Source organism: Astatotilapia calliptera, chromosome 20, assembly GCF_900246225.1.
Source record: "Astatotilapia calliptera chromosome 20, fAstCal1.2, whole genome shotgun sequence".
NCBI classification, from domain to species: Eukaryota; Metazoa; Chordata; class Actinopteri; order Cichliformes; family Cichlidae; genus Astatotilapia; species Astatotilapia calliptera.
The window spans coordinates 10,245,306-10,367,201 of record NC_039321.1 but is presented as its reverse complement, the minus strand read 5'-3'; the positions used below and the strand labels follow the sequence as shown (position 1 = coordinate 10,367,201).

General features: G+C 41.0%; 3 protein-coding genes and 1 long non-coding RNA gene across 6 annotated transcripts; 3 read left to right on the top strand and 1 right to left on the bottom strand.

Moving 5' to 3' along the window:
• The first annotated feature begins 960 nt into the window (after window positions 1-960).
• Window positions 961-10,826, top strand: rab5if (RAB5 interacting factor). Its single transcript, XM_026153666.1, has 4 exons — window positions 961-1,316; window positions 2,408-2,511; window positions 2,632-2,761; window positions 10,580-10,826. Exons 1-4 carry the CDS (start codon window positions 1,209-1,211, stop codon window positions 10,619-10,621), a joined length of 384 nt encoding a protein of 127 aa, XP_026009451.1. The 5' UTR covers window positions 961-1,208; the 3' UTR covers window positions 10,622-10,826.
• On the bottom strand, window positions 6,076-9,601 carry LOC113013073 (piggyBac transposable element-derived protein 4-like). The gene is made up of 3 exons (XM_026153665.1): window positions 8,732-9,601; window positions 7,080-8,408; window positions 6,076-6,956 (listed from the first exon to the last, which is right to left on the bottom strand). Exons 1-3 carry the CDS (start codon window positions 8,899-8,901, stop codon window positions 6,524-6,526), a joined length of 1,932 nt encoding a protein of 643 aa, XP_026009450.1. The 5' UTR covers window positions 8,902-9,601; the 3' UTR covers window positions 6,076-6,523.
• Window positions 10,827-13,468: 2,642 nt separating the features above from the next.
• On the top strand, window positions 13,469-22,185 carry dhx35 (DEAH-box helicase 35). Of its 3 annotated transcripts, XR_003270847.1 has the most exons (22): window positions 13,469-13,616; window positions 14,014-14,141; window positions 14,253-14,345; window positions 14,681-14,758; window positions 14,905-15,009; window positions 15,412-15,473; window positions 15,714-15,783; window positions 15,913-15,972; window positions 16,500-16,612; window positions 16,719-16,815; window positions 16,939-17,097; window positions 17,337-17,547; window positions 17,688-17,812; window positions 18,048-18,102; window positions 18,266-18,456; window positions 18,568-18,645; window positions 18,756-18,885; window positions 19,021-19,102; window positions 19,236-19,307; window positions 19,460-19,571; window positions 20,530-21,902; window positions 22,057-22,185. XR_003270847.1 is itself a non-coding variant. In XM_026154704.1 (21 exons), the coding sequence occupies exons 1-21, from the start codon at window positions 13,577-13,579 to the stop codon at window positions 20,566-20,568; spliced, it is 2,100 nt and encodes a 699-aa protein (XP_026010489.1). In that variant the 5' UTR covers window positions 13,469-13,576; the 3' UTR covers window positions 20,569-22,185. The 3 variants fall into 3 exon arrangements, 2 of the variants coding, with proteins under 2 accessions (XP_026010489.1, XP_026010490.1); XM_026154704.1 differs by having other exon boundaries at window positions 20,530-22,185; XM_026154705.1 differs by lacking the exon at window positions 13,469-13,616 and adding an exon at window positions 13,692-13,840 and having other exon boundaries at window positions 20,530-22,185.
• A 1,077-nt stretch (window positions 22,186-23,262) lies between these two features.
• Window positions 23,263-46,880, top strand: LOC113013260 (uncharacterized). Its single transcript, XR_003270807.1, has 4 exons — window positions 23,263-23,392; window positions 24,556-24,661; window positions 46,568-46,632; window positions 46,793-46,880. It is a non-coding gene; the product is annotated as an uncharacterized LOC113013260 (long non-coding RNA).
• The last annotated feature ends 75,016 nt before the right edge of the window (window positions 46,881-121,896 follow it).

Genomic DNA, 121,896 nt, shown 5'->3' with positions numbered 1-121,896 from the left:
AGGATTAAAGAAAATAACCATGGAACCTTTTTTATGCAGCTTACATAAAAATACACCTTTTTGGTCTTCATAGCTACATGCCAGTAATTTATATACTCTGAATTTTTTGACTTTTTGTCAACATTACAACAGTGATTTTCAAGGAGGCGTATTTGTACTCTGGGGGTACTTCTGCAGTTTCAAAGATCCATCCACCCATTTTCTTCTGTGTATCTGAAGTATCCTACACAGGGTATTCCAGCTACAATTTTCCATTCCTCCTGGTGGCTTCCAAGGCTTTCCCAGGTCAGACGAGGACTATAATCTCTCTGGGGTGATCGTGACTCAAGAGTTGGCAGTTCATCTTGTAATCGGAAGGTTGCTGGTCGCCCAGCTCCGACACTTCACCTGTTGCCTACTGGTGGTGGTCAGAGGGCCCGGTGGCGCCAGTGTCCAGCAGCCTCGCCTCTGTCAGTGCGCCCCAAGGCAGCTGTGGCTACAATGGAGCTTGCCATCACCAGTGTGTGAATGACTGAATGTAGTGTAAAGCGCTTTGGGGTCCTTAGGGACTAAGTAAAGTGCTATACAAATACAGGCCATTTACCATTTAGATTTCTTTTCTGATTTACTTTGAAAATAAAAATGACTAAACCAAGTCACTAAAACCAGATCTCAAAAACCAAAGGTTATAATAAATAAATGGTTGAAAGAATCAGCCCAGAATAATAGCTTAAGTTAGTTAATACTTCTTGTGCTCCAACGTCTAATCAGTGAGACTTTTACTTGGATAAACAAAAGGTAATAATAAGATAATTACATATACAGTTCTGGATAGCTTATCAATATAGATGGCAGATTTAACTGTAATAGAAATGGAGAAGCTGACTAAATATAATAGATGCCAATATATGTGTCAGTTTCTGAGTTTCACCATCAGAGGTCGCTGTGGAATTTATAGCGATTCTGAGGAATAGCGGCGCAGAAACGTCGCACTCTCTGATTGGCCGTCGCTGGCTGGGTTCAAACGATATTACGCATGCTCAGACTCCCTTTTACGGTTAGCTTCTGAAACCTGTCAGCTCAGCGAAGCGTAGATTTTCTTAATACCTTCAAATATTTCCCAGCACTTTCTGCCTCCGGTCGGAGAAGAATAGTGAAATCTACCTGTAGGTGTCACCGAGCTTGGAGTGTAACTTTTCCACGTGTGTCGCTGAAAGAAAGCGCAAAGAATGACGAGCATTTCAAAGCGGAAAGAAGAAAGTCATCTAGTGAATGGAGGTGTAAAGCAGTCCACATGGAGCAAAGCCTTCAACAGTAACGCTGTTTGGGAAGAGAAGGTCAGTCAGTTTGTCCTTTTTTGTTATGTTAGTGCTCTTGTTGTTAGTCGCCTCAAAGTTGTGAAAGCGTGTAATGTGGCAGTCATGGAGGTATGGCTGCGAAGGATTAATCTGGGCTAGCTGTCAGATCTAAAGGGAGTAGAGTTAATCGTCTTGGTGATTTTAGCCCTACTTTCAGATATTGCTCTTGTTTGTGGTTATTCATAACGAATTTCATTGCCTAATAAATATTGTAAGCCTTTCAAAGTCTGACTGATATATTGGTTGGTCGATAATATCACTGACATGCCCCTATAAGAGAATTTATTTATACCACTAAAATGTATTTATTTTAGTGGTATACTCAGTACTGGATGCAGAACATGTAGCTGAGTGTGTCAACATACAGTGCTGTATAGACAAAGGTAACCCGAGTAAATACAAAATGCAGGTTTTAAAAGATGAGTTCATTTATTAAAGTGGAAAAAATAATCTCCCCCCCCCCCCCCCCCCCCCCCCGGCTACATACCTAATAAGAATCTTGACAGTCTGGAAAGGTTTACAAAGCCATTTATAAGGCTTCGGGATGCCAGTGGACCACAGTGAGAGCCGTTATCCACAAATGGAGAGAACCTGTGGTGGCCCAGTGGTGAGCTTTCCCAGGAGTGCCGGACACAACTATTCCAAGAGTGCTTTGTCGACTCATCCAGGTGGACACAAAAGAACCCAGAACAACATCTAAAGAGCTTCTGGCCTCGCTTGCCTCAGTTAAGCACAATGTTCATGATTCCGCAACAAAAGACTGGTCAAAAATTGCATCTATTGGAGAGCTGCTGATTAAAAAGAACACAAAGGCTTGTCTCACATCTGCCAAAAAGCATCGTGATGATCTTCATGACTTGTGGGAAAATATTCTCTGAACTGATTAGACAAAAGTTGATTTTTTTTTTTTTCTTTTTCCCCACAAAATCTGTTACAACTGGCATAAAACTGACAGGGCATTTCTTATAAACATCATACCAACAGTCAAACGTGGTGGTGGTGGTGTGATGGTCTTGGGCTGTTTTGCTGTTTTAGGACCTGTTAAATAAAATGTTTGTTTTATTCCACAGGACGAGTTCTTAGATGTGATTTATTGGCTCCGACAAATTATTGCAATTGTCCTTGGTGTGATGTGGGGTGTAGCACCACTAAAAGGGTTTCTGGGAATAGCCATGTAAGTATTGTGTACAGCTTGTCTAAACCTTACATCTTTCACTGACCCTTTACATATCCTGTTGTACCAAAGGAAACACTGAAAAGCTAACATCTTTGTGTGTTTGTGTGCGCTTTTTAGATTCTGCATTATCAATGCTGGCGTCCTGTATGTATACTTCAGCAGCTTTCAGCAGATCGATGAGGAAGAGTATGGGGGCACGTGGGAACTCACCAAAGAAGGCTTCATGACATCTTTTGCCCTGTTTCTGGTGGGTTTAGTAATGTCTTTCAAAATGTATAAACTGTTGAAGTATAACAAAACTTCTTAGACTTTCAAAATAGGCTATTTTGGTTCCTGGTGTACATGCATGTAAATTCATGTTAGATGTCACATTGGGTTAAGCAAGGGTAGCACATTTGTAGTATGTTAGCAGTTCAAGGATGGCCCATTTACCTCTAGAGAGCTGTGTCAGTGGAGGCAGTGTACAAAGTATGTGCTGCTGTTGATCCGTCAGCCAGCCACAGAAATTCATGAAATTCAAACATACAAAGAGCTGAAGTGAAACGGAGTGTTAAAAGCAATGAAAAGCATCCACTGTCTGGGCTTTTCGTGCCGTTTTTATTGATCTTTGAAATTTTTTTTGTGTTTCTTCCATTCCCAATGAACGTAACACTAAAATGCAAAACTGTTACAAATAGGATGAAAGATTAAATCTTTAGTGCAGTGGCACTTTGGTGTCGCTGGAATTTGTTGAAATGCATTATTGTAAATAAGTGTTCATCAAGCAATTACACTAACAGTGCCTGCAGTTAATGACTTTATCTTATATGATTAATATGTAGCTTGCAAAGACGAGCAATAAATATGTATTCATTAGTGAATAGTTTGATGTTCTTTGTCATCTTGCTATAAACAGTGATATGATAAATATAATAAAAATTAGGGCTGCTCAATTAATTGAATTTTAATCACGATTACGATCTGGGCTTTCAACGATCATTAAAAATGACTGAGCCGATTATTAGCCCCTCCCTCATTTATCCGCGACACCTTAAAGGCCGGTCCGTGAAAATATTGTCGGGCATAAACCGGTCCGTGGCGCAAAAAAGGTTGGGGACCGCTGATTAAGAGGACCCGAGGGAAGCTCGGAAAGCTAAGCAGAAGTTATTTGGAGAGTGACTGCCGTTGGTTGAAAAGAGAGTTTAAAAAAAAAAAAAAAACTTCAGTGGTGTTGCACACTATTTTATATTATTTTTTTAAAGTCATTGTTAACCCTTTAAAGCCGGTCAGAGCTGCACGCTCCGTTTTGCGTAACTATTGTTAAATCCCTGTAGAACCTGAACCGTGTAAGCTAGCACAATAATTTGTTTTGCATATGAAACCGGAGGAGTTGTACTTGCATCTTATGCCATCAGCTTGTCCTCGGTCACGGTTTCGTTCCACATATAGCTTTGCAAAAACTGCATAAAAAGCGCTTGCAGGAACAAAAACATAATATTCCAGAAACACGCTTTGCCGATCCATCAGCTGTTCGTAACACTTCCCACAGTGAAATGATGCACATGCTGTTTTCTTTGCAAATTTGCATCATAGGATTGTTTTTTGTTTTTCCTGCAGTATATAAAAATTGCTGTATCTCCAAAATAAAACTATGAAGACACTCAAAATAAATTTCCTGTGGTGGGAAACTATTTTTTGCAACTTTATTGTATTTAAAGTTTTGAGGGATAAACCTCTTAAATTTCTCCAAGTAGAAATATATGTAAGCAAAACAAAAACGATTTTCAATTTTTTTTGTAGTTTATTGCACTTTTTTGCAATTTATGTAATTACTATGGACTTAATGCATACATATTATTAAAATATGGGCTATAACAGTTGTATTGATGTATAGCAACTTGAAATGCTCCCACAAATGGCACTACAGCATGTAAAAATATAATATAAGCTCTGGCGGACTTGGTTCTATAGTAGGTCTTAAAGGGTTAAATAAATATCGTCAAATAATCGTGATCTCAATTTCAGTGAAAATAATCGTGATTATCATTTTTGCCATAATCGAGCAGCCCTAATAAAAATAATATTTTGTTATATTTATTCTAATTTAAAACATCATAAATGAACATGTGTGTTTTTATACACGAGGAAGGCGACAGGCTTTTTCCACAGGCCTGTAGGGTGGATTTTTGCTACTACACATAATTATGTTAAATTCTTTTTAGTTTATTGCTTCTCAAACACAGATGAACACACAGAAGTACTTTTTCAATTCTAGACTGCCCAGGAGAAAGGAAACCTCTGAGTGAAATGCAGTGAAACTTTAAAAGTTTACAGCTGGTTGATTTTTAGATGAGGACCAGATGTTAAACTGCTACTACCAAAAACACCGTCACCTTAAACCTCCATATTCTCTTTTTTTCCTCCCCCTTCCCCCCCCCCCCCTCCCCTGAGTTTTTATTTCATTTATAGATTTTTGTGATCCATCAAATTTCAGCTCTTTGTCTAAAGCTTTTTAATTGTTTTCTTCTTATAGTATTTGATATTAATTTTCACCCTACTCTCTGACATGTTAGTTGATCAAATAAAAACAAACAAACAAAAACCTTCCAAATGCCAAGGAAGAAAATCCAGGGAAATATGTGCTCCTTAATAGGAATGGGTTTTTTTTTGTTTTTTTTTTCTCTAAATGCATTGTGAGATGTAGTTAAGGTGGTTTTGTAGATGTTTTTTCTGTTTTTGAAGAGCAAAAACCCCAAACAAACAAAGAAAAAATACCACCTCATTGAACTAGGTCCTTTTTAGATTAACCCCTTAGCAGTCCTACCAATTTTGCCTAAAATTTGTGAAAAAGGCATCTCCAAAATAAATTGCATGCTGCTCTTGAACCATTTGGAGTATATGCATGGTTTTGGTCTCTTTTGAAAGGAGACAATCTGTAGTTTGTTCCTGAGGTGTCAGAATCACTTTATGTCATACTGCTATTGAGTAATAGAACTTTGAACACACTAAAAAAGAGAGAAAAAAAAATCCGCCCAAGTTTTTTTTTGTAAGGAATGCATGCAGATGCCTACCTTGTGAGGTATTAGCTGGAAAACACAACAGGATCAAAGCATGAAGCCTTACCAAGCCACAATTCAAATTTGATAACAATATCTTAGAAAATGAGTGTTCTATGCAAGTTTATTTAGGTCTATGTATAGGCGCTACCCAAAAAAGGCCACTTGGAGACTCCAAATGGCCCTTTGTAACAATCAACACATAAAAGGCTGTAATTCTTGAATGCTTTTATGTACAGTCCTAATTTTGGTCTCTAATTAAAGGTTACACTCAGAGCTATTCTTACATCCAGATTTATTGTCAATACTTTACAAAATTACAGGAGCATAAACATTATACAGTGTTTTTTTTTCAATTTCGAAACAAATGTAAAGGGAAAAAAAAGTATTATGGCATTAATATTACTTCCACAACTGTTCTGTCACATTGTCTCTCCAAAACCTTCAGTTGTGTTTTTGGGGAACTTCCTCATTATTTTAAATCAAACTTGTCCTGACATTTGGGATAGAAACAAAATATTTAAAATATTCCCAATTTTTATCTGATCACTTTTAAATTGTATTTAAATGTATAATAATGAACTATACAACACTGTGAGGAAAACAAATCTGTACGCGTCCATCTAAAAATACTGAAACTAAATTTAAGGAAGTGATCCCTCTTCTTTTATTTTCGTCTGCGTCATGTACCAACATAATACAGAGCAACTACCTAAACGTCATTCTCTGTCATTTATCTTACTAACAGCACAACAACCTCACTGTATATGATGATGTGTACTGCAGATCCTCTGAAATGAGGATGAGACAAGGAAAATACAACTAAATTGAAGGCAAGCAAGTAACTTAATACTGGAACATCACAGGAACACTGACTTAAAACCCACTATATATACACATTATGTATATGCATCTGTGTGTGTATAAATATATATATAGTTTTTCACACAAATGTCTTTTTACAATTATATTTTTTAGAGATCATTGGCATCATGCCAGTCTTTATAACAATCTCGACTTGGCAAAAAGCACAAAGGCACATCACAGGAGGAGCACTTTACTGGTGTCTTTGCCTGGCAGTGTCTGCACCTCAGACGACCTGTGGTGCTGTGTCCACTGATATGCACAGGCTTGTGATGTGCTCTGTTTGGAGAGGGTGATGGTGCGTGCGATGGAGCAAGGCTGCCAGCTGCCGCTGCCAGCTCCTCAATAAGTGTCTCCCGAAAAGCCTTTTGGTGCATGGGTACCTCTCCTTTACCCTTTGTGATGCTCTTGTGAAGCAGGAAGGCATTCACAACAGCAATGTCCAGAAAATGATAAAAAAATGTCTTATACCACCTCTGAGTCTTGTGGATGACTTTATAGTAGTTTATCAAGGCATCGGAGTGGTCCACCCCACCCATGCACCTGCATTGACAGAAAAAACAAGAACAAACAGAATTGAATAACAAGAACAAACAAAATTGGATTTCCAAAAAACAAAATAAATAACATAATAGTTATATAGATTGTTGAATATAAAATACATACCGATTATACTCCTTCACTGCTGGTGGAACAGAGATGTCTTTCAGCACCCAGTGTCCATCTGCATCTCTAACTCTCCTTTGAACAGTGTCCCCAGCATGGGCTGTGTGGAGGGTTGAGCACAGGAACACATCCCTTGTGTCTCGCCACTGAACGAAGAGAAGGGAGTCCTTTCGGATCCATCTTATGCTGCCACGGGGAGATTTAGAGTCCAGGCAATTTTCTTTGGTTTTTGGAAATCCAATTCTATTTGTTCGTATTGTTCCACATGCCCAGATCCTCTTCTGAAGGAGGTCACGGAAAAGGGAGGGACTAGTATAAAAATTATCTACAAAAAGTTTGTATCCTGTGCCAAGCAACCGTGTATCGATAAGCTCCATCACGGATTCATAACTTAGTCCCTTGCCACTGTTTCCCTGCAGCTTCCCTTCATACACGAAAAAGTCCCATGTATATCCGTTGCTCGAATCTGCCAAAACAAAAAGTTTGTATCCCCAGCGAACAGGCTTATTTTTCATGTATTGCTTTATTCCAATACGTGCTTTGGAGGCAACCATTCGCTCGTCAATGGAAATTTCTTGGCCAGGGTTATAGTTTTTTTTACAGACCTCCCTCATCTCCGTGTATAATGGTTTTATTTTGCAGAGACGGTCAAAATCTGCCGTACCTCTTCTCTGCTCATTAGCAGCATTGTCCTCCAAACTGCTTAGGTGAAGGGAGCGGCAGATCCTTTGAAACTTCTTACAAGACATTATTTTTTTAGGGAATGGAAGGCTGTACAGTTTACTACCTCGCCAGTAATCAGTGATTGCAGGGAGTTTGACCAGACCCATATAAATCACCATGGCCATAAAAGCATACATGTCCTGTAAAGTCAAGTCAATCCATGGGTTAGAGGGCTTGTGGCATGTTGATCCAAAGTCATTTGTGTTTTTAATTATTGTCAGCAACATGGAGTTTGTGAAATAAAGTTGAAAAAGCTGTAAAAGTGTGTATGAAGCTGTAGTTATGATCTGAGGTCCTGGTGATTTGATGGGCCTGAAGGTGGGCTGTGGTGGTATTATGTCTGGAACATCTGTATCATTCCATCCCTCTTCAGATGTACTGGCTGGCATCTCAGCTTGACTGCTGCCAGTTCTCCCTCTCCCTCTTCCTCTTCCTCTCCCCCTACCTCTTGGCCTTCTGCCCCTACCTCTTGGCCTTCTGCTTCCAGAAACTCTTTGGAAAGTGGAAGGATGTGGCTCCTCTTCTGACGAAATGCTGTCATCGTGTTCCTCTGTACTTGTCTTTTTACTGGCTGGCTCCCATAGTTCATCTGATTCTGATGATTGTCTGTGATATACAAAAAAACAACAACGATATAAGTTAGCAGGAACACCTCAAAACACACACATTATATATATATATATATATATATATATATATATATATATATATATATATATACACACACACACACATTATATAAAGACACACGACGTGAGTTAGTAAGAACACAATCAAAACACAAAGATGCACACACACAAACAAACAATATAAACACAGCAGGAGTTAGTAAAAACGCATCAAACACACAGAGGAGCAGGCGCGCGCACACACACACAAAGGCACACATACAAACAGTAATATCATTCTATGATATAATAAACACTTACATGTCGAGCGTAGCGTCTCCTCCATCCAAAAAAATATCCTCTGCTACCGAGTCACCAAAGGAAACATCACTGTCTTCTTCGGAAATATCTTCCTCCGACTGATCACTGTCACGCCGAGTGCATTGTTCGAGGACTTCTTCCAGTGAGAAGTAAGTTTTCCTCTTTGCCATTTTGTACTTACAAAGCTCCTTTGGTCGCAAGTTCTCTCAAAACTTCTCTCAAAAACTTCTCTCAGAACGCGCTGTCGTCGCTATGCTCCTTTGGTCGCAAGTTCTCTCGAAACTTCTCTCAAAAACTTCTCTCAGAACGCGCTGTCGTCGCTATGAAAGTTTACGCAAAAGCGCACGAGTCACAAAAACCTTTTGCGCATGCAAATAGGAGGGCAAAAACAAGTGTCCTCCCCCTTAAGCTGCATATCAATCTTCTTTAAAGATCATTGGCTATCTGATACGCCAATCATTTTGACACTCTGCCACAATTGGAAGAAGTTACTGCCCATCAAAGGGGGGCTGGCCAGACCGCTGACCACCAGCTGTGTTTGGCTATCGCTGCTTGTTCACACCTGTGTGAAGCACCCATTGGTTCAAATGAGGTGTCAATCGAAAGTGCAGAGGTCAGCGGCCATTTTGAGATCAAAATACCCGGAATATTTACATGTCAAAAGCTGCTAATGCTTCAGGAAGCAGCGAAAATAGGATTATTCGCCGGCTACTTTGAAAAAATACTATTACATTCAGTGGATGTTTATCAACATATAAATGTCTCAGAGACTAAATATTGGACTGATTTGGATTGCCTGGACTCTTGGCAGTCTAACTACACCGTTTTTGTTGGAATATTATGAACCAGTGGACTAACAGGTGCAAAATAAGTGAGTACAGACCTTACTTTTTTTTTTTTTTTCGATGTTGGCAGCCTGACATAAACACTAATTGTACCTGCTATGTTGATTCTATCTTGAAATGCTTTACATCGTTCGAATCACGAGAATCTCAGCTTTCCAAATATATATAACATGTTTAGCTTCTTTTTTGATAAGTTTTTGTACGTAACCAATTAGTCCCCTAAACCATCCAATGTACCGCGGGCGGTACGTCCGACTGCTAAGGGGTTAAATATCTGGCACTGTGGCTCTGAGTACAGACACTCAGGAGTGTAGCTTGATGTTGATGGTTGTTTGAATTCTCTAAAATATTTGCCTGTCCGACATCTGACAGCAGATTCATACGTGTGTGTAGAAACCACAGTTTTGCAGGCAGGGCAATGATGTGCTATTTATAGTTTCTCATATGCCAAGCACATGACATTCTTTCAAATGGTCCAAATCAGGTGACTGCATCACAAATATAATAGTTTCAATATGGAAACAAAGATTCTCATCCAACTTCATTGTGATATTCCCCCAGATATGCAGTAAATCCAAACGTGTTTACAAATAGCAAGTTTCTGTTAAAATTCAATCCAAATTTGTGATGGTTATGTTTTAATTCTGTGTATTAAGCTTCACAGCCCAGCAGGAAGTTTGTTTTGGAAAAAAAGAGAGAATATGTGCTGAGAACCATTACCAGAAAATTTTGGTTTGTTGCCAAAGTGCTTGCTCATAGGGGGTCATGTGATTGCTGGGTTTTTCTCTGTATGTATTATTGTAGGGTCTACCTTACAACATAAATACATGTTCTTGTGAGAGATGAATATGATACAGTGTGAAGGTACCAAAAGTTCTGTATTACATCAGTGTTTTTAAGGCTATCTGATGGTTTTCTTCAGCTCAGTTTGAAATTTGTCAGGTCTGAGGCCCACGCTTTGATTGTCAGTGTAATCACATCTTTTTCTCTCTCTCTTGATCAGGTGGTGTGGATAATCTTTTACACAGCTCTACATTTTGACTGAGGAGGAATCTGTAAGACACTAAAAACATTGAACATTTCTGCTAAAGTAAATTGTCAAGATACAAGAACTCAGTGGTATGGGATTATCAGTGCTACTACATAAAGTATGGCTTCTCAGTGTGCAGTGCATCATGGGAATTGTCTTTGGAAGATCCAGGAAGAACACCGCAATGAAAATGTTCAAATACTGTCTTTTTTTTTTTTTTTTTTTTGAGTTTCTATTGAAGGCATATTTGATTCATTCATTTCCTTCAACACTTGTCTGTTAAAACACTAAAGGCACAGGAAACCATTTGGTTGAATCGGTATAAATTTTTATAAACAGTAGCTTGATGAGCGACGTGAACATCGATTTCGGGGTGAAGCGGAAACGAATAGCGAGCATGGCCACTGTTCTCGCGGGTTATTGCTCACGGGCTGGCCAGTCAGGTGACAGGTGCAGGACAGTAAAAACAGCGTGTCATCATTTAGTCGAGAGGGTTCAATCAGTCCACGGTTGAATGTTAAATGTCTCCTTTTATTTCAGGGACAAAAATCCACCATACCGGATGAACAGAAGTACTAGTAAAAGATTCAATCTGTGGCTTCACTGTTAATCCCCCAATCTACCTTATGTATATTTGTCTCTTTCTTTTTTTTTTTTTTAAGATCTTAGCTGCCTTAAAGTACAGCATATTACAGCTTACTGTTATGGTTACCAGCTACAGTATATGTATGTCTGTATTTTGAAGGCTGGAGTTATGTTTTCTTGTGAAATAGAACTCCATCCCCCCCCCTCAAGTGGATATAAACCTTCAATTTCTTAGTATTTCTAAAGATCTGCTGTCAAATTTAACGAATGTGAAAATTGTAGCTGGAGTCTAACTTTTAATATTGAAATAAATGCTGGTTGTAAGAGCGTGTATTGGCTAATATCCTATCTCAGTGTCACTAGTGTCAATGTGCTGCAGGAACAGATAACTATCAAATTTATCTCTCCATACATGTTCCTCAGTGGAAAAAGTGAGGAAACTTGCATGTTGTGGTCATATGCAATTAACAGATTTAAGTCAAACCTGATCTGTTAGAATTATTTTAATTTAATGTCTTTGATCTGGAAGCTACGTATGAGAAAGTCTTAGTTCTTGTGTTGAAATTAATTTAAACTTGTCTGTAAAATGTCTGCATTGTCCCCTTTCTTAAATCCAGCTTGTATTATGCAGATTTATTTGTATTTATGCCTTGTTTGATTAAACATTTTTCAGTATTTTATCATGAAGAACTTCAAAAAAAAAAAAAAAGCAGTTCATGCAAAGTTAATGCAATGGTACTGTTATATTAGATATGCAGCTGGTGTTTGAAAGGTTTGTATTTTCTGATCAAAATTTTGGGAATCATTAAACATGGGCTTTATTTGGCCTCCATTTTCAAAGAGGTGGTCTCTTGTTTATTGAATCTAAATTTAAAAAGTGATTGAATGAAAACTGAAACTGTCATTGGAAGAATATTTGTGAGTGTTTACTGTGACTGTTTTGTATGTATAGTTGCGAGAGGTAATGGCCACAAATTTTTATTTACCTGCGGTGTCTGCAGGTCGAACAGCAGGTAGGCAGGGTGGGAGCAGTCTTTTACAATGTTTGGGCTCTGTGTAACGGTAGCGTGTGTTTAATGTTAAAGAGGCCGCCAGTGATTTTTTTTTTTGATTTATTAATTTTTGGGCCGGTCTGGGGGTGACCTTCTGTAGAGCTACTGAGCAGTCAGCATCTCACACTGTGAGGCACCATGTTAACACACGGTCTATTGTGGAGTGGTAAAAGGTCACCAGCAGCTTTTCCTTGATCATTCCCAGACAGTGCAAATGTTGCTATGCCACAGTGTTGATTTCAAATTCAAATTTTATTTGTCATGTACACAGTCATACACAGTACGATATGCAGTGAATTTCTTAGACAACTGCTCGTGACCTAAAAAGAAAAGGCTATGAATAAGATAGGAAATAAATATGAAAATTAAAAAGGGTAAATTTAACTAGGAAGGAATAAGATAAAATGTATAAATTAAAGTTAAAAAATAAAATAACTGCACAACAAAATACACAGTACACAGTATAGAACTATATAAGAATGTATGAAGAAATATAAATATATATATACACAATAACAGCAGCTGTACAAGTATTAACTGGAAATGAAGAATATAATGACCAGTGTTGTGCAATTCACATTATTTAGTGTCTTGTGCGGTGCAAATATGCCCTTGAGGCCTTGAGTTCCCCACCCCGGACATACATTAATAAATAAAAAGACTAGAACTAACACTGAAACTAATAAAAACTAAACTAAAGCTAAAAAATTTCAAAAAGTAAACTGAACAACTGAGCTTTATATCACACGCCCTACGATGTCACAATGATACCATAAAGTTTCACAAAATCACACGCTGCATGAATTCTGTGTTAACATGCTGTCTGCATCATCAGTTCTGCTCCAATCATATGGCTAGGAAAAAACTTTAGTTTCTATTGGATCATCTCCGAACTTTACATGAGCACTTTCTTTGTTTGAGCTTTTAAAACAATATCTCAATACAATATTATATGACTTCACAATGACACAAAGTGACACTAGATTTCCAAGTTAACAATGGTGGCATCAGCATAAAAAGCACAAAGTTTTTAAACAACCCTTCCCGTTTAGGGGGTTCATCTTGTTGAACCCGTGCCATGAAGGCGGGTCAGAAGCCAAAAGGGCTCCAAATTGGTGCTACCGAGATGTACCTAATAAAATGTCCAGTGTGCGTATATATTGAAATGTAGTATTTATGACGTATGTAATTAACAGCTTGAAAAGTCAGCGTAAACTTCCCCTTGCACCTGTTTTTGAACGAGCTGACATCGTTCATAAAAACGAAGGAAACAGAGCTTGTGACGTCATCCCCCGGCTATGCAAAGGGGGGGATATGTGACGTAGAAGCCAAGATGGCGGCTCCCCTCTCCACGATGAAATTTTGGAAGCCGGGTAAGTAGGAATAAAAGAGGATAGATTAGCTTGTTGGTGGTTTGTTTGGGTTTGTATTTGTTAGCGTGAGCTGCTAACGTCGACCAGCGAGTCTCGGTGCGGCTGCAGCGGCGTTCACGGCAGCTGCGTGATTTCTGCAGCCGGCGCAGATCAGCTCGGTTTAACTGCGCGGAATCAAACTATAACCTTCCAGAGGAAAACAGACACACGCACTGTGGAGCAGGGTACAATAACACACATGATGGAGTTTGTGTGCGCCGAAACCTTTCTTTTATCGCTCTGCCATGACATGTTCATTGCACCAAATCAAATCCTCCTAAGTCCCTTTTTCCTCAGCCTGCCTGCGTTTAAATAAAATATCTTATCTTCTCCTCCTTCACCATCTGCTCTGCTTCAGGCTCTGAGGCACCGGGGATCTCAGAGGAGCGGGAGCTGAACTCAGAGACCACCGGCTCCCCCATCATCTTCAACCCCCACACCGCACTCTCCATAGAGAAGCAGCGACAGAAACTCCCCGTTTTTAAGGTTTTTAAACCGCTTTTGCACCTGCTCTAATGTTACAGGGTTATTTTGTGATCCCCTGTGCTTGTTGTTTAATTGTTCATTAAGTGCTTCTCGTTACTGCTGCCCCTCCAGCACAGAAACAACATCTTGTACTTGGTTGAGAGCTTCCAGACTGTAATCATAGTTGGTGAGACTGGATGTGGGAAGACGACACAGATACCTCAGGTTAGTGTGATTTACTCCATGCAACATTTATGGCATAAAAGATGAATGACAAAAAACCGTTTTCTTGCATTTATGATAGCAGTCAGGAAAAAAAAAGGGGGGGTGGTGGGGTACCTTCAAAGTCATGCTGCAGTGACTCACACCTTTTCATGTGGATTAACTCCCACAGCGGTTTAACATGACCTTGTTTTTTGGTGCTTTTTGGAGCCTCTTTTGAAAGCAAGTGTTTGGACCACATCAGCTAGAATGTAATTTATGCACAGTCCACTTTTCATGCTTTGTACTTCCCTCCTTTTTTGGATCTACCTTCTCTTTTTTCATGTGATTTTCATCAGTACCTGCTGGAGGCTGGCTGGGCAGCGGAGGGGAAGGTGATTGGAGTGACACAGCCTCGACGTGTGGCTGCTATCTCTGTAAGAACCCCACTGATCTCCTCTTATTGCGCGGCTCCTTCGCTGTTTGCCAATGTCATTCCCTTCACAGCAGTTCAGCTCACACCGAAGGTCACACACATTCCTTAAACTCTGTATTTTCGCCCCTCTTTGTTTCCTGCTGATAGGTAGCTAACCGTGTGGCAGAGGAGAGAGGGGCCCTGCTGGGCCATGAGGTGGGCTACACTATTAGATTCGATGACTGTTCTGATCCCCACGCTACGAGGATCAAGGTATTTGCTTGTCAGTTGTGTTTGTGGCCTCAGCGATAAGCCTTTTACATGTGTGGTTGTAGGAAAGCCCAGTTCTGTTTGTGTGGGGGGGAAAAAATGTTTTAGAGGTCGTATTTGAGAAAAACAACTCAGACTTATCATCTGATGTGAATTGTGAATGTTTCTCAATATTTTAAGAGGCTAATTGGGGATCAGCCTCAGCAATACTGATATTTGGGGGGAAGTCCTAACACTAATATGTCATTATTTGGGGGAAAATATCTCATAATCTAAAGATAAGAAACCTTGTTTTCAGGAAAGTGTGTGGCTGTGATCACTGGATCTTTGTAACCCATGGGCAGAAATTTCATTGAATCTCTCTGTAAATGTTCTTCAGTGCTTAACTGCACCTGTGTGCTTCAGTTTCTAACAGATGGCATGCTGGTGCGAGAGATGATGTCTGATCCACTTCTGAAAAAGTACAGGTACATGATTGCAATAGAGCCATTAAGCAGTCCCTTTTCTCTGCATGGCAAATACGTTACTAGGGAGGCCGCATGTACAAAACCAGGACACAGAGTTGTCATGATGCTGGCCTGTGATCTTCACACTGAGATATCTGCTAAAAATCCTAACTCTTACACGTAAAGTTATTTTTGTTATAAAGTATTAATTAATGTTTACTTTTTTGCAACTAATGTTCTTCATTGTACCCTCACCCAAAGTGTGTTGATGCTAGACGAGGCGCATGAGAGGACCCTCTATACAGACATAGCGATTGGTCTGCTAAAGAAGGTAATGCCCGCTGAAACGAATCTAAATTTTACGTTAATGTCACTCATTAATTTACAGCTGTTTAAGTAGGAGAGAAAGTTGTGGCTCATTCCTCTGACTTTCATCCGTTTCTCTCCGATTTTTCGGCAGATTCAGAAGAAGCGACGAGACCTGAGGCTGATTGTGGCCTCTGCCACTCTTGATGCCAAGGTGACTGAATCATTAAGATGAGCAGATTTGCTTGATTAGACAGAAAAGATAAACAAAAGACCGACAGAGGGAAAGCTGATGTCAGGTCAGATCACGTTGTACTGACATCTGCGATACCCTGATGATAGAAAGACACAATCAGGCCACGATTGTGCTAAGCATTACCCGAGTCAGCTGAAATGTCATATCAGATGTGTTCTGTACGTTCAGTTTAAAAAGGCTTTTATCTACACCTGCCATGTTTTTCAGCTAAACGGCGCTGGAAGTTGTGAACTTTCTCAAATGTCAGAGTGAGGGCACCAACTGTTTCTTTGGTTTGGTTAAAGTGAATCACACATTAAATTCAGTTTTAAATGTTTAATGTGTTAAATCTTTGCCAAGCCTGCCAGCTGTGGAAGCAGTGTAGTTGGCTTCTTTAATGTTAATGCAATTATAATGCCTCCATTCAAACGTGAGACAAATCAACTAGTGGTTAAATGCTTTATTAATGTCCATTTTATTAATTGAAATACGAATATTATGTGAAGAAATTCCATGACTTCTTCAACCTGAATGAGTCCGGCGATCCGAGCAAAGACACCTGTGGAATTCTGACAGTAGAGGGACGCTCTTACCCGGTGGATATCTTCTACACCGTCAGGTAGGCAACACACAGAATCCAAACTGAGCAAATAGTCTGTTATTTTTGCATATTCCTTTTTGTTGTTGTTGTTGTTTTTCCTGAGGTATGTTTGGTTTGCTTTCAGTCCTGTCCCAGATTATGTGAAAGCTACGGTGGAGACTGTGCTCAAGATTCACGAGACTGAGGATGATGGAGATGTCCTGGCTTTTCTCACTGGGCAGGTTAGCAGCCATATCATTTACTGACCTAGCTTTTATTCGACATCAGTGTGAAAACAGTAAAAACCAAATCATCCCATATACCAGGTTTCTTAATGGTTTCGATTGTTTTCTTTTTCACCTTAGGAGGAGGTGGAGAAGGTGGTGTCCCTGCTGCAGGATCAGGCCAGGACTCTGTCACGGTACGGCATGAAGAAGCACCTGAGAATTTTGCCCATGTATTCTGGTCTTCCTTACGCCGATCAGATGAAGGTCTTTGAGCGGGTGCCCTCTTCTGTTCGCAAGGTAAAAATCTTGTTTTTGTGTGTTTATATGGACAATCCAAGATGCAAGTCAGGCTGGATAATCATATCAACATTTTTAGTTAATGGATGAAATAACTGCCATTTTTGGCATATATTAACAATCTTTTACTGTTATGATGAATTTCTTGTAATGATAGAAATGGTACAGACTGGTGACGTATGAGCCAGCACAAGCAAATAAACCTTTATTAACACAATATCATTTAATTTTTCTTCCAGGTTGTGGTGGCCACTAATATAGCTGAGACCTCCATCACTATAAATGGAATTGTATTTGTCATTGACTGTGCGTTTGTGAAGCTGCGAGCCTATAATCCTTGCACTGCCATTGAATCGCTGGTGGTCACGCCCATCTCCAAGGCTTCAGCCAGTCAGAGGGCGGGGAGAGCTGGACGCAACCGACCTGGGAAATGCTTTCGACTGTACACGGGTATGTGTGAACCTCCAGCCATATGATACACGCAATGAACATATTTTTATTTACATTTTTGTTCATTATAACTCCCTTTCCCTGTCTTTTCTTGTCTGCATGTCTCCCTGTCCACTTTATCGCTGCTGTTCCTTTGTCAGAGGAGGACTTTGAGAAACTGCCGGCTTCCACTGTGCCAGAGATGCAGCGCTCCAATTTGGCCCCTGTCATCCTGCAGCTCAAAGCGTTGGGCATTGACAACGTGCTGCGGTTCAGCTTTCTCTCTGTGAGTGGCTCGCTTTGAATCCACAGAGTAGCTGTGATGTGTTCAGCCACTGTGAAAGGAATCGTAGTTTATATTTTTATTAGAAAGAGAAATGTGCATAGCAACTATAAAATGAATGCAGTTTGTGTTTTTAAAGATGTCATGGCCTCCTAAGAGTGCTAATTACCACTCCATTGTGTCGTTTAGAGTAAATATTGTGCTTAAAATTGCCTTTATTTTTATTATGATTTATTAGCCTCCTCCAGCTCAGACTATGGTTCAGGCACTGGAGCTTCTCTACGCTCTGGGAGGTAAGAAACAAGGTCCTTAAAAATTATGTGAAATAGTGGAAAAGCAAAGTTTGTCCTTCAACTATAGGACTAGCTTTCAAAATCCTGCACTCACAAGCTTCTTCGAGGTAAAATGTCCTCGTGCAAAATGCAGACTCGTCGCTAATTTTGTGTCTCTTGGCAGGTTTGGATCATTACGGCCGTTTGACTGATCCCATGGGTGTGCGGATGGCAGAGTTTCCCCTCAGCCCCATGTTTGCTAAGATGCTCCTAGAGTCGGGAAACTTTGGGTGCTCCAAAGAGATTGTTACCATAGCAGCAATGATGCAGATTCAGAATATATTTGTCGTGCCACCCAATCAGAAGAAAGCTGCTGTAAGTGGAAACCGGCCCTCAGACGGAGCATGTTGTATTTTTAGCAGAAATGCTAAGTCAGCAAAATAATTATCCTATTTATTTATTTATTTTTGTTATCTCTGCCTGCAGGCCCGCGAGCACAGGAAGTTTGCAGTCGCAGAAGGAGACCACCTCACCATGCTGAATGTGTATGAAGCATTCATTAAGGTATAGTTCTGAGCGCACGTATGCACATTCCTCAGACTGTGACCACGAACTTTGCCAAAGCCTGGAGTAAAGTCAACTCTGACCTTGTGTTTTTTACTTCTTTCCGGCAGCACCAGAAGAGCTCCCAGTGGTGTCAGGAGCATTTTCTCAACTACAAGGGTCTGCTGCGAGCTGTGACTGTACGAGAGCAGCTCCGGCGCCTCATGAACAAGTTTAAAGTGCCGCGAACATCCAGTGAAGGTATGCGTTTTCTTTCTGGGCTTGTACCAGCCGAGTACACACATTCAGTCCAAGACACATTCTGACTTGTTAGGCACGAAGTCTCCTGTTTTTAAGCTGTTTCACCGTAATCTTCTTGATGTGTGTCTCGCACAGGTGATCCAGATGTGATCTTGAAGTGCATTGTCTCTGGATTTTTTGCTAATGCAGCTCGCATTCACCATTCTGGTTCCTACCGGTAAGGACAAACGTCTGTCACTTTATTAGATGTCTCAGTTTTCCCACCTGAGGGGTTTTAACAGTTTTCATATTTTGTTTTGTTTTTTACAAAAACCACTTGGTGCACTCCGTCATTCTTTTTCCTTTGCCAGGACTTTACGAGACGATCGTGAGCTTCACATCCACCCAAACTCTGTGCTGTACGGAGAGAAACCTCCAAAGTGGTCAGTGTTCATTCTTTGAGCTGCTGAAGTGTCAGTAATGATCTTAAGGCTTTGCAGAGAACTGAAATGCCTAACTGTTTCTAAAAGCATCTTTTATTTGGACATGTTTGAGAGAAACATGCTGTAAACATTTCTGTGTTGCATTCTTTCAGGGTTGTCTTCAATGAAGTGGTGCAGACATCAAAATACTACATGCGTGACGTGACTGCTGTTGAGTCGTCTTGGCTGGTTGAGTTGGCCCCTCACTTTTACAAGCAAGCCAAGGTATGTCAAACAATTAAAGCTGACCAGCTTATTATTTGTTATTAATCTCAAATATATATTGTGCAATAATTGTTGTGTTTTGTTTTTAATCTCAGTTCCAAAAGAGTTGCGATGCTGTGTAAAAATGTAAATAAAAATGATGCGCAAATCTCGCAAACCCATATTTTATTCACAAGGGAACATAGGAAGTATCAAATGTTTAAACAGTGGCTCATTTTGAATTTGTTGGCAGTAACGTGTCTCAAAAAACTGGGATGGCGTAACAAAAAGCTGGAAAAGTAAGGGGGTATTGAAAAGAAATGGCTGGTGGAATATTTTGCAAGTAATTAAGTGAACTGGGACTGCGCCTACAGATTGTAGAGCTTCAGAATAATGGTCTTCAACATAAAATTGCAAATAATTTGATTCATCATCATCCATAGAACAAACGATTCTGTAGAACACAACTGTTAATCTTGACGTAGCATTTTCAGTGGGAGAAACAGTTAGTCTCTCATCTAAGGCAGTTTATATTGTAAGATAGATCCTACAACCCAACAATCATATGACTCCCCTATGACAATCATATTACTCAACAATCCATCCAAAGTCCATCAGCTGGTCTCCTCAGCTCATAGATGGTTACATACTGTTAAAAGCAGCGGGGATGCCACGCAGTGGTAAATGTGGGCTCTTTCTAACTTTTCTCAGACATGTTGGTGCTATGACATTCAAAACAACCCTTTTTTTTTTCTTAAGAAAAAAAACTTTTTATTTTTATTTCTACGTTCCATCTGATTTGAAGAAAGATGTGAAAATCACTGCATTTTGTTTTTATTTACATTTTACATAGTTTAACAACTTATTTGGAATTTGGGGTTGTATGGAGACAGTCTGTGAACAAGCTCACAGCTTCTGTATTTTTTTGATTTTGTTTTATTATTATTATTATTATTATTATTTTTTTTGTGTCTTTTAGCATGGCTCGCTGGCCAGCAAGAGATCCAGGGTCCTCTAAATCTCCTCATCACTTCACCACGATAAAAGAGGAAGAATAATTTACCACTGTGCCCCTTCTCCATTTCACTGTATATAAAGATGTAATATATATATGTATATTTATTGTCCACCTGCACAACCCCATCTACACTATGTGGCCATGCTACACTGGGATTCAGCGGTATAATTTAAATGTTGATGTAAACATTTAAACTTGCTCCATTTGAGTGTGTCTCGGTTTTGGCTGTGCTGTAGTGTATATTCAGTCTATGAGAGTAAATGCTAATGAATGTGAAATGAGTCTAGGCTGTGCCTGACCCAGTGTCCATTCTGGGACGGTCATGTAGTTCATTCATATATATGTGTGTGTATATATATATAATCATAGCAGGCTCAGGTCCAGGGAAGGGCTTCGGTGCCACAGGCCTGTCCACACCTGGTCCCAGGCTGCATTTTTTTTAAAAAGTGCTATATTTTGTTTCCTGTTGCCGATGGATGATAGACCCTGGTCTGTGAGGGCGTGTCCTTTAAGAGCATGGTTTTTGTTTGTTTGTAGTTATTTTGCTTTCCCCACAAACTGGGTGCCTTTTATGTTTAAATTAGTTTAATTAACCTCAGATTTAATTTTGATGTCTTATAAATTTCTTTTCCTTCATACAGAATGTAGTGGTATATATTTCCAACACATCTACAGCATACCAAAACTCATGATTTTGTTCAGTCAACCTGAGATCCTCCAATAATGATACTGTGAAGGGATAGCATTACTTTTGGATCCTCGTTTTACACTCTTACCGCTCGACTACAGTATAGCTCAGACATAGTGGCCTTGTCACCACTTTGTGCCAGTTTATTTTGACAGTGTGTTTTGCATTTCATTTTGAAATGTAATTGTAGATGTAAGGGGGGGGAAAATTACACCCAAACATTGTAAACAAAAAGCTGTGAAACTAAAACAAATGAAGTGCCATTTGTTCCTGTGATGACGTAAAGTGCATCCAAAGCCTCAAAAGACACTGTAGCAAACATCTGACTTCTTCTTATGGTTTCATGGTTTTAACAAGTTCATTTGTTTGTTTTTGTGTCCATGAGTATTGTCTAAGCAGCTGTTTAGTAAAAGGGTTTTTACATTCCACATGTATGGATTCATGAGTTTGTCTTTTTGTTTTCCTTCAGAGGTGTTTGGCCCTGAAAGCTTCAGTGAGCTGTATAATAAAGGTTTTGATATTATACTCTGCTGGCATCAAACCAGTACAGTTACTCCTGCCACCAAATTTTACATCTACATGCCTGTTTTTTCTTCTTCTTTTTTTAGGTTATAACTGTAGATGCAAACAAAACACCAAACAGTAGGTAGGCAAACAAATTCAAATTAGATGACTACGATTAAAAGTATCTCTGCATGCTAAGTTGTGCTCTGATGTAGACCTGTACATTTAAGATCACCTCGTAGACTTGTTGCAGATGAAAATATTTGAGGTGACTTGTTCTCTCTTATTTTGTGCAGACACTGAGTATGTATGCAGCCAAAGCAGTAATCTGTAGACCCGTGTAACAGCTTACCTCTGAGATACAACCTGCCACCTGCCATCTCTTCCTCCCATCATCAAATAAAGCCTTACTGTCATACACTTAAGTGCTGAGTGTCATTTGCTGTGCTCACTTAACTCTTTAAAGCCAAGTGCATTATATTTGATATATAATTTTTTTTGAGACTTTTACATCATCAGCATATTGGTTTTTTTTTTTTTTTTTTGTCCCTTCCCGAAAAACCAAAATAAATGTCACATTAAATTTATAAGGAATAAATTACCCCCAAAATAGCCTGATGTAGCATATATGTAAATTAATGTCTTTATATAGACTTTTAAATTTCAACAGAAGTTTCAATAAATACTATTTTCAGAAAATTTGAATTTTATAAATTATTTAATGTTTCAGGCTTTAGAAGGTTAACTGGTGTTCTTGCAGTACATGTGTCCGCCGGGGGGTGTCACCATTGCACCGCAAACAGTGCCGCCGAGGCACAATTATTCAGAAGCTCATCAGTAAGTGCAGAGGCATTTATCAGTGTCTGTATGTGTATTTGTTCCGCTTGTGGTACGTGCGTGTGCTGTAAGCGGCTGCTTTTGCTGTGACAACTTGCTTTGTGGATCATTTGGAGGTGCGGTCTGATGAGCGCCTGGGCCCTAGCTGCAGTAATCTGTGTACACAATCGGAAATGTAGACACTGCATGAGTATATTTAAGCGCATTTGGCACAGATGTAAGTTTTGTTTAACTGAGACTTTTCTGTTTGGTTTATTTATTTATTTTTTAAATGCTCTTTTTTTCTTTAAACTTTCCTCCAACTTCTAGGAGTGTGCAGCAAATGCTCTTTGGGCCACATGTTACTAGATACTACAAAACAATCCAAACAGCATGTCGCAACCTTATTTTTTGATATATGTGTTGCATACAAAATTTTACAATACACACAAACAACAAACCAATCAAACAAAAATAACAAAACTCTTTGGAGTTCCTAGTGAGGGTGGAAAGGTCCAGGGGTTCAAATAATGTGAATTATTTGAAGAACAAACTTCTAACACCAATAATTGTATGTCTTTTGAAAGCTACTTGGAACAAGAGGGATATGGGTTTAAGGTAGCCAGGTCTCGCATACAAAGGCTAGCTGAATGGCAGGTGAGCGTTTTACAGGTGCTTCAGTGTACGGCACACACCTGACATGCAGGCTGAGCAGCAGGCGCCATCTTTACGTGCATTTCTACCAAACTCACTGCATCAATTATCTACTGAATATCTACTGAGTGCTTCCCCAGACTGTGCCCCAACACAGACAAGGTATAAAGTTAAGATGTTGTGTACAGCATGGACGCTTTATTGCTCATTGAACTATTTTGCCTTTAAGCTGTTAGCTAGTAATGTAGCTGGCTAGATTTATGGCAATGCTTACATAAAGTGATGCTTTTAGTCTGATGCTGCTGATGTTAACTGACGGATTTAAGATGAGACGATAATGTTAACTTTCAGGCGGTAGCTTGTGCCAGGGCAAACTTTATGAAGGAGTCCTAATTAAACAAACAATAACAAGAGTCCCAAAATTACAGGCCTGAGGAGTAAAAGTTTCTTTTCTTTTTTACCTTTCTGTGAGTTCGGTTGGGGTTGAAAGCCTGATTTTTTTGCTTAAAGTCTTGAGGCTAACCTGTGCTGCACATTTATTATTAGTTAATGCAGGTGGTTGTGGTTTGATAACAAAATGAAGCATGCTGAGAAAGAGTTGGAGTTTACAGTAGAAATGAAAGCAAGGAAGAAAGCTTACATACTTGCTGTAGCAGCCAGTAGCCAGCCTAAATAAAGAGGGGGGGGGTTGGTGCAGACACATATCTTTCCATGGTGTAGATAATCACAATAAGACAATATTTTAAATGAGAATTTCAAATAATGCATATGATGTCTCAGTCTCCACAGAGATGGCCAGCATTTACACTGCACATGTCTTTTTAAAGCGAATACTTTCTCAGTCTATAAATGGATCAATTTTACCTTAGTTATATAACGCCAGTGCACAACAACAGTCATTTCAAGCCACTTTACATTGTAAGGTTAAATTCCCTAGTATAAGAGGGATTTAATATGATCAATATGATTTATTAATCATTGTTAGAAGCTGGAAGAAAGGCCAGAATTTTAGCCCTTAGTTGACCATTCGACCAAATATTTCCATAAATTACTGCAACTGTATAATTTCCATTACCTCCTGTTATTCATTTTTTAAAATTCAGATTGCTTTTATTTGTTTTTCTTGCCTCTGTTAACCCACCTGTGCTCTTTCATAGCCATTTCTGTTGTTATCTAGTGATGCCAGGTTATGTGGTCATTTGAGTGTCTTTTAAAACACTAAATGCACTGCAATGCAATGCACCTATAACATAGTTTGCTCAGTCGCATTGTCACAAAGGCACTGCTGATGCATCTTATGCATTTGGTGTGCTCTTTGTTTTAAGGATCTTCGGTGGTACGGCGCATTAAGCTATGGTGTTTCTGTCTCACTGTCAGCTGACGGGAATGATGAATTTCTCAACCTGACATCTTCGTGGAGGACAAAAACAAGTAAGAGATGAAAGGCTACATTACTACACGTGTTTTTCAGTTCCACTCAGTTGCCCATTAGTGTTGTATAACCACATACATGTTAGCTGACAGCCGGAGGTATCAGTGATTAATAGCATGCATGTGACTCGGACGAGGCAGCAGTTTTGAACAGGTTGTGCGTATGTGGTTGAGCGTTCCTCGCCATATTTCAGCACTGTCAAAAAATCATTGACATGTTCCATCCAATTCAAAGAATGTTTAACTGTTTTAAAGCGCTTGATGGGAAAGCAAGCCATGTGTGACTTGTAATTACCCCCTGTTCAAAGTTTAGACGTGTTTTGAAAGAAAACATTGTGGTTAATATTTCCCCACTTAATTGGTAATGAGTGCTTTTTTACAGCTTTTGCAAGATTTTGTTTGTCAGAGGGGTTCGCAGTGTACTAAGATTAGGTTTATGATTAGAAATGTGATGATGTTACTATTTTACCTGTTTACTGTGTGGCTTGACCAAAAATTGGGAAATACATTCTTGTTTGTTATTTGAGTCTGTTAAGATTTTTCTCAGTAAATGTTCTTAAACATTAACAATTTCATGATACTTACACAGTTAAAAAGTTTAATCCGCTTAGAGGTTGATGCTCATTGCTGTCATTACCTTGATAATAAGGCTATTTAAAAAAGGGAACGCTTCTATAGTTGGTGCATTTAAAAAGAGTGCAACATAAGATGGTAATTAGTGTACTTGTGCAGAGAGATAGGAATTTTTGCAATCACGTGCAAAATCTTGAAGAATAATCTGTTAAACTACTAGCACCTATTTTATCTGACCATATTCATTAGAAGAAATAACATGTTCTGGGATATATGTATGCGATTATCTCTCTGAATATTTTTTATAGCATCAGAGGCTTTATTTCCAAGCAGCTATATGCATGGGCGAAAAAAAGAAGCCTTCAAGCACAGGAGGAATTTTTACATTTGGGAGGGAGGATGCAATCAGTAGCGTGGGACTTGCAGAGGCCTCCTCGGGTGACAAATTGAAAGTGTCTCGGTCTAGTTTATAGCCCTGATCAGGTCAAACGAAAAATATTGGAGGTCTGGGTGAGGAGACAGGCCCGCCTGGTGCAGATAAATGGACTGATCATTTCTTATTGAGAAACAATTCCTAAAAGGTAGTTTACTGTGTGACTGGCGAAGCGGCGAGCGGAGAGCAGAACACGCACCCACTGCTCCCTCCCTGACCCTTCCTCCACTGCCGGAATTAAATGGATAGAGAGAACGCGTGTTTCTGATGGCACTCCTCCGCCAGAGAGACACTCCATTTGTTATGAAGTAGGGGTTCTGATGAAGTGCAGGGAGCTCCTTTTTCTTTTTTCCTCCTTTTTTCATCCTTCCTTTCTCAGGCACTACAAGGCCGGCCTTCAGTCTGCTTCACATGAAATGGATGGAAGGAGCCGATTGAATTTTACACTCCCCTGGTCATGATTAATGTGTTTGGTGAGGACTGTCTTGGCAGTGAAACGGCTTTACCACTAGCTGGTGCTCAAGCTCCTTCATGGCTGTAGTCTGATAAGTTTGCACAGTGGTACTGTAGGGGTGGGGGGAGGCTGTTAAAGCGGGGCAGTTTTGTTGAAGAAACTGGTCTTCACATAGCCAGCAACCCTTTTAACTCATCTCCCCTTGTGTTAATAGAAAATCTCTTGCCTACGCTCGCTTGTTATTACTTCACGGTCAGTTTCTCAGTGTGCTCTCTAACCCGTGTTACTTGGCAGGCCATGCTATAAATGCCAGTTTATCACTTAACCTTCTGTGAAAAGGTGGGGGGAACTAATGAAAGATGCCAGGTGATGTTAGCAGACACCTTAACAGATGCTGTAAGCTTACTTATTCAAACTTCATGCATGGATGTGAAATGGGACCACTTTTTTTTACAGTGCAACATTTGACTTTGAACATTTCTTTAGCTTGTAATGGTAACAGCCAAGGTTCAAATTAAATTGTTAATTTTATGTTATGCATATTCAATTCCAAAGCAAGTAGAGCCCTAATTTAAAGGCACAAACTTCATGACACACCCAAAGCAGTATTTCCCGAGCACACGCATCCTCTGGATGTTTTCAAGCACACCTGTTTTTTTTGGCTCAAGAAGTTGAGTATGAGGCATCGTGATAGTTCAACAAACGATAAGAAGCATCTCCTTGGAAATTGCCTGAAAAGTACAAAGCGACACAACAACAACTCATCAGAAAGTTTTTCAGCATCATCTGGTCTGATTTATGTGGTATTTGCACATGACTGTCCACTGTGAGATAAAACACAGTGGGTAGTAGTTAATTATGGCACTGCACTTCTCAAATCAGAGGATGCAGATTTAACACTATACTCTGCATCAACAAAAGTACTGGGACAGCGGCACATTACAGGAGCTGCTCAGCCATGGAAACCCATGGCTGAGCTAGTTAGTTTTAATATTACTCTTATTATTCTTTCTGGGTCACAAAATAAACGTTTAACATATTTTCAGGCGAGAATGTAGCTGTGTAAACTTCAAATATCTGCTCAGTTTATCAAGACTACATATTTTCAAAAGCGCTCCGACGTTTTCGGAGACGTCTGTTACCCACTAGCTTGTTAGCTAGCCGGGGGCAAGGCTCACTAGAGCCCGTGAGAACACCGGACTCCCGGCAAATAGTTTTCAAACCCACCGCCATTTTTCGCTACTCAGGTTAAACATATATAAGTCACTTAGATAACTTAAAAATGTTATCGTTTGGCTTTTTTCAGTATTTTATTTGTTCCTGAGTAAATCGGTTTGGCTGAGATTAAAGTTATAGTTTTTACACAGCTGAATAAACATCAAGCAGACAGCTGATTATCAGAAGTGTGAGATGCTCCAGAATATACTCCGGTGTCCTGTTATATTTTAGATAGCAAGGAGCAGACGGCTGAGTTTATTAAACTTCACCGAAACAATCTGCAAACTTCATTAAAATTTAATAAACTATCATCTTGTCTTTATTTTTAGTTAGCACATACCTTAAACACTTAAAGCTGTAAGCTAATGATAGTTATATAAGAGCAGATGCTGCTGGTGCAATAAGCTGTACGTTTTTGTGTTCAATGGATGATCTGATTAGTCGACTAATCGCAAAAATAATCGGTGACTAGTCGACTATCAAAATAATCGTTTGTGGCACTGTTTTTTCCCAGCTAGAAGGTCCTGAATTGTAATCCATTACCTGGCCGGGGCCTTTCTATGTGGAGTTTGCATGTTTTCCCTGTGTCTTTGTGGGTTTTCTACAAGGTACTCCAACTTCCTCCCACAGTCCAAAAACATGCAGTTTGTGGGTTTAGGTTATCCTGAATTGGCCATAAGTGTGAGTGTGACCGGTTGTCTGTCTCTCTGTGTTGGCCCTGTGACAGGCTAGCGACCTGGACAGGGTCTACCCTGCCTCTTGCCCTGTGGGCAGCTGGGAGAGACTCAAGTGGCTCTGGGACCTTGAATTGGATAAGCTGAAGAAAGTGGATGGATTTATTTTGTTAGAAATCACCAAAGCACCTGCAGATTAATGTGAGATGGGGATTAGCTTCTGGTTAAAGTCCAAGACACATTTTGCACCAAAATGCCACTTTGCGCCTCCTACCTGTTTTCACCTTCGCTTCAAAGCTGTGCACGGTGTGGTTGGCATCCAACTGCTACACAGTTATTTTAAGTTCATGATGTTACCAAATTGGTGGTGTTCTGCTTGCACTGTTTATTGCATTTTAAATATCACCTTGAATAATAAAGAGATCATTCATCCTGTTTGTGTATCTAATGATTGTGTATCCAAAATCTGTGATCACATATCCAACCCTGTATTTGAGTAACATGAATTTTGTAATTTTCAAAAGTCATTATGTTTGTAAGTCCAATCAACCTCAGCTTATTTCTCTTTTGTTATAAGGAACAGTTTGTAAATGTGTAAAGTAGTAAACAACTCAGGTAATCACAAGAATGTGTTTTTACAGGACACAAACTTTAAATAAACATAGTTTTACTAAGATAAGATTATTTTATTATCCTTTGAATTAGAAAATGAACCCAGAATTATAATCTGGAGACAACAAGATAGATATCTTCAAAGTATCTGGTGATAAGAGACCCATATTTAATGGCATTAATGGCAGCAAGGCTGGAAGGAGTGGACTGGATTTACAGAAGTGCCTTAGATGAGAGATCAATAAAGAGGTAACTGAGTGGATAAGCCAGACTAAGCAGGAATAGGAGCAGGTTTAATTTTGCATAAATAATGTACAGTGTGAGAAGAGAGAGGGCAATAGAGGTTGGACAGCCAGATTGTGGGTCAGTCCTCCATTTTTATGATATGTCTCCTCCAGTATTCAGGTGCAGTTTATTTCATTTTATCTTGTTTGTTCATCAGTGCTGTTCATCTGTTTCTGAATTAATTTCACCTTCTGCTGTACACACATGTAATCTGTTTATAGAGTTATAGCCAATAGAAACCCAGTAAGTGGATTTTATGTTGCCCTACTGGAACTCCCAGAGATTTCTCCTCCATCGTCCAAGCCCTGCTTCGATCATCAGGACTTCAGTGGATGATGGATGGAGCTGTCTCCCTCCAGGTTGTCTTAGCATCTGTTGCATGGTGCTCACTGTATCCTGCATGGTTAATGCTTGCATGCACACAGATAGACCTCTACCACTGTTTGTGTGTGGGCCGTTTGGTGGGTAATGATGTAAAATGAGAAACACAAACCTACCTTTCAGCACCACATAGAAATGGTTTGAAATTACTGTGATCTTACATAATGATATAATGATGTACGCTTTTACAAGCTCTCTAAAGGAGATGATCCACCCTCTTGAACCTCAGCTAACTCTTAACAAAATGGGTTTCTGTGGCTGAAATAGTCTAAAGGTGGTTAGCTGACCAGTTTCAACTAAAGGTATGGAGGTTGGGGGGAGAAGATAACTGAAGATAAAAACAATAGGAGAGTGACGAAGGAAGGGATGGCTGAATGAGGGAGAAATCAATAGGAAATCAGTGTTTGGGGAAGGCCTGTCGTTTATCAGGTGACACGGTTAAACAGCGTTAAGGCACTAAAAGTGAAAAATAAGGGCCATCCCCATGCTGGTATTGATCACAGCGGAATGGGGCGGCAGAAGGCCGAAGCCACTAATAAAATAAGACGTATCTGAGTGGGAATCAGCCAGGGATCGATGGGCTTGGTGATCAAGGCCAAAAACATCTTCACTGGGATTTAAGCTCGTTCTGCTCTCTTGTGCCCCCGTTATACACCTCAGTGTGAGCAAAGGATGATGTGATAGAAGCGGTGGGGTCACTAAGAGGCTCTTCAGACGGGGCTCACCTATTCAGTAAGAAATTGTAGTACAGAGTGGAGTGAAGGTGTCGATTATTTGAGACAACTAGACAGAAGAAGGGAGAGAACGTCTCTCTTGACCTCACCAAACGCTATGTAGAAGGTAGATGTAGCCAGCAGGATGTCGCTGGCTTTGATACCTGGTTTAACTCTATCTGATGAGACACACGTCTTTATTTTTAATGATTAATTTTAATTACCTACAAGTGTACATCAAGATCTTAAGAATGATCCGACAGGATACATTTCAACACAACCTGGACTATTCAACTTAGCCCTTTCTATGGACTGTAAATCATTTATCCCTGTTTAAACTGTTTAATTTACACAGATTTAAAAAATAGCTAACCCTAATATGTGTTTCAAAGTATCGTGAATATTAAAAAATAATTTGTCATTCTGGGATCATTGAGTAATAGCAGACTTGTTTTTAATCAAACACAAAAAGAGCCAACACACAAAGCTTTATATACTTCACAAAGATTACTTTTTAGGTTTGCCTCATCAGCTCTTATTGGTGCTCTGCTGTCAATAACAATGACAATCCTGCAACATCTTTCATTCTCTTCTTGTCTTTATCTTCATCACCCTCATTTCAAAGCAGCTGTGTTGGTGTCATCATGCCAGAGGTTTTGTCTCAAAATGGGGCCATAACAAAGAGGAAAAAAAAAGAAAAAATCAGTTGTTGTGGCTGTTTAACATCTGGGTGTGAACATTTAGCAAGTGCAGCAAAGCCTGGAAAAGGAGGGTTTTTAGTATTATTACAGTTTCTTACTTTGGCACACTTTGGCATTAGAGGGGTGTTGCAAATAGAGAGAACAGCGCTATATGGAACATAGTTTCTTACTCCCTCTTTTTCATGCTCTTGGTCTTCAATTTTTGCAGACCAAGGATCATCTGGAGAGGATAGGGTAGCAAAGATGCAGTTAAGTTGAAGCCCATGGAAGCCTTTGTGTCTGTTTAGTTCTTCATAAGCAGACACTAGTGAATCCAAGTATTCCAAATGTGAATGAGGACCACATGTTTTTATGTTCTGAACCCCGTTTGCTTTCTCTACTCAGTATAACGTCTGGCACATTAAAATGTGTAGAAACTATTGGCCAGCTGCTCTGTTCACTGCTCAAAATGAAGTCTTTTAGTATTTTCTTGTACATGCAGCTGTGGTATTCACGTTATTTATAATGCAGAAAGAAATTTCCTGTGATGGGGATAAATTCCAATAATAATTTAGAGTCACCAGGGGGTATGACAAAAGTTTTGTGAGGTTACATGAGCTGTAAAAGACTTAAGAAAGCCAAGCTGCTGAATGAACAGTGACCACTATCAGTGTTAGTGAGGAACACATTTTTCTTCTCCTCTTTCAGCTCTATGTTTAACAAATCCTACAAGTGAGAGGCAACCAGAGGAGCGCAGTGTGACAAATAGCAGCAGATCATGCAGAAAATGTGCAATGCTAAACATCGGTTACTACACATGGGAGAAAATGTGTGTTTGTGCAGTGTTTGCTGTCCAAGGAGTTCTGGTAGCAAAGTGGGGGAAAAAAAAAACAGGATCGCTCTCACAGCTGGGGACTTGGAATTGAATACATGGCTTCATTTTCACAGCTTAAAAAAATTATGTTGAGGAGGGCAGAAAATCTTGCTGGGGTTTTGAGTTTCTTTTGATGTGTCCTGATGACGATTATGAAATCCAATAAAAACTAATTAGGAAATTAGGAGGTAGATCAATAAGGTTTGCTCTGGTGGAGCATGCTGTGTGCATGTGTACGTGTGCGCATGTGTGTGTGTATGCGTGGCGGTCATTTTTTGTCGACCCCCTTCTGCCCAGTAAGTGTGTTGCAGCTCTGACCTGGCCAAAGCAATTGTTACTGATACTCCTCTGTGGATTCAGCCTGCCCTACGCTCATATGGCTGTAATTTATATTTTGTTGACTGCCGGTTTCTTCGGCCGTGTGTAATCAGATTCTGTGAGTTCTCATTTTTGCTAATTCCACCCTTCTAATGTTACAACTAATGTACCCTGAAACCTCTTTATTGCGCTTTATTGCTCCAGCATTGCTTTACTTACTCAATTTATTTATTTAGAGTTGGTTTGACCACCCACAAAAACAAGTGACGTAGTGGTGGTGCATTGACAGGAATGTGATAGAGAGTTGTATGAGGTTTCTGTCTTGCCCTTGCCTTGACAGATGAATCGGTGTGTTCGGGTTTTGTATAGAAAACAATTTGATCTTGAATTTTACACTTTCAACACTTTGAAAAAAGTTTAACAGTCATGAAATGAATCTGTTTATAGGATAGCCTTCCAAACTAACCATCATTTGAGAAGAGTAACCAAGACCATGAATACAACTCAGTTTGAATTGTGAATGGAGTTGAGGTGTGCAGTGGCGTTGGAGCGGGGGTTTAGTTTTGGGGTATGTGGTTAGTTGTGTAGGTTCAACTCATAGGCCTGTAGGAAAATAAATGAGTTGCCAGGCCAGGGCAAGATGGTCACAGGGTGTATTGGACAGTACCAGCTCCTTTCTGCTTCCCTCTCTGACACCCCAGTCCTCTCCTTGGCCCTACTTGCCGCCCACCTTTCAGTATGGAAACAGGCCCTTATTTAGCGGCCGGACTCGTCCGTGTCCGCGGCTGGCTATTTGTCCTTGTCTAATTATGGCTGCTGGCTGCTGCCCGCGTGCACATGACTAATGGAGGGGCTGGGAACAGGGAGGGGGTGAGGCTGGGTGCAGGGAGGAGGCAGTGGGGGAAGAGGAAGCAGTGGACGAGCAGACCGGCCGCTGGTGATTTGTGGATCAGGCACTCTGTCATTGCCCTGGACCCATTTGTCTTCAAGAGCAGTCGGGAAGAAGAGGGGTGGAGATGGAGGGGATGGTGAGGGTGAGGGGGCGGTGTTGGTGGTGGGGCTCCAGGGCAGAAAATGGTTTACAATGACTCCCATTTTCAAGCACTTTCATCCTTGGCCGTAGCAGTCTGCATGGTTTGCCAGGAGATGGGATGGAATGGGCGGCTGACGTGATGTAGGATATGACAGAAACCTTGACAACTCACTGCTGCTATTTCTTTTTAGGGGTTTAGCTTGATGGCCACCCTCCCTCTCCCCTGAGAGCAAGCCTTATCTGTTTTCTCCCTGTCATGTGGCGAGAGCAGAGGCTCTGTGGATTCAATCCTCTGCTGCCTGCACTCAAACTTAGAAACTAGCTGTACCACAACATGCCTGACTATGCACACACATTGCGCACACCATAGGCCTTGTCTTACATATTTTTTAAGATGATCCTGAGATGATCCAGAGAAATTAAATAGTGCTTTTTAAAATTCCTATTTGGTGGTAATTAGGTATGTTTGTAGTAAAGTAATTTTTAGGTGGATTTTGTACCAGGCTCTCATTCTCTGCTGGCTTTTTTTTTTTTTTTTTTTACCACATTTCCCTCCAGTTATGTGGAGGTAGCTGAAGGCACCTGCGTCCCTTTCCTCCTGGAGTCCTTATTATCCCGAGCTTAGGTTTCTTCTGCTGCTCAGACAAGAAAGAGCAGCAGCAGGGCAGGAACTACTAACTCTGTATTGATTTTATACAGTTTTTTATCTGCCCCCCTTTTGCTTTTTCTCCTGGTCTTTTTAAGTAAATAAACACAAGATTTGTCATGTTTGTCCAGGGAGAAGAGGGGGTCGATGGAGGGGATAGGGGTGGTGGAGAGGAGCCAGGTCCAAGCCTCGCACTAGGTCAGCCATGATTAATTCTGCCATCTCATGGATGGAGGCATTCGGGTAAGATTGTTGAAGGGTGCCTGTGGAGCCTCTCTCTGACCTCCCTTGCTCCTGTCCCTCCCCTAACGCTCCTGGGCAGCCCTGGTCCTAAATCACCGACTGTCAGTGTGTTGGCAGAACAATGGTGCAGGGTCTTCTGTTCCATCTCAGGCTCCAGCCGACTGGACACGGTTTCCTCCATCGTTAGTGTGAGTTCGTAGCCTCTCTGGTCCTTCCTGGCCCCTGAGCCCCACAGGACCCACAGGAGGAAAGGGCTTAAGCTTTGCCTGGCTGTCTGATATATTATTGGGCCTGCAGACTGCTGGTGTGGTTCTATATGCAGATTATTGTAGTGTAGTCATGAAGTCTGATTTAGAGTGTTTTATTTATCTGCTTGTATAAGTACTTTTTGAAAACTTTTTGACTGGTCATCAGTAAGCAGTTAGAAATTGTGTCAAGGTGACTTTGGGCTCTTAGAAACCAATATAGTTTCTTTCTTCTTCTTTTTTTAACAGGCTAAAGGTTAATTTGCAGTTGCATTCTTAAACGCATGAATTGAATTATATCTGTTACTTTTAACCTTTTCCCTCAGTTGTTTTCTCAGACTTTTTGATTTGTCCTCCTCGATTTACTGTTTAAAGTCAAGAGTCTCGGGTCAATCTATCAAATCTTCTAACTGAGGGTCGATCAATATGTCAGCAGCCCAGCACACCCTCAGCAGTTATGATGATGTCCGTGGTCCTGCGCTTGGCTCGGCTGCTGTTACTGCCGCTACAGCGCGCTGAGCAGGGGATCGAACCCAGCCTGTCAGGGGGCCTGACGGAAAGCATGAATCACCATTACTGGAGCTGCTGTTTGCTTCCCCAGTGGAGAAGTGCAAACTCTGATGCACTGCAAGGAGTGTACTGTTCCTGACCACACACACTCACACACAGACAGATTGTTTGTACCAAGAATAGTATTCATATACAGGAATCTAAAGGAGAATTAAACAGGAAACCCCCCCCCCCCCCCCCCCCCCTCCCACACACACACACACACACACACACACACACAAAACAAAATGTGCACACTTTATCACGCAATTAAGTGTCAGTTGGTATTTGACCCATTAGCTCCTGGAACCTGATCCAGCCTGCTCACCACCTCTGGACTTGTTATCCTGGTGTGAGCTCAGTTCAGTGGGCCTGGAAGGGTTCCGGTTACCCCTCTAATCTCATTGAAACGCTTTAGCCACGGCCAGCGGATGCCTGCATGTCCGACAAACAGCCCTCACACTAATAGCACCATGCTTTGTGTTTATGGTTTACGTGTGTATGTTCAGGCACACACATATAACAATATGGATCTGTTACTTAACAGTGAGCACAGGACGGGAGAGTATGATGTTGAAAAATTATTTGTGTGCGTGTGTATGGATACACAGCATGTTTGTGTGTAGAAATAATATTCTAGTTTACAGGATGCAATTCCCCTTAATATGCCCATCCTAATGTAATTTGGCGTCTATGGAGTGTCTGTGAGCCGGGCCGGGCTGGTGTGTATTTCTGCTGACTGCTCCTATTTTGTGTTTATATGGATGAGTGGCTCTCTGGGAGAGCATTATGCATCCTTTTCAGCATTTAAAGATTATGTGCACGTTGGCGGCAGAAGCATTATACAAACAAGGAAATATGTCTTTGATTAAAATATCTTTTATCTCTTTATTGATTAAAAGGCTTAGTTTGATAATAGAATTCTCTGCCCCTCCCCCCTGGGCTCTTCGTTTCATTTTTGTGCTCTCAGTTTTATCAGTTACCCCTCTGTGGTTGTGAAAAAAAAGATATATTTAATTTTAAGTTTTTCAACAAACCAAATCAAGTTGTCAGCCAGTCAAATTGAAAGGTCAGTTTTTGACCTCTGTTACAGGATAATTATCACTTTGTGAATTAATTGTCTGTTTTGCAAATTTATGTGTTTCATTTTATCTATGCAATTAAAAAAACAACTGTGCCACCCCAGGAGCCAGGGATGGGACCAAAAGCACTTTACTTGTTGTCAAATGCAGTGAAAAAGTATTTGCCCCCTTCCTGATTTCTTAGTTTTTGCATATTCGTTACACTTACATGTTTTAGATCATCAGTGATATTTTAATATTAGACAAAGATCAATCAAGTTGATATAAAATGCAGTTTTTAAATGCTGATTTCATTCTGAAAAGATTCATATGTGTCTTTCATTGTCCTGCTGCATAATCTAGGTGTGCTCAACTGATGGCCCGACATTCTCCTGCAGGATTTTTTGGTAGAGAGCAGAATTTATGATTCAATTAATTCTACTGGTATGATGTTCTTTTTATGAAATGTTTTGATGGTTTTATGCCACGTGTAATGGGACTTATAAAAAGTTCAGGTTTTGTCTTGTGACTCTTGTGAAGCCTGGAGAACTATTCATGAAAACTATTACAAGAGAAACAAGAAAGTGCAACCAAGTTTTGCTACTATAGTTTTGCTGAAGAATAAAGGTGGTCACACAGAATATTGACAGAGTGTGGTTCAAGACTGTTGTACAGTGCTGTAGTCATATTTCAGATATATATTTCATTCATTCTGACTCAGTAAATCCAACTTCCTAACACATTTTGTCTGCTTCCAGTTGTAGTGATACATTAATTATTTACTAATGGACTTAGTTGCTCAAATTGATTTCTTCCACTAGCATATGCACCTTGTAAGTGGAAAAAAGTTGTTAAAAAAAGCCCACTTGATTTCCTGGGAAAGGTCACACGTGGCAGCTGAGCTGACAGACACATTGACACAAACACAGGGAACATCTTGTCTACAATGGCTGTATATTCTCCAGCTCTGTTAGCGGTTGACATCAGGGTCACATCATCTGTCTGTACCTCATTAGTCAGGTCAGGAAAGGCTGAGAGCTCAGATCATGTCTTTAAGACCCAGCATGTTTACCTGTGTCCCTGTGAACACCGTACTGTCAAGTTTCTTGTCTTTGTGCCGAAGAGCGCCAGCAGAGTCAAAACGCGATTCAGTTGTGTGTGTTTGGGTGTGTGTGTGTGAGACTGTCTTGCGTGCTTGATGGGAAGAGACTGAGCTGAGGCTGAATGAGAACAGATGGAGATGTGCTCTTTAATTAACCCTGCGGAATCACAGGGCTGAAAACAGGCCTCGGTCCGTGAATAACATCCAGCACATCCAGGGTGTTGTAAGGTGCAGTGTTAGTGTATATGACTTGTGTGTGTGCGTATGGAGTCTGCTATGGAGTAGCCGGAGCATCGACCCATTCCCCCATCCCCCTTCCCTAGAGCGGGGCGTTTTATTTCTCATTAGCGGGCAGCAAACTGCTGGGGGATGAAATTTGCTAACAGGAATTAAAAGTGCATTAACACATCTGAGAGATTCATTTCTGCTAATAGTTTTATTAGTGCTCTGACCTTTCAGTTCATTAGAGGACTGCTGGAGAAGGGAGGGGTGGAGAGGGGAAGAAAAGGGTGGATAAGAGGGTCTTAGGGCTCATTGTACTTGGGTAGACCTTTGGAAGTAGATTCAATCACAAAACGACCATAATGGTGGCAAATTACTGGACTTGGAGATCTTTTTTTGATTTGTTGGCTGTAATTGCCTATTTAAAGACATTTATACTGTTGCCTTTCACGTTCCCTTTGAAAAAAGTGTGGTCCTTTGTCACCTTTCATGAGATTATGATGGTTCAAAAGTGTCCCCCCCCCCCCCCCCCCCCCCCCCCCAAGTACCAGCTCTAAGATACTGCCTGCTCAGTCTCGGTGGCCTGGTGCTCACCTCCCTCCAGTCAATTACCAGGATTTAACACAATGTTTTTCAGGTCTGTTAGCGCTTGAGTGTATCACTTATCCAGCCGGTTAATTGTTTATGAACTGTGCCCTCCCCTTCTCTGAAATGAAGTGAGGGAACCAAGAAGGGAGCAGTGTGACAAGAATGGCATTTGTCTGAGAGGAATAGGTCAGAGTAATCAACAGTGCTGTGAATATAAAGTTGACCAATCAAGTAAAACAGTCGCTAACAGCGTCCCCTCTATTTGTCATAGATAGGGCGATAATGTTTGAATTTACCTCGCCAAGGAAAGCAGCTAAGAGGAAATTAATGTTGTTTTCTTTCTGTTTTATTGGAAAGCAAGTGAGGCAAGTTACAGTGCAATTTGCTTCTCCCTGTTCTCTATAATTAGCACCTTACAGAAATGAAATAACATTGACGAGAAGGTCAATAATCCTGATCTATAGTGAAATTAATCCTGCTATCGACACAACAAGCAAACAATACAATTAAGAGCAGAGGGAGGAGAGAGTGCGGAAAAGAAGAAAGAAGGAAAGGAGCAGGTCTGAGGAATAGGATGTTTTTATCTCCTGGGTTCACTGTGCAGAAATCCTGTGAAGGTTTCTAATTAATTCATCCATTGTTAATGAAGGCAAAGCAAGGAACCAGAGATTATACACAAGGAGAGGAAGGAACACAATTAGTGATACCAGCTTAATGATTGCTTTTTTAACTTGCTGTTGTTTTTCCTCTTGTACTTAGTTGACTTGCTGGGGTGCTTTTATTGCATATTTTCAAATCAGCGTAACCTCTGCCACGTGCCACCACGATGAAAGGCGTCTAGAGAAGTGGTAAGGTAAAGTTCAGTGTCATGTGAAATTCACTAATGTTTTAACAGCCTATGCCATTAAAAACCACCAATTGATTATTGTTTTTAAATACTGCACAGACTTGTGGAGACGAGCTGAGCTGCATGTCTGCAGGCATTATCAAGGATCCTTGTTTAGTTATTATTGCTATAAGCTTGTTAAACAGCATGAAGCACCAAATTATATTCTCTCTGTATGTTGGTGCTTAATTGTCTCATGTTATATCCAGATGCGAAAGAAAGCTTTAATGATTTTTTCCGTTTTGTGCCCTCTGATTGCCCAACTTCCCTTCCGAACAGTCTAATATTTAATCCACCCTGGTTTCAGATTCAGAAGACTTTATTTATCCCCAAGGGGCAATTAAGAGACTGACCTTGTCGACCATACATACAATACACAAACATCACAATGGGGAGACAGGTCAGGCTAGGTAGCTGGCCGGTCAGCTGCACGAGCAGCGACCTGGAACCGAACAATGGAAAAATGCACAACATCAGGAAGGACAAGGAGAAAAAAGAACTCCCCCCAGACTGAGCTCCAACAGGGAGATCAGTTTGAACAGAAAAAAAACACCTCAGCGCATAGCACATGAAAACTCTTAATCCACCATAGAAACACATGACAAGCAACAGGGATGGGTAAAAGGTGAGAGACAGCCAGTGTAGACAGCGCATCCGGGCCTGCAGCATATGCGCCGGTCCCCTTTGATCCACTGGTGTCCTTTTATTGTGCAGTACTTGCTCAATCAATTCTTAAAACTTAATTTCAACATTGCTTTTGAATTAATCAAGTACACGTTTTTGTTTCCTCAGTCATGTGTCGTCTGCCCATTTTCAACATTATCTGTTTGGTGCACAAAGTATTTCAGTGTTTATTGGCTAAATATAGGCAATCACTGTGTCCTAGTGTAAACAGGAGTCCATTATTTAGAGCGTCTGAGCTTGGATTCTAATTTAGAGGTTTCTTCAGTCATCATAAGCACACGGTTAGCAAAGCCTATTAGTCTGAACTCTGTCCTGCCTTAAAGACAATGTTTCACGACCTCCTCTGTACCTTTAATGATAGGTTTTGACACCTCAGGGTATATTAATAAAGACGTGATTTAACGACCATTAGAATAGTTTCCAGATTTTTCCGAGGCTAGCTGCATCGACAGGCACCATCATTGACTTCCGACAGCTGACTATTTTTCCTATGATCGGGTCTGGAATATGATAGAAATCCTACGTTTGTGAGAAGGGCTTCAAGGGTTACCACTAGTAGGATTTCAAGGGGTTAAAAGACACCTTTTATAATATTGTTTAATTAGCCATGTGCCGTACTACTCATCTTCCTGTTCTCACCGATCCGTTAGCACACAGTAGACATCTCAGATTCACAAGCAGCATTCCTCACACAGTCTGCAAAAAAACCTTACCGGGAAGCCCTGCCCTGTCAGCCCCCAGCAGATCATCCAGTGCCACTGATGGAAGGGACCTGGTGCTGTTTCCAGCTGAATAGTTTTATCTGGCGTTGGCCTGGCCTGGGGATCTGGAGAGGAGCACAGGGCAAGCATGGTGGGCTGCCCGAACGATGGTGCATCTGCGCGTCAGAGGGTGAAGAAGGATTGCCTTTCAAGAATTACGAGCCATTAAATCAGAGCCTGGAAATCTCAAGGTTCCCCAAGACTGCTGCACAAGGAATCTGGGCTCGAGAAATATTGTTTATGGTTTAAAAGGCCTGGCGATGGATTTATAAAAGAAACATTCATCATTGCAGGAAAACGGAACAAAACATTCCGGAAATAAATACTCACTCTATAGGTATACTTGTCACCCAGACAGCACAATAACAAGTGAATTGGGAAGGAGATCCTTCATTTGCTGGCAGTTGGCCCCCAAAACATGCTCTGTATTTGTGTGTCTGTGAGGGGGGGACTGTGTATGTGTGGTCACACAGTGATTGGTTTGAATGTGAGAATATCTTAATGATGAAGCATATCAGTATTTTTCATCAAGTCCCCCTTGTGCTTAATTTGCATATGAAAGACGAATACTTCACTGTTATAAATGGGTTATGTAAACCACAAAGTTTTATAAGGATTTGTACTGTGAATTTTTTATATACTCAGTGTAAAGAATCAACCTTTATTTTTTTTTTTTAACATTTCCCACTTGAACTGTCTATTTAGGTAAGACCTCCACTAGACATAATTAATGTTATTGATTGTCTCTGGCTAATCCGTCCCTGGAAAAGAAAAATATGGCTTTAGTGAAGTAGCACTTAACAGGAAGGTGATGGGTTTTTGTGCAGTGGTGTGACCTTGAGACAGTATGAGAAATCTATGCTTTGGTCTCAGTGCTGTCTAGTGCCCTGAACAGGAGGTGCATTTAAGGTTTTCGGTAAAATTTAATTTGTAATACTTGTTTAATAACGCATCAGATGATCTAGTCCTCCCTCTTTTAGGGGTTTTCTATTTGAGCTATAGCTCATACAAAGTGTTTAAATGACCCAATAATCTACAGTCTGTGAAATACACTGGGGCTCTACAGCACAAACATCGCAAGCAACTTATATGTGAAAGGCGGGAGCAACTTCATTCATTGGGTTGATGGTTAAAATGACTAACAACAGGTTTTATCTTAGTAATCATTTAATAATTTAACTTCATGACAGGCCAAAATTAAGCAGATTTTAATTATTTAAAATTATTTACATTTTTTTAACATAAAGTATGGGTGTACTATTTGTGCCCCAAATAAACGTCTCTCAGCTTTGTAATCAATGGGAGGTCATGTGATCGATCATGACTTTAGGTATTTTCAGTACACTGGAAATTAAAGTGTGGAACATTATACGTTGTCTGTATTTACACTATGCAATATATTGAGCACCTTTGCAAACATATTTCTTTGACGCTGTATGTGAAGCTGTTCAACTTTGAGGTTATAGCTAGAAGTGTGAAGTGGACTTAATCTCCTCAAGGCCTACAAATTTTAGCTGGATTGTCTGGTTGTTAGCATTTTAAAATTTACTCTTGAATTTCAAAATTTACTCTGGAAACTTTTAAAAGTCAACAAATTAGATTAAATCAGGTTTGGAGGGATCACACTAAATTTCTGATTTAAATAATGGATTCAGAATGGATAAAACTTTTCGAAGCCTTCACTATGTTTCTTATTTGGTCAGAGGTTTTTTAGTGCATCTTATTTTCACAAATAACTGAGCAAAAATATACAGATTAAGATAATATTTTATAAAATGTTCCCAATTTCACAGACAATGTTTTTCTGATTAATTGTATGAAAGAAGAAACTTAAAAGGTCCTTAAATATGCTTGATTAAAAATTATTTAGTATTTTAAAGCTGTAAATTTTACATATTTAAAAAAAAACAATGCTTAAATCGCACTTGTCACTTTCTTTGCACGAGGGTTGCCATCTTCAAATCTCTGTTTCCACAAAGATAGCCCCCACCACTCTCCCAGTCATTATAAAGGTGTTGCTGTTGTGATTGGTTGGCTTTACACACTTGTCCTCTGTGCAAACATGTTCAAAGATCCCCCGAGGGATAGCGTGATCTGTGTCTGGGCTTTCTTGAAGCTATTGATTGATGAATCTGTAAGATTATGTGTATTGACTGATATTGATAAAAGAGGATTTGACCAGCGCCATGCTCTTTCACATAACTTATTCTCTTGGGAATTTGTGATTGGGAGACAGTCTTTACGTATTGAAAATGAGAGCGGGGAAAGAAAACGAGCTAAAGAATAGATGGCAGTGATGAAGTGGTATTACTGGAAAAAGAAATGTGGGAGAATTCGCCATTTGATCTAGCCATGTAAGTGTGTGGTGTAATATTCCCTTGCAATCACATTGGTGTGGCGATAAGTATATAAAAGCTTATGTAAATGTGAAAGCATTACGTACACATATACGTCTGTGTTTTTCTTACCCAGGAATACTATGTGCTGACAGTCGGTGGGTAGACATGTATACATGTGTGCCTGAGTGTGTCTGCGTGTTGATGGATGGGCCGGCAGGGCAAGGCCGCGGATAAGAGTGCAAACAAACTGGGTAATAAATGAGAGCGACAGAGCAGCAGTGATGGGGCCCACTCCCAAGCTCCTGATGCATGCCGACCAGCACTGGCAGCCATTTGTATTAGAAAAATGAGGAAGCTGTCACAGGGATGAAGAGACAGTGTTCATCCTAAAGTGAAAAAAGGTCTCTCTCTCTTTCTCCCTGTGTTCCGTTTTCGCTTCCTTTGCTTCGTCTTGATTTCACACACACGCAAACACATTTGTACTGTGGATTTGAGCTCAGCAGGGGAGTAATCAGGGCGAGGTAGGGTGCTAATGTAGGCCATAATGAGTTGAGCTCTCAGTGACACATCACACACCACTAGCTCTGTTAACACAGTGGTGGGAAGCACAGTGGTAGAGCTGCTAGTACCACACAGACACACATGCAGACACAAATGCAGGTGTAACTGCGAGCCTGGTGACACCTGGGACAATAACTTCAGAACAAAACCAATATAAGGGAAAGAAATAAAGGAGTGGAGGATCACAGATGTGTTGTAGTGGATAATGCTGAAATAGGTGGCAGAGGTGACTAGTATGTTTCTGAAGCTGCACTATTATTTCCATAATTTGAGTACTGTAATAACTGTAACTAAGTAGTATTATAGAGCACCGTTTGGACCATGCACACTATTAGAATCATGACCATACAATAGAATATAGTTACACAACTGATAAATTCAAACAAACTTTGTTGCTTTGGAAATTGGACTTGCTAAAGGTCAGTTTTAGCGCTTTAAAGCTTGCAGTGGAGCCTTCTTGGAGCATGGTAAGCTTCTCAGAGAAGAAGTGGAGTCAGGAAAACCACGTTTCAGGACAAACTCTGTGTGCGTCTATTCGTGTTTGCAGTTGGTTTGTTATTTGCGTTTGTGCTAAATCTGGGTGCACAATCCTTCACGGCTGTGACGGCCAGTGTTCTCTGTGCCACCCAGACACCATAAGTACAGCCTGGCACCACAATGAGGGCAGGCTGCATGCGCTTGCCTTATTTATTTATTTGATTCTTCATATGTGTGTGTGTGTATGTGTATTTCAGTGCATCCCAGCATACGGGTACAGCTGGGGGGATGAAGAATTTGGGCCTGCACCTGCATGGGGATAATTAATGTGGATGGAGTGGTACCAACATAAATCAGTGCCTCTTGCAGCCTCAACAGGACTTTTCTGTTTAGGGTCAAAATCTTCTCACGCTGCACTGGATTAATCACGCCCGCAAGCGAAGACGAGGTGGTACGGATGCAAACTGTATTTTGTGTGTGTGTGTTAGCGAGTCTGTCTTTTTTGTGTGTCTCTTCATGAAGGAGGAGAAGCTGTAGGGCTATTTTTTCCCCTCTACACCTTCATCCTCAGCATTGTAATCTCTTAGAGGACAAACAAACAGCAGAATGTCATAATTTTCACAGCTGTATAATTAGCCCCACCCTCCTCTCTACAGTGATGAATAGGTGAACCTTTTGTTTGCATTTGTCATGCAGCGGTGGCATTGTCACAGATGTGAGATGCAGAGGTGCAGGAGGTCAATGCATGCGGGGATGGGTGTGGATGCCGGCTCGTGATGAGATGTTTCTCATTCCGCTCTGCACATATATTTGGACTCTCTAGTCAAGACATCCTGGTGTTTTACAGATCAGAGCTTATCTGTGCCTCTTCCTGCTATCACTGACAGCAGCCCTGCTGTTCTAGTCCGCAGCAGATCTACATCCTACTCTGTCCACTCCTATCTCCTGGACTGATAGCCTCTGATTGATCTCATCACCTCCCTCATCTATTATTCATGCCACCTTTCATGTCCTGATGGAGGAAGGGCAAAAAGTGGAAAGGAGATACTACCTGTTTGCTGGCATGTCTGTTTCAGAGGAAGAAGCCTACACACAATTAGTTAAAAAAGTTGATTTTTCCCCCCCTTTTGTCTTCACTTCTAACTCTATTCCCGAACATGTGTTCATAGATCTGCCCTACTGGACTGATCAGTATAATGGAATGGAATAGCTTTGAGATTGACGCCCCATGGGGGTACACAGAGATGGGCACTGGGACAGAGAGACGTGTACTTACGGCTGTTTGGGAAGGAAATTAATGGTGCATTTTTTGTTTTTATAATGTGATTTAATGATGCAATTCGTCTAATAAAAAGAACATTTTTTAACATTCACACGTTCATTTACGCATTCCCTCCTTCACAGAGGGGAAACCCAGTGGGCCACTACAAACATCTCACTCCTCTCACCCACTCAGAGCGCTGCAGGCCTTTATATTGCATGGTGATGGATGATTTCAGTTTGGCATTTTTCACCACCGCGCACCATCCAAATACTCCCCCCCTCCTCATTTGAGTGCATAAAGAGGCCATCCTATATTCACAAAGCCGACATCTAATGCATATTGAGTGTGTTTTGTAAAGGATCATTTGATTGTCTTGTAAATGAAGCTTTGCCTCTCAGCTGCTAATTTAGCCACATTCCATCTCATTAGAGAGGAGAAGGCGAACAAACAACAAAGGCATTCGCCGAGAAATGAACCCTTCTTTGACTTCAAGCTGCCATCGCGGCTGCTGTAGTGCCAACAGTTTGAATAATCTTGCGCTAACAGAAGAAGCAGGAGGGCTACAGTGAAACCTCAGAGTGACTGGCTCCTTCTCTACTTTTGCTCTTACTCCATTTACCCCTCCAACTTTCCACCCTGGACCTCTGTCTGTTTAGAGGATGTGCAAGTGTATCTGGTTTCCTGAAGCATTTAGCACCTTAGCCACAAAACCCGGACAGGAAGCCCACTCTATTCACAATGTATCAATTGCTCTGAACAACACTCCTCTTACCTCCACCTCCCTTCAATCTGCAGCTGGCTCAGCAGACACTTCTCACATACCTTCACGTGCAGCGACTCGAGCTCAAATTTGCAGTAGCGCAAAAGGATTTTTTTCTCTCTCCTGTAATGTTAACAACGGTGCATATACAGTAACCAAACCAAACTTCATCAGCATTAACACCTCGAGCTAAATGGACAAGTATTCCTGTGTTCACACAAACACACTCGGGGAGAATCTGACCTTGGCAGCAGTTAGTCCGGGAGTTCATCCTCCGGCCAAGCTGGCAAGTCAAATGCTTCTGGCAGCCAAGACAGTGGCCTCAGCCACTGCAAGGCTGCTGTCATCTGTTATGCAGCATGATACACAGTGGGACGGTTGCAGATAATGAGCAGAGAGGAGACAAATAAAGTTTTAAACTATAAGAAGGGTCTGATTTTTTTCTTTAAATTGTTGTATGTGTGAGTAAAAATGCAGGTGTGTGGGCAGGGCCATTTCTTGCACGCTAGCAAAAGTGTGTGCACATGATGTATACATATAGAAGTGTGCACGTGCATACGTGTGTGTGACGGAGCAGAAATAAGCGCCTGAGGTGATGCCTTTCAAAGGCACTTTAGAAATTAAAGCAGTGCCACTGTTCTGTAATGGGGCTTAAATGATCCAGAAAACACAAGATATATTGAGCATTTAATGAAACACACAGCACACTCCTTAATTATGCTCACTGCTTCACCAAATTGTCTGCCAAACCTGCGTTTATGCCTTGCATATACATACAAAAACACACAGGCGGGTTTTTTTCATGCATTTATTTGCATTTGGGGAAAAAAATTCTTTGATTTTAATTGTTGTTTTCTTAAGCGTATTTCCCTTTGGATATATACATTTAAAGATATGCACAGATTCTGGTTTAGAAGAAGTTTGATAGTCAGCCCTGATTATAAAATTTGGAAGAAATTAATTTTGTAGCAAAGAAATTCACTGAATAACTTGTTTATGAGTGGCCTTTTGAAGTCATTTAGGGTGGCACACGACCTACTTTAATCTTAAAATCTACCTTCTCTATGGGTTCTGGTGTAAAGAGCAGAGAAGCAGTCACTCTGTTCCTCATTGTCTGCGAATGTCCTTTGTGGTTTGGCCATACATTAATAATGTAAAGGTAATGATCTCTAGACTAAAGGCCCTGTCCTGTCTTGTCTCCCCCTCTCTCCCTCCCTCCTCCTTCGCTCGCTCTCTCTCTCTCTGTGACCCTTCCCCCGTTTGTCTGTAGACCAGCCAGAGGAAGGACGTTGTAGCGGGCCGGCCAGAAGGAGCAGCGACTGTTAGTTGTAGAGGGTGAGTCACAGAAACGGAGGAATTCCTGTGCTGTTGGAACATCGAGGGCATGCTTTTGCCTCATTGATTACTTGAGGAAAAGTGGAAGGAAGCAAAGAATCATTCTGAGAAAACATCTCTTCTCATCCTCTCCCCTCGCCCTTTTCCTTTGCTTCTAAAGTTTGGTCTTACAGGATGATGGATGAGGAGCTTGCACTGTGGCCTCCGATGTCCTCTCGTCTTCCTCCCTCCTTATCCTCCTCCTCTTCCTCCTTCAGACACACGCTGACTTCAATGCACAGTGTTAGCCAATGATGGATGGAGAGATGGCAGTGTGGCAGTAATAGAACAGCTCTGTTGCTCATTGATTTGTTTTCATTTCCATGTCTTTATGTCTTTTGCACATCTAAATATCGATGTACATAATGAGAAAAATCAAAATTTTCTCACAGAAGGCTTCTAGAAGTTTTATTTTCTGAACAAAAATGTTTATAACACTCTGATGGATTATTATTAATATCTTCAGGGATGTTTGTTGCAAGTTTATATTTTACCTACATATGGTTAACACAGAGAGTACACAAAGTATTAACTCTGTTCTGGTTTTAAAAAATGTCAGACAATGCAGGAGTGATGGACAGAAGGCTGTTTATGCAACATTACATATTATTAATCATCTTCACATTTTCGGAATTGGGGGGGGGGGGGGGGTGTGCAAAGATGAGGAGGAGGAGAGGGGATGATGAGGAGGGGGAGGACGAAGAAAGAGGAGGAAGAGGAGGGGAGTGGAGGCAAAGGAGGAGGGTTAGAAAGCCACAAATAACTACCATCAATCATCAAGCAGTCAACATTTTCACATGTTAGGATTGGCTCTCATTGGCAGCAGCCAGAGATCCGTTTGTGTGTGCGTGTGTGTTTGCTCTGTCTTGCCCAGCCTAGACTTCTCTCCCTATCTCACTGTCTTCACCTTTCCTTAAACTGACGGCACGAACAACAACAGTTGAGAAATCACCCTCGTCAGCAGGAAGCTGGCAGGTGCGTTAACTCCCCTAGTACCAAATTAGGATGTGCAAGATTGCAGAAACGCCTCGGCTCTCATATCTCCCTTTTTAATCACTAACATTTAGACGAGTCTGGATGGAAACGCACATTAGGCTTTAGCCAAGGATTTTCTTTGGATGCCGAGCCAGGTCTCAGATCGCACTCAGCCCTCCAAAATCTAAGTGGGATCTTTGCCTTCTAGCCTGAGAGAAAGATCTTAGGTCAGGCTTCAACTTGGGTGTTGTAAAACTACTCATTTATTCAAATGTTACTGCCCAAAAAGAAGTTGGGCTGTGTTAAAGTGCATGTTAAAAATCATTCCAATCTGACCTCTTAGGATTAAATACAGGGAAAATGAGTTTAAAGGTTTGTTCATTCACATATCTAAAATGATATTGTGTGGGCCAGTCACAGCTCTGCTCTTAGACAGTGGCGATCTGAGTAGTTTTTCTTTTATAATTAATTTTGTTCTTAGTTTTTAGAAAATAAATGTCTTATTATAATAATGCTTATGCTTAATCCTTATGTTGCTGCACTTTGGCTCGCAGAATTTGATGGTTGTTATGAACACCGTCATCAAAAACGCATTTTGTTGAGATTGTGGATTATGGAAAAGTGACACTAGGGGGTGCTCTAGGTTTGTCAAGCCAACTGTTGAGGCTTCACGCTGCTTACAGTTGGAGCTGTATGTTCAGAATGTTGGTGTGCATGCAGATGTGAAAGGACTGGCTGTCCAGTCCTGTCACACCACATCCTTCCACAAGACATATTTATGATTAACCCTGTGTCCCTGTGTATGTCCGCGAACGGTCAGAGGTTAAGCTTCTAAGTTACAAATTATTGTGTGAGAAAAGAGTTAATAGATGACGGCTTTTCCAGGAGTTGGTCCGCAGCTTCATATTTAGTTACCTAATACCACTGAATATGAATAAAACTTGCTGAGTGGACAAAGAGTGAGTGCTCTAATTGGGTATTTGAAAGATATACTGTTAGTCTTGTTTATGCATTTTCCGAATTGGAAGGACTCGCTAATTCTGTCCTTAATTATGTACTTTTTGCCCTTTCTTTTTTTTTGTGCACATACACTCACGCACTAATTCACGACGTTTGAGATGTGTCTTCTCAGTTTCAGTACAGTGAAGTACTAAAACAAGTAAGTGTGTGTGTGTGTGTGTGTATCTCTTCAAACCTATAAACTCAGTAATTCAATCATGCGGCCTTTAGGGGAAATGCTCTATGATTAAGCTGTCCTTATAGAAGCACAACATTGCGGCCCCATTGTTTCAACGCAGTATTTCTTTTTGCGTATTTTTCCAGCTTTGTGGCATCTCGTGCACTGTCTTTCATTTGTACTGACACAGTATGAACCCTTTCATTGACCTCCAGCTCTATTGTTGTGGGACTCACTTGTCTGTGGCTGAAAAAAATATAATCCTGGCATGATTGTAAATTAGATACATATTTTTTGAAAGACATAGCTACAATATGGAAACTTATTAAAATCAGTTTCTGCAGTGTTTCGAGGTTTTGGTTAACTGCATTTGAATGTTTGCCTGTGTTTGTGGCCAGACAGTGTGGCTAAAGGATACAGCACCCTGGGCAAAATGTTTGTGTCACACTCTTTAAGTTTGCGCTGCTTCAAGAAGCACAAAAAAAAAAGAAGATTTTTAGCATGTGTTTGTCTTACATTGTTGAAGCCATTTCCCCAATACAATTTATTCCACTATAAATCATTTGTCTTGTTTGCCATGGTTTTGCTTTTGTGACGAAACACTGGAAAAAATTCCAGAACCAGAAATGAATGAAAATGTCTCATGTGTGTTTCAGATTTTGATTTGTATTGTTAATGTGTTTATTTTCTGCTTTTATGCAGATCCTTAAAAAACACTCTATACATGCAGAAGTTTTATAGTATTTAAACACAACCTCATTTTTTTTACTTGATAATTTCCTACCTCTCACTGTCAGATGAGAAATTGTTTAATCATTGAAAAAGCCATCCCAGGCCCTCCAGATGTGTGGCGACGAGAAAGCGTTAGGAGCGACAGCACTGATGTTCAAGCTCCAGATGAGAGAGACAAGTAATCCTAAACATGGATGTGGAGAAAAACGGCATGCATCTGTTCATTGTCATCTTGTAGGGATGTTGACTGATGATGCACCTGATCCTCTCCTCTCCTCTTCCAGTTACTTTCAGACTCCGACAGACCTCCCCACCCCTACGCTGAAAACGGGGGAAAATCACAGAAATACACAGCCAGATTATTCACGGTACGCCATTATTGAATATGTGACTAACACACTGAGAATCGCTCTGGTAAATCAGATTAAAAAATGAATTATTTATAAGGACATGGAAAGCCGGTCCGACAGGGTGCAGAGACTGGAAGAATACACCAACAATATATCCCAAATAACATTACAACTTTGATCATGACACATACTGTAGTTATTCATTTTTATAATGTTCACAAATGTTCCCCTTTTATTCTGATATTGAAATATAGCTCATGGTAAAATTACATGGTAAAAGTGGTTTATTATTTTTGTTCGAATAATATTACCTCTGCTTTCACCGCCTCACCCACACGCGCGGTCTAAAAGACAGTTTGATATATTTTCACGGATGCTATAAAGCCAGATATCAAATCAGTTAAAACCCACTTTTGTTGCTATTTTCGTGTCACCTCTCTCTGGTGCATGAATCGTATAGTGCATCACACTATGATACACATATAGGGAAAGACTGAATCCCTTATTGATAACTCGCAAAACATCAGGCGGGTTGTTTTTCTACTTTACGGTTTCATTGTTTCGTACACTAAATCAAAGCTCTGTTGTTAAGGATGTAAATTTATAAGGTAGGATTTTTGATGATCTGACAAAATTTTAAGAAGAAACAAACAGTGTGACAAAGAGACGAAGATGAAGCTTTTTCTGTGTTAAAGTGTCAGAGCTATTTTAAGAGGAATACAGTGCAGTGTTATTTTTTTGTAACTTCCCTAATACACAGGCCAGGGTGGATGTGGTTTTTAGCACCTTGCTTCATGTGCTTTAAACAGCTCGTCTCTCTTTGGAGTTCTTTTCATTTTTAATTAATCTAAAAGCCTTCTTGTTGTTCCTCTCCAGGAGTTTGAATTTCTGTTGGAAGTGTCTGCTGGTTGTTTCAATTTCGCTCACCCCTTAAACCACCTTCTGTGGCTGAGTGAGCGCTTACACCGTCACCAGGAGAGACGCTTCACCCTTTTCCTGTCCGTGTTTTTCCCCAAACAGTTTTGGCTTCAGTGGTAGATTCGGTCGGTGTTTCCATCTCAGTCTCTCTGTTGCTCTCTTTCTGTGCTTTGACAAGCAGCCAATGTGCTGACACCGGGAAGCGTTTAAGCGTGCAGCGATGTGCCAGAGTCGTCCTTGTCTAAGTGATTACTCTTTTATCTGATCCTTAGCTCTGATGTTACGGTCAAATATTTTTCCACTCACTTAGCTCTTTTTTTCCTTTTCTCTCTCGATCCCATTTTCTTTATTCCTCCTCCTACAACTCCAAGTCGCACATACTGTATACATATACATATACACCTGGACTCCAGTGGCAGGTGTGGTGCTTGAGTCCCGCAGGCTGCCACAGGTGAATGTGGGTGAAGAAGGTTATGTCAACACCTCTAGCCCCCTTGACACCCGTCTCTCCACTCTCTTATGGGTCAAACCACACATTTGGCAGGAGGCAGGGGATTGCCAGGGAGTTTCCACTTTGAACAGAGATGAGGTATAGAAATAATTCACATCTGGAAATAACCCTCTCCTCTGTTTCCTTAAGACTTCGCCACTTCCCTTTTGCCTTTTTGACCTTTTCTAGCTAACATAGGTGTCAGTAGTTTCACATTTACTACTCCCTGAGATCATCATCTCCACATTGCGGGAATTTAAGAGTTGACATGCTAATTTTTTCCTTTTGCTTCAACCTAGCATTAAACAGTGACTGTTAATAGAATAGTGACACCATCAATGTTTGGATTTCTTGTTTAGAAGTTTTTTTTATTTTATTTTTTAACCTATGCAGGTTTATCTGCCACCAGCTACCAAACCAAAACAGGAAGACAACAGCACTGATTTATGTTTTTACATTGCTCATGTAAAAAGACAATGAGACGGCACAATGAAACTTTACCTGAGCAAAGGAGAACACTCGTTATCAGAGGAAGGCAAAACAGGATGAAGAGGGAAGTGGATAGAAGCAAAACATAAAACAACAGAAGCTTCGGATTTAAACGAGATATTCATATCAGTAAGTAACATAACCTTCCTTTTTATTCTAATACAACATCAGTGCTTTAAAATTGGCATTAAAAAAAATCTAGTTATTTATCCTACTGTGATCACAGATTTCTTTATTTTATAAAATGTCTTAATTATTTTTGGAGCTTCCAGTTATTTTCACTAGTTGTGCTACTCTTTTCATTCACTGAACAATCTGGATGTTGTTGGCTTTGAATGGAAATGGATGCCCCCGATGGCATCGGGAGCATGCTGAAAGCCACATGGGTATAATGTTTGCAACAAAGCTCAAAGCTAATATTCATATCCATAGGTGTGTGATAAGAGTGGGAGGAAGAGGGGAAAGATGGGAAGGATGAAGGAGTAGTCGCATCAGCAGAAAGTTGTTGTTCTGTGGCCCGGAGACTCTATTTAAAGTGGGGTCTAGGGGTAGCGGGTGCTAAGGAGGGGGAAATTTGGAGATAGTCTTGGAGTGTGGAGTGGTCCGCAGCCTGGAGAAAGGTAGGTGGGATGAAGGAGAGAGTATGGGTGGTGGGAAGTTAGGAGAACCCTGGGCCGAACCCCTCTTTTGTTTTGAGTTCAGATTGAGGTTGGAGTGTTTGTGTGCATTTGGTGACGATCTACGAGGGTACCTTGCTGCGTGGGCGCGAAATGTGTGTGAGTATGCCCTCGCTTGTGTGTCTGTGTGTGTCTGAGGTATTAATCTTCTTTGTCAGTGGAGCCCAGATGCAGGGCCCTTCTAGCAGCACAAGCCCGGACTCAGCAGTCTGCACTGGGCTCTGGGAAGTAGGCATGGGGTGTAAGGCGGGGGGGATGGGGGGAAGGATGTGGATGCTGCTGGCTGTGTTACTAGAGTGGGTTGCTCTGATGAAGAGGGCAAAGGGGACAACACACAGCAGATTAGCTAATGATATTAGCCAGAGTAGACCCTCAGGTAAAACCCAGTGGTCGCAATTAGTGAAGTCTCTCCAAGGTTGCCCTGTGGCCCCTTACACACACCTATACACACACACAGACACACACACACGCGAGTGATCACTTGCATTAAATACTGACGCAACTCTTGCTCCACATTAGATTATAAACCCCTATTCCCTCTATCATATTCCGTTGCACCTCCGCAATCTACCCTTTAGCCCGCTCCATCTTCTCTCCATTAACATCACTCATGAGCCCCCTTCACTGTTTGCCCACTGTGAGAACAGACGAACTAACATGTTTGCTCTGCAGGAAACGAACGCTCACAATCACTCAATGGGAGCGAAACTGGGACTGCGAGCGAGCCGACTGACTCTGTTCACGAGTATGCTGATACGCACAGTTGCTCAAACAAACGCACACATGCACTACTACTACCACACACACACACACACACACACATACAGGCTAAAAAACCTCAAAGCAGGGGGTATGGAGATTGACGTAACAAGCTGATAAACCTCTTTCTCCCGTTAAGTTGCCAGGACAGCACTGAGAGCAAAGGTGTTGGTATCTGTTGGTGATGAAAGATATTAATGTACTAACAAAACAAAGTTGATTTCATCCATAGGGAATGCTGAGAACAACACATACTGATGATCATGCTTGTGATCAATCACAAACTCATTTAAAAAAATAACTCAATGGATTCAACTTACTACACCGAGAAGTAGATCAGCTTTAAGCCACTAATAAGTAAGGATTGCACGACAGCATATGCAGAGTTCATTTATGAGATCAAGCAGCTGATTAGTCAACTGATAAAACAAATCAAATCAAATTAGATAAATATTCATTACAGCTTCTCAAATGGGAGATTTTGTGGCCTTTTAAAATATTTTTCATTCTTCCACAAAAACAGTACAATTTCAGGTTGCATTAGAAGAGTGGTTCTCAAACTTTTTCCAGTTTTCCTACTCCAAGAAAAATTTCTGCCTGAAGCACCACAATTTTTAATCAATAAAAAGAGGCCAATTTAAATTTTAGTAAAAAGAAAAATGACCAGTTTCTATTTTTTTCTGTTAAAAAGCGAGACCTGCAAAAACACAGCATTAGCTTTTGGGATATCATAGTAGATATTTTCACTTTTACCCCTCAGCCGTGAAAGGCTGATGGGGTACTGTCACCGTGCCGGGTGGGCTAGCAGTGTGGACACCCAACTTTGTGAAAGTGCTAACTTGACAACGAGACTGACTGACTTTTCACTTTCCTCTATTTATAATACTTGTATATATATATGTATTTATATATATATATATATATATATATATATATATATATATATATATATATATATATATATATATATATATATATATATATATATATATATGTACGTATATATGTATATATATATATATATGTGTGTGTGTGTGTGTGTGTGTGTGTGTGTGTGTGTGTGTGTGTGTGTATTATATCATTAGTAATATTTGTGATTATTGTCCAGGTAATTTTCTATTTATTTTGTTATTTTCTGTAGCCATTGACATTCATTAAATGTACAGGGTGGGCCATTTATATGGATACACCGTAATAACATGGGAATGGTTGGTGATATTAAAGTCCTGTTTGTGGCACATTAGTATATGTGAGGGGGCAAACTCCTCAAGATGGGTGGTGACCATGGTGGCCATTTGGAAGTCGGCCATCTTGGATACAACTTTTGTTTTTTCAATAGGAAGAGGGCCATGTGACACATCAAACTTATTGGTAATGTCACAAGAAAAACAATGGTGTGCTTGGTTTCAACGTAACTTTGTTCTTTCATGAGTTATTTACAAGTTTCTCTTTCTTCACAGCCATTGACATGTCGAAGAGGTTAACACGCGAGGAGCAGTTCAAAATTGTGGTCTATTGGTCTGACACTAACCCACATTGGATGGATCCCTCCAAGACCGTTGGAACAACAAAAGTGATGGTTTGGTGTGGTATATGGGGTACAACGATAGTGGGTCAATTCTTCATCAATGGAAACCTCAAGGCCACTGGATATTTGAAATTGCTACATGATGATGTGTTTCCCTCTTCATGCACTGAAGCTGACACGTTCCCTGAGTTTTTCCAGCAAGATGGTGCACCACCACATTATGGGTGCCAGGTCCGAGCATTCCTAGATGAACAGTTTCCTGGAAAGTGGATTGGTCGTCGTGGGCCAGTTGAATGGCCCCCAAGGTCTCCCGATCTGACCCCCTTAGACTTTTATCTTTGGGGTCATCTGAAGGCAATTGTCTATGGTGTGAAGATACGAGATGTGCAGCACCTGAAACTACGGATACTGGATGCCTGTGCTGGCATTTCTCCTGCGGTGTTGCTATCAGTGTGTGAAGAGTGGGAGAATAGGGTTGCATTGACAAGCCAACACAACTGGCAGCACATTGAACACATTTTATAAGTCGTCAGAAACTTGTAAATAACTCATGAAAGAATAAAGTTACGTTGAAACCAAGCACACCATTGTTTTTCTTGTGACATTACCAATAAGTTTGATGTGTCACATGGCCCTCTTCCTATTGAAAAAACAAAAGTTGTATCCAAGATGGCCGACTTCTAAATGGCCACCATGGTCACCACCCATCTTGAGGAGTTTGCCCCCTCACAAATACTAATGTGCCACAGACAGGACTTTAATATCACCAACCATTCCCATGTTATTACGGTGTATCCATATAAATGGCCCACCCTGTACATTCACTGACCACCTTATTCTGAAGGCAGAAGAGGATTTGACCTCTTTCGTCTTCAGAACTGCCTTCATTCTTTGTTACATAGATTTAAACAGATGTTTGAAAACATTTCTCAGATATTTTGATCCATACTGACATTTTAGCATCATATAGTTTTTGGGGATTTGTTGGCTGCATGTTAATGATGTGTGCCTTGTATTTCACCACATACAACAGATGCTCTGTCAGGTTAAGTTCTGGTGACTGTGGAGATCATTTAAGTACATTGCACTCAATGTCATGTTCACTAAACCAGCTTGAGATGATTAGAGCTTTATGACTTGGAGATATCCTTGCATCCAAGTATTGTGGCAGGAATTGAGACCCAAAAGATCAGCTAATTTCTTTTCAATCCTATTTTGTCCAATTTTGGTGAGCCTCAGTTTCTTGTTTTTCGTTGACAGGAGTGGCATCAGTGTGGTCTGTGGTCTTATGGTGCTGTTACCCATCTTCTTGATGGTTTGGCATATTGTGTGTTCATAGATGCTCTTCTGCATACTTTGGTTGTAACGAGTTGTTATTTGAGCTACTTTTGCCTTCCTTATCAGATCTCTAACATCAACAAAGCATTTTTGTCCACAGAAATGATGCTCATTGGATACTTTCTCTCTTTTGGACCATTCTCTGAAAAAATCCCAGTAGATCAGTAGTGTCTAAAATACTCAGACCAGCCTGTCTGTCACCAACAACCATGAACATTCAAAGTCACTTAAATCACCGTTATCCCAATTCTGGTGCTTGGTTCGAACTTCAGGAGGTTCAAAGTCTTGACCATGTTTTTACCATGGCTGATCAGGTATTTGTCTTAATGAACAATTGAACAGGTGTATGCAATAAAATGTATTATTATTTAATACATTCATTTATTTAATGCCTTATTTATTAAGAGTCAAGTTCAGCATTATTGTAACTGAATTGTAATTACTGAATTTAGTACAGTAACAACGTCCCGTTACTGCACTACTGAAAGATTTAATGTGATTATAGTAAGATGTTACTTTGGAATATGTTACACCCCACACTGCCTGCATGCGACCGCAAAGTTCATCCCTGGTAGCCACTGTTGATTGACTAACCACTCTGATTGGCTGACTCTTGCAAACAAAAACTGTAAACAGAACGTAATAATAATAATGGATTGCATTTATATAGCGCTTTTCGAGAACCTCAAACTGTACAATATCATTATTCATTCACTCTCACACCACGTAGGTGGTGCTGCTGTGCTCACAGGCAGAGTTGTACGCAAAGGTTGATCAAACACAGGGAAAAGAGAAGAAAAAACTTTGGCCATGCTTAATATGGGCATCATACAGTATATATAATCGATAGAATAAGTAGAACCAGGGCAGGTGATAGGCAGGTGGGGCCAAGGCTCAAAAGACAAAGTCTAGGGATTCAGCTTTAATTTTCATTCTTGCTGTTTTTATTTTGTTGGATTTTTTTTCTAAGACTTTTTATTAAATGTCTTTTTCTTCCCTACCTGTCCTGACTACATTACTGCTTCTAAAACATCCTGTTTAAAACTTTCTGGTGCCATCCAACAACTTCTTCCCCTCACACAGCGTCAGAATAAATACACACAATGATGATGTCTTCATATACCTCGATGTAAAACCACAATCAGTGTGAAACCTGCCAATGCACAGCAGCACTTTAGATTTCTTTTGACTGACATGATGAGCTGCTTGTCATCTTTCTTTTCAGCTGAGCAGATCTTCTCTTGCAGTTTATCATATCTGAAATAAATCTTTCCTCAAATTGACAAACACACTGCTCTTGCGCAGTGGGAAGTGTTACTTTTCCCCCCTCTACATCTCTGTAAAGTGGTGATCACCACTCAGAATTACATACACAACCTGGCTTTCCTGTGACAAAGTGATGAATTGTAAGAGCTTAGAAAACATCTCTTTTGCCCTGACTCTTTCTGTCTCTCGCGTTTTTCTGTTGTCCCTTGCTGGTATTTTTCTCACAGCGTCTTAATTTTCTCTCATTTGTCTGTCTGTCTTTTTTACAGAGAAAGACAAACTGTCCTGCGAAAGGGGTAACCTTATTTTCACTTTAATAATAAGGTTAAATTACTGGTCTTTACAGTGTGTACGCGTGTGTAAATGTGTGCTTTTACTGCTTCCCTTGGCTTGTCAGCTGTGTCTCTATTTTTTATATGACCTTCTTTCTTATAATGCCACTTATCTTATCCAAAAGACCATCAGGCTGGGCGATTAATTAAGGTGCTGTATCCCTCCAAGTGATGGCTTCCTCTTCCTTCTTCTCTTGCTTCTGTCCCTCCCTCACTTGCTCCGTCTGCAGGAGATTAAACCGAGACCAGCTCTACTTTTCTTTCTCCTTCTGTCCATCATAGTGAAAAATTACCTTTTAGTCTTCTCCTTAATCGCGCTGGCCGCAGAGCAATCAGACAGGAAATAATGGCTCGGCGTCTGGCTGTGCAGGCCCTCGACTACAATGCTTCAAGACTGGACTGAGGTGAGAATGGGGAAACCTCATATTAATGACTCCTTGTAAGTGTCATCTTTCTAGAAATACAGATAGTGTAAAACTATCGTGCTGTCAAACCTTGGTGGAAATACATTTATAAATGTTGGACTGCTTCTCAGAGCACTCTCTCGAGTCAATTTTCTTCTGCTTTTACCCTCCAGATCTACATCCCACCTTCCTCATTTGTCATTTATTCTCTTCTCTGAGAGCATTTGTCCAGAGTTTGTATGACTTAAAAGAGAATTGAAAATTTGGACCCGCTCTGAGCTCAAAGCTAAAAGCAATATTTATTTTTTAAAGTTCTGATCTCCGCAAAAAAACTTCAAACTACAAGCAAGATGTTTCCTTTCTCATTCGCTAAAAACTTCTTCCTTCTTCATCAGGAGCCATTTCTGCTGCCCGATCATCTCTACTTTTTCTTCTCGGCTCTTTCAGTTTGATTCAGTGTGAATTAATTGTTCCTCATATGGGAGACGGCACACGATTAGTCTCAATCCTGATAATGGCGTGTGGCTTGGCCGCGGGGAATACACTGCCAATTTGCTCACAGCGCATCTGCCAAATGATTGGTGTTTACACGCCACATCCCCCGAGGAGTGTTTGTCACAACGCCACTTCTTACATCTCAATAACGCACACACTCCCGAGGCAGATGTCATGAAAGACGCACACCAGCTCACTTGCATCTGCACTGACACAATCTCAAGCAGGTAACACGTGCTGGACTGCATTTATTGCACTGACTTTTGGGCTTATACATATTTTTTCCCCTAATTTTCTTAATTCGTACATGACACAATCCTCTCTCTCGAACAGTTTAACTCCACACCCCCACCTGCCTGCTCGCCTAAACCTTTCCTCCTTCCTTCATATCTCCTCCCTAACACAGTGCTTCTTCTCTGCTGTCCCATTAATCACCCCTCTCTAATTAACAGGCCCACTGTTCCCAGTCTTCCCACTGCTCCCACTCCACACCTGGCCCAGCCCTGCTGCCCAGCAGGCATGCAGCTCACGCCAACCCTCAAACGCATATATGCACACGGTACAAACTGGAGCGCAGCTGGCAACTGACCACCACTGAATTGGGCTTTAGTAAGCAAAATTGGTGTATAATACAATAAGAATTGAATAATGCTGGTTAACATTAAAGTTTTGTTTTAAATATTGTTGTAAAATGTAAAAGATGAGGTAAAATTCCTTTGCTGGACACTTTCTACCCGTTGCCTGCTTGTCTTTCTCGCCCATTCATTCATGATGTTATCAGTCCTATCTTCCTTATAATAACTCAGCTGTTCACCCCTTTCCTCACCTCCTCCCCTTTCATTTTTACAACAGACCTCACACACACCGTCTTTGACTCACATCCGATTTCCTCCTCCTTTCCCACCTTCTCCCTGTCCGCCCCCTGTTAGCCAGGGTGGCCCGGCATTGCAGTAATGCCATCTGCCAGCGCAGCATGCCCACAGCCACGTGTCCATGCACACTTGCCCACAGACTTACACGAACACACGCACACAAATACAAGCTTGGCAAGGACACCTTCCAGCGCAGGATACACCAGTATCCACGCTTCCGCCACCATATCACCATAGTCCCACGCATTGTGTAACACACACACACGCGCACACTAGCACAGCTCTGTTGAGTCACACGCTTCATCCGTCTCCCAACAGGGGGAGCCGGGGAGCATCTGCTGGAGCTAAGACGGGAGTCAGACCGGCTGCACTTACAGTAAGAGAGCAGATCATTGCAGCAGGCACATAGTGCCTAATCATAGACAAACAGAAGAGAGATGACCACATGGGTGTGTGTTCCACACCGACTACAAATGAAGTAAAATAAAGGAACGCAAACTAGCAATTACATGCAAATGCACATTTTTGAGGTAGCAGTCTATGGGAAATTTTTGCGGCCTCCTAAAACATTACATTACCGTGTGCTGCAAAAGTGCTTCAGATGTTTGGTAGCTTAAAAAAAAGGTACATAGATAGAGAAATATGAGGGCAAAAACAGTGTTGTCATACTTGGGAATGTGTGGATAGAGACAAATATGCTTTCATTTCACATGATTAAGTCTAGCTAGAAAGAAGTTTGTTATTGTTGTTTGACGAGTTTTTTTTTTTTTTTTTGTATTTATATGTGTGCTCACAAATATAAATGGGTGAAGATATGTCATGTCATAGCATGACAATGAAAAGCACCGTGCAAAAAGACACGTAAGGAAGTATTGCTACATGTTTCCCCTCTGATTATTTATTTAATTCAATAATTTATTTAAATCTTCTCTTGTTGACATTGAACAAGACAGAAGCAGAATTCACGGGAAACGCAGCAATTAGCAAATGAGCTCTAGGATGTGTTGCTGCTCGAGCTGCGTTTTGGTGCCGCATCGGGCTGCTGGGGGTGGCGGAATGAGTGTGTGCGCGTCTCGGGGGGGTGAGGGTGGTATAGTGTGTACTTACAGTGTGTGTGAGTGTGGTGCGCTCCCAGGTGCGAGTGGGGGTCTGTGGCAGTATATTTATTAGCGGCTGTCAGGGAGGTGACACTTTGATGAATGGTGCAGAGTAATCAGGGCTGGGCTGTGACAGGCTGCACTCACAGCCTTCTACCTGCCAAACAACCCAATCACATGCGCTCATATGCACACTTGCATGCGCTTACCCCCCAAAAACACACACACACACACACACACACACACACACACACACACACACACACACACACACACACACACACACACACACACATATATATCCAAATGCATTTAATTCAGCACACAAATGTTGCTGTATATGCACGTGTTCAAACACAACCTTCCGTAAATATCCCCTCGCCGCCACCAGATGAACTAAGTCATCAGCGTCCCCTCATCGGCTGCTCTTTTAACAGCTCTTGCTCAGTCCTTTCATGTGACTCTTTCGCATTACAGTCATCTCCGCTGTGACACTGCGGTTTGAAGGAGGACATTTTTCAGGAGATAATTGAAAAGGATAAATTAGGTCGAGATAGTTTGAGTGGAAAAGACAAAGAGACAGAGCAATTTGGGGGGAAAATTTGCAGAGCTTTGTTGTTTTTTAATTGCCGGTGAGAGACAAGGTAGCCTTAATTAGTCCTTGTCTATCTCCTGTTGTACTGGACGGTCATATTTCTGTGACTTTTGGCTAATTAGTCAACTGCTGCAGACGTAACACCTACTTTCCCCCTATAGGATGAGAAATATCCTCCAGTGGTGAGTGGGAGAATTTAGGTTTGGTAAATTACCCAAGTTTTCCATTTTTGTTCAGCAGAACTGCAGTTGTCTTTTTTTTCTTCTTTCATCCGTTCAGTTCTATCTGTGTTCTTCCATCATTTAAAAAATGTCCAAACAACTGAGAAATTAAGCAACTGCTATGTGCTGTCCTTGGAAAGAAACCGCAGCAAATACAACTGAAACACTAAATGGAAATCATTACTTCTCAGCAAGTTTTTAATGCATCCAAACCAGCAAGTAATGAGAGGTTGTAATCAAATAATTTCACTGAGGTTTGGGTTTCCAAACAGTTTTCCACTGATTCTATCGACAAACCACAGTCTGGCCCTAAAGAGAGGAGACCAGAGGTGTGTGTGTGTGTGTGTGTGCGTGTGTGTGTGTGTGTGTGTGTGCGTGTGTGTGTGTGTGTGTGTGTGTGTGTGTGTGTGTGTGTGTGTGTGTGTGGTGGGGAGGAAAGAAGAGAAGAGAGGGAGACAGATGAGAGAATGAAAAGACAAAATGAGAAAAGACAGAGAGAAGAGAAAAAGAGATATGGGATAGAAGAATATATGAGCCAAGAAAGGAGGACTCGTGTACGTTTCTGAGTTTCTCTCTCGCTGTCTTTTAACAAGCTACGGGATGGGAGCCGCTCACACATATACTCACTTCATATGAGTCTGTATGTGCACCTTCTGTAAAACCTCAGAAAGAGGATGATCCTCACTTGATAGCACAGGAGCCGTCCACTCCTACTCCTCCCTTTTTCCTCTCTGTCCCAAAATTGCATTTTGCCACTGCCAATAGGGTGAGATCATTTTACCCCATTTCCAATGCTAGTGTAATTTTCTTGCTAGAACACTGATCAGCATATAAGCATTATTATTTAAACCCATTTATGGATTTAACAAATAGCACGAAATTATATGTTCGGCTGGACATTTTCTGTCTGTGGTTTTAGGCTGAATTGAGAGGTGATTTTGAATATTGCTAAAGAAGAAATATGACCATTTTTAAAGTTATTACAGTTTATATTAGATCATCAACTGCTTCAATGAGTGAATAAACATTTGCACAAAATTAAATGAGCTTACTAATTAATGACAGAATGAATGAATGGACTGAAAGGATTCTCCCTTTCTCTCAGTAGAGGATTCACTGCAAGGTTGAGTGAGCATTGACGGAGTAACACTTATTCTCTCTGTCAACCAATGGAAATCAATTGGGTGGTAATTGCAGTATTTGACCCCTCTCCTGTCTCCACCACATCCCATCTTCTCTCTGTCCATACATCCTCCACACTCTGACCATAACGACGGGTCTGAGACAGTCAATTCATTTTATACACTGGGCATTTCCCCTACCAACTAGATTAATGCGATATATTTAATCGGGCATGATAAAATCTGTGAGGCAAAAAAAAAGACAAACAGGAAAAGGAGGATGAGGGGGAGTGTGGACAAAGTTAACAAATTCGGGGAAAGGGAGTGGTGAATTAAGACTGGGAAGAGTTTACAGAAGCTTCTTATTGCAGTCTGTGTTTTCGTGCGTGCGCTTTCCTTTATGTGTTTAGGTTAGAGATGGCTGGTCAGATGGGTAATGAGTGACCCTTCCTCCCTGGCATGGTTCTGCCGTCACACCAATATTAATCTTCCCACATCACCCCCTCTTCTGAACCGACAGCAAGCCTCTCGGGACTGTGCGCACAGACACACACACAGGCATTGATGCATAAACGAGGTGGCAATGATGAATGGAGATGTTCCTATGATCTGTTTAATAAGTGTTAGGCAGGGCACTCTCAGAGCAATGGGGAAAAAGATGGCTTATATACATATCTGCAAATGGAGCCAAAATCGACTGCATTTTACTACATTTGCAGTGATCACCAACAGAAAGCAGCGCTCATGATGCACAGGGAGTTATTATGTGGAAAGAATTTTGTATTTGTTGCGGCTGACTCAGTCCATTGAGGAAAATATATATTTGATAAATAAACAGTTTCTTTACTTGGGTAATATTTAGGTAATTTTCTTGGGTTTTTTTCTTTTTCTTCATTGTGGTCAAATAGCACCTTTTGTCACATGAAAATATGATTATTGTTGCATTTTGGACTTTGGACGACAGACAGAACAAGAGATTTAAAAACATCACCTTTTTACCATTTCACACGCCGAAACATTAATCAATATTGATGATTAGCAGTTGCATATGTATGTATTAAAGTACTGCATTACTGTGTCAACTAGCATGGATCAACCATGACAAAAATTGGCCCCACCTGTTGAATCTGTGCATGTGTTTGCATGATAGCTGCTGGGAGGGGTTGAAGGTGCCAGAGCTGTGAACATTAAGAGTCAAACTGACAGTCTGTCAGGATTACCCAGGCAGAGCTGACATCTCAAACAACCAGCAAATATCCACATACTGCAGATGTTAAATTAATCATGCCAAGCGCTGATTTCAGTCTGAGTTCATGAATGCAGTACAGTCAACACATATGTCATGTAAACACTTTTATGTCATAAAAATATTAACATTATCATTTAAATGATAACAGGTCAATTGAAAGTGACAAGATTGAATCTTCAAAAATGAGTGTTGGGTTAACTGTTGCTGTAGCTCAGTCTATTTTAAAGTGTAGCAGTCAGGCTGCTGGGTGCATGCAGATGTACTGGTTCTAGAGAACTTCAAGAGCTCCAATCTCTTTTATGTGCTCACTAATCTAATCTATTTAGTAGTTTGTTTAGTAGTTTGCATTTGCATGTCTTTATCTTCTTATCTGTTTGAGTTCCCTCCTTTTCTCTAGCTCTGAGCTTAGACTTCACCTCTCAGAAGACCCTTGGTTTTATTTTTCTCTCTCTCTGTTAAGAGCCTGGTCATGGAAGCTTGGGTTCTGTGTTGGCTGACAGCTGCTGCTGCGTGCCTTTTTTTTCCTCTCCCTCCCTCTCTTCCCCCTCTTCTTCTCTCTTTTAAACACGCGTCCTCATTTCTAAACTATCTATCATGCTGGCAGGGCCAGTGGGGCCTTTAAACTGTGGGATTGGCACTTTCTCAGCTGCTGAGCTGGAAAAGGGGGCTGCTTGCAGACTGAGACACAAGCAGTAGGCCAGCCCGCTGCAGGCGGGAGGAACAGGAGGTCTGTGCGAATGCAGGTGGACTGACGGTACACCTTCGTTCCTTGAGTTTGCGTATGTGTTGAGGTGCATGTACCTGTGAAGCTTTTGTGCTAAAAGAGCTCCTGCTGTGATCCAAAACACTCCTTATTTTAAGGCTGTTGAGTTTGAGATTTTGCTAATGCTGCTAGAAAACCCTCACTCTCAAACAAATAATAAAAAAAAAAGTTCAGTGGAGTAAAGAGTCGTTTTAGGAAATTAATTGGAAAGGAAGTTGATGGTTTTGAGATGGGACTGTGAAACAGAGTGTGCGTATTCCACGCGGGTCGTCTGCAACGAGTTGACAAACTCCGTCTCACTCGGGAGTGAGAGGTGTCTGAAAAGATGGGAACTGCTGACAACATCTGTGTGTATTTGTGCGTGTGCATTGAGATGCCACGTTTGACAAACATGAAGAAATAACAATGAGGTGCTGTCAGCAGGTCTTGTCCCTGCCAGGGGGTTGGAAGCGAGCACGACGTGTGATTTTCTCAGACTAGCAGAGAACCCGCGATGACGCCTCATACCGATGTGCACATGCGAACGGGCTCAAACATGACACATGCATGTCTGCACACACACTTGCACACACACACTCTCCAGGGCACTGCTGTTGGATCTTTACCAGTGCTGGCACTATCCCCAGTAGGGCAGAAACAAACACACACGCACACACACACACACACACACACTCACTTATAGTATGTCCTTATGCTAAAGGACCATGTGCCAGTTTTAACGCTTTACATGAGGTCTGTTTCTCACCCACACATCTTGCCCTTGAATTTCTCGGTATGCTTTTCCTCTTGAGATCTGACGCAACTGTTCCAGCACCACACGATATTCCCAGGGCTCTCTGCATCTTCTGGTGCCAGAACAGTCACACTATCACCTCATCATGACAAGCAGAGGTGTGAGGGGATGCAACAGTAAGTCCAGGAAGAACACATATGTCCATCCTTTCAGTCTTACTCTCACAGTCAACAGTTAGCAGTCTGTGCCTCTTGGCTCTCGCTGCTTTGTCTCACAGTCAGGCTATTTGACAGTAAAAATAAGTGACGCAGCCACTTTAAGCATGACAAATAGGTACTTAACAAGGTGATGACTGGAGAAAATATTGAATCACTTTGGAATACATGGGAAAAGTCATGAATTTATTCAATCCTATTTGCCACTGTTAGTTTGCCAGAAGTTCTGACTATTCCTTTAGAGGTCCACTCCTTTTTTATTGTTATTTTATAGTTTAGCTATAATAAGTGGAGACATATTAAACAAAACTAGGTGACATTTTGGTCTTAGGTGCTAAAACTAAAATCCAGACTTTTGAAGTTGAGTTGCACAATTTTAAGCCAAGTGTATTTTCATGCCTATGATGTTTACAGAAGAGAAGTCTATTTATTTCTCAGTGAGTAAGATTTAAAACATTATTGTCACACTGATTGCACTTACAAAGTAGTTTTTTTAAAAAAAATTTTGTTGTCTATTTCTCTTAAGCTTCATTCTGTTTGTACTTTGGGGTCTGGAAAAGACTTGCTTGCATAGACACCGACCCTTTCTGGTCCGTCAGTAGAGGGCGATCTATCCTCAGTGGTGCAACCACTGTGTGTGCCTGTGTGTGTGTGTGTTTGTGTCTCATCATTTAGTTCATTTACCAGCACACTGGTTGTTTCCGTGTGCTCTAATTACACTAAGGCAAACAGACTACCTCTTTCTTTGTCTGCTTCTTGCTGCTCTCTATGTATCATTCTTTCTTTCTCCAAATGATATATTTAAGAAGAATATGCGAGTGATCTGTTGGGTTATGTGATTGTTTGGGCATGATTGTGGCCTTTGTGTATATATGTTGAGCACCTCCTTCAAGTGCTTCTCCGGAAATTTACCAAGTAAACAATAACTGGAGGTTCATAAAATCACATAATGTCTGCAGCTGTATTTGAAGAACTGCAGTTCATTTAATTGACTTTTGATGTTTTTATGAGTGAATTATCCTTTTACATAAATAAAATCACATTATTTAGAGAGCTGGATAAGATGTTCTCTTTAGCTGTGATATATACAGGAGATTTCTTAGTATAAACAGTGTTTCTATTGTGTGTTTTTATCATGGAGTTGCAAGCACATGTTTTAATGACTTCACTGGGAAATAACCTTTTGGGATCATAGGATTATTTAAAAATGTAGACAGTCAAGGTGATACATTTGGCTCATTTTCAGTTTTCAGTTTCTGTATTACCCTCATTGGAGTTCTTATTAAATCAACACCTTGTTTTATTAATAATTGGCACTGGCTTAAAGGGCAGAAAGTTTTTTTTCTGTATTCTTTTTAAAATCAGGCACGCACAACTTTTCTTATCTTTTCAGTACTCTCTGTGATAAGTTTTAATATCCTATCCTATCGCATTTTTTCTTAAAGCAGATAGCTTTTTAGTCTTTATTTGGATAGGACAGTGGATTCCCTTTTGGATGGGTCAGGAAGTGCATCCAGCGTAAAACTCAAATCAAAGATGTGGCGCAACCAGCTGTGGCGACCCCTTGTGGGTAGGCAAAAATAGCTTTACTATTTGGATAGGAAGAGTCAAGTGAAAAAGACAAAAACACAATAAACGACCTCAGGATGGATTTCAGCCGAGGCCTCTCCATTATGGTTACAGCATATAAGTCAACTGCTCATCCCAGGTAGCCAACAAACCCTGTTACCGTCCCTTTTAAAGCCAGGTTGTTTTTAATCCAACTTGTAGCAACTTCACTATAGTTGAAGTGAAAGTTATTTATTGTGCATTCATCTTTTTATTTCTCTCCTCAGTTATACCGCTTGTATGTAATCTAGTGTTGCCATGTCTTTGGCCATGAAACACTTGGTGTGATGATAAAGAAAAGGTTGTGTTTGTGGGTATTCGTGCCACATGTTATGTTTATGGATATCAAGTTGCCAGAGAACTGGGTTATACTTGTTGTGCAGTCCTTTATAACAGACGAACTGTGCGTGACTTGGCATGAGTCACCCCTTCCCCATAGTTCACTAGATTTCACTCATCATGACTCTGAATCATACGTCTGTATATTCAAAGCATGTTTTTCTGCTCACTCAGACGTCAGGCATCAGTTGTTAGTCTCAAACTGTGATAACATTACCACTATTGTGATCACACCAAACCTTTATTGTGCCTTTATGGTAATGTATTAACTAGCCCCTATGAGACCCCAGGCACTGATATTATTATTATTATAATTTTGGCAAACTGACATATTTGAAAATGCATGTCTAGAGCTTGTACACTAAATCAGCACTTTGCTATATATATAAAGGCTTGCATATATTCTTGAGAATGTTGCACACGTGTGTGTGTGTGTGTGTGTGTATTTACGTAGAAAGTTCTGATGCATCTGTGTGGGTGCGTGTTCGGCATGAGGGAGAGGTGAGATAAGAGTCTGCTGGAAGCATGTTCAGATTGCCTTCAATTAGTGCGGTTCAGGAGAGATGAGGGGAACAATGGGATATAGATTGGCACTCCACTGGACAAGAGACAGCGGAAGATGGAGAGTGTGTGAAGGTGGGAAAGTGAGGTTAATGACAGTCTACTCACAGACAGATAATCTCTCTCTCTCCCTCTCTTCTCTTTGGGTATAATCAGATTCTTTTCTCTATCTTCTCCATGTAGTCTTGGTAATTATTATAACAATTAGCTGCCTTCCCTCTGCCACTGTGAACTGTCCACTGATGCTGGGACTACAGTTTTTGCCACGTTCAGCCCTAATCTATCCTAAGAGCCTGGTATTTCTCTGCACCATCACATCCCATTGCACATGTTTAGAAATAACTGAGCATTTAACCCACTTCAAAGCACCTATGCTCACAGGCTGTGGGCAGTTAATAAGTGAGCCTTACAGATGCTGGTGGGTTTTGTGACCATAGGGCATAGCCAGGCTAACGATGTGGGCCTAAAAGGTTCAACTACTCCTTCAACATTGTGACAAACACTATATTTACAAGAAACCAGAACTGTTTACTGTGAACTGTGAAAGTTTAAGTGCCTGAATTTTACCAACTGAATAAAGTTCAGGGGTGGAAAAGACTTAAACTTCTACACTCAGTGAGTTTCAGTTTTTGTCTCACTTTAGATGCATTCATTATTTAAAAAGCACCTTTCTGTGAGATTTGTTACGTGCTTGTGAACATGTATAAAGCCCAACACCTTGCATGTATTCATGATCAAGAATTTGATGCCCTCCAAACAGCAGGAGAGAACAGGTTTCTCATTTCTGTGATATTTGAGAAGTCAGATTGAGGGCTTAAGCTTTCTTTACCGGATGGACGGCAGATCGGTTGTAAATATAGAGAATAAAATCGGATAAATGGCAGTTGCTTTGAAGATGAACCCTGTCGGGTGTTTTTTATCCTGTGGTTTTCCCCTGTTGCTACCATGATGTTGATATTTGTTGTTCTTAGTGAAACCTGAGACTTTTCATGTAGCTTTTGAAAAAATATTCAAGATAGAGAGACTAACCTAATAACCTGAAATCCTGTGTAAAAATTTATAGTTACAGCAGTAGGCCTCACATGCTTGTACTTGTTCTGTGCAAAAAATAGTTTGAGTGTGAACACACAGTGAGACAAAAATGATCATTAAAACCTCTTATACTAAGACAGAGGCCTGGTGCTGTAGGCGTGACGTGTGTACATGTCCCAGCACAGGAGCCAGCATAAATTCATGGCAGTGCACCAGTAAAGATGCTGTAGGTTTGACATGTCAACAATTTCACCTTTTAGATTTATATCCTGCAAAACTAAAAAGTGTAAATTAGGAGTCATTAAAACATTTTTAAAGAAAGATATTGGTTAAATGTTGCCGTTTATTGTTTGCCAAGTAGATGGAGGTCTTCTACTCTTTGGCTTGAAGATGCAGTAATGAACCTTTGACAGCTTTCTTGGGTATGGGACACTGTGGCGGGGCGTGATTGTGGATGCCGTGCAGGTGCCTCTGCCTTCCCTGCACGGCACCGCCGACTTAAATATTGTGCTGGGTCGTGTGGTTGGGGTTGTTGTGGTAATGTTGAGCTGGCAGCGGGAGAGCTGCGGCTCTGTGTGCATTGTTAACAGCAACCTTGCGTGCTAATAAAGAATGCTGCAAAGCATGTTGATGTCACTGGGTCTGCCGTGGTCATTCACTTATGTTGCCATTTTCTTCCATGTATCCAGTTAAGGGTTGCATGGAGGACTGGAGGCTATCCCAGCTGTTAAAAGGCCTGGACAGCTTACCAGTTTATCCCAGGGCTAATGCAGCACCTACACCCAATTTAAAATTGCCTGTTAACCTAAACCCCTGCATGTTTTTGGACTGTGAGAGAAAGCCAGAGGACCCAGAAAGAACCCATGCAAGCATAGGGAGAACATGCAAATTCCACAAAGCAGGTGGATTCAAACCCAGGACCCTCTGGCTGTGAGACTCCTGTGCTGCCACAATCACAAAACAACTTTGAGCACGTGGACCAGCTGGTTGATGCAGAACATCTGCTTAACCTCATCACTGGGTTTAAACAACCGCATCTGGTGCCTGTTGATATTATTACCTTTTACAACGACATTGAATTCATAACTATAGGAATACATTTTACATGTAAAGACTGCCAACAGCCATACAAATTTTCTTCCTTCAAACAGGTTCTTCAGAACAAGTGCTTAAAGTGAAGGAATCAGTTTGATTCCCGAATTATAGGAGTAAGTGAAAATCTCTCTCTTCTGTGTGTTTGTGTCCAGTGCTGGAGTGTGTAACCAGGCCTGCTAAGCTGAAGCCCAGTGCTGTCAATCACACGGGGTGGTGGGGGAAGAGGGGGGCTGGTATGCAGACACTACTGGCTGTCAACAGACCATAGGAAAATGGATGCCTGAGAAAGCCATAACTATGATAAATTTACTCCTTCAATTCTCGGAGTAACCCCTCCTCTCTCCCTCTCTTTCTGTCTCTCTCACTAACACATTCCTATAGACATGCATGCATTTCACATACAATGCCCCCTCCCCTCACTCCCCCAAAGCTCCATATACCACCTCTGCTAGGCCCCCACCTTTTCACCAGCAGTCTGCGAACGTGTGACTAATGTATGCGGTAAAGCTGCTCGCTACCATGCCGCTCACAAGCCCACCACCACGCCGATCGGCCCATCCATCTTTGCGTCTGCGTCTGAGGCGGCATTCAAATAAATTTGTCACTGTACGCTTATGAAATATTGATGGTGGGAGAGAAGGAGATGGAGAGGGAAAGTTTTGCTTAGGGACAGATCAAAAGGTTTGGGCCAGTGAAGGGAGGAAGAGCCCAGTGTGAACAGGAGGGTTGTGATTTTTTTAGCAAAGGCCAGATGGAGCTTAAATAAAGACACAAAGTCTCAGTGCTGCTGGGAGACGACAGCAGGGTTCATATGCTTCAAAACTTTAGGCAGTAATGAAGACACAAGCCAAAGCATTTATTGTGAATATAGACCTCAAAATGAAATGGGTAATCTGAAAGGTCCATGCAAATGACAAAGAAACATATTTATCTTTGTGGTAATGCCTTCAGTTTTTTTTACTATCCCCTGAGATTTATTTTTCTACCTCATTACAGTAGAAATACAAAGAGTTCTCAAAAGCAGGGCTGCAAGCTAAAATATGACCTTTACTTTTTTACTTTTATTAACCTGTTGATTTTCAAACTTATTCAGTACTGCAGTTTAGTCTTTGAATTCTTTCTCCAAGTACATGATCATCTACATGATCATCCTGCTAGTCTTCAGAGATTTCTGAATGACACACATTTGGGCTGAAAACGAGGATAAAGCACACAGATAGAAAAAATTGTGGCGGTGATAGTTCACACAACATTTGAGATGTGGGAAAAACCTGAATAAACATAAAAAATAGTGTAATATTTGCTGCCCTACCATTTTAGGATTTTTCTTTACTCAACGTCTCGTCTTTACTTTTTAAAATTTCATTCATCACTCGTTGCAAATACCAAGACCAATAGATCGCTAGTACCGGCCAATATAAATGAGTCTAAGTGAGTCTTTTTTTCTGACAAAACTCAAATAAATTCATGAGGAGAGCCAAACCTAGCCTCAGGGGGTCACAAGCTAGTGTAATCTAGTGCTGCTCGGATAATAAACGTTTGGTGTCAAGAAGAGGATCGGATGTAAAATCTGTGCAAAATCAAACATACAAACCCATCCATTGGAGCGACACCTTGGGAAATAAGGGAACATCCAAAATTACCTCCAGTTTGAATTTTCATGTGTTATTATGTGACACATAGAAGTAAATACAGCTGATAGGAGCACTGTGCTCGAGCCAAAATATGTGGCAAAAGAGTTTTCTTGTAAATAAAGATACTGAAGTGTTGTAAATTGGTTGAATGTATTTCCTGCCTTATTAATAGTATGGAATACATATTGCAACAATTATAAATATTGATTACCTAGAAAACAAATTGTGATAATATTTTTAACCATATCAATGAGCTCTATGCTACAGAATTAGGACTGAGGCAATCTGCCCTGCTGGGGTAGATTACCACTTTAAATAATCTTTTAATGAGGTAGATAGATGTCAGTACGACAGAAAGCTTCAAACCTCCACTAGTAACAAAAACAGACTGTTCTGTTAAACCAAAAAAAGTGCAGAAACTAAAAAAAGTGCTTTGTCAAACTCAGGACGCCGTATTCCAAAGAGGGCGGAGACTCAGGAGAACAAGCTGCATGTAACTTGTTCCAGCACAAAACAACCCGAGTCCAGATGTCCATTTTGTGTGCAGTTGTGGGTACTGGCAAGTTTGTGGGTGTTTGTGTGATACATACCAGAGCACAAAGGTCCCAAACATCTCAGATGAGCAGAGGAATGATAGGAATTCTGGTAGTGAACTAATGCACTTTCATAATGGTCATCTTTCCAAGACTTCTCCTCAGGTGTAAGTTACACAAGCGTAAAAGAGCAGCAGGGTACAGCCTGTAATGCTTCCAGTAATATGCGCGTGGAGGTAAGAGGTAAGGCTTATTGACTGATTATGTGTGGTTATTGTTAAGTATGATAAGCCTTCCATTGTGTGGTGTTGATAGAAAGAGGAGAAAGAGGAGTCTGTCAACAATAATGACTCATCTTTAGATACATTCCTTCTTTCTCTGGCCTCCGGGAAGCACATGATCCTTCTTACTCCCTCCTACTAAAACCTACAGTATCTTTTGGACCCACCATCACTCCCTCCCTTGCCAGCCTTCTTGCTGTTTTCCATCTGTCCGTCTTTCTCTCTGTCCCTGGGCCTATCAGCATGATGAGTCACAGGACTGTCCGTGTCAGGGGCTAAATGTTTAGTCCTCTGTTTTCAGCTCTCCGAGTACAAATGCACGGCAAAGAGAGATCCAAACTGGTTAAACATGATGATGCCAGAACTTTCCACCCTCATTGCAAGCACTCTTGTGCTGTATTTGGTCAGAGATAAACACAGTGTCAACAACACAGGGGAGACATGTTGTGCTTATTCTGAATTTGATGATCCTCAAGGCCACATGAAGAGATAAGGGGAATCAAGTGACATTTAGCGGGAAATGAGGGTAGAGTTATCTGTCAAACATCTGCTCCACAATATTAAAGACAAGTTTGTGTTTGTGAGTCTTAAAAAAAACCAGATGGATGATTAAGATTCTGGTCAAATGGCTTTGTGGTTCATGCAAGGTTTATTTTCTGCATGGGTGCTAAAAAATGTCAAATTTGGCTGTAATCAACATTTCTATGATGCCAGTGTATCAAACAAAAATATAAACAGGGTCACTTTGAGTGATAAACTACAGAGAATTAGAACCTAAAGTGGAAGCTCCTGTGCTGAGTTTCTGTTGATAGTCTTTCGTTCACTGTCACTTTTCTCATGGCAGCATATAGCTAGTTTCACTAAAAAGCTCTGAAACACCACTGAACACCTCCTGCTCAGCACTAAATGGCATACGGATCCTGCAAGTGACTAACTGCTGAAAACAGTTGAGAATTTAGCAGCTAAAGAGTCAGCTATTTCCCTCGGGTTTAGTGAAGACTTTAACTTATCTCGACATTACCCAAAGGAGCTGTATGTGACAACACAAATGTCTGAATCAGTCTGCTTGGACGTTAAACAGACTTTACTCTGCCAGCTTTCTACTATGACATCTCCATAATGTCCCTCTGAGCCCAAGTTTTTGTGAATCGAGCAAGTTTTTGTCCAGAGAATTTACAGCGAGTGAGTGAATCTCATGTGTCTTGCCTCTTGAACACTAAAAATGCACCACTTATTTCTAATAAGTGAAGAACACATCTGACAGGGGCTATCCTGTGTCATTCTTTGACGCTGTCTGGGGTTCATGTGATAAAATGATGAGGTTCACCAGGAACATGTAATGTGTAGAAAGTTTGAGATCTTTTCCTTATCTGGCTTTTATAGAGATATTCAGCCTGGATTGATAGGTTCACACAGAGGTGGTTATCAAATTCATGAGAACTCACACAGGCCTAGAGGCCGATCAGTAACCCCTGGAAACCTCTGGTCTCTTAAGCAAAATGTCATTTGGCAAATGATTGGAAGAGGTTGCTGGGTATTGCTGGGTTTAAACCAGTTGCTGCAATGCACCAAAAACCTCCTTGTAATTGCTCTGGTTGCTAACAGATTGTTGTGGTTGCCAGTGGTGGTTGCAGATGCCTCCCTTTTACTGTCCAAGCTGTCATGAAAATTGGAAAAGGTGCAGCACAAACAGGAAATGGAGGATGTTTGCCTGTAAAAGTACACGTTACACTTTTTGAAATATGTTTGATTTAGTGGCAAGCTCACACTCTTCAGTTTTACTACTCCAGTAATTCATTGCTGCAGACCAAAGCATTTGCAGGGAGGTTTTAAGTGAAGTACTGTGTGCTTCTTTTTGACCAATTTCACACTAAGCTATCACTCACCAGTCATCTGGAGAATACACAATTTTTTCTCACAACTATTGGATGTCACTGACCTGCATCTATGGGGCTTGGCAATCAATTTAACAGCGACTCTAGCAACCAGTTGCAACTGGAATACATATTTTTTTCTTGTAGTCGGTAGTTGCCAGAAGGTTAATGATAGGCCTCTAGGCCTGTGTGTAAGTTAAGTTGGTATTATTTGACCAATCACATACATTGGATGAGTCTGCTGGCAGCAGGACAACATGCTTTACAAATAAAGTGAAAACTACAATATTAGAGAATATGAAGAACTTAAACATACAATTCAAGCTAAAAGAAATATATTTGCTGCAGCTAATGCAGCTGTGTGTGCGATAAATGCAGTATGTGTGGGATGAAAAAATGGCTTATTAATGCTTGACTGTGGCTTGCAATGTAAATCACTTTAAGTGGTTAGTAATACTGGAACAATGCTGAATAAATATAGTCTATTTCAAGCCAGCAAGGAATGCTGGCAAAAATGGGATGCCTGTGTCAGTTAATAGACTTATCAGCATCACAACCCTGCCATTAATGCAGAGGAAGCCCTGACTATAATTACAAGTGTGCATTCTCTTATAACTTGCACATCCATTTATAAATGAATGTGTCTGATGTATTCCTGTGGTGCCTGAGACATTTTAGCCGTATTCTTTGTGGCACTGGTGGGGTAAACAAGAGACGGCATCTCTTTAAGTTAAATGTTCTGAAAAGAAGTAAAGAAGAAAGATAAACAGAATTCAAACCAACTAGTAGGCTGATTCGCAAATTTTATATAAGGTCAAAGACGTCTTATATTTACAGGTCCACAGGATTTTCCAAAACTGGTAATGCTCTTTTCCAGGCAACTGATTGGCGAGTAGGTGTAGGTTTTGCATATCTTGACTTCTTATTGCAAACACATCCCGGTCTGGTGCAGAGCAGCTGTTCAGCATTAGTTACCATCCATCTATATGGATAAAAGTACTGAGCCACATACACTTTACACCTACAGAAGCTGCTTAGCCATTGAAGCTCAGGTCATGAAGCTCCTAGCGCACACTCTTTGTGCTGATGTTAATTTCTGAGGAGGTTCTTAACTCTGCAGTTACTGGTCAGCAGAGCGTTGGCAACTTTTACACACTGTATGCCTCACCTGCAACCTAGCTCTGTAATTTTTGCATAGTCTGCAACTTCGTGGCTGAGTTGCTGTGGTTCTTGAACTCTTTGACTTTGCAATAATGCCACGTACAGTTCATGGAATATCCAGGAGGGAAGAAATTTCAGGAAGTCACTTGATGTAACGGTGGCATCCTATTACAGTACCATGTCCAAAGTCAGTGAGGTCTTTAGAACGACCCATGCTTTCAAACCTTTCTGTAAAGGGAGACTGCATGGCTAGCTGCTTTATTTTTATACACCCGTGGCATTGAAACTGAAAACACCTGAATTCAAAGATTAAGAAGTGTGGCCCAAAGCTGCAGTATAGGCAATCGAGCTTTGATAGTTGCAACCCCTAGACTCTGGAATAACCTTCCACTTGATTTTCGTACTGCAGTTTCTATACATTATTTTCACTCATATCTTAATACTTTGTTTGCTTCTTTTTTTTTTTTTTTTTTACCTTTGCTTTTGATTCAAGTTCAGTATGAGTCCATCAGGTTTTTTATTTTGTGGTGTCTTTTTGTTTTAGTTTGTTTTTGGTCAAATTTATTGTATTTGTTTGTTTTTAATTTAAATTTTATTGTTTTATTTTATCGATTTAAGATTTCATCTTGTTTCTTTTGAAAAAGCCATAGAAATAAAATAATAACAATACTTTTACTTTCCAGTACCAGTAACCAATACTTTTGTCCATATAGTGTACCTCAGTAAGAAGTGACCTACCTTCGTAACACTGGCCCAGTGTTAAATACCTGAACTTACCTTGCTAAAAACCTAAATCTTGCTTTGTAACTGCTGGATATTACAAATAATGTAAATAAATATTAAAAGTTCATTAACAAGTAAAATGTTTATTCATGTTAATGTTGGGCTCATGAATTGAGCTGCCTGTAGTCAGTAAAACAAAACAGAATAAAACAAATGTATACAAACAGTAGGGGTGCAACGATACACAAAATTCACGGTTCGGTTCGGTTCGATACTTTGGTGTCACGGTTCGATATTTTTTCGATACAAAAAAAATGTTCATGCCTTTTTAATTTGTCATTTATTAAAATTATAAACATATATTTTAACTCAAAAGTACAGTTTTTAAATTTAACCCTAACCCTTGTGCGTGTTTTTTATTTTGACAGCGAATGCGCACCTGCGGACCACTTATGTGCAGCCCTGGTTATTTAGCTCGTCATATTGCAGCCACAGAAATTATTTTGTCCATGAAACCATAAAGCTGCACTTTCTTTTTGCCTTATAGTCTGATTTGTCATAACTTCTCCGTTTTGTGGTAAGCTTTTCTTTGGCTGTCACTTCTTCACCCTGACCTGTCTTATTTGGCTCAGCAGAACTAAAATATATATCTGTCTGTGAAGGTTCTCAGTCATCCAGGTCATCGTAGTCAAATATAAATCCTGCTGCTTATACACACGCACTCACATAAGCTCAGCGATTCTCTGTGCGATCAACCTCTCACATGTTTAAGCTGCGGGAGATTTCACTTGTCATGTTTGCATAGTAAGCTAACAATTAATAAGACGATGTCAGAGGAATTGGTGCACAAATTATCATCACTCACCAATCAGTGCTGTCGCTCTCTATACACAGTTCGCGCGATTGCAAAGTGAAAGCAAAAAAACAAGCGCAAATTCAAACGCGATTGCAATATGTCACATATTGACAGTGGCTCACCGATGCCAGTGACATAATTACCCAGCTACATTTCTGAAAGAATGCAAAAGCATTGACATATATTTTTCCTTCCTACAATAGCCGGACGGGCAGGGCAGAGATAGATTTTGGTAGCCCGACTGAAAAAAATCGCTAGCGACGTTGGGCTAGCGATATTGCGAGCCCTGTATCTGATTGAGGAATCACTCATCTTTGGAAAAGAGAGTTTATTACAGAGAAATGTCTCTTTCCAAAATAAAAGCTATACTATCTGCTTCTTCTGGGCTATATTCTCAGCAGCATAAGGAGAATCATGTGCTAACAGCTGTCTAAATGACTCGGCTAAAGTTAGTAGCATGCTTGCTTGTTTTTTTTCTGCTTCCACTTGTCTTTGCACTAGGATGATGTCGGTGTAAATGTGCAGTCATATTCGTTGTGTTCCCACTAGTGCTTTCAGGTTAATCTCGTTGAAATGACCTTAACGCCACAACACGGCAAATCTCCGTTAACGAGCTACCGCCGATCGCCCCGTGCATGGGGCTAGACGGCCAACACGTTAACGAGCTAACTAACACACTAGTTCCCAACCATGTAATTGAGCATTGCATGGCACATCCAACATACTGTTTTACTTTAGTCCATGACTCGCTTACCTTCAGGGTCATACGTCACATGAAAACCAAAATAATTCCAAACGCCAGATCTGAATGAGGGTGGGGGAGGTCCATGTTGCAAGGAGAGCTTAACTTCTGTCTCGCTAGCTTGCCCTACGCTCTTCCTTCTGACGATGCTGTCTGTGTTGAGCGCTCAGTGAATCTGTGCTCGACTACTCCGCCTAGGCTGCACTTGATAAAATAAATTACAAATTTTGTATTGTTCGATACATATGCGTACCGAACCGAAAGCACTGTATCGAACGGTTCAATATCGATACGAATATCGTTGCACCCCTAACAAACAGGTACTACATACATTTTGAGCCATATTTAGTTTTTTGTTTTCAGTAATACAAGGGGAATCCTTTTCATCACTCATTCTGGACAAATTAGGCCACATTTCCATCCGATGAACAAGAAGTCTCACTGGTGAACTGGTTCAGTTTAAGCCTTCGTACACACTCGTCACTTTTGTTTTTTTCAGATGTTCAGCTTTGTGCCTCTGATCTAGCTCCACACCACTTACCTATTTGATTATCAGGTATTATGACATGATTCTTTTATTCAAATATCTAAAGTCTGCTTTCCCAGTTTTTTTTTTTTTTATCTCTGTTGTTGCATGTTTGGCTCTTTGGTGCACCTTCCTGTTTGTGCTTTGCTCTTTTTAAGTGATGTCATTCTGGGCGTTCACACAGTTGAATGGATTGGAGTCAGATGGTAACAGATGTGGATGTCTGTCTGGCTAATGTGTTCTATGTGTACATTTTTCACATATGTCTGTGAACGCATGCATCTGAATGTGAAGTGCATTTTATTCCATCTTGACCCCTGAGATGTATGTCTCAGTGTGTGTGTTTCTGGTCAAACAGCGAGACAGATGTATCGATACTTCGGACACTCATAGGTCATGACTCTCTATTATTTAGACAAAGGCTGTCTGTCACAACCTGTGTCTCGATCTTTCTTTTCACTTCTTATTTATCCCTTCTTCCCTTCCTATTTATCCATCTCTCCCTCCTCCCTCAGCTGACACACACGCAGACGTGCAGAGTCCTCCCTAAATCACTCTTTGACAGAAAGAGGGAAAGAATGGGGAGACGGAGAGAAAGAGAGAGATAAAGGGGGTAGATAGATAGAGAGGGGAAAAAGAGAGGGATGAGGGTTTGAGCGTACATGGAATGAACCTATCAATCCAGGGTGCCTATTATCCCGTGTGAAATGCCTCTTGCTAGCAGACGCCTAGTTAGTGTGCCTGTTCAAAATTAATAAAACGCCAGCCGAGTCTGGGCTGAGACTGCGACAGGCCGGGTTATTGATTAAGTCATGTCACAGGAATGGAAGGCTCTGCCATTAAAAGTACAAATTATGCAGCACGTTTAGCCATGCCTCTTATTCATGTAAGAGACAGGCAAGAGTCACTGGAAGAATGGAAGCCTGCTCCATTTCCTAACACTGTCCAATGCATCTCTCCCTCTATTGTTTGGGTCTTTTGTTGTATTTAGGATCCTAATAATGTGAAGTTGTGTGAAAAGAAAAGGTTAGATTGCCTGTGCCTGGAAATAGCCCGAGACAAGACAGTCAGAGTGAGACAAAGAGGAGGAAGGCAGAGAGCGATTGCTTTTGTCGTGGACGACGGCACAAAGAGAACTCATAGCGCAGTTTATAAAACGTAGCGAGAGATTTCAGAGCCTTAAAATACAGCAGCGAAGGGTTCCCAGTGAAAAGAAGCTATTTAATGATGTAACATATTAAATGAAATTATTTTGACACACAGCCAGATGCCAAGGCTCCTCGTCTTCAGTGTGAAGAGTGATGGAGGTTTGGAGAGGGGTGAAATTAATTTGTCGGGAGTACGTTTGTTATGAGCTTTCCCTGTTAGGTGTTCAGAGTTACAGGTGTGACGCGCAGAAAGAGCAACAAGACAGACACGAGTAACGGGAAAGGGTGCGATCAGCAGGCCTCCTCCTTTCCTCCCTACTGTTTTTCTGCTTCACACATGGCTCTGCAGAAGGAAACATGGCTCGATTTCTTTTAAGTATTTGTGTGTTGTGGTGGCGGTGGGGTTCAGTGTGTGTGTGTGTGGGAGGGGAGATAGATGGGAGAGAAATGAGAAGATGTGGGAGTGTCAATAATTTATAGGAAGCGCCTTGTGTCAGAAGGGCAAAAAGAGCTCTATCCTGGGATCCTAAGGCCACTGCCATGTTTAGAGCACAGGCTCTCGTTAACACAAAAACGTGCACTCTATAGACATGCACACACATGCAGACGACAACAAAAGGCATATGTAAATGAGCGTTTGCACACGCACACACACACATATACCCACCCTTGTGCACAGTTATACAGACACAAAGCCAAAACATGCACAACAACAACAAAAAACAGCCTCAGTTTAGTCAACTGGCAGGTCATTAATTTCATGATGCAGAACCAGAACGCAAGCAATGAAGATGGAGAGGAGAAAAAAAAGTGTCATGTGTAACTGTGCAGGCCCTGATCCATGTAAGCAGCTTCCACCAAACCCTCAAGAAACCTGCGTTCATGTATTCTAAAATCTTTTTGTTGCTCTGGTTGTTATTGTTGTTGCTTCCAAAGCGCCAAAACCGACCTCTTAGATCTCAGAAGGAAGCGAAAGAGAGTTTTCTGAGTGGCAGCCTCTTTGTTGTATGATTTATTACCTATCAAAAGTCAGAACTGAAGCCCTGGTCGTTTGTGAGTCTCGGGTGGACAAATGCTGCCATTTTTCTGCCAGAGACGTTTGTCTTCTTATCTGACACATCTGTACATCCGGGCACCTGAAAGACTCATTAGGAAGAATCAAATTGCTGCTGGGAGAGGAAAGAAGGTCAATAACAGCATAATACGGCCTCATTTTTTTTAGCTACTTGTGAGTAAAGGTACAGTGATAGAGGGTAGTAGGCAGAGAGGTGGGATAACAGAGGAATGTGACTAATTAAACTTCTAATTGGGACTATTATAGAACAGATGCAGGGGGAATTAAAGGAAAGTCTCCATTACCCATCTCTCTCTCTCTCTCTCTGTTTATTTCTACTGTCCCCTTTCCCTCGTCTAAAGTACCTTTTGGCAGTCACTGCCTTTTTTCCCTTTTCCTCTTGGCTAAAGAGCCAGCCGTGGCTAATGGCACAGTGTGCGGTAGGCAGACTGCCCCCTTGGCACTACCCACTGGAGGAGTAGAGGGCTTTAAGATGGCACAGAGCAGTAAAAACTGTTAGCTGAATAAAAAGCCACTGCGGGGGAGGGATAGACTGGCTTTATGGCCCTCTGTGCACTTTGGGGTGTTTAAATTTTTGTGGCTTAAGTAGCAAATTATGAAACGTCTTAGAATGTGATTGTGCAAGGTTTTTTTTTTTTTTAAATTTGCATATTTGTTTATACACGGATGTACTGCGCACTTCAACTTGTGACTTAACAGCCCCTCAGATGTGAGGCAGAGGAGGAGGAGTGTTGGATCGAGGTAGCGACAGAACGACAGAGGGTTAGAGAAGAGAGATGGGGGAGGGTGTGAGAGCTGAATCAGCGGGTAGCTCCGCTAATCGCCGCTGCTCATCTGTTAATGGAGTTAATGAAGAATGGGAGCAAACCAAATGCGCTGAGATGAGAGAAGTTCCACCACACTGCATAGGCCGCTGCTCTCTGTGTGTCTCTTCCACACAGTCACATCGACACAAACACAGTCATACACTCACAGCAGCTTTTTATTTCTTTCACTTGTTCCCCTGCTATCCTGCTCTGCTCACCACATTTCCAGAACCTATTGACACAAACACTTTCTTCTTGCACTGTCCCACACCTATGTGCGCAATCTGCAACTTTCTCACTCGCCCTCCCCAACACCCTGACATATGCACACTTACACACTTTCGTCGCTTGTCCTCTTTCCATATGTTTCCTTCTTTCGCCTCATAAAGATTGCAGCCCCCTCACCATTCCCTGGTGAGCAGATACATTGTGACACCACTGTGCTTGCGTGCGAGGTGAAGAGATATTCAGCGACGCCATGCGGACCTCTCACCCAGCCGATAAGGCTGATGGGTTGACAGGTCCCTGCGGAGACACGAACACAGCCAGTGCTCACTTGTTACTGGCTCAGTAGCACTTATTAGCAATCTATCAAACACTTGTTATTGACACAGCAGTTATCGCTCTATCATGACACAATTTTGGAGTTCATTCCCATCAATCAACATTAAATTCATAATTTAGATGTTGCAAGAGAGCTTCCAGATGTATATGCCGTGCTATGAAGTAAACTGTTGAATTCACTTAGAAAAGTCTGTGACAGTAATCTTGGACAGAAAACTTCCTCAACATGTTATATTTAATAAAAAAACGACTACGAGAGACTGTAAGCTATGAGTTAGAAGAAATTGAAGACGACAAATGACAACCTTGGTTTATAGTCACAGTGTCTCATATAGTTTGTCCACCAGAGAGCATTGATAAGCTACTTTTAATGACACAACACCTCATTCAGGGGCCACACTTAATCTACTGATATCTATCAAGATTGCTTGATTATGCAATGTTAATATTTCTTTTTATTTCCATTGGATAAGGATGTCATTGGTATCTCATTGCCCATCCCCCAACCTAGAGGTCGAGGGGATCTCTGTAATACTGTATGAATTTGCAGAATTTTTACAGTGAAGAGAACATTTTTGCAGTTGTTCCATGGGTCTATTTGTAGTCCCAGTTCTATCAGTCATGCAGTATGATTTGGCTGCCCTTACATGAGCAGTACTTGTGGAGAGCAAAAATGGGGCTGCATATGCAAATGTAGTTTCGAAACAATCAGCTATAGTCTGAGAATGCTTTTGTTTGTCTGTTTTTTGAAGTGTATTATTATTATTATTATCATTATATAAATGATCAGCACACAGAACAGGAAGTCTTCAACTGGGCTATACTGAACACCCTGGCAGGAAGGAGCAGAGACTGAACTACCAACCCTGCTGTAAGTGGATAAGTTCTGAATGCTTAACCATGAACATGCCTTTTATAATGTGTTAATGTAAAAAAAACCCTCCACATAAAAAAAATCCGAAGAGGATATATTACCTAATGTTTTCATGTCTTCTTTACTTTAACGATCCAAAAGGTTGTTTTTATAAGCACTTCTTAAAATGATCTTGGAAAACATTTTCTTTCACTGTTTCATTGCACCGAAAAATAAACACTTATGCACTCTTTTATGCAACATTGTATTGGGTATTGCAATGCTGCATAGATATATCTTAATTTACCTACTCTGTATGTACAGCTCTTCAAACAAGCTTGCAGAAACAGTTTTTTGCAAATCTACATATCTAACTACCATTTAACACTTTCTGACAATATGTGCAGATGTCTATATTCATGTGCACGGTCAAAGAAGAGCTTATTATTTTGTTGTGTGCATGGCAAAAATACAAAGCTTGATGAGCTTACCAAGCAAATACTCTTGCAATGTTAACCACACATACACATGCACCCCCCCCCCCCCCCCCCCCACACACACACACACACACACACAGCCTGCTGGTTAATCAGCTGTGTAAAGTACCATATCTATCTTTCAATTTCCTCCCATTAGGGCAGACGCTGGCTTGATTAGGCCCTTAATCTCCTGAGATTGAGACATTAAAGCATGGAAGTGATGTATTCACACATGCTCGCAGAGTGTCACACGTAGCCAGGAAAGACTCATCTGCCACAGCCGTGCCATGCTTGCTGCAAAACAGCCGTAGCGCTCTATCTATGATGAAGAGTTTTTTTGTTTGTTTGTTTTTGCTCGCTTTTTGCTTGTTATTGTTATATCCTTCTTCTGTTCTCTGTCACCTTCAGGCCTCTACAATAAAGCAGGTCTTGCATTGCAGATGTGTTTCCCATAATTCCTGCTTACATAAGGGTCATTAAGTAGGAGCTGGTTGCAGAAATGGAACTGGGCAGCAGAGGAAGCTGGGATGGGCCTTCCTGTAATCTCAATGACACTCACACATGTATTTGAGGTGATTCAGCTTCTAAAACTAGTTTATTTTTCTGGATCTTGTTAGTTTCACACGTGCAGGATTTAGAAATATTTGTCTTTCTTTTTTGTTTTTTTAAAAAGAGAGCAGCAGAGTTTTCACAGCAGAAACACAAAGCAGGAGGGGCAGGTGTATGGAACTAAGAAGCAAAGATGTCTTGAGTTCTGGACCATTTCCTCCAAGGACAATAACCCCATCTTGTTTAACAACTCACCCAGCAGGGACTATTACGTTCATTTTAATTGGCTTTCACTTTAATTGCACAGGTGGAAGGAGGGGGTCTTTTTTTCCCTTTTTCCTTATGCTCTTAAAGTTAGGCTTGACAAAATGAGTTTAATCCAGAGCTGTGTTTGTGAGAATCTTTTAAGTGAAACAATTAAAGCTAAAATAATCGTTGCATTGTTTTCATCCATCCTTTCACTTTTGATATTATGATTGGAAGAACATGTGGCTTTGATCGCTGTCTGAGGTGGAGTTCAGAAGCAGCAGGAGAAGAGGAAACGTCCTGTTCAATATCAAACCTCTACACATTACAGTTTGAGGCAATTAGCCTCCTGCCTTTGCTACCAGTGGTCTCCACTCTCGCCTGAACAGCTGTGGAATTAGATGGGGAGGACCAAGAGTTGGTTAATGATGAGGAAAGTGAGAGTTTTGGGTTGGTTGAGAGTGAAACAAAAAGAAGGGAACAGTGCACTGACAGGCAGGTCTACTGAAGTAAAGGATGCAATGAAGAAAAGGGGACTAGTGAGAGTAAACGTGCAGCAATGTGTACAGTTAAATGTTACTGTGATGCTCCGCTCCACTCTCATGTAGCTCTGCTAGTGATTTTCTTAATTGAACAGCAATTGCACCAATTAAAACTATTGAGTGTTATTCATTACTGCTGTCTAGGAGCAAGCTCTTGCCCTCATTAGGCCTTGTCAACCCTCTTCATTTATTATTTTTCTACACCTTAATTTTGTCTGTCCTGTCTTTTTATGTTTATGCTATGTTTTGGTGTTTTCACCTTCTTTTTTCTCAACTGTAGTTTGTCCCGAGTCTTCTTTCTTCTTTGCCTCACATCTATTGAGTATCTGCGTGTGATCGTGCATATGCGCGTGTGCACGCACCACTGAATTTATTGTCTAAAGGGGGCAGGAAAGCGTGTCCTATCCTTCACCTGCAGGCTTCTTAGCTGTATGAATGTTGGACAGGGTCAGGAGAGGTGAGGACATTAGAGATCATGAGGATCCAACGGGCCTCATATCCGAGTGCAGGGATTCCCCCAACCTTTTCTGACAATAGGGCAGGAAGGAAGGAGTGTGCAGGCTGCAGGAATGGGCCAGGCAGTAACAAGAGACTGGGCAGAGATTCGCACGTGTGTTTGTGTGTGTGGCAAAGGCAATGTAAGGAGAAAAGAGGACGAGAAGCACCTAAGCTAATAAAGCTAATAAAGCCGACACGCACATCCAGCACACAGAGTCTAGTGCATATAATGTGAAAGGACCAGGCAGTAACAAAGCACTGTGTGATTAGAGACAAACACTCTACGCACATGTTATACGCTCCTAATTCTTCTTTTTGTTAGTTAAGACTCTGCAACACGTTAAAATGTGTTTTCCTACCTTGAATGAATTGTGTGCGGTCGTGGCTTTAGACAGACACAGGAACCGTGCTAACACTGTAGAAGTCTAGTGGAAAATTGTGACATGGATGTGGAGAGGTGGATGGAAGTGCTCGACTTCAGCCCCAGCAACCTTGGATCAGGTCCCAACATATGCACTGCGTATTTTGTTTTTTCCTCCTTTCACTACTTTCCAAAGCTGTTTTTTTTTTAAAATTGTCCAAAGCTTATTAGGCATTAAGTAACTATGTTTTAGAGATAAGCTTTAGTGTTTGTTTGTGAGTTCTCTCTCCAATTCTTTTTGACACTTTTCATTTTCAGGGTTGGTGGGGTCATGTGTGTGTTTTAGGGTTTTTTTTTTCACATTTGCCCTGAAAATCAAATAACAGAGAGAAAACCTTGGTGTTGTTTCCAGAACTGAAATCTCTTTAGTCAGCTCCTGCTTTTGACCTTGAGCTTCTCTCTAAGACAAAGGTTGCGTCATTTAGCTTGACTTCATTATGCACTACAAAGCTTTGACTTTCTCTTTGGAGGTAGTTTGATGCTATCTTAGGCATCTGATTACCATCACGTTGTAAGTAATATGATTCACCGTGCAGAGTTAGGAGTGTCAACAGCTCAGGTTGTCTGTACTGCTAAATGAGCAAAAAATTATTAAAAAAACAATGAGAGAAACCTGCAGTTTAGCATAATCTTTAATGGAGCTGGTATGTTTAAAGCATGGTATTTGGGATGCCTTGCTGAAAAGCCCTGGTTTAGAACAGGAAGTTTGAGAAATGGCTGTTACGTTGTAACCTCTGGCTTTTATCTTCCGTCCTTGAAAAGAGAAAGAAAGAAGGAAAAAGGGAAGGAAGGAAGGGGACCAAGATAAAGATTTCTTATCTCAATTGTCTTGGCCCTGACCCTTTTGTCTCTCTGACTGCGGATACTAAATCAAAACTGTAGCGTGACCTATGACCCGACTGCCTGTTTCAGCCCCTGCTCATAAATGATGCAGAAAAATATATCTTAAATTAGATTAGATAGCAGTGATTTTGACATTTATTATTAAAAGCAGTTTAGATTACAGTACACAGTAGCAGTAGTTACACAGTAGTTTTAGCTCAATCATAAAGTGATGCTGGAAGGTATGAAACACAGCATTAACTCTGTGTGTGTTTGGTTCGTTGATAAAGGCCTTTAGAGGACAGGGCCATCAAGAGCTTCCCTGCAGCTGGATCCTGTCTATAGTGCTTTTCAGAAATATTCTTCCCTCATGACCTCTGGCACACTTCGCAGCGCTATTAAGTTATTTCATAACTATTTATTCTGGATTTCTGGGAAAAGAAGTCTCAATCAATTTTTTTTAAAGTCACAGCCACTGGCTAAATTTTCACAGTATAAATTGGGTCTACATATGTAAAAATACATGTTGGAAAATATGTATACTTGCTATCGGTATAATGCGTTGTGATAATAATATGACTATAGGAAACACCCTTAGTAAAAATATGTAAAACATCCTGATCCTTGATCCTGCTGGCCTCACTTTAACCAAAATAAATCTTAAATTAACTGATTGGGGATAATCTGAAGAATTGTTTTTCCAATTTTCTTTAGCAAAAGTTCAAAACGCTTGCTGGTCAGATCTTCTCAGATGTAACAGTTGGCTGCTTTCCTTTGTAAAAACAGTTTTGACCTGTTGACTAAGTAAAATAAGCTATTTGTTTATGTCATCTTGAGCTTTTTGAACATTGTACATCTTTAGCTCTTGTGGGACAAAGTTTAGACCAAGACGTTACTGTATGAATCAGAAATGCAATCTGCAGTTTATTCACTAATAAATACATTCTTAGCTGCAGCCGCAGTTCAGTGGTGACAAAATTGACTAGCACTGACCCATTAGGTGTTTACGCGATCTAAGAACGACAAAAAGGGTTGCATTGTTATACAAAGATAAGATTAAATGATCGAATCCTGTGGAAGTTGAGGACTTTCTTCGTTAGTTTGTCATTCAATGCAAAACAAAACGAGAAATTTGAAAACGGTACGTTGGGCTTCGGAAAATTATGTGTGTTTATGTAGAAGATTGAATAAATACGATTAGCTTCCAATATAAACGTTTTATTGGCAGCATGCCTATTGAGTTGTTTGTGATGAATGGAAAACTACAGCTTGAGCCTCAGCGTTACCATCCTAGGGTCAGCCAGCAGATGGACTCTGATAGAGATTTACGCCACGTTACTATAACCCTGCCATACCTCACTCTCTGAGGCCTTGATGAGAGAGCGCGCGACCGAGACAAAGATGTGCGCTGATGTACGAACACGCACAGACACCGTGACTTACAGCCCAGTTCTTTTCTTCTCTGCACTGTAGGAATGCTGTTGTTATGAAGACCTTCAATCCATTTCTTCTTTGTCCCCTCTCTCATGGACTCACTGCAGCCCTGTAACTCACACTGATGTCAAAACAAACACACTGATAAACAGCCAAAAGCAAACACCACTTCCCCCCCCCACACTCGTGCACATGATCGGCGGAGACATGAGCGACCCACCCCTCTACTTTTACCCCCTACCCACCAATCCCCACACCGCCGTCCCCCACATTGCCACCAATATTTCTCATGAGCTCTCGGCCACCAGCCCTTCATGAATTTTTATTAAACAAAACTCTAAGCAGATTGATTTCACACCGGCTGCTTTATTGCATTTTTATTTAATTCTTTCTCTCACTCAGATGCTCACTTGCTCCTCCCTGCCCTTACCTCAGTTTCACTGCTCCATCCTTTCACCTCTTCATTCCTTCCTGATGCTTTGTTCTACTTCCTTTTTGTGTTTCTTGCCCGTTTTCTCGCTGCTATCTTTCTTTTTTACACTGTCTTCCCCTCTTTCCCATCCTGCCTCCTCTGCCTTTCATTCGCTTCATTTCCTCAAGCCTCATTTTCCTGCCAGTCCTGATTTATGTTCCTGGATTTGTGGCCCTGAAGAGAGTTGTTGTTGGTGGGCTGATGAGCTTTGTTTTGAGTTTTGTGTGCGTGTGTGCATGAGTGTCTACTCTTGTAGGCATGTTTGAGTTTGTTGAAATGCATTGGGTTTTATGTGTCATTTGGGCTGTTTATTAAGTAGGATTGAGTTGTGTAGTCAGTGTGATTAGAGAGCATTGTTAATACTGTACATGCAGATTTCATTTACCATTATCTGACCTTGGTCAACGTGTAGTATGTTGCAAAAACGTGAGGGTCATGCACTCTGATTCACATAATTTTCACTTTAAACATACAATATTTTGGAAAATATGAAAGCCTGTTTTACCACCATGTTAAAGTGTAAAGATGGGGTTTTACGGGAGGCAATTTTAGTAGCACTACCCCTAATAGTCAGCCAAATGTTAAGCTGTAATCTGACCAAGTTTTTTTTTTAGTCGGTCCTCTATTACTCTGTCAGAAATTTTTGTTTTCCTGGCCAGTGCATATGATTATTAGATAGTAATTACATAATGACTACTAACTGACTTTGAAAATCATCATTCAGGCTGAAGACAATAACTTGCTGGATGCTCGCTGTCACTCTGGCGCTGCTAGGAAGTAATTTATAACCCTGTAAAGTCGCTGTACCTAGCCAAGAAATAGTCCACTAGATACACCCCTTGCAAAAATGCACTGTGATGTTTTGATGCAGGATATGGGTACTGTGTTTGTGTCCGTTTGCGTAGGTATTTGCTCCTTAGCGAGGTAGAGTCATTCCTCCATCACTAGAAATAAAGCGCAATGCTTAATCTTTTGCACTCAGAAATCACCACTGTAGCACGTTCAAGGACAGAGCATGGTCAGTCCTCTGCCTATGGCTTATTATCTATCACAGGAGATTACAAGTTTTAGAGTTTTACTAATGTTTATGTGCATTCCCACCAACTCATACTTAACAATCAAAGATGGTGGGAATGCTCTGACTTTCGGAGCTGGGAGTCCGACGTGACAGGGAATCCCAGTTTCAAATTCCAGAAAATGAGAAATTCTGACTTCAAATGGAATTCACTTTAAAGATGTGTTGGTTTGTCAGCTTAAGAGGTGTTGGGAGGTTGATTTTATGACCACTGGATAGAGCCAAATTGCCTGTTTCCCATTTTTTCCTTCTTTTATGCTAATCTGTATTTAACAGACTTGATGTGAGTGAATGATGTTGATTCTTTCTCATCATTCTGAGCAGAAAATAACAAAACAACAACAACAACAATAAAACCCCTCCAGCTACTTCACAAAAACGTTTGGCTCTTTATTGACGTAACCTCTTGCGTCTGAAGCCGTCTGAATCCCGTTTAGAGCTCAGCGTGGTACAGTCATGTGCTCCTGTATCTTTTATATATTTATCGTAATCTGTGACGAAGGTTCATCCAGATAACCAGGAGTTATAATTTAGGAAAATGTCTTTGTCAGTCATAAAGCTGTTTGCATAACTGATGCTCAGCTGGGAGATGGTCAGCCTCTCTGTGCTTATAGCATCTGGTACTGTGGTGTGTGTGTGTGTGTGTTTGTGTGTGTGTGCAGCAGTAAGCAGTCGTTGTTCCCAATACAGCCTGAAGTGATGAGGCTGTGTGAGGCTCCTGCTGAGTGTAATGAGGCTCCCTGCAGCTCTGCGCTGCCTCACCGAGTCTTCCTCTGTCTCTTGACCCAGCAAGCTAAAGCACACATGCACAGACACACACACACACAAAGAAACTCCTCTTGCTTGTATTTTAAATGTTTGTTGTATTGCTTTTTTCTCTCACCTTTCTCTCATGTGCTCTCCTGTACTCTTTCTTATTTTTTTGTTCTTTGGGCCCCTTCTGCTCCACCGTTTTTGCTCCTACCCTTGTTTGTCACCCTTCGTTTTTTTTCCGCTCTCCCCTCTCAACAGGAGTTCTTTGTAATTGGCCTGTCGACAGCACATTAGCCCGGATTAGCACTGTAGTGACTTCTGGCTGATGCTGTTGACCCCTCCAGTCTTAGGCTACAGGTCATAAACAGCAAAAATAGCAGAAGCTGCTTGGCCAACTTCTGCTGTTGTGTATGCGTGTGTGGGTCTGACTGAGTTAAAGTATTATAAGAACTGCTTGATAAATGCATACACTTTACAATTTCATATAATTTTACTGTGTATTTTTTTATGCTTACTTGTGAACAGTTTACAAATCGTGTGTTTGGTGTGTGTGTGACGGGGTTCAGTAGTTAAGACCTCAGACACATCAGCCTTGTGCAAAGGTTGACATATGTATATGTGCCGACCATGTGTTAAGTGTAAAGACCCTGCAGAGTGACAGGTTATCTGTCACTACGCAGGACCCCACCCTGTCTTCTCATCCAGCTGACACCTCCACGTGTGTGTTTGGTCCCGTCACAGTGTTCAGGTGGGGGAGGTGAGCAGAAGCAGAGTAGTTGCCGATGAGCGTACTCTAACTGAAGTGTTGAGTGTCTAATAGATCAGACGAGACAGCCCTAAGGCCACTGTCTGCCAAGCAGTCGTTCTCTCAGTGGCGCTCTCTGTTATGTCTGTGTCGTTGCTATCTCTTCCTCTAACTCACTGTTTCTCTTTAAACTTACAACCTTGAAGTACAGACGGGGTACGGACAAACTGGCCATGGCGTGCACGCGCGGGGAACTCCTTGTTTTGATAACAAACGTCAAGTTAAGGACTGCTGGCTGTGTAAATGGAAAAAATAACATTCATCTTTTCTCTGTGTTCCATCGGTGTGAGGAAATATCTGTGTTCAAGGACATTTTGACTAATTTTGTCTGTCTGCTTTTTGCAGTTTTCCTTTCTCTCTGTCTTGCTCTCTTTGTCTCTGTAGGCCTCACATAGCTCCAGAAGCACCACCTCGTCCTTGTCCACCCACCTTTGTTTCTAAACAGAGCCACTTTTTATTGCTGCCCCAAGGCAGATCGAGCTAAGCTAAGGAAACAGAGAATCCTAATGTAAGGCTAGGTATGGAAATGAGCCCTCTGTCACAGTACTCAACAATATCTCCTGCACTCCGTCTCATTCTCCTGAAAATAGAGAAGGGGGAGAGGTAGAGGAGATGCTGGCCGGCATTGTTCTTCGTGCCCAGTTTTGTGAGAAATTAATTAATTATGAATGAGTAAGTGCGTTAAGAAAGGGGCTTTTGGATTCTATTGGTGTTAACATAATTACAATTCTCTCTTTTTTTAAATGAAGGGACTGGGGCTATTTCTCCCGCCTCTCAAATGGGTTTTTATCGTCTTCAATTTGGGAAAGAAAAGCTGATAAAAGCCTTTATAATGCTTTAATTTGGCATCGATTTGCATGAATCTCCTTCAGTAATTATCAACTTACCCCTCCCCTTATGGATGACAGAAACAGCAGATTCTGATAAGACAGAGGGGGAGAGTGTGTGTGTCTGTAAGGGTGGGGGTATCTTCTACTCTCCATCTCCCATTTTTCTATTTCCATATCTCATCCCTCTGTCTTTTCATTGGGAGAGGCGTGGAGCGAGTGATGGCAGTGGCAAGGGAGAGGGAACAGAAAAATCCTAAATCAAAGCACTCAATTATAGGGCTGCAGTAATTATGGGAGCCCTTGAATTGAAGTGCTCTCGGAGGAGAGATGGATAGATATATGGATGATGCATGAGGGGCGGGACAGATAGGTAAATAAATGAATATGCCACACAGAAATACAATGTAGCCTCCGAGTCCGGGATGACATAAATACATCTATTAATCGATAGGTCGCAAACCATCCCAATGCAATTAAAAGGGTATTGAGTGGAGTGGGCCACACTTGGGCTTGGAAGTGACTTTTGGCAGGCTGTGGTGTGTCAGAGCCCTGACCTGAGGGAGGGTTAATGCCCCCTTGGCCCTCACTAGCCTCTGGCCTGTGTATGTCCAAATGCTGAGGGTCAGTCCATAAAGGGACTCCAGTCTCTGTGGGACTGTTTACAGGTCAATCCAACAGAATGAGTTCTATCAGCTTTACCACCATGAAACCACTCCACTGCTGATAATCCTCCTAACACTGCTCGGAGCATCCGTTTGACTTTTTCTGTTTATTTTTCTCTTTATGTCAGAGTGTATTTTCCTCACTCCTTTGATACAGCCTTATTGCAGATCTCTCACAATAAGCACATCCATGTGCATGTGCCCATATGCGTTTGGGTGTCAGAATGTGCGTAAGTGCGCGCCAGCTTGCCATTGACTGGCTTGAAAATCCATCCTCGTATTAGCACATGCAGGAAGTTTGTCATGGGCCCTCTGCTGTGCCAGAGCTCATTTGGTGCGAGGTGAAATTTATCACAGATGTTTCTCTTCCCTTACTGAGCCTGGCTGCCAGAAAATACAAACAAAAGACTGGTCTCTGCACACAGATTAAAAACAAAACATCACAAACTAACAGATGCAACCCCTTGTTTCCAGTTAAAACACACTGAAAGCAAATTGTTTTGATTAAAATGTAGTGTAAATGTAGTAAATGGATTAAATTTTTTTTTTTTTAAAAAGAGACTGTGTCTTACTTTTAATGAACTGTGTATTAAGCATTGTGTCTTGATTAACATGTTCGTGTGAAGTTGTTAGTCTTTGCTTTCATCTCATCATTTCTGTATGGGTTGTCTCCATAAAGTCGGTGCTAAATGGATAAATGGATGGGACTCTGCTGTACCTACAGCACAGAGTTGGGGCCTGTGTTTGTGATTAATGTGCTCCTGTCTGGGCTGACAGTGTCAGAGGGAGTGATGCGTTGGGATGAGTGCCACAGCAGCCTGCTGAATTACTGGCTTCCTTTCCCACTGGTGTAAAGTCAATCTCCATGGAAGGTCAGTCGCCCCCACACGTACATTAGCGTCTTTTAATCCCCATCCGTCAGGGCAAGCCAGCACTATGCAAGATAATATAGGAATATAGAAAAATGCAGGAGGCTTTTCTGGAAAGTGGAGGGATGTGGACACACACACTTCCTTTTTTTGTATTCATGCAACTGACTGGACTCAAAGTGTGGAATCAAACTACAGTAGTGTATTATAACATGTGTGTGTTGTCTGTACTGAGTGTGAGTTGTCCTTGTTTCTTTACTTGCTATATTTTATGATGTGCTGCATTTGTTGCAACTTCTGCTGTCCTCTTGGTGAGGTCTCCCTTAAAAAGAGATTTTAATCTCAATGACACCTTTACCTGGACAGATAATAATAATAATAATAATAATAATAATAATAATACTAAGACCTTGTTTGTACCTGACTCTAAACTTACTGGATTATAGAAAAATGATCCATACTAAAGGGAAACCTTTTAGCTGTTTAGAAATAATTAAATTATCTAATCTTGGGATCATATTTACTTCTTGGTTATACATACTGTTTATAATCATTCTTTCTAAAATGGAAATTTCACTTTTTTAGTTTTTGAAAGCCCGAAATAAGACACTTTTTTATTATAATTTATTTTTGTATATATCATACATCAGTGGTTCCTTTCACAATTTACATGGTGACAATTTAATATAAAACCACTTTTAAAATTACATCCAATATTAAAATATGTTTTTGGGAATGTTTCCATTACAAAAAGCTGCCCAGAGAATTCCAAACAAGAGCTGAAAAAAATGGCTTGCAAAGACTGCTCAATCCAAATTTGGCAGCAGTCTACTCTTAAAATGGTTCACACCACCAGGTGCTTTGGGATGTGTCTTCGTATTGCTGTTTGATTTATTTCTACCAGCATCCAATAAGTCTATATGTCCCAGAAGCTGGCTGTTTGTCTTTTAACTCTCTCTCTCCCCTTTCTCTGCCAGCCTGTCTATATGGACATGATGCCTGCTAAATAGAGACCGATTGATTGTCTGATTGATTGGTGTCAAAGAAGAGTGTTTTTTTATTGCAAACTGCAATGATTAGTGTCTCTGAGTCTGCCGTCCCATCCTTGTCAGACCACCTGCCTGTACAATATCATCCAAATTTTCTTTTTCTTGCCTACATAAAAATCTTTTACTTTACTTCTCCGTCTCCTACTGATTGTCTTCGGTATGCATTGGCCTCTCTGTCTGCTACAGAGTCGCTTGGCTCCTGAAGGAAGACAGCACTAGACAGGTAATCTTTTAATCTCCCCTCAATCTCCCTGCCTTTTTAGTCCATTCACTGGTAAAACATTTCATATTCTAATCGGCTCCTATGTGCGTCACATCCCCCGCAGCACCTCTTAATACTATTCTATAGATCCATCAAACTCACCAACAATCTAAGATTATTTAATTTTTTACCCCCTCTCTTCCATGTTCTTTTTTGGGGGGGCATTTATTGGAATTCAAATGCAGATTTCTACATCTTCTTCCTCTTACCTCAGTCTCCTCTTCTTCTCCTCTTCTCTGTTTTTGTACCTTCATTCCTCACCACTCCTTTTTCCTCCCTTCTTCCCCCACTCACCTCCTTTTCTTTCCCTCACACTTTGCCTGGAGGTTAGTGCTAAACGTGCATCATTCAGCGAAAAACAAAAGGAGTGAATTGATTGGGTTATCAGCTGCTGCTCTGGTGGGCCCTTTGATCAGAACTGAAAAGCAGCGCTACATGTCAGAATTCTGCTTCAGCAGCTCTTTCTGAGTTTTACAATTACTACACGCCACGGTCACATCCAAAGTTTCCCCTTCCTCTCTCCCCACAGTCTTAGGGTTATAGCCTGCGGCAATAAGCGTTATTACAGCTCATTCTGCTTTCTCCCTCCTGAGCATTCAATGGGGAGATTGTGTTAAGGAGATGCACTGCTGTGGTAAGCTGGCTGTGGTAGCATAGGTGCACCTGGGGCTGGCCTGTGCTGCTTTGACACTGTCGCCCACAAAGGGCACCCACTGTGGATATTCCCACTCTGCTTTGAATACAAAAGTATAAACAAGTTTATCTTTGGATGAGTTATCCTTGGAGCAAGATAGAGGAAATGCTGAAACTTCCCAATTCATTAATTACTAAGCCGTGCAAAGCAAGGTCAGCACAGAGCAGTGGTGTTTGCTCCGTTCTACTTTTCTCAGGTTTACCATAACCTGCAAGGTCAACGACAACAATAGAGAGGGAGATTGGCTCTGTTCTGACCTGATGAGAGGCAGCAGTTCACACATCAGATTAATGTGCGCTACATTGCGGTAAGTGTACGTTTGAGGAAACCACTTTGGTAGAACAATGAAGCAGGGACTCACAAAAAAATAGAGGAAGTTCACTGAAAAAATAACCGCTTAGGATTTCAAATGAAACACACACACACACATGTATGCACACGTACAGAGAAAAACGCATGCACTAAAACAATAGCGTCGTTCATTTCTTTTCTCTACAGAGAGCCTAAGGGTCTAGGCTCCTAAACAGTCACCTCGCTTCCTCAGTAATTGGCTGGCTGGTACTTAAGGCCAACAGCTTTTAATAAGCAATATAGGCAGGAGCCAAACTGACAATAACAGCTGCCCTACATCAATTATTGGATACATATCCATCACTTGCTGACTTATATGTGACCCCAGGCACCTGCCAGCTAAGGTATTGACTGGCCAGCTCTCCCCAGTGCAAGTGACAAGTTCCATTTGCAATCACATTTATTAAACAGCTGTTAGAATGACTGAAGGTGTGGGCCAGCCCACGTTCCTCCACCAGCTCTGGTGCTTATTAATCTAAAGGCACCAAAGAATAGATAAGTGTCTGAAGTGGATCGCTATGAAGTGGGTAAAGTATGCAAGAGAATTATTAGAAGTGTTTCTCACTCTCTGTCTCACCTACACCTCACTAATGCATTGTAACAACTTTATCTAGACGTTTGTAAACTGGGTGAACTCAAACTGTGTTTGCTTGTGTTTTTTTCCTTTATTACACTTAAAACTTTCTTTTTAGATAAAGGGCTGGATCACCTTCAAACCTCCCTTAGTTAGACTGCAATATGCCTAGGCTGCTGGGGACTTGCCATGATGCACTGAGTGTTTGTTTTGAATCATTAATCATTTAATCATTAGTTATTATAAATCTCTGTCTCTCTTCCACAGTGTGTCTTTTGTCCTGTCTCCCTCCTTCTACCTCCAGCCGCTCAGATTGCTGGCCTTCCCTGAGCCTGGTTCTCCAGGAGGTTTCTTCCTGTTTAAAGAGTTTTTCTTTCCCACTCTCCCCAAGTGCCTGCTCATAAGGAGTCATCTGATTGTTTGGGGTTTCTCTCTATTTTTGCAGCGTTTTTAACTTACAATATACATCACATTGAGGTAACTGTTGTGGTGTTTTGGAGCTATATAAAGAAAATTGAGTTTGTAATAGATGTTCACTCTGAAATGTTCATCGTAACTTTTGAGTTCACTCAGTAAGGATATAAGCCTTTGCATTTCTAAATGTATAACTGACAGCTCATTAACATGTGAAAATACCATCATTTTTATTGCCATTTGTAAAGCCCTGTAGTTTCTGCAGCAGGTCTTTAAGTGCTTTAACAAGAAAAAAAAAGCTTAGGAGTTCACAGCCAAGTCTCTTTCAAAAATGAAGAGAGAGGGAGATCAGAGTAGAAGACCTGATTAAATGAAAAGGATACTGCAGAGGGGCTGAAAGTAGTTCACTGCCATATCAGTTCATATGTAGTTAATGTCATAATATTTCTTAAAATAACATTTGAAGTTAGTTTGTCCCTTTGCACTTTCTTAAACACCTGCATTGTTATTTTTGTCTAATTATTCTCTTGTGATAATTTCCACACACTGCTACCTGACCTAAATACCTCATGCTATGTTGTATGCAATCTACATCTTAATACATTTAGCAAAAGCATAATAGTCCATCTGCTCATAATTGCCCACCTTATACATGTACATAAAGGAGAGAAACACACCCTTTGTCAAGCTGAGTTGACAGGGAAACTGTGCTTCAGGCTGTTACCCGTGTTTTGTAAATAAGGTGCACAACTCCAGGATGATCAGAATCAAGATGCAAAAGGCTTTGTTAATCTGGTTGTCTGGGTAAAAGAGCAAGTGAGAGGACGAGGCAGCAAAATGATTAAGGGCCAGCTGAAAAGCAGCGTCCTGTCTTCTTTTCTCTCTCCTCCTTGTTCCCCCAGCCTTCCTACCTACTTCATTCCCTGCCCCATTGAATTATGCCTTCCCTAATTGGCTTCAGTGGCGCTTAAAGCAAACAGTTTAAATAAGTAAAAGGCACTTGGATGAGGAAGCCGGGCCCTACAATTATTGGAACTACATCAGTCAGGGTGCTGCTGTTCTTTCTTCTCACTCTCACTTACTCTAACCCGCATCCACCTTTCTTTCTTTTTTTTGATGGTGGGGGGCGGTTAACCGAATAAGAGAAGATAAAGTGAAGTCATGTGTGCTTCTGTGTGTGTTTGAAAGCGACAAACTGAGCCAAGGTAGCGCTGAGCTGGCCTGACAGGGAGTGACAGGCAGCCCACAGGTACAGGATCCATTATCTAATGACCGTACCGTTTAATCACGCGTCTCACTGACATGTTTATAAGGCTGAACTTTGCGGTGCTATTAGAGAAAGAGACGAGAGAGGGCCGCAGCCCCAGCCTCGACGCCCCCAGGGCAGGCCTGGCCCTTTACCTCCTCTCCCTCACCTATTATATGCTAATTACACCCATTTTTAAACCACGCTTACAAGGAGTTAATTTAGTGGGCCATTACGCTGGTCTATATTTCAGGGTGCTGTGCGTAGAGCCTTTGTGGGGCTTTGGGGAAAGTGTAGAAGTGAGGATGGGAAGCTGGAGGAAATGGGTGAAGGGTGCTTTATGTCCCACAAGGGAGATGGAAACAGAGGAGGGAAGAGTGGCAAGTCTACTGGCTCTGCTATTTGTCTGAGTGGAATGAAAGAGCTGGCACAGCCACTTTGGGTCAAAGGCTCAGCGACAGGAGGAAAACTGTGGGCCTGACACAGTTCTGGTGTATATGATTCTGCTTAGCTTGGTGGGTTACAGACATACATATAATTGAATTACCTAAATTAGTTATTTTATTAATATGACTGTCTAAAAATTATTTACTATTGTTTCATTATACACAGGATAATAATTTACTTATATTATTGTGTTATAACTGGTGTGAAATTTTATGAGACCAAGCCAATTATAGATAAAAACTAACAAAATTCTGTCAGATCCTTTCAGTGAAAATGACAGAAAATGTGTGAAGATGTTTCCACCACTTGCTCTAATTTGAGACGGACCTCAGTGACTGTAAAGTATGTTTTTGCGATTTTTTTTAATAGTCTTTCTGTGTAATAATCAAAGTATATTAATATTAAGAAAGCTCACACAACTGTCATCAGCAGCAAGCATCACTCAAATGTTTTATTCATATATTCTGAGTTACTTTGAGATTACTTTGCTACAGCTGGGGAAAAGTGATTTGAGATTTTGCTGCTAGCTTATTCTCTGAGAGGAGGGTAGGTAAAAACAGGCGCAGGGGGATATGTAGTGTGTGAGAGAGATGGGAAGGCATGGAGCAATAGGGACATGAAATCAAAAGGGGAAAGTGATATTTAAGAACTCTAAGGGGACAGAGGCCCTGTGGAGCGGCAGAACTGAGTAAAGGCAAAAAAAAAGATGGAAAGATGTGGAGACCGGAGGAGGAGGGAGTCAGATCAGTGAAACAGCAGAGACGTAGTGGTGATAAAAAAAGAAAAAGCAGGTCCCTGCTCTGGGGGGTAATTAAATGGCTTTCTTCTTATCTCTGTTTGTGACACTCAGACACACCACTCTATGTCCACGCATACATGTCTACATCCTACACAGTGAAAGCTTGTCTCAGTTATCTGTCTTCATGTCTGTGAGCATGTGAAGATAGCAGTCACAATGTGTTGTCTGTTTATTTGAGGCTATGGCTCTGCTGTGGCTCTACCTCCAACAGGCAGGAGGCTATAACTCCATCACCTCCCAACATATCGACTCCCTCTAAGGGGGATCGATACTGGAATGATGGCCCTCCTATGTCTTCCCCATCCATCCGCTAGGCCATTGAGTGTATGTTAATGTTATGAATTATCGAGAGAACAGTTACTATTGATTGGCTGAGGATTATTGGTGGGCTGCATAGTATGGAGTGGGGAGGGTGAAGTGAGGCTGGGGAATGGCAGACCAGAAGGGAAGGACAGGTCAAAATCCTGCAGAAAGGTTTAAGTATCTACTAAGACTCCTGACCCCTAAAGAGCCTAGGTCAGAGGTGGCCTGAAGGGCAAGGCTGACTGATGTTTTCAGTCCTGTGATCGTGTTCACGGTGCTCGCTATCGTATCAGTTTTCTGTTCACACCAGTGCTCATTTTCTCTGCAAAACTTCAGTGCACACCGTACTACTTTGTTGATGAGCTCTAAATGAAAATTAAATAAGCTAAATCTTTTTTCAAATAAAAAAATATCTATATCTCCAGCAGTTCTTGGTGTAACGTTGGAGCTAAGTAAAGCCATTGTTAAACAAATTGCTTTACAGGAACAGTGAATTTGATTTCCACCAGAGTTCTTGAAAGCTTTGAGAACGTGTTTGCTGATAGGCTAGTGCATAGTATTCATATAGTTGTTCATTAAAACGATAAAATAAGATCTTTATTGTCATTTTTGCAGGAACCATGAAACAAAGTTTAGCAGCTCTTTGGTTTAGCAGCAGAAGTCCAAAATAAATAAAACGTATAAAAGCAGCCTTATATGGTATATGGTTTTTATTTATTCTGTCAACCAAATGATATTAATCAGTGTTAATACATAAACCTGTTTTTACCTCAGTCAGGCAAAGGAATGATGACCCTCTGTGTTGGTGAGTAGTCTGTCCACAGTTTACTGTGGGTCACATTTTAGTGTTAGTTTTATTTTAGTGATCACCTAATAAGTCCTAAGAAGTTCTAAGGCCACTTTTCCTTTTTCACAGCATAACCTTCATGTAAACTACTTACAATTTCACCAAATTCTCACTCCTGATGTACTAAACAATATTCAATTTAGACTATTGTTGTTAACTGGAGATTCTCAATGTTAATACATTTTACATAAAATAATGAAGGAAGAACTTACTGAACAATGAAATAGTAAATGATGCCTTGCCAAACAAGTTTCATACCACCACTTCTTTCCTATTAGATGGTGATGACCATGACCCTATTGGTCAAGATCATAGGAGGGGTCCTATTGGTTGACTCTCACTTTAAATCACCATAATGCTAATCTCAGTGATGTGGTAAGTGCTATGACATGCTGCGCAATACAAGAAAATGTATCACGTTCTTTCTGTACTTCACACATTACATTAATAACAACATATACACAACAATATGAGTCTTTAAGGTTATTTAATATGAAAAAGAATGTAGTACTCATAAATATATATTTATTAGAGTGTAATTATGTCTTCCATCAAATTGACGTATTCTCATTAACTTTGAATTAATCCATTAAAAATATATATGTGTGGGCGGCAGGTTCTAAAAGCTGCTACTGCGTCCCACCATGCTGATTACAGTGGCTGGGATGGACTTCGCTGTTCCACCAAATCACATTTATTCTATGTGGCCAGAGACCACCCACATATGTAATGTGCCTTAAAAGTTAGTTTTAATAAGGATGAGAAAAGACAGTGACAAGACAGGAGGAGAAACAGAACTGAAACACAAAGGGGAATCAGTAAGTAAAGTAAAACTGAAAACCCTAGGTCCAAAACCCAGAGATGACGACAGAGACAAATAGATTTTGAAAAATGAGCTGGATTTACTAAAGTGAGCCAATCTGTTGCATCTGCAGTTGGACATTAGACAGTGTTAGAGGTGCCTTTTCATTCATCTCGGCAAAAACAAGAACAACTCTAACCATGGTATCTGCAAAAAAAATGGCAACAGTTATTTCCTTAAAATATTAAGAAAAACAAAAAGCATGATAAACATTTGATATTTGTTTAACTGATAACTAATAAACCTTTTGACTTTAGCTAACAAAAAGCACTAAAATGCAGTTGAAACAGACATACATATACAAGAGACTGAGATTATATCTGCATAAAAGTTGCCAAAGTTAACACAAACTCAGACACATATTTTAAATATTTGCTTAATCTGCACTCCATCTGCCTCTTGCTTGAAGTTTTATGAGCCTATTGTGTGATTGTTTACAGTAGCATGCATTAGTTACATGTGACACACATATCTAAGAGAGATTATTTATGCTAAGGGCAGGGTTCTTCATTTTTGGAAACTCACAGGTTATTCTTTATTATCTCTTGTTGTCTCGCTGCGATATTTTCATTTGAATGCATGACTCTGAGAGAGCGTTAAAGAGGGGAGATCAAAGTCTGTACACCTAATACTGTCAAAACACAGACCTCCACCCCTCTGGGAGGCATGTAAATACTCAGACACACATTCATACACACATGTGACCATGACTGCCTACATTTACAGTCTCTAGTTTGTATGGTTTGGAAATCTCTGAGCTCTCACAGAGCCCAGGGGACAGAAAAAAAAGCTCTTTCCCAGGCAGATGCTGAGCTTATTCAGCTCAGGGAAATTTTGCAGCCTGAGAGAAGTTGTGCCACTGCTGCCTGGGAAGCTGTGTGATTGCACAGGTGACCATAACAGGACTTCAAATGGGAGCTCGCTGAAAATGTAAACTGTGTTAACAGATGCCCTAAGTTAACTGGTTTTCTCTCGGTGGCCTTGGTTCATTCACCGGTGATGAATGATACATGTGAGCATCCAACACTGTTGCTGACACTTTGTGATATAGTGTACTCTACTGGGTTTAGGGCATTCAACACAGAGCACAAGTACAAACGGAAACAGTGTGCTTGCCAGCAGCTCTTATTGTCCCACAAAATCCTTCAAGTCTTTATATGAGCTGCTGAGCAGTCACATCACAAAAGCAGTACCATAAGCTAAACCATTAACCATAGGATGGCTGATATAGCGCAATTATTTTTCTCTTTTAAACATGCAGTACAGTGTATATCATAGGTTTATCAAGTAACTAACCATTGTAGTCTCCTTTGTACAGGTATTATTTTTCACAGAGTAGTGCAAGCTGTTCTTTTTGGACATGAATGCATCAAAAACTAGAGAGACAGACATGGATTTTACAAAGAATCCCACAGCCTGTGGTGATAAAGGACCAGGCTGTTGAGTTTGTGCAGCAGTTTAAATACCTTGGCTCTATAATCGATAACAAACTGACCTTTGAGCTTCAGGTGGATTTTGTCCGTAGAAAAGCTCACCAGTGTGTGTATTTCTACCACAAGCTTCGTGGTTTTCATGTTGACAGCACTTTTATGATCATTTTAATTCCTGTTTTATTGAATCTGTTCTTACTTTTTTTTGTATGCTGGTTTTGGGTCATTGACCCTAAGGAATAACAAGAGAAGTGTAGTCACAGTGTGGGTCAAACATACAAAAATTGTAGGTGTAACTCTGACCTTCCTCACCTGTATAAGGTTAGGAGGCCCAGTCTATCCTGGCTGATCCGAGCCTCCCCTCCTCAGAAGAGTTCAAGTTGCTTCCATCCTGCTGTAGACACAGTATCAGTACAGGACAGACGGACTCAAAAACTCATCTGTCCCCGCTGCTACAGGTCTTTAAAATAATTTTGTTTTGTGTTTCGCTGATTTTGTTGTCTGATTGCTGTGATTTCAGGACAAATTGGTGTTTGGAGATAATAAAGATATCCTTAATCACTGATTTAGTGAAAATGTGGGACATACCATGTTAAAAAACAGTCAGTTGCATCTGCCAGCTACAAGAAAGGCCTAGTTTTTAAATCATTAGATGAGTTTCAAATTAGCTTAGTTTAGGTGTATAGTTAAAAATTTCAATGGGAGTAGCCTTTAAAAAAAAGCGAGACTAGGCTGTATGTACTGGTATGTTTTAAATAATGAAATGTTTATAGTGCTACAATGTTTTAGCCCATAATGGAAATCAGTGCAGTAAATATACTCTTAGACTTGCTATTCAAATTATCTGATGTGTTATGGTAGACCTGAGAGATTACCAATTTTTACAATGACTATTACCATACAATGCAGTATTATTACAGTAAGTACCCGTAATGCAATTGCTATCCCTGCAAACTGCTGCCAACTCTTAAAGTACCCCAGTTGTTAAGTATAACTGCAGTGCTTGTCTCTTGCTGCGTGTGTGTGTGTGTGAGTCAGTTGGAGGGAGTAGTTTTATCTACAGATGAGTTAGAGAGAAGTGTTCATTTCCTGGACAAAGATGTGTTGCTCTTTAATATTGTTTTTTAATGTTTTACTCTTGTCATTTTTTTCCACCTTTGTGTGGTGTCCAAGGCATGGATTAAATTGATGATGAAGCTAATGAGTGCTGATAGAAAGCCTGGATAATGTGCTCATTGCCCGGTCCAGTGCTGGATAATGTTTCAAATCCACATTCCCAAAGGTTTTGTTCAGAGTCAACAATCTGCACACCGGGGTCTGTTTGATCATAGCAAAAAAAGATGACTCAGAAAACAGCTGATATCCACTTAGTTTTTAAGAACAGCACTGGGAGTGAGACAGGTTGATAATAAACATTTTTTATCTTATACTTTTCCAAAGCTCATTTCACATTACAGTTGTTTTAATAACCTTTCAATTTAAACAAGCAGCGCAGTTATTTGGGGGCATGTCATAAACTGTAAAACTAAGATGCCGCAATATAAAAGGGAAATGAAAACCAAAAATATAAATGCATTGTCTACAATGGCAGAGGATGGGATTATTCGAAGTATCTCTAAGCCATTTATGCCTGAAGCATTCCCTGCTTTAAAGTCTTCTCCGCTCTGAGCCTATAGACATTTACTGGCAATTGATCCTATGTCTAAGTGTTAGTCATAAATTAACACTCCTCTGCCCTCCACCTACGCCTTTCTGTATTGTCATCTGGCTCATCCAATCACTAGCTACACACACCATCCCTCCCTCCCTCCACACACACACACACACACACACACACACACACACACACACACACACACACGGACACGCACACGGACACGCACACACACAAACATGCACTATGACTCATTTGGCTTTAGTCATTCTAGGATCTTTTTGATTTAGCAGGGAAAGTGTATGAAATGAATTAGTTCAAAGAGACCAATGGGTGTAAAGAATTGGAAACAGGTGTGACACTGGAATTGGTGAAGACGATGGTACAACTACAGATATTGGCTAAAAAAGAAAAACATCAGAAGCATGGAGGGCTGAAGTAAAATACCTTTGATGTCTGTGCGGTTGTTGAGAGAGTATGCAACACATTAGGCCTCTCCTATGTCCTGTGGGATTAAAAAAATAAAATAAATAAATAAAGATAGTCTCTCCTAACAGCAAGAGCCCAGCAATCACTACCTGGTGCCACCAGTATGTTGAATGAATTTTTAAAGATGCAGATTAAAGTGTGTAAGAAATATTAAGAAAGACATTGAAGTGAGGCAAGGCAAGGCAAGTTTATTTGTATAGCACAATTCAACAACAAGGTGATTCAAAGTGCTTTACAGAGACATTAGAAACAAAAACAAATAAAAAGCAGGTGGTTTATTGAGCACAAAATAAGGACAAACAGCAAATGGAGCTCGAACTAAATTATACTGGGAAACAACTAAACTATAGCGCAGAAACCAGAACATGAACATGAAGCAGGGCGAGCAGAGGCAGACGATGATAGACAGCAGGGTGAACACACGAGCGAGACACGGTGGTTACACAGACGGACCAGCAACTACAATGACGGAGGACACGACTTAAATACACACAGAGAAACACGGGAATTACACACAGGTGGTGGACACAGCTGGGAACAATCAGTAAGACGAGACAGAGGTAAAACTGAACACACTCACATGAGACGCAGACCTTCACAATAAAACATCACATGCAGGCTCGACATCGAGAGACAGACAGGAAATGACATATGAAACTAAACCCACATCTTAAACCCAGATAAACAGAAACATGAAACTCTAATAATAGACATCATAATCATCATCATCATCATTAACACAACAAGAGAACAAGAAAACAATCCCTGATGCAAAATTGCACCAAAACATAATAAACTCAAAATACTGGGTCCCACGGACCCAGAACCGTGACATATAGAAAAGAAGGAAGTAAATCACACATTTTCCATCCATCTGTTTTTTTCCACTTCTCCATTTCGTCACAGGGCTGACACAGAGAGACAGACAACCATTCGCATTTACACTTACAGGCAGTTTAGTTAACATGCATTTCTGTGGAGTGTGAGAGAACCCACACAGACACAGGATCTTCTTGCTGTAGGGCAATAGCACTGCCACCACACCACTGTGCTGCCCACATCTTGTTAGTTCATAAACACTCAATGGCCAATCTCTTGCATAGATTCAGTAAGCTGGAAATATTCCTCAGACATTTTGGTCCATATTGTCACTACAGCATCACACAAGTGCTGCAAATCCATGAAGTGATTCTTTCTTTCCACCAGATCCCAAAGATGCTCTATTGGATCAGATCTGGTGACTGTTTAGGCCATTTGAGTACAGGGAATTCATACTGAAGAAAAGAGTTTGAGATTATTTGAGCTCTTTGATATTATTGCATTTTCCTGTTGGAAGCAGCCATCAGAAGATGGGTATACTGTGATCATGAACGGATGGACATGGTCAGCAATACTTAAGAAGGCTGTGGCGTTTAAGTGATGCTTAGCTGGTACTAAGGGACCCAGAATGTGCAGAGAAAATAAAGTCCAAGTCCAACCGTAGCCTGTTGTAGCGGGATGGATCCTTGCTTTCATGTTTACATCCCTATTATCTTTATGTCGCAACAGAAATCGAGAGTCATCAGATTAGAGAAAGCTTTTTCCAATCTTCTGTTGTCCAATGTTGGTGAATCCATGTGAATTATAGCCTCAGTTTCCTGCTATTAGTTCACATGAGTGTTTTTTCAAAAAAGAAAATTTGTATTTTAATTGATTTATATGGTGATGCAATTTTACTAACAGCTGATAAAAATGATTAAGTATATTGATCAACAAAAAAATTATTATTCACAGGTGCTGCCTTTCTTTAAAGTTTCTTTTCTTTTACACATCATGTTATTGTAAACTAATTATCTTTTGGTTCTGGTGTGATTTTATGTTGAGAAAATATTAGTCATAGTCATTTACTTAATTCCAACTGAGACATGCCTTTCACTATCGAATTTCAAATCAAAATCAGATTACTGTGTGAATAAACAGACTACCAGTCTAAAAACAACATATCAATGAGAGAATGTGGGAACAGGGCAGATATAGTTAGTTCATTAGATTTCCAATAAAATGTAACTAACCTGTGAATAACAACTAAATCAGTCTTTTAATAAGTTCATAAACAGTGAGCTGGTGAAGACTGGGCAAGGGGTGGGGGGTGGGGTGGGGGTGGGGGTTCAACAGGGGGCTCCTAAATAAGAGTTGCTGCGTGCAAAGGCATATATCAGGATCTGGCTATAAAGCCTGCCCTTTCTGGTGGGGAGTAGTGGGAGCAGTTGACTCCTGTCTGCTCTAAATCATTCAGTTCCCGCCTCTGCCAGTCTAGCGTGCACACTCCCACCCTCATAAATGTCACCTGTTAATCTGGCTTCAAGTGCTACTCAGTGCATTGACCCAGTAACATTGGTATAACATGTTCTACTGAAGACACAGAGTCAGTACTACATTATATACTTATATATTCACACACAGTGCTAATTGTCGTGCAAGTGATAAAATACAAAGATCAGACCTCTGGTTTTCTCTTAGCATTACTGTTGCTGGAGACTCTTACTATGTTGCCACATTAGTAAGCGATAGATTGAGTTACTATTTGCCTTATCAAAGTGCAACGGTAATGATCAAGCATTGCAGAAAGTAATGTCTGATTTAGACTTCTGTGGTGTATCTGTGCTGACACAGTTACCAGCATTCGTGCATTTGCGTGTTCTTTTATTTGTTAATTAGCTTGTGGTAATGTCCCAGTGTTTTATACACGGTGCTAGCCATGACACGTTTTGCTGGGACACGTTTTGCAAATAAAATGCTGGGAATTTTTTCCCCTTCTGGGTACCTGCCCTTTGTTGTGGTCATTTTTAAATAGGCAAGCATCCTGGTCCCTTAAAATTTTCCACTTCTTCTGTAAATTCCTCCTCATGTCCATTCTGCTAGTTTCTGCAATCTCCTGCCAGGAATTTGCTGACCTATGTGAGTCCTTGTATTGGGCAGATGATCTTGGCTCACTGATCCATCCTAAAACTGTGGCTAAAAAGTAGCTGGAAATGCGCAGAAGGAATCAAACACTACTTAGGTGGCCATAAACAAGCATTTAGGGCTGTGTTGATGCCATCGTACAGTTAAATTTCCACAAACGTACATGTCAGGTTACAGCACAGGTTATATGGTAGGGCTTCGAGGTGGTTTGCAGTTACGATGTGTATATTTAAAACAGAAGTATAAATCCTCTGTAAGTGCTCCAAAAAATCTCCTATTAGTATTGGCTGAGAGAGAAAGCCATACCAGCATTCACACCTACAGTCGATTTAGAATGACCAATTATTCTAACATGCATGTATTTGGACAGAGCCAGAGTTTTAAGAAACAGTGAGAACATGAAAACCCCACAAAGAAAGGCCCCAGCCATCCAGTGATTCAACCCCAAGAACCTTTTGACATTCGGCGGTAGTGCAAACTACTGTCAGTTACAAGGAGTCCTTGGGTGGCTACTGCAATTACAGGATGATAACGACACCACCACACACACATACATACATACACGTTAGAGGTAAATAAACATAGTTATCTTTAAAGGGAAGGAGATGTGTAGGAGATTACAACCACACAACAGTACTGTATGCTGGAAGTTTACTTGTCTGATCATCACCACACATGTATCTCTCTCCTATCCTTGCTCTCTTGTGCTCTCCCTGCAGCCCCAGCACTGTAAAAAGCCAACTGGGAAGAGTCATGGTTCTCGTGATGTCCACTTTAGCATCAAATGTTTCTTGTTTTGTTTCCAGATTTGTTTTATATTAATTTCATACTAATCACAGTCATTCTGCACACAGAGTAAAATTTGCAGGTTGCTGTGATTACACAGACTAATATATACCTTACCCCTCACAAAGACACACGCTTCAGTGGGGTCCAAGCCCACCAACAAAGACTGTTGTATCTCAATTTATTCAAAAGTGATATACATTTTTTTTTTAATGACGCATACGCCTGCTTGTTTTTGTGCGGATAAGTAGTCAGGTAGTCATGCGTCTTTGTGTGCGTGTATGTTTGTGTGTGTGCGGTGGGGGGGGAACCCCTCAAAAGTGCACGCCGATATCCAAGTCACTGTATATAAACGTGCGCGTGTGGTGTTGTGGCTCCAGGACTGCTGTGAAGCAGCCCTTGTCTCATTAGCATGTCAATTGACTCCATCTGCTTTGCACATGAAAGAGCCAGGATGTGTAGGAGGACAGGAGAAAGAAAGAACGAAGGATGTGGAGGGAGGGCGGGGACAGCTGTGTATTTATCTCCACCTTGTAGGAATTTGTATCATACACTGAGTGCACTTATTAAGGATCACAGTATGCTGTGCTGTCTCTCTTTCTCCCTCTCCCTCTTTTTCTCTCTCTGTCGCTCTACCACAGTCACACACAGACCTATAAAAGCAGAACACTTCTGGTTCTGATGTTCTGCTTTTTGCCGGCACAGGTTCCTGTCCTGGGGGACCAGAGAACAGAATTTGCACTGCTGTTGATAACAGAACAGTATGTGTGCTCATGTTCACCTTATGCTCCCTGTTTGCTAAAGTGCAAAATACGGTGCCAACACCTCTCTTTTATGCTCTCTGTCTGTGTGCGTCTTCACAGCAATGACGATTCCCATAGTCTGGTTTAAGACAACAAACCACATCCAGCTGTTGCGAAGTAAACACAGACAAACAAACAAACAAACACATAGAGAAATGTACAGACAACACACAGGCTGTTGCTACTGTTGCTAAGATGAGGGGGGGAGGGTGATAAAATGAGAGAGGGAGAGGGTAAGAGACACACAAAGAGGCCTGAGGGGAGGGCAAACAGCAGGTCTGTTTTTGCCCAGCAAGCAGATCACACACCCCATAACTGCTCTCTCACCATCTGCACCTGTTGCAGATAGCGCCTGGATGCTCCCAGCCTATTTAACCAGCCTTTATTCACAGTTAGTTCATTTACAAGCACCTAAGTAGCTTGGTTGTCTGTTTTTTAGCAGTATAATGGAATTTCTTTAAATGCTTACACACTAGCAATAACAGTTGGCTTTGCTGTAAGGCATCTGTAACTGGCCATCACCTGTGTTGTATACAAATGCATAACATCCTTATAGAATATGATGTAACACTATAGATCAACTTACCTCAGAATATATAAAGCTTATAAACAATTACAGCAATATGATGCAACAAACACAGCAGTGCTACTAATCCAAAATACTCAAAGCTTCATAGAAATGAAACAAACATTAATTTTTAGCTCCATTTTGCTGCTGATACATACTTTAGGTTTCTGAATATTACACTTGTTGCTGCCTTTCATAGTGTGTAACTTGAAGGCCCTGAGTACTTTCTCCCACACTGAAAACACTGGAATGATAAAATGATTTGAACATTACCTAATAAGACTGATTCAGGACAGACAATTAGTTATTTTCAACTTTTCTAGCAGTCCTTCACAAACAGGGAACAGTCTGTCTATTCTCTCCATCTGTCAGCTGCTGCTGGCTCTTCCTCCTCCTCTTCCTCACACACTGTTGAGTTTGTCCCGGTGGATCATCAGGGGTGCAAAGCCTCACAGATGATGTGCAGCAGTGTGTCCCTCAGTCTGTCCTCACTCTGGACACTTGCAGTTGTCACACATGGAAATCAAATGTGTGATAAGCTGAAGGATTCAAACACAAGTGTGACTTATAACCACATGTTCATACTTTTATTACACAATCAGAGAGAAAGAAACAGAGAGCGAGTGCAGGACAGACAGACAGGTGAAAGTCTCAGGTGTATACACTGCTACAAAACAGCACAAAAGAAGGAGGATTTAGTGTTTGTGTTATTACGAAACAAGAAGAGTTCCCAGATGGTACAGTGGACACATGTGTGACTCCTGCGATTAAAGCATCTTTCTTTCAGCTTAACGAGTGAACCGTCAGCTCGTTCAAACACACGTTAAAGTCCGTTTGGCTCGACACCACCGATCAGAGGCAGCAATATAACATAGCTAACATTAACATTGCAGTGAATCCTGCTTGTGCCGTGATATTCAGGACTGCAAACCGAGCAGCATCACTGACTTTCAGCTTGTTGTGTTTGTGGATATATGACTGACTTTAATTATCCACAAAATCATCACAATCTCTGTAAGATTAAGGTCGACTATATATATATTTTTTAAAGTAAAGGCTTTAAAACCAAGTTAATTCTGAAAGTACAGACATCGCTAATGTCACATAACTTTCCCGACATGTGGCCAACAATAATGGTTTAATGTTCTTCATTAAAAAATTATTTGCGCATAAATAAGTGACATAATATTCAGTACTTACTTCTGAAAGTTTACTCTTCCTCCGCTCCGCTTCCACCGTTTTTTTTTCGGCAAAATTATCCACACCACCACCGCACTATGAAGTCTGGGATATGTTGGGCCATGAAGGCTACACCGACCCATCCTTAAAATTCAGGGAAATTAAGGACGCATTTGAGGGCCGCATGTAGAGCAGCCTTTGAATTGGGACAGCCTTCTCTTGTCGCTGTGACGTAATCGGCCTTAAAATGCGGCCTTTAAGGCTGCAAACCCCAAATCCGGTCATTGGTACTTCCTGGCTTGTGTAGTTACTAGGTAACAAAAGCTCAACACTGCCCCTAGCGTCCTGGAGCACTTCCGTTGTGTTTTGGATTTTGCAAGTGTTTTGGAGTTTGCATGTGTTTTTTAGTTTGCAAATGTTTTGGAGTTTGCATGTGTTTTGGAGTTTGCATGTGTTTTTTAGTTTGTACGTGTTTTGGAGTTTGCATGTGTTTTGGAATTTGCATGTGTTTTTTAGTTTGCAAATGTTTTGGAGTTTGCATGTGTTTTGGAGTTTGCATGTGTTTTTTAGTTTGTACGTGTTTTGGAGTTTGCATGTGTTTTGGAATTTGCATGTGTTTTGGAGTTTGCATGTGTTTTGGAATTTGCATGTGTTTTGGAGTTTGCAAGTGTTTTGGAGTTTGTATGTGCTTTGTCTCTAGGGGCCACCGTAATTTTCAGACTTTTGGCAATGTTCTACAGCAGTGGTCCCCAACCCCCGGGCCTCGGACCGGTACCGGTCCGTGAGTCGTTTGGTACCGGGCTGCGAGAGTTGAGGCTCAGGTGTGAAATGTATAGTTTTCAGGGTTTTTATCGGTTTTCAGCATTATTTTGTTATCGTTTTTATTGTTTACTCGGTTTTCCTGGGTCTTTTCATGTGTGCTATGAATAAATTTTCTTTTTTTCGGTACCGGTACTAGTTTTATTTTGTTGTATTTATCCACGACACCTTAAAGGCCGGTCCGTGACAATATTGTCGGGCATAAACCGGTCCGTGGCGCAAAAAAGGTTGGGGACCGCTGTTCTACAGGGTGGGCCATTTATATGGATACACCGTAATAACATGGGAATGGTTGGTGATATTAAAGTCCTGTTTGTGGCACATTAGTATATGTGAGGGGGCAAACTTCTCAAGATGGGTGGTGACCATGGTGGCCATTTAGAAGTCGGGCATCCTGGATACAACTTTTGACTTTTTCAATAGGAAGAGGGCCATGTGACACATCAAACTTATTGGTAATGTCACAAGAAAAACAATGGTGTGCTTGGTTTCAACGTAACTTTATTCTTTCATGTTATTTACAAGTTTCTGACCACTTATAAAATGTGTTCAATGTGCTGCCAGTTGTGTTGGATTGTCAATGCAACCCTCTTCTCCCACTCTTCACACACTGATAGCAACACCGCAGGAGAAATGCCAGCACAGGCATCCAGTATCCGTAGTTTCAGGTGCTGCACATCTCGTATCTTCACACCATAGACAATTGCCTTCAGATGACCCCAAAGATAAAAGTCTAAGGGGGTCAGATCGGGAGACCTTGGGGGCCATTCAACTGGCCCACGACGACCAATCCACTTTCCAGGAAACTGTTCATCTAGGAATGCTCGGACCTGGCACCCATAATGTGGTGGTGCACCATCTTGCTGGAAAAACTCAGGGAACGTGTCAGCTTCAGTGTATAAAGAGGGAAACACATCATCATGTAGCAATTTCAAATATCCAGTGGCCTTGAGGTTTCCATTGATGAAGAATTGACCCACTATCGTTGTACCTCCATATACCACACCAAACCATCACTTTTGTTGTTTCAACAGTCTTGGAGGGATCCATCCAGTGTGGGTTAGTGTCAGACCAATAGCGGTGGTTTTGTTTGTTAACTTCACCATTCACATAAAAGTTTGCCTCATCACTGAACAAAATCTTCTGCGTGCACTGAAGGTCCTGTTCAAATTTTTGTTTTGCCCATTCTGCAAATTCTGTGCGCCGATCTGGGTCATCCTCGTTGAGATGCTGCAGTAGCTGGAGTTTGTAAGGGTGCCATTTGTGAGTAGCTAATATCCACCGAAGGGAAGTTCGACTAATGCCACTCTCCAGTGACATGCGGCGAGTGCTACGATGTGGGCTCTTGCTGAATGAAGCTAGGACAGCCACTGATGTTTCTTCATTAGTGACAGTTTTCTTACATCCACGTTTTGGCAAATCCAACACTGAACCAATTTCACGAAACTTATCAAGCAGTTTGCTAACTGTAGCATGGGAGATGGGTGGTCTCGTAAGGTGTCTTGCATTGAAATCTGCTGCAATGACCCGGTTACTGCGTTCACCAGATATCAACACAATTTTGAACTGCTCCTCATGTGTTAACCTCTTCGACATGTCAATGGCTGTGAAGAAAGAGAAACTTGTAAATAACTCATGAAAGAATAAAGTTACGTTAAAATCAAGCACACCATTGTTTTTCTTGTGACATTACCAATAAGTTTAATGTGTCACATGGCCCTCTTCCTATTGAAAAAACAAAAGTTGTATCCAAGATGCCCGACTTCTGAATGGCCACCATGGTCAGCACTGATCTTCAGGAGTTTGCCCCCTCACATATACTAATGTGCCACAAACAGGACTTTAATATCACCAACCATTCCCATGTTATTACGGTGTGTCCATATAAATGGCCCACCATGTACATTCTTCAGCTTCTTGTCTTAACCTTGTTCCTTGCAAGCAATCGTCATCACCCAAGTGCAATTCTATGCAAAGTAAATTCCTAAGTGGCTACCTCTCTTCAGCCTCCCTGCTCCTCTGTGATTAATCTTTTCAGTTTGGAGGTGTCTGATGTCCCAGGGATATTCTGCCATTGAGGAACTGTGGCCCACTAGCCTTAACACATTGGGGACCTGTGGCGGATACATTATGAGCTTTCGTATCCTGTCCACACGGATTCCCAGCAGTCTACAGAGAGCTGCTGGATCTAGCATTCTTTGGGACAGGGGCAAGCTAGAGGGTAAAATAGGCAATTAGAGAGAGTTAAGGGCAGAGCAGTAGGAAGAAAAGGGAAGAAGGGTGGGACAACTAGGATATGAGATGCAGGGATTTACTCCCTAATCACAAATGAGGGGATGGATAAAGTGAGGGCATGTGACAGGATGCACCAGAGGAAGATATGGACAAAGACGCGCCAACATCAAAGACTGCATCTTACTACCTCCATTACTTCACTCTATACTGCTTCTGCTCTTGTGTTGGTGACTCTCATTCTCAATGCAGACAGCAGCAAAAAGAATATGGCTCATTTACACATAAAGCTGGGAACATCATCTTAGGATGCTTATTTTTTATTCTTCTCCTTTTATTTTATTTATATACTAAAGTCCAGTTCTGCCTTAAAGTAATTATAACAAGGGTTTATTTTCTTGATGTATATTTTAAAATTCCCACTTTTTATTTTGTCTGCTGACTGTTCATAATCAAGGTGTCATACTGGCACTGTACTAAAATGAAAGCACAGCCGCAGCTTGGTTGATAAATTAAAAATGCTAAATAAAAACTTATTTCCTTTTCTGGCAAATGTTAAGACAATGGCAGATATTGTCCAGTACAAAATAATTTGGAGCTCTGTGTTTTTGGGTTTGTAAGTATGATCCTAAACTGTGAATAATGTTGAATAATTCAGAGCTGTTATTAAAGAGATAGATGTGGTTGTAGTGGCTTTTTGACCAGGAGCAAAACGGTGAAAACGCAAAAGAGGCTGCAGGTGCCTTCAGACACTTCAGTCGTGGGTGTACAGCTGATTCTTGGAAGCAATAAAAAAACTCCACAGATGTAAGCACAGTGTAGAGATCAAACACTTAATGTTTCGCTCTATGTGTGCATCTGTGTCTGTGTATGTCAGTGTGGGGGTTAATATGTGTGGGTGTAGTTTCAAAAAGATCGTCTTGATGAAACTCATTGAGTCAAAATTAGAAGCATATGAATGCATCTTTGCTTCTGAGTACTAATGTGGCTCACCACTTCGATGAAAGGATGAAACACTGGAGGGTGAATCACTGGCATCAGTCGTGTAACATTGGGACCACTCACCTTTTACTCACAGTGTGTTTATATTGTCAGCCTTAGCCTCATCTCATTGTTATGTAAAATAAAATGTACTGACATGAGGGTGTGTGTCGACTCTGATCAGCCAGTCTGTAGTACGACTGTGTGCTTGTCTATATTCAGTCATACAGTAAGATTAACCATACATTCCTGTTAACCCTCAAATCCGAATCCAAGTGCAGAAAGCTGCTTCCTGGACTGGGCTGTGGCTCTGCCTGGAAAGCCACTGTCTTCCCCTAAGTGGGAGTTTTGATTGGACCAACAGACTCATGCATGCCGGTCTGAGTTGGCGGGAGGCAGCTGCCGGTCCCTGTGTTTTTCCTGGTCTGTTTGGTATGGTTTGAACTTGGTTTTTGTCTGTACTAGCCAGTTGTGACCACATCAGTGGTGCTTACAGGTTTTACTGAGGAAATGAACAGATACATCTGACTCAGCAGCACTTAGTTCTGGTTATGATCTTCATACAACTAACACACACACACACACACACACACACACACACACACACACACACACACACACACACACACACACACACACACACACACACACACACACTATTCTGTCTTGATTACATAGTGTACTATAGAGGTTTACTCATACGAACACACTCAGCACAACTCGTCACAACTCTTTTTCCGTTTTTCTCTTGTCTTTGGAATTGCTCATTCTCCAGAAAGGCCACAGTTCCCCATGCCAGTGGAGTTAATTCTCAGGCACCATGACTGAGTCATGTGTTATGCTACTCAGCAATACATTTCACTCACACAGGTGTAGGATCTGCTGACCGGGCTGTGGGCCTTGTCCCAGTGGATCCGCAGGCAATGATCTAATGGTCATCTGATGCCCTCAGCTCCATCGCCATGACTGTTCTCTCTCACCTTTCTGAGTTTCTCTACAAGTCAAACTGCTAACTCGCTTTCTTTCTCGTTCTCTGAGCTTTGTTGTCTGGTTGAATGTGACCAGAATAGTCATGGTGATGTCATCGGTGTGAGTCAATAGGTGCTACAGCGTCCAGCTGAGTTGGCGTTCTCTGCAGGCTGGGAAGTTGTTCCATGTGATCACGGCTTAAAGCAATCACATCTGGGTTTCACTTAGCAGGGGCTTGGCCATAGCCAGCACATTTTTTGTTACTTTCACTGTGATTATGGTAAGACCTTGTGATATTAATTTAAAAAATGCATATCTAGATATTTTGAAACGAGACTGAGTTTAACACAGTGTGATTTATATTGATGTAATTTTTTTGTTGCATTACCGATATTGTATATTCAGTTTATCCAGTGCTTGCAGATTTCCCCTCACACACAATCCCAGCCTTGCTCCTACAAGTGAAAGACAGTCGGACTGTGAACATTCAGTTGACAAAGTTAGGAGAACTGTTAAAACAATACACTAATAAAGAGTTTGCTCATTTTTAAAACAGCCAGAATCTGTTGAGGGAAATAGTGATTTTTAAAAAACCTTGCAAAAAATGGGAGTTGCTGGTCTGCTTTTTAGAATATTTTTAACACACAATAACGATTCCATGTTGCTTTTGTAGAAAAATACAGAGATATTTACTGTGTATCGCTAGTCAGCCTAAACATAGTGAGGCATGATTTGGTCCACCCAGTCCCAGTTTGGGGTCTTTCCGAGTCCACATTCCAGTAAAGGAGTGCAAGGATTGTGGTAGCTATGTTGTAATTCTCTGCAGATAATGTGCGTGTACATGTTTGTGTTTAAGAGAGAGAAAAAGAAGCAGTTGGGAAAGGTGGAGAAACTAGGAGGGAGGTGTGTGTGTGTGTGTGTGTGTGTGTGTGTGTGTGTGTGTGTGTGTGTGTGTGTGTGTGTGTGTTGACGGGGGTCTTTTCACTTACCACTGAATGTGGGCAAAACATGTTACACCACTTGAAATTTCCCCTCTGCTGTGGCATTTTCCATAAACAAACTTTATTTTTCAGCGCCCAGACAAAACATCCAGCGCAGCTGAGAGCACATTCATATAGCTCCAGGCCATGCTAGAGACGTGTGGGCAGGAAATATTATTTGTTACATTGCGTTACACTGTAAATTGTATGTAATGCACTTTGCAAAGTAGTGGTAAGGACAAGCAAGTGTATTTTTAGGTTTATAGTCAGGGATGAAACATAATGACTGTAAAAGTTGATTTACTTGCATGTTACGTTGTTGTCTTGTTATGAGCCTCCAATGACACAGTGACCCTGAAGTGATTCAGAGGACAGATGATTAAATTGTAACATCTGTTTTGCACAGTTTATCGCACAGTTTCAGGAGAAATGTGTCTGCTCGTTTGTAAGTGTTTTTCCTGAAGGTTTTCTCATCTCAGCGGCAGTATTCTCTGTACACTATTGTGCTGAGTCTGATTCTTTCTTATGTGTGACATCAGGCTTTTGAAATTAATCTTAGGCTGACAGCAAGTGCAGAGTCATGTTTTTCACATATGGAGTAAGAGAAGTAAGTGTGAGAAATTGCATCCTCTTTAGGGACGCAGTTTATGTGTTTACTTTGCACTCATTTGGCAAACTCCTTTCTCTCCCAGACTGATACACATCTTCGCCTCCACGTCTAACTTGAACTAATTTGTTCCCCTTCTGTCTTTCAGACCCCCTCAGAAGTGTTTCTCATTATGTTCATCATCTGACCATATGGTTTCACACTATTTGTGTGTCTGTGTGTGTGAAAAATCCACAAGAGTGCAATAAGATCCACACATACACACACTCATGGTGACTTCACTTATTGAACCACACACTCTGCACTTGAGCCATTTGATTCTCAGAGATCACAGACTTCACTCTTTTTGCTGTGGTCTTTTTATTGGCCTTCTGGTGCATGTCCATAATATACACAAACACGTATAACCATGTGTACATGTGTGCGAGTGTTTATGCTTCTGCTATGTGGGTTTCGCCTCATAATGCTGGGTTTTTCAGATGCTACACATCATTCCTGAACACACAAACAGGCAAGCGCACACAGGAGCTGTGGTTTGACCTGACGTCGGCAGATGAATACAACTGAGACCTTTTGTTTTGGGTCAGACTAAATGTTGTAATATTGTGAAGGAAGAAAGCAATCCAAAAGCTGATATCTGTGCTGCAAAGTGCACTGCTGGTTCAGAAAGTATTTTTTACTGTTCAAGTTTGCAGTCTTTGAAACTGAAACATGCAAATCTCATGAGTAATTTAATTTTAGTAATATTTTCAGTCATGTCAGGGCAAATGACAATGAACATAAAGTACAATAAATAAAAGAATAAAACAGTGTCCCAGTTTCAGTTCATATTAAAGGAGGCTAGAGTCTGAAATTTAATTGCTGTGTAGTAGTATATTCCCATACAACAGTATTATTTGGCCCGCTTATGCTGTGGGCAATATGACATACTTAATCACACTGAGAAAAGTAAAAAAAAAAACAAGGGAGGAAGATGTTGTATATATGCTAAAAATGGGTAACTTTATCCCATTGCTAGATGGTTGCTAGGCAGCGTGATTGTGTCATAATATATCAAGCCTAATTAAACTTTTACCCTTATAAATTAAATGTTGTTGACATGAAATCAGAAGGACAAGATGCTTTTATAAGGTCTTATAGGTGCATAAACTTTAATTATTTTAGTCCATTGCCAGATGGTTTCTACATGATGATGTCATAATAACTGATATAGATACGAAACTTCAAGGGACTGAGATGTGCCTGTGTTCCACAGACAGAGGTTTTGTATATTATAGTATATTCATATAATACAGCCCAACTGGTGGCTCCATAGTATTGTGATTTAAATATTTACCTGATAAGTGAAAAGATCACCAGCTTGACTCTGGAAGAAGACATGGGTTTGCACCAAGAAGGGCACCGAATGTAAAACTCTGTCAAAAATCTGTCAAACATACCGAGCTACCCACTGTGTTGAGCCCTTGTAAATAAGGGATAATTTTTGGATTAAAGGAATCTTTTATTGTCTCTTTTAAAAGAATCTTGAAGACTTGTGCTGAGCTGGACATTAAAACCCAACCATTTCAGTGCTCTCTGATGGACCTCCAAAACTCAGTTTCAATCCAGATCAGCACCTCCTTATCTGTTTCTGCTCTTACAATATATCTTTGCCATTACCTGGGACTGTATACTTTCTGTCCAGATGCCACACAGGCACATACACACATAAAGCACATATAACCACATACAGCACAGGAACACAATAACCTCAGGCCGCAGAATATTAGAAAATCACCCAAACCCATCGTCCCCTCAGTCATGGAAAAAGGGGGGAAGATTTCCCAGCTATATTAAAGGAGAGGTAGTAGCCTCTGTCCTAGCTTCCCTTCATCTCTCCCCCGTTTATTCTAATCACACAGCGGCTGTCTGCTCTCCTGCGTTTATTTTGCTCTATTTTTCCATCTCTTTGTTTTGTTTTTCGCCTGACAGTGACTGGGTCTCTTCTGCCCCAGGGGAACAGAGTTATGAGCCTGATGTCCTTTCATAGTCAATTGTATAATGTGGCTTGTGTGTGTTTGTGTGTGAGACGGTGTGAAAGAAACGAGGGGGGATGCTCAAGAGAAAGTGTGCGACAAGAGCCCACGGATAGCTTATATACCAGTGTGGGTGTCTGCTGTTTACAGCTCATGTCCTTCATTGTGGTATGTTGGTTGGGTCCTTCCAGGATGCTGCTATCATGCTGACCTCCCCGCTGTCCTGTCACACACTACTGGAAGTGCTGTAATCATACGTTCAGCACAGTCCTCCTCTACGTGGCCGTTTTCTCCCCACGATCCCTTTGTCCAGTGCCATGCACTGAACATAAGAGTGGTCAATTCATTCTTGTTCTTGCTGTGCTGTCTTAGGTATTGTGCATGTATTTATTTTGAGCGATTGTCAGGTGTCTACCAGTAAGTGTTGTGAACTTTCTTAGATAAAAGTGAGGCGCAAGTGTTGCCTGGGGGCTGAATGTTCTTGGCTGTTTTTGTAAACAAAACCTCCCCACATCTCTGCTTATCAAGGGCAAAGCGAGGCAGGCTGACTGCACATCTTCCCTGGTGTCAGGCCCCCTCACCCGGGCCGGGAAACTCGAGGTGCCCCTTTCACCTGCTCCTGAGCGGGAAGCCCATGGTCTGTGGCTTATGTTTGAGCTTATTGTGCTATATTCAGACAAGCTAATCTCGCTTACTTTCTGGGAGTAGCAAGGACAAGAATTAGCACTACCAGGATGAGTGGACAGAGAGTTATAAAGGGAAATGGTCAGTCATCGTTCTGACATGTGTTTACATTGTGGCCAACTTCATTTTAGTCATAGCTCCCTTAAGAAAAAGGTACTTTCCCATGTCACTGTTTCTTGCATCAGGTACTAAACATCACTGGGTGGCTGATGTGTGGTCCATAAAAATGTTTTAAAGCCTTAAAGGTGGTAACGCCTTTGTGTGTATTGAATGCTGTCAAATGGCTTTTTAGTGTGAATTTTGGTGAGAAGAATTTCTGTTGTGCGTGACCTGCAGTGTTTATTCCTGACGTGAATTAAATTGAGTATTATAAGAGAAACATACACAAATTGAGGAAATTCTTTATATTAAATAAAAGGAAATTTTATGTGATCCTTTTAATTCATATGTATTTATTAAGTGGAGATATTTTACCACTTGTAATAGGGATTTGATTTTTGATTTCACTCTTATTCACTCAGAATAAGAGTGAAATCACCCCAAAATATAGGAAAAGGTCAGATGTAATCTCGACTTTTTCGAATAATGTTTTTAGGGTGGGCATTTATTAAGAAAGGTCCCAGTGTTTCACACACAGATGTATCAGTCTGTGATCACACCTGCTAAATCCCACCCACCTTTAACAGAGTCTTATTAGTGCTCCAGTTCAAATGGTAACACAACCCTTTTGATCCAGTAAATTGTTTCGAGGTGGTGTATTTACTGATTATTCACTTGTTGACTCATTAGTTATTTACTACTTTAAAAAAAAACTTCTTTTAGTCTCTGGTGTGCTTTCATTTGAACTTTCTTTCAAAGAAATGATTAAAGACTTAATTTCATGGCCATATGACTTAACTTACTTGCTATTTCACGGTATGATGCTGTGAGCCCCACACAAGGCAAAGAAGCCTGACCGTGGCTGACTACTGCTCTCTTAGGCTGGGCAGGGCACTTCTGGAAAGTCCCTGGCTGATGATGGGGCTGGCAGGCTGGGGGGGGTGGGCTGGAGTCCTGGAATTGTGTATGTTTTCCTGGATCAGGAAGGAGGATGTGGTAGACAGAAGACACCCCTCAGCTCACCCTTTAAAAAAATCTCCAATACCCCCTACCACCCACATCTACACACTACCTCACCCGACAGCCAGTCTTAAGAGGTACAGAGAGCAGGAAAATTACCCTTCCAGTAAAAGCCAGGGCAACAGATGAGGGGAAGCAGGATGAAAATGATGGAAGGAAAGTGTTCAGAGGATTGGGAAAGTGAGGTTTGTGGGGCACATAAAAGGCTAAAAAGCCCCCAATAGGAATTGTAACTGAAGCAGACAGAAAGAGGGTTGATTTCCAGTTAGTTTGTATTTGCGAAAAACACGTCACAGTGCAATAAATTACCACTGGCTGTTAAGGTGAATGAATTAAAGGTAGACTGGGTTGTGTGGCAAACAAAATGCGTTCCCTTGTGAAGGATTATGTGTCTTATCTGTAAGGTTATGTGTTATGTGTTGACAAAAAAATGGGAACTAACAGTAGTCCATCTG

Coding starts and splice junctions, on each gene's coding strand:
- rab5if (XM_026153666.1), top strand. CDS start 1,209: ATGACGAGCATTTCAAAGCGGAAAGAAGAAAGTCATCTAGTGAATGGA. Junction 2,512..2,631: donor GGGTTTCTGGGAATAGCCAT/GTAAGTATTGTG, acceptor TGCGCTTTTTAG/ATTCTGCATTATCAATGCTG. Junction 2,762..10,579: donor CATCTTTTGCCCTGTTTCTG/GTGGGTTTAGTA, acceptor TCTCTTGATCAG/GTGGTGTGGATAATCTTTTA.
- LOC113013073 (XM_026153665.1), bottom strand. CDS start 8,901: ATGGCAAAGAGGAAAACTTACTTCTCACTGGAAGAAGTCCTCGAACAA. Junction 8,409..8,731: donor GGAGACGCTACGCTCGACAT/GTAAGTGTTTAT, acceptor TGTATATCACAG/ACAATCATCAGAATCAGATG. Junction 6,957..7,079: donor GCAGTGAAGGAGTATAATCG/GTATGTATTTTA, acceptor CTGTCAATGCAG/GTGCATGGGTGGGGTGGACC.
- dhx35 (XM_026154704.1), top strand. CDS start 13,577: ATGGCGGCTCCCCTCTCCACGATGAAATTTTGGAAGCCGG. Junction 14,759..14,904: donor GACGTGTGGCTGCTATCTCT/GTAAGAACCCCA, acceptor TCCTGCTGATAG/GTAGCTAACCGTGTGGCAGA. Junction 16,816..16,938: donor TGGCTTTTCTCACTGGGCAG/GTTAGCAGCCAT, acceptor TTTTCACCTTAG/GAGGAGGTGGAGAAGGTGGT.